Below are 119,632 nucleotides of genomic sequence, written 5' to 3' on the forward strand. Positions count from 1 at the left end.
CATTTGTTGGTGAAATGATGGGTTAGTGTGACGTTGTCCCAGGGAGGCGTGTTACGGGCGTGTTTTAGTGAAGCACTGTGGAGCTTCTGGCCCGACAGTGGAAACGCATGCCCGGTGCTATTGGCCCGAGGCCATTAGCCCGGCACGGCCCGTTTAAAGCCCTGGCCCGGCCCTGGCCCGACAGTGGAAACGCGGCTAATAAAACAAAGCAAGAATAATGAGCATCAACACAGAAATGACCCACATACATGGGGTTGTTCGAGTCGCATGGCACAATACCATTACAGCCCGTTCAACAGAGAGTGCGCAGCTCTTAAAGGGGCCATACTTATTTCCACTTGTTACAATATACTGTCCAGTATCACACAGGGACGCCGGAGTATGATGTATGATGATGTAACCAAGTGGCGTCTCACTTCATAAGGGTATGTTTTCAACCCTAGCGCTTACCACTCGGTTTCGAGGGACAAGGGCTAGAGGTAAGACGAAGGGGTAGGGGTAGGGGAAGGGGTAAGACAGAGAATTGGGATGCAGCCTTAGACTTGAATGGACAACAATTTCCTTCAACTAAATCAGAAAGAGACTAAAGTTATGCTGTTTGGCCTTTCACAGCTTTTAAATAATTTAAGTCATACCCTGGGCCCCCTTCAATATAACATTTGTGATAAAGTAAAAAATCTGAAAGTTACCCTTGATCCTGAGTTAAAATTTGACAAACAAATCAGCTCAGTCAAATCAGCCAGTGTTCTGCAGCTTAGGGGACTTTGTAAGCCCAAAAAAGTTTTTTTTCTGATTTGGAGACTGTTATCCATGCATTCATCTCAACAAGACTGGACTATTGTAATGCTCTATATGCTGGAATTAATCAGTCCTCTCTTTTGCACCTACAACTGATAGAGAATGCTGCGGCTTTCTTTTTTGACAGGGATAAAAAAGAGGGAACATTAAATTCAGCAAGCACTTCTTTGTCTAGGTAAATGGAAGTTGCTTCGCATAGACAAGAGGCACTGGCTTAGGCACAGAAGAAAAACAACAACAGTGTGTAGTGCAGCAGGCTCGCCTTACATACCTGTATGTCTGGGGGCATGGCTTGGCATGCAAATTCCACAAACCAATTCCAGTGGCAGCAATTTCCAATATATCAGAGGTGTTGGTATTTCGAAATAAAGTCGAAAATGACCGATAGAAAGGGAACCCCAAATACTTTATTTGTTATAGATTAGATTTATTTTAGATTTTACACTTTGCATTTGCCTAAATAGAAGCAACTCTTGGTTTTGGGAACTGTTTGTTTTTAAAAGTAGTTTGCTTTAGAATTGTGCTTTTAACATGTTTCATTAAATTTAGAAAAACAAATTTAGAAGCGAAGCGAAATTTTGAAATGTAATGTTGTACTTGTTCAAACACTTGTTTTGATTTCTTCAAAATAAGCCACATTTTTCTACAAATGATTATCTTAATAAACGAGAAATTTGTATCATAATACTTGCTATACTGGACGTACAGTAGAAACACTGTAGTAAAAATGTTGCAATGTTCAAAATGTTCAGAGCTTACTCTGAAAAACCTGACTAAAATGTGCTTAAGGAATTTTGAGAAAACGATTTATCACAATTGCGACTTGTGAAACTGAAACATAGGAATAGTGTTTATAGTTTGACTGTTTTATTTCACTAAATGACATTATGGTTTTTGATGTTTGGTTAAAATAAATGGATTCTAATGTGTAAGCAAATAAGAAAAACGTCTCGGTTACTGATGTAACCCTCGTTCCCTGAAGGAGGGAACGGGAGATGTAACGTCGACTTGACGACGTAATTGGGATCACTTCAGAGAGCCCTATCAACTTCGAGTATCTACAGAACAAGCCAATGAATGTTGGCGTGCGTGAACGCGTCACGCGCCCCCGCCCCGCCGCGCGGGTATAAACAGAAGGTGGGCGCACGCACACATTGTTTTTCGCTGAGGAGCCGAGATTTGTGACGGCCATGCAGCAATGGTCAGCAACGGTGGCGACGGGACGTTACGTCTCCCGTTCCCTCCTTCAGGGAACGAAGGTTACATCAGTAACCGAGACGTTGCCTTTCAGTTGCTCACGTTCGACGTAACGTTGACGTGACGACGTAATTGGGATCCCATGGAAAACGCCACGGTTGCTGCCACATCCAGCGCCCTACGCAAGACTCTCAGACCCCCAACTGCTGGGGCGGAAGACCTGCGTAGAGGGAGTTCAACTGCTGTTCCATTATACCCCACACAGTGGAACTCTTGGATAATACTGGGAAAGCGTACCTTTCCAGGGGAAAGAACGCTGCGGAGCCACATCCTGCCCGAAGGGAGGTGACATGTAAAGAATACACATATGGACTGGCCGACGGGGCAGTGCGACATATGGAATGTCACTGGGGTGGCTCCAACCGAAGGGGGAGACACACCGGACAGTGACGGCAGAGCAGACTCTGCCGAGGGAAGACACGGGCTCACCGCAGGGAGCTGGTCGTGGAAGAATACACATATGGGATCGCCGCAGGGATCGCACATATGGAACCCAGCCTAGCACAAGTTACACAAGCATACGAACGCTAGGCCTGGCGTCGGACGCTCCGCAACGTCCGACTGCCGAAGGGGTGCGGAGGAACTCACAAGGTTCGCCAATGGGGAACTCGACTGGAGTAAAAAGCGCACGTATCCTTTCCTAGGAAGGGAGTGGCGCAGCAAGCCGACACTAGAGCGGGAACTTCGGTGTTACCGGCTAGTAGAAGCGAGCACACAGGAAGAAACCGGCTCAACACGTAAGCTATAAAACCTAGCGAACGTGTTAGGTGTCGCCCAGCCCGCAGCTCTACAGATGTCTGTCAGCGAGGCGCTGTGTGCCAGCGCCCAGGAAGAAGCGACACTCCTAGTGGAGTGGGCTTTCAACCCAGGCGGGCAAGGCACGCCTTGGGCTTCGTAAGCCAAGGCGATGGCATCCACTATCCAGTGGGCCATCCTCTGCTTGGAGACAGCCTTCCCTTTCTGCTGGCCTCCGTAACAGACAAAGAGCTGATCTGAGGTCCTGAGGCTTTGCGTTCTGTCCACGTACAGACGCAGAGCGCGAACGGGACAGAGAAAAGCCAGGGCTGGGTCTGCCTCCTCCACAAGCTGAGAGTTTGGCGACAGTGCGGAGTCACTTGGACCCAGCACGAGCCGCTCTGCCACGCCCATCTCGGGACTCGATCATGAAGCAATCCGAGCGGCGTAACCGCGGCTGCAGATGCCATATGCCCCAGGAGCCTCTGAAACAGTTTCAGTGGTGCCGCTGTTCTGCGTTTGAGCGTGCTCATGCAGTTCAACACTGACTGGACACGGGCCTCGGTGAGGCGCGCTGTCATGCTGATCGAGTCCAACTCCATACCGAGAAAAGAGATCCTCTGCCCGGGGGTGAGTTTGCTCTTTTCACAGTTGACCCGAAACCCTAGGTGGCTGAGGTGACTGAGCACCATGTCCCTGTGTTCGCACAACTGCTCTCTCGACTGGGCCAGAATAAGCCAGTCGTCGAGGTAGTTGAGGATGCAAACACCACGCTCGCACATGGGAGCAATGGCCGCCTCCGCGACTTTCGTGAAGACGCGGGGCGACAGGGCCAGCCCGAAGGGTAAGACTTTGTACTGATATGCCCGTCCCTCGAACGCAAAGCGGAGAAACGGTCTGTGTCGAGGGAGAATCGAGACATGAGAGTACGCGTCCTTCAGGTCGATCGCTGCAAACCAATCTTGGGGACGGATGCATTTGAAAATGCGGTTCTGCGTAAGCATCTTGAACGGTAGCCTGTAAAGGGACCGGTTCAGGACGCGCAGCTTTCCCTTTTCTTCCCTTTCCCCACCACCTTTCTTGGGTTCAATGAAGTACGGGCTGTAGAAGCCGGTCTTCATATCGGCTGGAGGGACCGGCTCGATCGCGTCCTTCGCCAGTAGGACTGCGATCTCTGCCCTGAGCCAGGGGGCATTGTCCGCCAGAACACGGGTGAATAGGATGCCCTTGAAAGCAGGGGGGCGCCGGGCGAACTGAATCGCATAGCCGAGTCTGATGGTATGGATGAGCTAGCGAGACGGGCTGGGAAGCGTTAACCAGGCTCCCAGAGACCGAGCAAGCGGGACCAAGGGCACCACAGACGTACTCGGGGTGGGGCAGCGCGGCGGAATGCAGGGACATGACTCGGACGGCACAGCGGCCCGAAGTGGGGTCTGAGTGAGTGGTGCAACACATACCTGCTTCCGTCGAAGGGCAGAGTGAGTGTGCGGAGGCATCAGTGCGTCCAGGACACAGCCACTGCTGCGTACTGGCGATGAAAGAGGGGCTCGGGAGTGACAAGGCATGGCAGCGTCGTCGACTGCCAAGCGCGCCCTCTTGGGGCCCAAAGGTTTCAGAAATTGCTCTTTCTTTGAAAATGTGGGTACCGAACAAAAAGAAAAGGAAACAAAAGATTCTCCGCCCAGCCCTCCACCGGGGGAAGGAGTGGCACCTTCGCCATCTCCTGAAGAGAAACTTGATCCACCTCTGGGCCGCCCGTCTCAGAGTCGTTTGCACCGTCGCTTGCCTCCTGGTTTGGCAGCGGCCTGGACGGGCGGGGTCGGCTTCCTACGGCTTGCTCCGCGCTGAGGCCTGGATGGTTGCTGCTGCTGGGGCTTAGCGGGAGCGGAGGACGCCGCAGAAGGCCGACCTCGGCGACGAGTAGACGGAGGGTCTGCGGCCGGCGGACGGGTGGGAGCAGCAGCGGTCCGCCGGGGCAGGATGTGTCGGATGGCCTCCGTCTGCTTCTGTGCGGCCGAGAACTGCTGGGCAAAGCTCTCGACCGCGTCGCCGAACAACCCAACCTGGGAAAGAGGGGCATCCAGGAACCGATATTTATCGGTGTCCCTCATATCCGCCAGGTTGAGCCAAAGGTGGCGCTCCTGGACCACCAAGGTGGACATCGCCTGACCGACTGAACGTGCGGTTTCCTTCGTCGCCCGTAGGGCGAGGTTGGTTGCCACACGGAGCTCCCGAAGGAGCTCTGGGTCAGAACCACCCTCGTTCATGTCCATGAGCGCCTGGGCCTGGTGGACCTGCAAGAACGCCATGGCATGGAGGGCGGAAGCAGCCTGTCCACAGGCCTTGCAAGCCCTCGCCGTTAGACCGGACGAGAACTTACCGGCCCTGGACGGGAGGCGTGGATTACCCCGCCAAGAGGAAGCGAATGCCGGACACAGTTGTATCGCGACGGCCCGCTCCGCTGGGGGGATATCCACATACCCCTTAGCTGCCCCGCCGTCGAGGGTGGCGAGGGGGGAGGAGCCACTAGAACGGCTTCGGGCACTATACGGTGCCTTCCACGTCCTAGTAAGCTCCTCATGCACCTCCGGAAAGAAAGGTACCGGGGCGGCGCACTGAGAACCAGCACGGCCCGCCCCGAGAAACCAATCGTCCAACCGAGAAGGTTCGGGACGTGGTGGAGGGTTCCACGCAAGCCCAATCTTCTCGGCGGCCCGGGAAAGCATAGCGGTTGGTCGTTCCGGAGAAGGACTAAGACGTTCACTAAGGGGCCCCAATGGCAACAGCGCTTGTGAGGCGTGAGGGGCCCGCGGAGATTGACTCGACGGGGAAGCCCTCACGGTAATCCTCAGATCACCCTAGTCATGCGCCGAAGTAGGTCTATTCTGCGGGGCAGAATAAACACTAGATCGGGGCATAGGCGAGGGGACTGCACCTCCCTTGAGGTAAGCGAGTCTCGATCTTAGCGCTGAGATAGTCATATTCCCGCAATGGGAACACGAACTATCCACAAAAGCTGCCTCAGCGTGTTGAATGCCCAAACACGAGAGGCAACTACTGTGGCCATCTGCTGGCGCCAGGGAACGACGGCATCCAGAAACGCACAAGCGGAATGACATCTTGAAAAAGACGCAGGGTCACGCTTGTGTTGCTCTTTTAGTGAAAACAAAAAAAATAGAAAAATAACTCTCTCAGTGCTGAGGCACCCAGGGGTAGCCGCGGTGTGAATGAACACACGGGGAAATGCCCACCGAACCGACACACACACACACAAACACAGAACAATAGTGCTGTGAAAACAGCAGTTGTGAGCTGCAATGCTCGCGGCCACCGCTGATCGCACCGTCACACCAACACAAGGAGAGTCCTCTTCTCGTTTTCAAAGGCAGTCTTTTCCTGTAGAGTTCGGAAGTGAAAGCAAAAGCTCGGCTCCGAAGTGAAAGACAATGTGTGCGTGCGCCCGCTTCCTGTTTATACCCGCGCGGCGGGGCGGGGGCGCATGACGCATTGCCTGTTCTGTAGATACTCGAAGTTGATAGGGCTCTCTGAAGTGATCCCAATTACGTCGTCACGTCGACGTTACGTCGAACGAGAGCGACTGAAAGGGAACTGTAAGAGTACAAAACAATTGAACTGACATTGGGTTTTGCTAGATTGATTTCTTTTGTACAAAATTCAACATTCTCACAAAATCTAAGAATTGTTAGATTAGAATGATTGTATTGTTCAGTTCTTTAAAACCACTAATCAACATAGATGTTGTTTATTTATCTAACAGGGAAAAAACAAAGACATGGAAACAACAGTCAGACCAGATCAATGCCTCCAACAGGATGATACTAAACAAATGAATCTATTTCACAGACTGCATCTTGAAGGCAGACAACACAATAAACTGAGAACTGCAGATGTTCTTCAGTTAACAGCACATTCATTACAATCACATGAATCTTGTGCTGAAGAGGAGCTGATTCAGACTTTCCTTCAAAAACTCCTGATGATGGACTACAGAGCGAGATACATAAATATTAATAAGGGTAAAGAACAGGATCAAACACAACAAAGAGACAACAACTCTGAAAATGAGGGTGATATTTTTGATGATGTTTTTAAAGATGTAACTTCATCCAAGAAAGGAACAAGTGTATCTGAGCAAATTCACCCGATGGATGTTCAGATGGCTGTGTTTCATTGTGCTGATGGTTTCCTGAAGCAGCTGGTGGTCACTAAACTGTCCCAGTGTCAGTACGCTCTGCCTCTGCTTGTTCCTGATCCAGACACACAACAGATTGAGTTTCCTCTCTGGACATTCAAACAAATCAACAAGAGCTGGAAGATGAGAAACACAAACAATGAGATTATCAGTCAAACCCATCCGGTCTACAAGGCACAAACTCCAATGGTGTCTTTCTTCAGGTTTGGCTCTGTGTCTTCATCCAAGTCTCAGCTGATGAACAGTCTTATCAATGAGAAACACAACACGTTCTTCCACAGGAACTGCCCAGGTAGCAGCAAAACCAGAGTCCTGATGGATGGAGTGGTGGAGATCGCCTGGTTCTGCCCCTCTGGGAAAAACACGGATAAATTCACTGACTGTGTTGCGTTCTGTAATCTACACGGTGATGCAGGAGACCATGAGAAACAGATGCAGATCCTCACTAAAATGGCCTCAGCCAATGTTGTTATTCTACCACGACTCGACAGGCATGACAAAAGTACAGCAATAATCCAAAACCTGTACAAGGACCAAAAGCCACTAATTTTTCTTTTTACAGAAGATGAATCTGCAGTAAATGAGATGAAGAAAGGGAAATTCAAAATTGGTCTGAAAGACAGAAATCAGTCAGAAGTATCTGAAGAACTCAGAAGAGCTATCAATGATTGTCTCTCAGAATCATCTTCCTCTTTCAGACTTGAAGATTTGTCCAAACACTCAGACATCAGAGTAGATGAGGAAGATGATGATGACTGCAGGAGAGGAAGAGAAGCAGCACAGCAGATGATGAGTTTACTGGAGAAGAAAGATCTGACAGAAATAAAAGAATCATTTCTGCCTCATCAGGGGAAACTGTGGCATCAGTGGTGTCAGAAGAACAAAGAACTACATCGACCTCGAGCAAATGAGACAGAAATGGACATCAGTAGAAAACACACAGAAATGAAAGAAATACGTGAAAAGCAGCATGAATCTGACATCAGTGAGTTTATGAAATACTTTATAAATGAAACTGACTCAGATTCTGCAAATAAAAACATATTTTTTCTGAAATTGCTTGAAATACACCTGGATGAATATATCTCTGCTGACCTTTCTGCCATACATAAAAAATATGATGAAAAGTGGTCAACAGTTGTAAGACTGAAAGAGAATTATGATAAATCCAAGGAACTGACAACTGAACAAGCAGAACTTGAGAGAATATCTGAGGAACTTCAAGTCGCAGCCTTTGGTTTGCAGCACATCATGAGGGAGATCGGTCAGATCTATGAATCATGTTCATCTGTGAAGAACAAGAAAGACCTGCAGATTAAATTCTCTTCTCTCCCAAGTCTTGCAGCAATGATGATGATCTCTGGATTTCCAATGGAGCTGATGGATGGAGATGCTGCTCATGTTCCTGTGATCTGGATCTCTGCTGTTCTAGATGAACTCATTCAGAAACTGGGAGACCAGACCAGAGTCTTTGTGCTGTCAGTTTTAGGGCTTCAGAGCTCTGGGAAATCCACCATGCTGAATGCCATGTTTGGACTCCAGTTTGCCGTCAGTGCTGGCAGGTGCACCAGAGGAGCTTTCATGCAGCTGGTCAGATTGTCAGACGAGATGAAAACACAGATGAACTTTGACTATATTCTGGTTGTTGATACTGAGGGTCTAAATGCTCTAGAACTGGCTGGAAGATCAACAAGACATCATGACAATGAATTGGCAACATTTGTTGTTGGTCTTGCAAACCTGACCTTGATCAACATCTTTGGAGAAAACCCATCTGAGATGCAGGACATTCTTCAGATTGTTATTCAGGTCCTTATGAGGATGAAGAAGGTCAGACTGAATCCCAGCTGTGTGTTTGTGCATCAGAACGTCTCAGACGTCACAGCTGGAGAGAAAAATAAGGAGGGAAGGAGACGACTGCAGGAGACACTGGATGAGATGACAAAACTTGCTGCTGAAGAGGAAGTCTATGATGCAGAATATTTCAGTGATGTCATTAGATTTGATGCACGGAATGATGTAAAGTATTTTGCTCATCTTTGGGAGGGAAACCCACCGATGGCACCACCAAACCCAAACTACTGTGAGAATATTCAAGAACTAAAGGAAACTATTGTGTCTCATGCAGCAAAATCAGATCAAATAATGCTGACACATTTAAAAGATCGTATTAAAGATCTCTGGGAGGCTTTACTGAAGGAGCAATTCGTCTTCAGTTTCAGAAATTCTCTGGAGATTTCAGCCTACAGGAAACTGGAGACCGAATACAGCAAGTGGTCCTGGAGTCTTCGCAGTGCCATGATGGAAACTGAGAACAAAATACACAACAAAATAGAAAATGAAGCAATTCATGAGGTTGAGGAAACTATTCTTCAAAGAGAACTGAAGGAGACAAGTGAAGAAGTGGAGAAATCAATAACAGAATTCTTTGACACAGACAAAGATAAAGATATACTGATTCACTGGAAAACATCATTTGAAATAAAAATCAAAGATGTTCAGGAAACCATTGTGAGAGAAACAAAGAGGAAATTAAATGAGATTCTTCAACAGCGAGACCTAAAGAAAAAGATTGATGCTCTGAAGACACATCATGAAAACACTCTCTATGAAAAGAGCAAAACACTTGCCTTAAAACTCAAAGACAAAGCAAATGATGAAGAAACACTGAAGAAAGAATTTGATGTGTTTTGGAAACAGTATGTAAAGAAGATCATCACAGACACTCCTGCAATCAAAGACATTGACATTCTGAAAGATGTTAAAAGGCTCCTCAATGACATCCATCAGGGATGTCTCCCTGTAGACCACAGAAACGATGATAGTGAATACAATATTTTCAATGTGTTGAGCTTTTCAGAGTATGTTATTTTCAAAAGGTCTACAAAAAAAGAGATGCAAGATGCTGTAAAGGATGCTTGCCAAACAGTTACAGGAACATCTGGATCTACTCAAACTCTGTCTCCAGAGAATGAAGCTGAAATCAAGTCATTAGTCACAGATGTTGAACAGAAAACAAAAAGAATGATTCAGTCATTTAACATTTCAAAGATGGGCTACAACATCAGCTGCATTCAAAAGCTCACAGGTTACATCAAGAGGAGAGTAGCAGAACATCAGGAAGGACCAGTGAATTATAAGTTCAAGAATGATTTCTTCATGATTTTAGTTTTATCTATCTGTAAGAGAGCAAACAAGATGATCTCTGACCAACAAAGACTGTTCAAGGAAGCCAATGATCCTGTTCTCTATTTAGAGAGGAAGAGAGCAGAGTACTATAGTATTTTCCAGAAATACTGTCATGGAGCAACATCAGCTGCCATTTTTGGAGAGATCATCTGTCAGAAACTTAAAGTGCCCATTGAGCAGAGTGTCTACAAGAAGACTGCCAGAGATCTGGCTGGTGAAATGAGATCAAACTGTGAATCACTGAATGGAAACAGATCAAATCTGGAGAAACACATCCTGAAAACACTGGCAGAAGAGGAGGGTTTTAAAAAATACATGAACTACATTGATAATCCCAGTCATCACTTCAAGGATTTCATCAGAGATGAAGTCAGTTGGTACATCACTGATAAGTTTAGTGTCAGTGTTTTACGCAAGATGAAGGAGAACATTAAACTCCTGCAGCAGAAGATCATGGAAGCAGCATGTGAATCTACTGAACATGTTCAAGTGAACAGTGGAGATGTTGGTTTGTGGTTGAAGAGATTCACACAGCAGCTCTCAGATGTGCTGATCTTCTCTGAAAAAGACCTCAGCGGAGTCAAACATGATGATGTTGATGATTTCATCCTCCTAGAAGATGTGATAAGACAAGAACTTCTTTCTATAGTGTCAGACATCAGCAGTAGATTCAACAAAAATACTTTTCCAGAAAATCTGGACTATAGATTCAGACCAGATGAGATACTGTTTGATCACTTATGTCAGTGCTGTTGGGTTCAGTGTCTGTTCTGTAGAGCCATCTGCACCAATACCATAGAAAACCATGATGGAGATCACAGTGTTTCATTTCATCGTGTTATTGGACTAAGCGGAATATATTACTCTAATACAGAACACCTGTCTGCCCATATCTGCACATCAGCAGTAGCAAACAGCAATCTATATTTTTATCCCAATGAATCACAAAAAGTTCTCTGGAAAGATTACAGAACAGCAGGAGAAGATTATGCAAAGTGGAGCATCACTCCTGATCTCTCTGAACTGCCCTACTGGAAGTGGTTTGTGTGCAGATTCCAGAAAGATCTGGAAAAACACTACAGTAAAACATTTGATGGACAGGGTAAGATACCAGATGAATGGAAAAAATACTCAAAACAGGAAGCTCTAGAAAGTTTGGATAAATACATTTAGTTCCTCATTTGCAAGTCGCTGGATAAAAGAGTCTGCTAAATGAAAACTTTTAATTTAGTTAAACAAGTCTTAGGTCTTTGATTTATAGAACACAGTTTGAAACATTTGATCCTCAGTTCGCAGAATATTGTACATCAGAGAGAAGAGTTTACATATTTAAATAAAGTGCTGTTTCAAAAGACAGTATGTGTTCCACACAGTGAACTGATATCTTCTTTATGACAATAGTTGTTGGAACAAAAGGCTTTCATTTATGAGGAAAGTAGCAGTCTTCTGTAGCAGTTTGAAAACATTTTCAATTAGGAAAACTATTTTTTTTTATTTTTTTTGTAATAAACTGTGAGAAACTTATGCACTGATTTACATTTGAAGTATCAAATAACATTAGAAATTATGTTTCATGTTTTCAGTGCACACTGTTTTTTTTATAATTAATAGGATATTTTTTTGACATGTCACTAACAAAACTAATTGAGTTAAAGTTAAAACAAGTATCCAGATTTTGTTTTATCATTAATCCTATACTTAACAAGTAAATAAACTTAACATTACATGACAAGCAAAAATCCATTACATTTCATTACAATACCCTCATCTATTACCAATTAACCTGCTAATTTTAAAACAGTTTAATCTTTCCACGTTTGCCTCTGTCACAATTTTTTGGGAGTGTTGTCGCAGCATCAGAAGTTGTTTATATTTACAAGAAAAAAAAAGTTGGTTAGTGAAAACATTAGAAATCTTTTCTTTGTACTTTTTAGTGAAATATAGGTTCAAGGGAATAAAAAAAAAGAAAATCACAGATTCCTGAATTTATTGCATTTTATAAAAGTTGCAACCTTTGGAAATGGGGTTATACATTTCTACAGCTTTTCTTGTGTACATGTGTTTGATTATATAAAAGACACAATAAAGAAAACCTTTGGATAAAAAGAAAGGGGTGAGTCCATCCGAAGTGGCCTGATGAAGGTTGCTTGACCATATTAATTGGTTTTGAGTGATTACCTCTATGTATTTGTATTGCTAAACAATCTACATACACACACACAACACACACACACAAAAACATTTATGTCTAAATATAAGATTTAAGAATTTAAATTGCATATAACATTTCTATCCAGTTGGATGTTTTGGATGGGTGTTTTGTATGTTGGTTGTATGTTTTAACATAGACAAATGAATAAAACTGAATGCGATCCATATTTGTCAGTTATACATAAATGAAACATGTCAGAATGAGACTTATGAAATAGCATACAGCAAAATCCCCAGGGTTATAATAACACGGCTCATTGTTCATTGTGTGCAACACTATACTGTTAAAATAACACTGAAGCAGTCTTGACGTTAATGAGATAATTAAGTGATGATTGAGCATTAGTAATGAACACCTGCTGTTAACAAGCATAATCACTGAAGGAAAGAAAAACATAAGGAACAGAAAAAAAAAAGAAAAAGAAGCAGAAACACAAGAACCACAATGGACTTCCAGCCATAGCCTTAGATGAAATCAACTGAAGAAAAAAGAAGACATTAAATCTCTGAAGATCTCAGCAGAGGAAGATTAAACAACTCCACAAACAGCCTTACCAGCTTCACTTATTACTAAGCGGTTTGACTTTATATCTGTCATTTACAGTTTAATTGAAAATAATAGTTTCACCGTCATGGCGATCAGTTTGTTTTAGTTGGGTTCTTGACCCTTGACTTTAAACTTTAGTTTTTCTCTGGTTGTTTTTCTCTGATTCACTGATCTTATTTGGAGTCTAATTCTTTGATTATACAGGTATTGTGTTATTAATTTTGTATTATTCATAATAGTAGCCATGTGATTCTACAGTATGAGATCCACCAGTGTTGTGAAATCAAATAATATGAGGGATTTTAAAAACATTTAGTGCAAACAAAAAAATGTACAGTATTACTTAAGACACACACACACAGACATCAAGAATCAGTGTATGAATCTCAACAATCATGATAATCAAAAACATATTCAGATAAACAGATCAACTCTGAAATAAAACAAGCTGCTAAAGTCACAACAAAACAGCAAAAGCAAATAATAAGAAGCATGAAGCTTTTTACTGATTGTCACCATTGTTGAGATTCATACACTGATGTCTGTTTGTGTCAAAAAGCCCAATTCGCACGGGATTAGTATTACCTGGCGACCTCTAGTAATTTGTAATAATTGCGGAGGTTGTCTGTGATCTTAATCCCGTGCGAATCGGCCATGTCTGTAATTTGTAAAGTAAAAATTCCCCCGCAAATGACCTACCATATTTCAGCGAACACCGAGGTCCTGTGATAATATTAGTCCCGTGCGAATCGGCATCTCTGTGATTTAACAGGGTGTATATAATTTTTTCAAGGTTTTTGTTTCCTGTGCGCTTTTTTATCCATCTTTCGTGAAGAATGGAGGCTGTGTTGGAGTGTTATGATAGTATTTTGGGTGCTGGGTCATATCGCTATACACCATGATACGATACAACTATACAATTATCAGGAAAGAGAAAGCTGAAAACCATGATTAGATGGAGATGAATGACATACATAGGCGTAATTTGCGGGTGGGACATGTCCCCACCATTTTTTAAACATCTCACGGCACGAATGTACCAATACAAATAAATAAAACATCTCCAGTTAACTAGCAGAGCATTCATTTAGTTTGTTTGTAAGAGGCGATCTAGCGCTGAAATGTGTTGTTTTTGAAATCAAGTGATCAAAGTGCTCGTTGCCGCTGCGATCAGTGGCGCGGATACTGTATTCTCTTGTGGCTCGCGCACAGTCTTCACTCGGACGTGCGCTTCAATCCGTTGTGGAGACTCTCTTTTCGTTCTGGTGAAATTACAAAACAAAATGCATACAAACGTATGAAAACGAAAAAGAAAAAAAACCTATACGAGTGTGGATTAGAACCCAGAATCTCTGACACGCTTGGCAAAAGTTCTACCACTAGACCATTTTAATATACATTTTATCTAACGGATTTATGTATTTATTCACGTGAAAATTCTCATTAAACGACAAATTAAACCCAATGCACTATTTAAATCAATTGCTGGACATCGTAATGTTATTGTACATAGGCCTACATCGATTTATGATTTAGCATTCATAAATCCCCCCGTCCCCCGTCCCACCCACTTTTTAAAGTTACGCCACTGCATAGCAGCATGCGGTGAGGAACATTCTTCTGTTTATGATATATCATACAGCTAGACCTATAATAACGACAAGTCATTTCCAATAGCCTATTGACATCATATCCGGGAGATAAGGCAGTAAATTCGAGTAAAATCACAGGATTCGGTTATCCCGTGCGAATGCGCCACATGAAATTCAGACGTGGGGGGGTCATTTTTAAATCACACGAGGTCCCCAGATAATACTAATCCCGTGCGAATAGGGCTAAAGGCTCTGTTTACACCTGGAATTAAGGTGTGTTTTGGCCGATCAGATAACAAGTGGATGACTAAATACGGGTGTAAACGGGGTCTAAAATGTTTTGAGATTGTCCACTTTCAACCACTTCCAGAGGTAGTCGAAAACGCATTCAAACAGCCACAAAACACCACCTGCTCTCCGCCTACTGACCTAATGCGTAAACATTATGGGAAGCATACTAGCAAAATAGAATTTAAATTTTGTTGGCTGTTATTTATTAGTTATTTTAGTCGCTAAAGTTTTAAATATGGATATTTTTTCATACCGCTTCACTTCAGAAGACCTTTATTAACCCACGCAGAGCCATGTCGAGCATTTTAATCATGAATAGATGCGCTTCAATGGACTTCAAAACAGAAACAGGCATTCACTACCATTATCACGCTTGGAAGAGGAAGGGCATTTCTTAATATAACCCTGTGTGTATTCGTCTGAAAAAAAGAATGTCATATACACCTAGGATAGCTTCAGGGTGGGGAAATCATGAGCTAATTTTCATTTCTGGGTGAATTATCCCTTTAATACCAGGTTTAAACAAGCCCTAAGTAATGCTGCAGATGAAAACGTCTGCACTAAATGTTTCTTTATTTAGTTTTTCTAGTCATATAGCTTTTGCCTGTTTTTGTTTCTTGTTGTCTTGTCCTGTTGAGTCTTGTCGTGTATGTGTATGTCCCTTCAAGTCAAGTAACCTTATTTACATAGTGCTTTTAACAATACAGATCGTTTCAAAGCAGCTTCACAGTGATAACGTCAAAATAATGCAACAAAGTTTGTTTTGGCTGTACAGCAGCTCTAGAAGAAATTAGTGTCATTGTCCAGCTTAAGTTCAGTGTTGATTCATTTCTGTTGTAAGAAAGTTATTAATTTAGTTAATTTAGTTAATTTATCAGAACATTCAATATTATTAATCCAGTTCCATCTGGTTGAAGATCGGATTTATCATGTCGGTATGGAGACGGTTTTGTTGAGAATCTGTGCCATTGTCTGTTGTGTCGAAGAGGCCTTCAAAAGGGGAGAGTCTAGTTGACACAATCTCTGCTGACACTTCAGGGATGCGTTGTGGTCGTGTCCTCCATCTAATCTAGCAACAGCCTAAATCCAGCTGACAATGGTAACCAATCTCATGTTGGTTCCTGCCCTGTCCTACTTGTGTCCTCCCTGCTCGCTGACTCTCCTGAGATGGCAGCCAGTATGGTTTTTCTACAGTTACATCTCCCTGTGCCAAGCCTCTGGTTCCTTGAGCCACTGCCTTGACTCCATTGTTGCCTTGGCATCTGGAGCTAACTCATCTCCGACCAGCCTGTTCTCCTGTTGTGTGCCCTGCCCTTTTGTTTGGACTGTGTTCCCACCTCGCCAATCTTGTACTGTGTCTTCTGTTGGTAATAAATATTATTCTGAGTCTGGGTGCTCCCTCTCAGAATCTTGACAGTTGAAGGCGCGGTACACTTGCCTGTGTGTACATGATCAGGATTTTACCACCTCCACCTCATTTTGAGCCAGGAAAATCATGTGTACACAACACAGAGAAACTTCTGCCTTGTTCATAAAGAGATTAAACAGCACTTCAACACAGAGGTATCATCTTTCTTTTTATATATATATTTTTATTTTTATTATTATTCTTTTTATGGAAATATATAGCAGTGTAAGAATTATAAATGCACTTACTATCTTTAATAGTAGTTCCACCTTGGTTTCTTACTTATAAAAGAAATATGTCTGTCTGTTTAGTGTTGTGAACCATAAACATTTTGTAACATATATACTTAATATCAAAAATGTAAGAGATATTAATAAAATGTGTTGCAATTATCACATTTTACACCAAGAAAGTTGTTTCTGGGTGTAGCCACCTTACACCTAATGATAAACTTTATGTGCAGATTGATGCTGTTAAAGTATTTTGCATGGCGCTCTCTACTTGATTTGCTTGATTTGATTTTTAGATAATGTTGAGAATTCAATAGTGATAGTGAAACACCTGTTAATTTACTTAAAGTTAATCAGTAAAGTTGAAACTTTGTGTTTTTATTCATGTGTTCATCAATGTGCAAACTGCAACACAAAAGGAAATTATATTAAATTAAAAGTTGTATTATTATTTAGCTTGCATTATTATATTGTATATATACTTTCACTAAAATTAATTACTGAAGTTTGTATGAACAAAACTAAAACACCTGGGGTCTTTTCTCTGTACATCTCTTTACTCCGCTATCTAGTTTTTACCGTTGACGATTTGACATGATCCAGGATTGTTAGATTCTTCGAAGCTCATCCTGGAGTTGCTGTCTCAAACCTTCTCAGGCGCAGCTTATTTCATGTAAACAGGAGTAAATTGCTTTTTTTTTAAATGAGGTGATGCTTAAGGTCTGTCCCAGCCATAGCTAATTTCTTACAAGACCACCCTATTTAACCAGGGACAGTAATAATATAAGACAATAATTGTAAAAAATAATTAGAAAAATAATATAATATTGTACATTATATCTTAATATAGACAGTTTAACTCATTGAGAGATTTATTTGTGAGGGAATAATTAGCTAATATTTTATTTGTCTTTAGTTAGTCTAAGCATTGTATTCATTTGAACAGCTATTATGGGAGTGGCTTGATGCAGTGCAAGAGATGCAGATAGATAACTTGGTCAAATAAAATGCTGTCTGTGCTGATGTTCGGTTTCACTTTTTTTTGGATGGTCCCTTTAACACATTCTGTTGACTAAAAGGAACATGTCCACTAACTCTCATTAGAGTATTAATAGAGTATAGGTAGACTGGTAGGGTTAGGGTTAAAATGACATGTAGTTGCAAAGTTACTTAAAGCCAACTGAATGTTCAAAAGGGAACATCAAAATTAAATCTAACAAAATGTTATTGACCCTTAAGTAACTTTAATGCTGTCACGTAACAAATCTGCTTCAAAGGTAAAATAAACAAATTGCTAAATACAACATTGAAATAAAAATGTAGAGCCTGTACAAATGCTAGAAATCGTGAAACAATGGAAATAATTGGGAATCCTGTAACAGTGCATTTCATTGTTGTTTTGGTCGCTTGCCTGTTTCCTTATGTGGGTCTAGAAATTCAGTTTTTCGTCAGGTGTGTGATGTTCTTTTTTAATATGATGTCATTACGTTGCTGTCTTGCTGCCAGCCAATCACTGCATTGCTGATCATGGTTTCAAGTATCACTATATCTGCACTTTCCAAGGAACACAAGAATGCACAATAAAATCACAGACAACTACATCCGGATATTTTAATTAAATCAAAATTAGCCAGAGATCAGTTATCAGATCTGGCATACATCTCAGATATATTAAGCTAGTTATGAAGAAGGGACCCCTGGAGGCCACATAAAGACAATCTCAGACATTACCTTGCTTGCAAAATCCTATTGTAATTAATACAGTACTATTGTCAACTTTAACGGGCTTCTCTTTTTGTTCGTGATGTAAGATTTTTTATTTATTGTTTTTTAAAAGTCTCTTAAGCTCACCAAGGCTGCATTCATTTATTAAAATAACAGTAAATGATGTGGTATTGTGAAATGTTCCAATTTAGTATGACTTTTTTCTATCTGAATATATTTAACATAATATTTATTCATGTGAAAAAAAACTGAATTATCATCATCATGACTTACTCCACACTGAAAAAAATTAGCCAAAAAAGTTGCCAGTAATTCACTATTAATTTTAGTTTTTTACCGTACTTTACAGTAGGGATATGGTTAGCTAACTCTTATTGTAAAATTAAAATAAAAATTAACTAAAACAAACTTTGCAGAAAACATTATTACTGTGAACATTAAAAAAACTAACTAACCCACTAAAAAAAAATTCTAAAAATTACTGAATTTAACACACAAAAAAATATATATAATAAATTCTCATTTATTTACAAAATAATCATTTGTTTTTGCCAGCAGCCATATCACACTGTAGCCCATTGTTCCCCACTGAAGCTAAGCAGGGATGGGAGACTTGCTGCTGGAAGAGGTGTTAGTGAGGCCAGCAGGGGGTGCTCACCCTGTGGCCTGTGTGGGTCTCAACGCCCCAGTATAGTGACAGGGGCACTATACTGTCAAAGAGCACCGTCCTTCGGATGAGACGTTAAACAGAGGTCCTGACTCTCTGTGGTCATTAAAAATCCCAGGATGTCCTTCGAAAGACTAGGGGTGTAACCCCAGCATCCTGGCCAAATTTGCCCAGTGGCCTCTGTCCATCATGGCTTCCTAATCATCCCTAATATGGCTTCATCACACGGTCTCTCCTCCACCAATAAGCTGGTTTGTGGTGGCCGTTCTGGCACAATATGGCTGCCATTGCATCATCCAGGTTGGGTTTGAACAGATGGTTTGCTACTATGTAAAGCGCTTTGAGTGCCAAGAAGTGTAATGAATTATTACCATTATTATCATCATTATAACTAGAATCATAGTTTTAATTTCAATTTAATTTAAGCTGCATAATTTATTCATGCCACAATGCATGCTGGGAGTTCTGTACTATGATGACAACCTCAAAATTATTTATGCACTATGTTTTTCAAAATAGATATACTATAATCAACAAATCTAAAAGATCCATAAAATGAAAGATTACATACTTGATGAGATCAGTGAATCAGACAAGTCCATGATGATTATTGTATCATCACAATATAGCCAAATCCACCTGATTAACTTTATCTTAGCTATTTCTTGCCACCACAAATGTGCTTTATAAACAGTTCGAGCAGCCAGAGAACAACTATTGTTAAAAAGTCAAGTGTCAAGAGCCCAACTGAAAACAAACACTGATCACCTTGATGGTGACTTCAAATGAAACTATTGTTTTCAATAAAACATCAATATCTAAACTTCTGTTAATTTAGAATGTATAGAATTTAGAATTTTTAATGTATGAAATATATAATGTCAAACAGGTTTGTAAACTGGTTTCTAATCAGTGTGAAAGGGACTTAAGGCTGTGGCTGGATCTCAGATGTAGTTAGAACAAATGTCTGACATGTCTACAGTTGCTTCACATGCCCCACCTTTAAACCAGTTTTACATGTCACTTGTCTTCTTTACTTCTTTGCTGCATTTTCCAGCCAACAGCCCAAAATTCGCTTAGGGCAGAATGTAGGTGCTCAGAGCATAAAACAACAAAGTGACACTAATACACAAGTATTATGAAACAACTATTTCTTTGCTTCTCGTCTTCTCATTTCTCATGTTTTGTTTTTTTAGAACCAACTGATTTTTCAAAGCTGAAATGAATATAAATGTATTAAATTGTCCACAGGACAAACAGCCCCCATGAAAGCTTAGATGGCGGTGTGAACTACAGCACTAAATAAAGACATTGATGACATCAGTGGACTTCAGAATGGCCGACAGGGAAGGCAGATGTGAGTGCACAAAGTCTGCATGAAACATTCACCTTGGTCTTCTTAATGTGATCTTGGCTATATTCAGCAACAGAATATGATTGTCAGTCTGGGTTTTAAGTGCTAAATACAGCCACATTTATACAGTTTGGTTATTAAAGAGAATGACAACTGCATTTAATAACCAAACTGATTAGGGGCATTGGACTGGGGGAAATGGTATACAAGCGTTTCAGGGGTTATATAATATTTTTAGTGAAATTTTTATGTAAAAAAAAAAAAAAAAATCTTTCGTAGTTTGCCATTAAGATTGAGAAAATTGTCCCTTGCTGGTCATCATGTATTCTTTTTTCTTAAACTTATGAATAAATTATAGCTATTTGTGGTATATTTTAATCATAATTAATTTCCCTGCTAAATTGAAAATTATATAACCTTTGCTTCTTTGATAGCAGTATACACAATTCAAAAGGATACAACTCCATCAAAAGTGATGCAGAATATTAAGTTTATGAGATGTACTCTTTGTGGTTTGTTGTTGTTGTTTTAAAGGGCAACTATTATGCCCCTTTTCCGAAGATGTAAAATAAGTCTCTGATGTCTCCAGAATGCCCAACAGATAATTTTGTACAGTATGTTTAAATTGTCCCTTTTTGGGGCTGAGAAGAAGAAAAAAAAAACACTCTTTTAGTGTATCCCTTTAAATGCAAATGAGCTGCTGCTGCCGGCACAGAGGCGGAGCCACACAAGCTTGCGCTCAGTTTTAGGACAATCTAATCTCACGGAATGATAATATCAAAACATAAACTCTCAGTAGCAGTGTTTATTTCGACCCGGTTGACCCGGTTTTAACCAGTGGCGGTTGGTGGGTTTTGGTTTTGGAGGCACACAACATTTTAACGGTCAGATCCCCTCCCAAAGATTTTTTTTTTTTTTTGTCACTTTTAGACAGAAAATCTACAGAAAACGACACACATACAACAAGACAATATAAATATAATTTCACTCACCTAGCCGATCACTTGAAGCAAAAATTCACCTTTCTGTCCTTTAACCCTCTGGAGTCTGAGCGGTTTTCTGGGCCCTGGAGGTGTTCTGACATGCTCTGACATTTGTGCTTTTTTCAGTTATTTATAAACATGTTAATGGCAAAGGTGTAAATTCACTCTATATAGCACAAACAGGGCTACCAAAATATGTGATCACCATGCATGTATATTTTTGAATTTTTAAGAAAATACTGTTTATGCGTGGTTATTGAAAAAAATAAAAATGAAAGTTGCTGAAATAAGACCACAAAACTCATTATAAATATGTGTCAATAAGACTTTTGACTAATGGATGTTGTCGCTTCGAGTTCTGGGTTCAAAATTATGTGAAAATAGTCTTGCTTTATCGTTCACATAAAACAATACATTGATTTAAATTGATGTAAAACAGGTTTTGCTTGGAAAGCCAATATGCGAGGGGGGCGTGAACAAGGAGTGGTTTACACCTGAGAATACAATGTCCCACCCACTCTGCATAATTAGCCATTCATTCAGGTGTGACACTGACTGAGCCACAAGGCAAGGACAAAATATATATTTAGAAGAAGACTTATATTGACCATTTAAGATTCCGCTTACATCTATCTTGTAAATATGTTTTGCTATTTTATTAAAAAAAGGTTACAATTACAACAATAATTACAATTTCAACAATATTTCAAGTGTACTCTTTCTTTGTAAAAAAAAAAAAAGATTATAGGCCTACATTTTATCTATGTATTCATTAGTTTGAATATAGCCAACATTGGAACAGCTAACATCTTAGTTGATGACTTTATTTTTGACAAAAATAGTATTTTATATATATAGAAATTGCTAAACAAAAGCTTATTTGATGTGGTGGCAGTATATTCTACAGTAAAAACTGTACCCAAATCTAGTCAACAAAATGTTGTCTTTCATATTTCGCCTGACTGTAACGTTGTTTTTATGAAATATTAGGGCATATAAATGTTAATTTGCAGTTTAATACGTTGCTTATACAAATAGCCTAAATTTTATTTCAACATATTTCAGTCGATTTTTACTCATCTCAGTATAGCAATACAGTTTGCTAAAACATCATCATTCATTCACACACGCGATTTAAATTTAACCCTCTGAGGTCGACAAACGCGCCGGCGCGTTTTGCTGGATTTTCTCCACATTGTAGCACTATAAACTTAAATTTCTCCGTCATTTATGGTCATACAGAAAAAATAAATATAAAAAAAGAATCTGTGGTATTTCTACTTTTGTATGTGTCCACTTCCAATCAAATCAAAACATTGTGCTTTTGTAAAATAAAGAAAATAAACAGTGTGTGCGTTCTGCCTCTCCGTCGCGGTGAACTTTTTTTTCTTGAGCACGTCTATAAACTGAAACAAAACTCAGCGAATACTTGTCACACATTTATGAGCCATACACCTTTATAAACATTTAAGTGTGTACTTTTAAATGATCGGATTCAAAACGAAAACAAATATTCTCTGTTTAAGTAATTTGTATAAAACCAACAAGATTTCCAGCTTCTCAAACGCTTCCTAATTATTTTTAATTCGGCCACGCCCACTCGCGCAAAAGATATTCACATGCAAATCTCCACATGGAACGCGATCGCCCTCATTACCTCAACAACAAAACACTTCACTTTTCGTCGAGTTTGAAAGACGTGCCTGAGCTTACATTGGATTTACATCAGAAGAAGAAGAAGAACGATATTTGAAGACAAGAAAGATAAGGTAAGTAATTCTTACATATTAGTTTGCTATTGTTGCATAAATTTCACATTGCAGTTGAACTGTTGCTAGATATATGGTGAATATTATAATATTTAGACCCGTGTTTACTGTTACTGTGTTTGTGGATATCTGCTCAAACGTAGATAGGCTATGTATATGGTAGGCCTAACCATAATGTTTTATATTTGATCGCAATCGCGTTTTAATGTATCATATTTTTGATCGCGATCGCGTTTTAATGTATCATATTTTTGATCGCGATCGCGTTTGAATGTATCATATTTTGGAAAAGCAAAACGCTCCAAACGGCTTCATGTTTTTACTATTATCTCATTTCATATCATCATAACGAATGGAAACATTTGAAGTAACATGATAATCAATATATTTTTCTCTAGCTTAGTTGTTACTGAAATCTTTTTGAAAATATATATAGGCTGCTATATTGTTATTATTTTATGCAGCACTGCGCATAGCCTATACCTACAAGGCACAACAAACCTGGTGTTCATTATATATTGTTGGAAACATTTGTGTGAGTGTGTATTCTGTGAATTTTAAAAAGCAATTTTAACAAGAAAAATCTAAAATGTATTCCCAAAATCGTGCAGGCCTTTCTCTTGATATCAGTATGTTCACTTTTTTTTTTTTTTTCAGGGCCCAGATGCCACTGAGTCCTGCTGACTTCAACATTCACAGTACATGTCTCTGTACATGAACATGGTAAAGTGAAAATCAAACACCTTAGAAAATGAAAGGTATGTACAATGTTTTTAGGAATGGCACAAAGGTCTCTTTCTTCAATAAGTGCTTTTTTGTTGTGTATCTTTGGATTATGTTGTGTTGTAAATAAATCCAAACAATTTTAAAAGCCATTCTTTTTTAAATCTCCTCATTCTTTGTGCAAGGGTGGTCAGAATGATGGGCCCTGATAAGCTCCTAATAGGGCCATTAGGGAGGTTCTTTGTCTTTCTCAGGTGTGGAAAGCTTTCATATTAATGAGGTGATCCGCCTCTTCGCATATTGCTTTCTAACACAAAACACGTCGTAAAATTTTTAAATCAATATATTGTCTTCTCTGAATGAGCAGTCAGGGTGATTCTCACATAGTTTTAGAGCAAATATTCTAGGCTACGTGATAAAATTTTCAAAAGTCTTGTGAAGAAATAATCAGTATGGGTTTCATGACCTTATTTCAGTGAGAATTTATTTTTGTATTTTCACAAACCACGCATAAATGTCATTATCTCAAAACTACAAACTTTTACATACATTCTGCTGATATATTATTGTAGCAGAGTTTGTGCTGAATACAGTGTAATTAGACTTTAGCCATGAAAATGTCACAAGTAACAGAAATAACCACAAATGTCAGAGCATGTCAGAACACCTCCAGGGCCCAGAAAACAGCTCAGACCTCAGAGGGTTAAACTGTCTTTTTGCGAGCTGTGGTAAACAGCGCGCATCTCTGCCGTTCATTCATTCATAAACAGAAACCCGATTCACGTGAGAAGGAAAAAAACTTACAGTATTCCTCAGCTCGCTCCTCGATATACCCGCACTTCTGAGGTACATTTTCCATTATTATTATTTCTCACAACGCTGCGAGACGGTGTAAACAAGTAATGATCTGAATAAACTTTGTGTTTTCTCATTTTTATTGTGTTTTATTAGTGACAAATTTGGGGAGAGGATAAATATTCCAAAACTGAAAATACAGTATGAGAATTAACTGCACAATTACTAGACATATTTACCTTGGATATTATACAATTTGCAAGCACAATTTGTGAAAAAAAAAATAAAATAAAAAAAATTGCGATGCTTCCAACTGTGAACCAATTTGGTAGTGTGTGTATAATATATATATATATGTGTGTGTGTGTGTGTGTGTGTATGCATATATATATATATATATATATATATATACAGTATATATATACAGTATATATATATATATATATATATATATACAGTATATATATATATATATATATATATATATGCATACACACACACACACACACACATATATATATATATATATATTATACGGTAATTGCCGGACATTGACCGAAAAAAAAATGAAATGTCCGACAAAATTAAATCTCTCCGGTCAAATTGTCCGATTAAAATTGCCTAATAATCCCGCCCCCCTAACACAATCTGAATTTGAGAATAAGCCTAAAATGTATAAAGCAAAAATACACGACCTTTGGCTATGTTATAAAGGAACAGGCTCTACCGTTTGAAAGTTCTTAAACATTATAACATGGCTTGGTTGAATTCCAATGTGGAATGCGGTCTTTTATTTCTTGATATCAGACCGCTGCGAAGCACTAGCGGCGCCAGGATTTTGATTGTAGGTGGGCCTCCAGAAAACTGGATAAGCCAAAAAATAAAAAATAAATATAAACGGGTTCCCCTTAATCTCAGTTTCAGCGCTTTTCTGGACACCGAGGACAAAAATTATAGGCCTATTATTTTTAGTTTATTAACAGCAACAACAGCTGTAAAGATGAAGTTGACGATCGCCATCTCCGTAGTGAACGCGCCTATAGAGAGAAATGCACATCATGGATTAGGCTACATAATCAGAGAGTAGCCTATTTCTTTTCGTTTTAAATTGTTAAAAAGACATTTCAAGCTTTCTTAAGATATATTTCATGTCTGTGAGGCCTACGCGCTGAGTTTCGTTAAATTAGGATGAGATGCTCTCCCGTTCACGAGCAAGTGACCGCGCGGGCGCCGTCATGTAGGCCTATCGTCTGCTATATTAAAAATTATTATTATTATATTAAATGTAGGCAATTGGTTGATAAAAAAATATTAAAATTAAGATACAATTTATACAAAACGAAATTCACTTCAAAAAAGGCTTTCTACAAAACAAAAAACTTAATTAAGTGGTCAAGATCATGTCTGACCCGCTCCATTTCGCTCGATATTGCGCATACTATCTTACACGTGCGGTTCACTTTTCATAATCCACATAAATTAAAAAATAACATTATAATATTTTAACAAATATTAAACTAAATGAGCTTATTTAATGGCTGCAACACGTATAGTAGACATAGACTCTCTATTTGTACAAATTGCTGCACATTCATTTTATTCAGAATTTTGCACACATAGGCTAAGTTGAAAAGCATTTGTTTGTGCATGCATAGCAAAACATATCTGCAACATTTATCAAGTTCACTGATAATTATGCGTGCATTTATTAATTATTATCTTAATGAATAATGAAACAAGGACGAAGCATAGCCTATAAACTGCGTTGTTTGTTTATAATGGAATGGATCGCAAATAGATCCGAATGAAGAAACGTACATAACCATAGTAGAAAATGGGTCTGGAGTGTTCCTGCAGAGAGGGGGTTCTCGCTGCAGAATCGGATCAAGACGAAGCAGTGAAGTCGCCTTGCGGAGAACAAGGTTACGCGGCTTATGCGCATTGCAAGTTGTGGAGAGACACTGGGAAGTTCGCTTGAGTAAAAACAATAGGCTTCAGATAGTTTATGTGGGGAAGGGGGGATGGTTTGTTAAACTATGTGAAACCATAGTAAAAACAATTGGCGTTGATTGACGCCAATCGGACGTTCATGTTTTTTCCGTCTATTTGAAAGTTAGGCTAATAAACATGTTGCATTCTATTTGGCCTGATTATGTCATTTTTTTAAGTTACATAGCCTGCCTCCAGATTTCCTCAACTTGACTAATTAAGAGGCGATATTTGACCGGCATATTATCAAAATGTCCGGAAAACGGAACCTCTGACCGGCACCAATTTTTTCTAGCGGAAACTCTGATATATATATATATATATATATATATATATATATATATATGTGTGTGTGTGTGTGTGTGTGTGTGTGTGTGTGTATGTATGTATGTATGTATGTATGTATATATATATATATATATGTATATATATATATATATATATATGTGTGTGTGTGTGTGTGTGTGTGTATATATATATGAAGAGTTCAGATGCAAAAGCCTCTAAATGCCATCCAAAATTTTCTTCTAGAATGATCATTTTTATCAAGCTCGTATATTTAAGTTAGCTATAGGTGACACACCTGAATGAATGGCTCATTAAATATGCAGGGGCATTGTCTCATCAGGTGTGAACCACTAAATATGCACGATCTTTTACGCCCCATCTGCATATTTGGCTTTCCAAACTAAAAGTGTTTCACAAAACTAAAATCAATGTATCGTTTTATTTGAATGATTAGGTAGGATGATTTTCACATCATTTTGAAGAAAAAACTCTAGGCGATGAGTCAAAAGTCTTATTGACACATATTTAGTATGTGTTTTGTGGCCTTACATCAGAAACTTTCATTTTTAGTTTTTTCAATAACCATGCATAAACATTATTCTCTCAAAAATGAAAACATGTACATACATGTGGCTCACATATTATGGTAGTCCTGTTTGTGCTAAATAGAGTGTAATTTTTTTTTGCCATTGATATGTTTATAAGCAACTGAAAAAAGCACAAATGTCAGGGCATGTCAGAACATCTCAAGGACCCCAAAAACACCCTAGACCTCAGAGGGTTAAATGTCCAAGTTAAAAGAGCACGTTCGGCCGTTTATTAAAGCTGATTGCTGTAGTCTAGATCTTAGCTTAGCCTATAGGGGTGGGGACATGGTTAATTTTTAATTTGTAGCAGCTGTTTCGAATGGTAGTTTGATAAATTTGTTTGCAATCAAATATTCAGTATCTCTACTCTCCATATAGTGGGTACATCAGTGGTAGCAGTTCCAACTAATATCACGTAATTTTCGTCTCTTCGATAATTGGTTGATATACCAAGGGAGTCTAGCCTCCTCTGCCATTAGGGCTGGGCGATTTAAATCATGATATTGTTATGCGCATCTCGTCAGTAAAAGCCGGTTCCTTGATTAGTAATAAATCGCCATCACCTGCTTTCAGATGGAGCAGCATTTACTAAAAAGAGCCGTAGTTAACTGACAAGCTGAGCCATATCGCATTAAAATCGCGGACGTATCGCCAGCAATAATTAATGCGATATGGCTCAGCTTGTCAGTTAACTACGGCTCTTTGTAGTAAATGCCACTCCATCTGAAAGCAGGTGATGGCGATTTACTACTAATCAAGGAACCGGCTTTACTGACGAGATACGCATAACAATCTCACGATTTAAATCGCCCAGCCCTATCTGCCATGTTTTTTTTTTTTTCTGAACACTCCTAATCGCTGAAAGCGAAATATTCGATTGTGATTGGATATTTATTTTTTACCAACGGAGACACAAGTCTCCGGTTATGGATTTGCCTCCATCTCTATTCCTTCAGACGCGCGTTTCACAGATTCAGCACATTCGGGTAGAGCGCGGTGGTTACACTTATATAGCTGAAATTATAAACAATACATACACATTCTGAGACATAAGATAGCTGTGAATTGTATTAAGATTAAATGTCCTTTTACCATTTTTACAAAATTTTGGGTAAGCTGTGCCTGGCCTGACGTGCCACCACTGGTTTTAACAACCAATGAGACTAACTAGTGAACTAAGGCAAATGGAAACTGAACAGAAACTGAAATGGGGCCACAATCAGTAAACAAGATATTACATTTGTTGTAATGCTTTTGTCTCTGCAGCGGGTGTTCGGAAGACTGGGGAAAGATGCCTCAATAGGAGCAAGAGCAGGGATGGATACCCTAAAAGTATTTAAATGAAAAAATAACAGTTTGTAGATTTGTATTGCTTGCACTGCTTCTTTTTTTTTTTTCAATACGTGTTCATGTGTGTTTGTGGGTGTTTTGTGATTGTTTTATGTTTTGCAGTTGGCAGTAGTTCAGATTTGAATCTCCCTGACAGTAAGTCAGTTAAACAATTCAACAGCAACAGAAAAGTATGATATAGTTTTAAAGTTTTGAACTGTGACTGTTCACAAATAGGCACTATATATATATATATATATATATATATATATATATATATATATATATATATATATATATATATATATATATATATATATATATACTGCCCTACAAAGGCTAAGAGCAGTATCTTCAATTTTTCAAAAAAAAATTTTTTGCACAAATAAAAAGTGCAGGATCTGCTCTTCAATCTGTTAAAATTTCATATGGCTACCTAATAAATTTCTTATATAAATTGACATTTTTAGTTGCAGTATTGTATTGAAAAGTAGGGTGAAACCAAGGCAGAATGCAGTATCTGCCCGTACTGCCTTGGTTTCACTATGATACTGCAGTTTGCCTTTGTGTCAGCATGAACATTGTTGCAGCTTGCTAAGTGGCATGAGTCAGGTTTTATAGCATACAGTATGTTATAAAACCTCTCTCAGAGAAGAAAGGAACTGTCAAAATGGCTTCACTTTTACGTGGAAAAATGCTGGTGAAACTTGCCTTAAACAAGTCACCAAAAATTGTTAAGTTTTAAACCTCTTAACCTTTTTATTGTTGTCAATTTTGTCTGTTTAGCTCTTTCTAGCTAGCATTAGCTTTTTTTACAGCATTGGGATAGCAACCATACCTTGGGGAATACCTTAGAGAAATAACCTTAAAGGTCAAAATTAATCTGTAATACTGACAGCTAGTGTTTAAAATAGTTACTGCAGTACAAATTCAAAATACTGGAGAGAGTCGTCTCCCCTACCCCCTCCTCTCCAGACTCACGGTAATAAAAAATTATTTGATTTATGATTTATGATATAAGCAAGTGATTATGATGACTTGCTACACTTACTGCTATTTGTTATTGTATGGCCATGTAAATATACGCAGTAATGCAAAGGCAAAGCGCAGTATAGCCCATAAAACTACCAAATTTTTGCCTGACTGTCAAAAAACTAAATGTTTAATATTCACCTGCCTCTGATCTATCTAATTGTAGCATTTGTTGTTAAATTTAATTGGATGCTTATATTTGGTGTAAGAAAAACACAAAAAGCTGTTTTTCTCAGTTTGGTGTTTTTGCTGATACTGCTCTTAGCCTTTGTAGGGCAGTATATATATATATCGACTGAGGGTGCTCTTGCTTTCATTTAAGGGTGCTTATATTTAAATTGGACTTTGTGATGTGTTTTTTTACCCATATTTTAATTTGACAAAAAATTATGCAATCAAACTTTACTTGTCATGCAGCCTGTAGTACTGCTTGTACTAATCTATTAAATAGATTTAGCCTGTAGTAAGTATGTTTACAATTGACATTCAATACCCTATACTTGTCATTAGCCACATTTCTACTTTCGGGCCAGTGCAAGCCAGGGCTTTAGACGTGCCATTCTAGGCTAAAAGCCTACAGGACCTGTAGCCCTGAGCCCAAAATCCACGTTTCCAATGTCAGGCCAGAAGCTCTGCAGCGCTACACTAAAACACGCCTCTCTGGAACAACATCACACAAACCCATCATTTCACCAACAAACGGAAGTTTTATCAGAAAACTAATCAGAAAGAAATCACTGGAAACAGCGTGATCGCAAAACAAACATGATAAAAGGGACCGTTTGCTGACATTTTTGTTTTTTACTTGAATATTTAAAACCCAAGAATCTATGTTTTACCACAGGTTTACAAGAAAAAGAGATACATTGATCATAATGAATTAATTTGTGTCAAAATTGCAGATTAGTCACACAGAAATAACGTGGTGCCGTTAGGTCTAGGCTATTTCACAGGTCTAACTTTTCACAAAAGTAAGAGGACACACTTACTTGTTCGGTTGCGTCTGTTTCTGCTTATTTGGTAGTTACAGGACATATTTACATTACATTTAGAAAGAAAGATAATTTCTACAAATATGCCACCAAAAATACGACCTGAGGAGCTTTAGCACTCTCTCCCAGTAGGCTACAGTTTTTGCTTTTGGCCCGACAGTGGAAACGCGGATAATGAGGCCTAAGACAGTGATTTTCAACCTGGGGCAGCCGCCGACTAGGGAGCCTCGGAAAACTAATGAGTCTTAAAATTATTCAATAGTTCAGAAATCTCTGAATAATAATTAAATGTTAAATATTCTCATCCCAATCTCAAACAGTCCAGAAAAAAAAAAAAAAAAAAAAAAAAAGTCATTTCACTCGTGTATGCAAATTATTATTTTATTTTATTTTTAATTACCACCAATTGTGATTGCGATGGTTTTTCAGGCTCTTTTAAATTCAGAGGCATGATCATTAAATAAGTTACAGCTATGGGCTGAAAAGCAATGTAATCAATATAATCCATACCTGTAATTTGATAAACGCATTAATGAAATTGTACTTGATTGAAAATAATGAAAAGTACTTGATTTTGTAATTTGACTACATAATGCATTTTGCATTACTAAATTCTGCACTTTTATATACAGCACAGTATACCGAGATACAGTCTGTTGAAATCTTAATTGTAATGTTTTTGTTTTGTTTGTTGTTTGTTTTTGCTCTGTAGCTGTCGTTCAGACTTTTCACACAAGACCCCGGAGTCCCATGAGTAAGTATTTAAATAAAACTCTGAACTGAACTTTTCTGCTTTTTGTATCAAAACTCTGAACTGTTTGTAGATTTAATTTGCTTGTACTGGTTCTTCATAACACCGTGTGTGTTTCAGAGAGTGATCTGAGGATTGTTCTACTGGGGAAGAACTTGGCAGAAAATAGTCGCGTGGGAAAACTCATATTAGGGAATGAAAAGTTTGACAGTAAAGCTCCTTCAGATCAAGTGCAGACAGAAAGAAAAATGCACAAGACAGTCATCAACACTCCTCACCTTCTCCAGCCACATCTCTCAGACAATCAGATCATAGAGACGGTAAGAAAGTGCCTGTATCTGTCTGATCCAGGACCTCACGTGATCGTTCTGGTCCTTCAACATGATCAGTGTTCAACAGAAGATCTAGAGCATGTAGAGAAGGTGCTCAAGTCTTTCTCTAACAAGGTTTATGAATACACCATGGTGCTCACGACACAAGAGTCAGACAGTGTTGAGCCGGCCGAAGTCAATGGCGTTATAAAGGAAATTATTAAAAAATGTTTTAACAGACATTACAAACTTACAAAAAACAGCCCTTCTGCTGACCTCAAAGAGAATTTAGAGAAATTTGCACAAATGAACAGTGGACACTATCTGATTTGTGATGAATTTGAAGGTTCAGAGAATTCCACAGAGCAACAAGACAGAGAAAGAGGTGAGTCTGGAAATATTTTATATAATTGAGATCTACTGATTCCTAATAAATAGAAGTGAATGACTAAAGTAGATTAAAAAGCATTAAACACTTCACACAGCCTGTCCAATGATCTCCTGCAAACTGAAGGTTATAATAAATGTGCACAAATAAGTAAAATAAATTAATCAGATGGTCATCCTTTATCTCTGTGGTGCATTTTATTGTAGAGATTAAAGTGCTTTTTTTTTTTTACTTCAGGTCATAAGAAGTCACCTTTGACCGTTGCACTATTTGGAAACTCTGCATCAATCCAGTTTCGACATGACAACATCTTACTTGGAGAAGAAGAGTACGGTTTTAAAACTACAAACACATCCAGGATCATTCCTTTACCAAGGGAAATAGCAGAACACTACATCTCTGTGATAAACATGACTGCCAGACATGAGACTGAACTTAACATGGACTGTGTGGATCATCTCATTGATCAACTAGTGAATGAAAATGAAATCCATGCCTTCATCTTTGTTGTGCGACTGGGTCAGTTAACAGATGCTGATAAGAAGAGTCTCGAATGGCTTCAGAGAGTGTTTGGTGACAAAGTTCTTCAGTTTGTGATCATTCTCTTCACCTATGAGACGAAAGAAGAAAAGTCTAAAACTATAAAAGACCCTGTTCTGGAGCAACTGCTGGAGAAATGTGGAGGAAGATTTCACACCTGCAACCAGATTATGAACAACCAATCAGAGATGGGAGACCTGATGAACAAGATTGAGCATCTGTTTAATGAGAATAAACAGCAGCGCTACACTGAAATAAGGCGAAACTTCGAAAAGAGTGAAAAAGAAAATGGTAAGAAATCAGTTTGTTTTCTGTATATACGCACACATTATCACTTGAATATAATATGGTAGTACCAAAGTGAGTTGTGAGGAAGCAGAGGAATTACCACTTCAGAGAACCAAATATTTCAGTGTTCCCCTTTCGTTTGTTTAAATAGATAGAATCACAATCATGAAAGAGAACACACAGCGAATCACCACAAGCATGGAGAAAGATACACACAAGGTATGTGCTGGCTGAAATATAACTACAGGATATGTGCACAAAGTCAAAATGAAACATTTTTAACATTTATGTAGGATACAAGCTGTAGTAATGGTGAGATTAGAAAATGTTCTTTTGTCACATTTTATCTTCTGTTTTAGAACAAACATTTGGGATGCAAAACTGTAGAATTACTAATAATGTTCTGAAAGTAAGGTATGGAAAGTGACCCAATTAGGACCACAGATATCCAAGTTTTAATTGTTTTCATATACTGTAGATACTTCAAATACAGTAATAAATAGATTTAGATTTAGCTCTCAATTAAACACTTATGTTAATTTGTATCATAACTCGACAAAATTAAAGGTGACATTGTGTCATACATTTTATAAAATTAAGTTATTTAAACAATAAATCCACAAGTTGTGATGTTGCTGATTTAAAATGAGTCACTGTTGTAAAGTGGACATACAGGTGATGTACACATAAGTTTCCGGGAACACCTAATTCACATCCCACGCCGGCATTGTAAATTTAAGACTGAAAATAATAATCCAGAACAGGATTAAGCATTTAAAGTGAAGTGATGACCAAATTGAACTGCAGTGTTTACATGACCATAGGATGCATTAGCTGCAAATATTAAAGTGAAGCAAACTTGTTGAGCATGTGCTTATTATACAGGATTTTCAGTGTCTCAGAGCAGTTCAATTTGTAATAGGGCTTGGCAATATGGCCAAAGATCTTTTAGTAATACTGTTTGTATTTTATGTTTTTAAATTTCAATATTTATTAATATTCAATATTAATATTGATTAAATATAATTTCATACCATTTAATGGAGAAATAAAACATTCCACATGTTGTAGAGATGTGATGGTGGGCTAATTTTACTTTGAGCCATAGGATATATTTGTTTTCGATAGCCTTCAATTTTGACAAGATGTGGAATAACATAGCACAATATGTTTTTAAAATATATATAAAATGTGGCTTTTTATCTTAATTAAAACTGATTTATTGATTAATTGTCAAGATCATAACTTGCATTCTTGCATAAGTGAACAATGTCCTTCATTACTAAGTGCCAAATAAATGGCTGTTTCTTTCACAGGTAATAGCTTTAGAAGAAGAAACAAGATTGGAACAAGACAACGCAAAAGAAAATGATGGAAAAACAAAGCATCTCTTAGATAGACTTCATCTTAAAGGCAGGCATCATAAACTGAGAACTGCAGATTTTCTTCAATTAACAGCACATTCATTACAATCCACTGAATCTTGTGCTGAAGAGGAGATAATTCAGACTTTCATGCAAAAACTACTGATGATGAACTACAGAGCAAGATACATTCATGTTGAGAAAAACAATGAACAGCATCACACAAAACAAAGAGACAATGACTCATATGCAGATATGGGTGATATCTTTAAAGCAATGTCTTTTTCTAACAAAGGAATCAGTCAATCTGAGCGTATTCACCCCATGGATGTTCAGATGGCCGTGTTTCATTGTGCTGATGGTTTCCTGAAGCAGCTGATGGTCACTAAACTGTCTCAGTGTCAGTACGCTTTGCCTCTGCTTGTTCCTGATCCAGACACACAACAGATTGAGTTTCCTCTCTGGACATTCAGACAAATCAACAAGAGCTGGAAGATGAGAAACACCAACAATGAGATCATTAGTCAAACCCATCCGGTCTACAAGGCACAAACTCCAATGGTGTTTTTCTTCAGGTTTGGCTCTGTGTCTTCATCCAAGTCTCAGCTGATGAACAGTCTGATCAATGAGAAACACAACACATTCTTCCACAGGAACTGCCCAGGCAGCAGCAGAACCAGAGTCCTGATGGATGGAGTGGTGGAGATCGCCTGGTTCTGCCCCTCTGGGAAAAACACGGATAAATTCACTGACTCTGTTGCGTTCTGTAATCTACACGGTGATGCAGGAGACCATGAGAAACAGCTGCAGATCCTCACTGAAATGGCCTCAGTCAATGTTGTTCTTCTACCACGACTGCAAAACAATGACAAGAGTGCAACAATAATCCAAAACCTGTACAGGAACAGAAAGCCATTTATTTGTCTTTTTACTGAGGATGATTCTGCTGTAACCGAGCCAATAAAAGGAAAATACAAGATTGGTTTGAAAGACAGAAATCAGTCAGAAGTATCTGAAGAACTCAGAAGAACCATAAATGATTGTCTCTCAGAATCATCTTCCACTTTCAGACTTGAAGATTTGTCCAAACACTCAGACATCAGAGTAGATGAGGAAGATGATGAAGACTGCAGGAGAGGAAGAGAAACAGCACAGCAGATGATGAGTTTACTGGAGAATAAAGATCTGAAAGAAATCAAGGAATCATTTCTGCCTCATCAGGGGAAACTGTGGCATCAGTGGTGTCAGAAGAACAAAGAACTACATCGACCTCGAGCATATGAGACAGAAATGGACATCAGTAGAAAGAAAACCGAGATGAAGAATATTCGTCACCAGCAGCATGAATCTGACATGACAACTTTTGTACAGTTGTTTTTTAAACAAATCCAATGTCATGCTGAGAATAAGATGTATTTTCTGAAATGGCTTGAAATCTTCCTAACCTCAAAAAATATTTCTGTTCCTCACAAATATGATAAATCTGAACAACTCAAGTTTGAACAAACTGACCTTGAGAAAATATCTGAGGAACTTCAAGCTGCAACCTTTGGTTTGGAGCACATCATGAGGGAGATCGGTCAGATCTATGAATCATGTTCATCTGTGAAGAAGAACAAGAAAGATCTGCAGTTTGACTTCTCTTCTCTCCCGAGTCTTGCAGCAAAGATGATGATCTCTGGATTTCCACTGGAGCTGATGGATGGAGATGCTGCTCATGTTCCTGTGATCTGGATCTCTGCTGTTTTAGATAAACTCATCCAGAAACTGGGAGACCAGAGAGTCTTTGTGCTGTCAGTTTTAGGGATTCAGAGCTCTGGGAAATCCACCATGCTGAATGCCATGTTTGGACTCCAGTTTGCCGTCAGTGCTGGCAGGTGCACCAGAGGAGCTTTCATGCAGCTGGTCAAAGTCTCAGACGAGATGCAAACACAGATGAACTTTGACTATATTCTGGTTGTTGACACTGAGGGTCTTCGTGCTCTAGAACTGACTGGAAGTTCAACAAGACATCATGACAATGAATTGGCCACATTTGTTGTTGGTCTTGGAAATCTGACCTTGATCAACATCTTTGGAGAAAACCCATCTGAGATGCAGGACATTCTTCAGATTGTTGTTCAGGCCTTCCTGAGGATGAAGGTGGTCAAACTGAATCCCAGCTGTGTGTTTGTGCATCAGAATGTCTCAGACGTCACAGCTGGAGAGAAAAATGAGGAGGGAAGGAGACGACTGCTGCAGACACTGGATAAGATGACAAATCTTGCTGCAAAGGATGAAGTCTGTGATGCAGAATGTTTCAGTGATGTCATTAAATTTGATGTTCAGAATGATGTGAAGTATTTTGCTCATCTTTGGGAGGGAAACCCACCCATGGCACCACCAAACCCAAACTATTGTGAGAATATTCAAGAACTAAAGAAAACTATTGTGTCTCATGCCTCAAAGTCACATGGAACGATGCTGATAGACCTAAAAGATCGTGTTAAAGATCTCTGGGAGGCTTTACTGAATGAACGATTTGTCTTCAGCTTCAGAAATTCGCTGGAGATTTCAGCCTATAGGAAACTGGAGACAAGATACAGCAAGTGGTCCTGGAGTCTTCGCAGTGCTATGATGGAAATTGAGAACAAAATACACAACAAAATAGAAAATGAAGCAATTCATGAGGTTGAGGAAACTGATCTTCAAACAGAACTGAAGACGACAAGCGAAGAAGTGGAGAAATCAATGTCTGAATTCTTTGAGAAAGACACAGATGCAGATATACTGATTCAGTGGAAATCATCATTTGAAATCAAAATCAAAGAGATTCAGGAAAACATTGTGAGAGAAACAAAGAAGAAATTAAACGAGATTCTTCAGCAGCGAGACCTGAAGAAGAAGATTGATGCTCAGAAGACACATCATGAAAACACTCTCTTTGAAAAGAGCAAAGAACTTGCCTTAAAACTCAAAGACAAAACAAATGATGAAGAAACACTAAAGAAAGAATTTGATTCGTTCTGGAAACACAGTGTGAAGAAGATCATCAAAGACACTCATCCAATAAAAGATAATGACATAATGAGAGATGTAAAACACTTCCTCAGTGACATCTATGAAAGTGCACCTGTAGGCCACTGGATGGAGAGCAAGGATATTTTTTCTGTGCCAAGTTATACTGAATATGTTCTTTTCAAAAAGGAGTTCAAAGAGTCTGTAATCAACTCATCTAGATACACTCAAACATTGTCTCCAGAAGATGAAATAAGAAATTTCATCACAGATGTTGCTCAGCAGACAGACAAAATGATTCAGTCATTTAACATTTCAAAGATGGGCTACAACATCAGCTGCATTCAACAAATCACAGATTACATCAAGATGAGAGTAACAGAACATCAGAAAAGATCTGTGGAATATGAGTTCAAGAATGAATTCTTCATGGATTTAGTACATTCCATCTGTAACAGAGCAGAGCAGATGATCTCTGACCAACACAGAATGTTCAGAGATGCCAATGATCCAGAAATATATGTTGAGAAAAAGAGAGAAGAGTACTATAGTATTTTCCAGAAATACTGTCATGGAGCAACATCAGCTGCCATTTTTGGAGAGATCATCTGTCAGAAACTTAAAGAGCCCATTGAGCAGAGTGTCTACAAGAAGACTGCCAGAGATCTGACAGATGAAATAATGAAAAACTGTTCATCACTGAATGGAAACAGATCAAAACTGGAGAAACACATCCTGAAGACACTGGCAAAAGAGGAGGATTGTCACAAATACATGAATTATATTTATAATCCCAGAGATCACTTCAAGAGTTTCATCAGAGATGAAGTCAGTCAGTACATCACTGATAAGTTCAATGTCAGTGTTTCACACAAGATGAAGGAGAACATTAAACTCTTGCAGCAGAAGATAATAAAAGCAGCACATGAATCTACTGAACATGTTCAAGTGAACAGAGGAGATGTTGGTTTGTGGTTGAAGAGTTTCACACAGCAGCTCTCAGATGAGTTGATCTTCTCTGAAAAAGACCTCAGTGGAGTGAAACTTAGTGGTGCTGATAATTGCTACCTCCTAGAAGATGTGATAAGAGAAGAACTTCCAGCTATAATGTCTGATATCTACAGTAAATTCAACACTGAGGCATTTCTAGTAAAGCTGGACTATACGTTCAGGCCAGATGAGATTCTGATTGATCACTTCTGTCAGTGCTGTTGGGTTCAGTGTCCGTTCTGTAAAACAGTCTGCACCAACACCATAGAAAACCATCATGGAGATCACAGTGTTGCTTTCCATCGTAGTATTGGACTGAGTGGAATTCATTACGACAATACATGCAACTTGTCTACTCATATCTGCACATCAGCAGTAGGAAACAGCAATCTGTATTTTTATCCTATTGGATCAGAAGAAAAAATCCCCTGGAAAGATTACAGAACAGCAGGAGGAGTTTATGCAGACTGGAGCATCACATCTGATCTATCTGAACTGCCCTACTGGAAGTGGTTTGTCTGCAGATTCCAGAAAGATCTGGAAAAATACTACATGAAAACATTTGAGGGGAGTGGTGTGATACCAGATGAATGGAGAATATACTCAAAACAGGATGCTTTAGAGAGTTTGGATAAATACATTTAATTGAACAAGTATAAGTTTTTTTTTTTTTTGTTCTTTGATTTACAGAACAGTTGTATCACTTCAGTGAAGCTGGAATCATCTACACCTCTTTGATACCTTGGGACACTTTAGAGAGAAGAGTTTAATAGCATTATGTTTCAAAAGACTGTATGTATTGGTAAACTGATTAATTCATTAAGACCTATAGTTGTTGGAACAAAATGCTTAAATATGACAAAATAATCGTAAAAGTCTTCACTGGTCCTTTCAAATTTATTTTAAGCACTTCACTGCATCCAGCTGACACTTAAAAAAATAATCTTATTCTTTGCTTTCGCCATTTCTTAATTCCCTCCTTGCTCTAGCCTGTACTATCCTAGACAATGTTTGAAAATTTATATTATTAGCACTTCTCATGTTATTGCCTCCCTAAGATGAATCCTTGTTTTACTTATTTACAGTATGTCTTTTTGGATAAAAGCATCTGCTTAATGAATACATGTGAAAATGTACATGCAGTTTAGTTTTCATTGTTCAGTTTGATTTATGTATTATAGTTATAGTTTTGTTTTATTTATATTTGGTATGTTAGGGCTGGCAAAGTTAATAGTTTAATTAAGATCATTTACAGGTTTTTAACTATGTTCAAGTTCAATGAAGGCGAGTCGTGAATTTACAATGTACTGGGTTTATTTTCATTTCACATTACTAATTACTTTTTACATTACTTTCTAAAGCCTGACACAAACTTATAAAAATACAAATATGATACCCAATAGTACTTTCAATACAGTCCAATAAATTCCTGCAAATGTGCAGCTTTATATCTGTCCATCTAAGTTTCTACTGTGTTTAATTGTGTGTGAACTGTAGACAAGCATGTGTTTGTGATTATTACGTACAAGAAAAACATACATGACAAAAATAAACAATCTATGTATTACTGTTTACCTTCATGTATGTTGTTTTATGGTGCGTATTTCTAGACACCTATTACCTTATTTTGATTATTCTCAGGTTATGTAAAGTAAGTCAAATCTGTGTCCTAAATCATAAGCATCTGAATTTTCATACTTACAATCCATAGGTGAGAAGACTTCTCCGTAGTCTGATCAGCTTACTTTTTTGGAAATCAAAAGACTTTTGGCAGGCAAGCTTCTTAGTTTCAATTAAATATAGTTTCATTAGGTTACATATAAAAGTACTAATATATAAAAAAAAAAACAAGAAAAACAACATCAAAAGCAAATCGCTTACAAGCGTTGTCTGTCAGAGACATCAATGGCATGGCATCTAAGACCAGAGAAGCCATTCCAAAGAATCAGCATCTGCCTTCATCTTCTCCTTTCAGCCTTTTATAGACCATCTGAATTCTTGGTCATCATTGTGATTTTTGTTCTGGGAACTCCTTTTGGAGAAACTAATTTAGCTCCTACTTCAGAGTCGTTCTAAACCAGCACTATAGGCTTAGACCTTATGCGCCAGAGAAACATGCGCGCAGCCATCTTTAGAATATTGTCTTTGAACTTATGTTTTAGTGGTAGCTCTGTATATTTCTATGGCATCGCTGTGGAAGAGTAATTAGCTGGTGAAGTGGATTTACATATTGTAGAGTTAACAAAAGTTATCACGAGCATTGTAATGTTTAAAGCAGATGTCTTAACATATGTCAGTAGACAAGATCTAAAGAAGATTTTAAAACGGGCAGTTCATTCATAAATTCTTAAGATCGCTGTGGAAATACAAACCGGAAGACAAAAGACAATAAGCGCAGCGCTGAAAAGGGGCGGGGCTACATACGGTCTATAGGAACTACGAGTGACGTTAGTGTATGCGAATTGGACGAACACACGCGAAACACTAGCACCCGCCATTTTTAAAAAGGCTGAGTAAACACACAGATTATAGCCTATATATTTACTCCACAAACTAACTCTACGAACATGAAAAACAGTGATAGATGGACCTCTTAACCTTTACGCTGAGGAGAAAATCCAACACAACTTTGAAGAGACCAAGTAAAACAACAAGCGCGGCTTACGTCACTACAGACTTCCTGATGGCGGTGCAAATGCAACCAGGAAAACGTTCCTATGGGAACCCTTAGTTCTCGGGGAACCACCCAGGTGGCTAGTTCCTAGAACTACCCAGTGCGAAAGCCCCTTTTGTGCCATTCCTGAAACAGTTCCTGATCACCATACCTGTAATTTCCAAGGTGGTTACTTCATTTTACCATGTTCATGTACAGAGACTCCTGTGAATGTTTAAGTCAGAAGGACTCATCAGTGGCATCTGTTCCCTGTACAAAAACAACAACGAAACAACTGTGAACATGCTGATATCAGGAGAAACTATAGGGCTGCACAATTATATATATATAAAATGAACACCAGGTTTGTTTGTGCCTTGTAGGTAGGGCTGGGCGATATGGAACAAAAAATATATCTCGATATATTTTGCTATATCTCGATATACAATATATATCTCGATATCTTTACAGGAAAAATAACCCCCCAAAAACTACTGCAAAAACAAATATGCCAAATACCACAAAGTCTTTTTTTATTGACGAGCAAATAGGTAGGCAGTTCATGTAGGAACAAAGTGCTTCTGGGACATTTAAAAAAAAAAAAATCCCTGTATACAAAAATAATAATTTAACTGTAAAATAAAAGGAAGAAATAATACATATTGCACTATTTTTAATAAACCTGTATAGAAATATCATTACTAATTTTGGCAAATAAATAAAAAAAAATGCCATATATCCCCCCAAAACTGCACAACTGTAGAGTAAAACATTAATTTAAAAAAAAGTGATAAAAATGAATCTAAAAATTGACATGATTGTTACAAAATCACACTGTCTGGGGCCTCTGGAGAACTCAGAACAACTGCTAGCATAAAGTTTAAGGTAAAAAATAACTGCCATTAAATTACAGTATCTTACTACTATGCAATTAGATAAACTGTTCATTCATTACATCACTTTACCTCTGTCTTTATCCACCTTTATCCTCTTCTCTTCTTTTTGACAGAATAGGTAACTTAGGCTAATGCTAATTTCTAATGTGTCATGTAAATTCGTCCATCCGTCACAATCAGGAAACTTTCACCGTGTCTAGACCTTGCGCGAGCTGCCAGGCCCGTTTCTACAGGGGAGCATTTTAAGTGTGAGTGTGTTAAGCGCCCTCAAACAAAAGCAATGCGGCGAGAGGCGATGCTACACAAAAAATTAGCAACAACAACTGATCGCGCGTGCGCTGTTTCTGACGCACTTCAAGCACTCGCTGGGCGGGGAAAGATTGATGTGCCTGACCGGACTGGGGGGACTTGGTTGAATGAGACAACACGCGAGGGGAGGGGGAACAAAAGCAAAGAGGCGGAGGAGGGCGGGGGCGAGCGCGAGCACAGCACAGAGAAGGCAAACAAGCAAATTGGCGAAATCAGAATTAAATATAAACAATATATCGATATATACGATATGTCAAAATCCATATCGAGTTTAAAAAATATCTCGATATATCGTAAATATCGAGATATCGCCCACCCCTACTTGTAGGCATATACTTGTAGGGCTGTATTTTATATTATAGACCATAAAAACATCCTTGTGTCGTACGTGTATATTTATTTAGCATTGAAAGGTTGCCTACCTGTCTATAATTCATATTTCAACATTTTAGTCTTCACATTGTACAAGTTTAGCCAGTTTATGCAACAATAACACGCTAACCATTATGAGTGGGAATTAATTTCTTACCTTAAAAATCTGTCTTATCTTCAAATCGCATTCTTCTTCTGAGGTAAATCCAAGGTAAACTCACAGCGTCTTCCAAATTCGATGAAAAGCAGAGGAATGATGAAGTCTGATGCTTTGTTTTGAGGTAATGAGGGCGTTTACAGGCTCGCATTCCGTCACGTGGACTATTAGCATGTGAATCGCTCGTACGCACGTGGGTGTGGTCATATTAGAAATAATTAGCAGACGCTTGAGAAACTGTATAGTTGCTTTCATACGGATTAAACAGAGAATACTTGTGTGGGAAGTATTCGCTGAGTTATAGTTTCAGAATGATCTTCACACGGCATGAACGCACATCATGTTAATTTTCATTATTTTGCGAAAAGCACAACATTTTGTTTTTTGTTTATTTTCTTGTTCACAAGACTTTTAAAAACTGGATCTTGTAGCCTTGAGTTTTTTCTTCAAAACGGTGTGAAAATCATCTTGTCCACTCATTCACATAAAACAATGTATTGATTTAAATTTTGTCAGACAGTTTTTGTTTAGTAAGGCCATATGCGAATAGCGAATAGTGAATGATCATGAATAATGATGTGTATTATAGTATAGTTAACAATATAAAACAAATATAAATGAAGGTCAAAGGCACATTTTGATTTTCATACCTAGAAACAAATCATGTTCTAACATATAAGTGAACATCACATACCTGGCATTTCCAAGATGTTTGATGTTTCTGGACAAAAGAACTTCCCTGTTTTCAGTCAGAACACCTTCACCATGTTCATGTAGAAAATCAGTCCAATGTAGCTGTACAGCTCACTGATGATCACATTTGTCCATTTTAATCTGTGACCTTTGCATTTGCCCTGGCAGCCTGAGCAAAACTGAGACAACACTCTCAGGAAAAACAAAAAAACAAAAACAGTTTGAGTAGAGTCAGGGGAGAGTTTGTGGTCCAGGTTCATATGCGGGCCAGTATCTGGTCACTGTCACTTCTGCATCTAAAAAATAAATAACTTAAAGATTGGTGAGCATGCTGATAAAAGAATCAGATCAACTATAGTACTGACATTAATATAATGTCCAGTCATAAAAGTGTTTGTAGTGTTATACATATATGCATGTAGTAGTAGATACATAACATAACAGTTTCAATAAATAAGCTAAAGTAACCCTAAAGAAGTGTGGTATTTGGAAATGTGGTACCCAACAGTATGCAAATATATAAAACCATAATAAATAAAAACTTGATAATTTACAGCTGTGTACAACTATTTTCCTTGGAACAAATAAATTATTTATACAAACTTATAGCTGTTGGTGAGAAATAATAATTATTTTATTTATAATTGTTATGCTTAAATGAAAATATTCTGACAGTGAGACTTGTTAACCACAGGCTCCCACTGTATAAAAAATGCCTAAACACAAGTTAAAAACTATACGCACCTTTACAAAGAAACTGACATAATTTCATAACAAGCATTAAATATATATTCCTCAACCCACCTAATAAATCTAATGCAATATAAATCACTATATTTACTATTATACTATATAATATTATAGTATATATTTACTATATTTATTTATTACTACATAGTATTCAATATAAATATTGCACATTTCTGCCCAACCATGGTATATTACTACAGTAAATGTGGTAAATGTTTGTAAGGGTGATTAGGGGATTTAAAGTCTTCTAATTTCGTTCATGCCACAATGTTTCTCCTGCTTTCCTCATCAGTCTTGTTGGGAATGTTGAGGCTGTTTCATCCGATTTAATACTAATTAAATCATCGAGTGATTTGTGGTTTGTAATAGAGAGGTTTCTGTCGAACTGAAACGCTTCCACTGGTTGTCGCAACGCTGTTTAATATTAGTGTGTCCGGGACCGGGAGTAAACGCAACTCCGCGCTGGGCCGTGTTTAAACAACTAGTGAAACAACTGAAAACATCGCTATTTGTTGTAACTGTACTGAACGAGAAACCGCTTCAGATGATTCAGTGACGGAGCAGTCCGAATGAATCCGAATAGTTTTAGACCGTTATGCAAGCACGTTTAGAAAGAATCAAACCAAAAGAATGATTCATTCACGAATGATTGGTAGCCTATCGCTGGTTCAGTCGACATAAATTCGTGACACATATAATAACTGCTGAAATATTCACACGTAAAACGTTTCTCAGGTCGATCGGAGCGAAAAGAGGAGGAGGGAGGTTGGTGCCGTCGGGCCGCATGGAGATGATTGGCGGGCCGCATGTGGCCCGCGGGCCGCCAATTGAATAGCCCTGTTGTATAAGCATTCATATTACTTTTTACAAATCATATATTTTTTTATATAATAATGCATATAATTGTTCATCCTATAGTTTAATACATTGCTTATAACAAAAACACTTCATATTTTAACCTATTTCAGTCCATTTCAATCATCTCTGTCAGTATAACAAATTTGGGAAAAGCCAAACTAGTCAATATGTAGCCTACGTTTATGTAAAAAAATAGCATGTTTACTGATTTAAGTAAAAAACATACCTGTTAAATACGCTTAATCAAGTCGTTCCTCAAAATGAAACCAAAACCAGTCGTGCTCTTCTTCTGATGTAAATTCTTTCAGGATTATTCATCACCGCATCCCAAAACGTTGTGAAGTAAATTAATCTGATAAAACATGATGTGTTTTATCGACTTGATGTGGGCATTGACTAGGGTTAGGAATACTTGAGGTCAGAAATCGGATACTTTAAAATTTAAATTTCGATTCCTCTTATCGATTCCTTTGTGAGCATTTCAATATGACTTTAAACAAATCAAGCTTGAGTGGTTTATGTGAGTTTTGTGTCATATGTGAACATTCAAAACTATCTCAAACCCCTTAAAAGCTATTAAATTATTAAATAGTTCACATAAACAGTTAGTGAATGTAAACTTCAGTTTAAACAAGGACTTTTAATTGTATACTTCTTTTTGAGTTTTCCTTCATTTTCTTATAGTTTCCAATTTTAAGAGGAGGTAGGCCATAATTCTCTGTAAGTGAATTTTTGTGCATTGACAAATTGTGGGGGGGGGCTTTTTTTCAACCTGGAAATGCCACCACTGTGCCTGCAAGCCCAAAATGACAAAAAAAAGGGGGGGGGGGAGCTGCAGAGTCTGTCCTTACTGAGTGCTATACCTCCACTTCAACCCACACTCCTATCACCCTTTGATAACACATTAAAAACTCTGATTAAAAATGTTGTGAACAATGCCCACTTACCTCCTGATGGTAAACTTCAAATTAAGGGGAGTCCTGGAGACTCAACTCAAGTATGTACACTTTAAATGGGACATACTGATGTTCTGCAACATTGCATCTACTCAAGCCAGCATGTACCCATTAAACAGAGAACTTACCTCATGTCGCCTTGTCAAGCAAGCTCTGGTAAAAGAACAACTGGAAAAGATGCTTAAGACAGGAATTGTGGAACCATCATGCACAGGTTGGGCCTCTCCAGTCGTTCTAGTCCCCAGAACTGATGGCAGCATGAGATTATATGTAGATTACAGCAAGTTGAATGCCATAACAGAAAGTGATGCTTACCCCAGGGGCAGCGATTTTCTCCACAGAAGACCTCAACATCAGTTATTGTCAAGTGGCCATGGACCCTTCAAGTAAACAAAAAAACTGCCTTCATCTTCATCACTCCTTCAGGACTTTTTCAATTTATTGTTATGCCTTTTTGCCTTAATGCACCAGCAACCTTTCAAGGGTAAATGAAGACCATTTTAAGAGAATTGCGAGGAAAACTTTGTTTTGTCTACATTGATGATATAATCATCTATTCATCAGACCTAACTCAGCATTTATATGACCTCCAGACTGTCTTTCACAGGCTACAAGAAGCAAGATTGACCATCAACTTAAGGAGAAGTAAATTCTGCCTCCAAGAAATTTCATTCCTGGGCCATGTAGTGAACACTCAAGGTATTATGGCAAAGTTGAGGCCATTCAGTCTTATCCAGTACCCATCAACCTCAAAGAGGTACAGCGGATTCTTGAACTAGCAGGTACTACTAGATGGTACCATTGATTTGTACCAAACTTTTCACAAATTGCAGAACCCATTAATGCTCCAAATAAAGGTGGAAAACATTTCATTGGTGAGATCAATGTCAACGGGCATTTGAGCAGCTCAAGACAAGTCTGTCACCCCCATCCTTGGTCATCTAAATCTGCAACATCCCTTCACAGTATACACAGACTGTAGCAACACGGGGCTTAGGAGCTGTGTTAACCCAAAGAAAAGAACAAGGGATGGAAGAAGTCATAGCTTATGCATGGAGAAGCCTAAACCCAGCAGAAACAAACTACTCAGTCACAGAGAAAGAGTGTCTGGCAGTTGTCTGGGCACTTGAGAAATGGCAACATTGTATGGACAATAGAATGTTCATGGTAGTAACTGATCACTCTGCCCTTCAGTGGGCAATGTCCTCTACTAAAACTACAAGATGTCACATTTCGATGGGCCCTGCGATTACAAAAATTTGACTTTGTCATCGAAGTAAGAAAAAAGCAAACTACTGTAAATGCAGCACCAGATGCCCTTTCCAGAATGTCCAACTTACCTGCATGCTACTTGTTCACCAACCAAAAGAACAAGACTGACTTTCCCCATCACTGCTGTAGACCTATTGGAAGAACAACATAAAGACCCTGAAATTGAAAAGAACTTCAAAACAATAGCAGAAAACAGAACAATATTAGAGTGGGGACTGTACCTTAAGACTCAACTGTCAAAAGGACAAGTTCAATATAGAGTGTACTTACCCAAAAGCCTCATTCCTACAATTCTTCAATATTACCATTCAACTCCTTTGAGTGGACAATGGGGTATCTTGAAAAACCTATGATCTACAGAATGTCGTCTTCTGGCCTAGAATGTGGACGAATGTAAAAAACTATGTCAAATGTTGCATGAAGTGTCAAACACACGAGAACAACAATCAGTAACCTGCAGGCAAGTTACAACCTATCCCAACCACACGTCCTAATGAAATGTTAGGTATGGACATCATGGGATCATTGCAAAAAGCAGCCCACACCATCACGAATACCTTTGTCTGTGTAAACTATTTTTCTGATTGGGTTGAAATGTTCTCAATGGGTAAAGCAAGTGCACAAACCATTGCAATAATTCTCCGAAAATAAATTCCGAATGACGACTTTTGACGTCACTTTGTGACAATCTGTTCATGAGTGTTAATCAGTGTGATATCTTACCCCAGGTTAGATGGTTATATTTTGCAATATTTTGTTGAGAAACAGAGTTTTGAAATCATGAACTATTAATCAACACCAGTACACAACACAAACTACATCTAAGGCTTTGTTGATTTGTTTATCGTACCAAAACTTTATTGTGTGTGAAAACTGTAATTTGCTATTTGTTTTTTGTTTATGTTTAGTTAAAGGTGATCTAAGTAACTTTTTTACCTTAACTGAACAGCTTCGGAGTCAGTGGAATGGTTATATTCCTTATTTTGGGTTGAATGGTGGTGGTTTCGCACCCCCCTGGTGCCTGAGAGCAGGAAGTATCGTGTGATATCAGGTCTCGCGATGTAACGAATTGCTTGGCGGCAGTGCACACGTACACGCCCCCCATTCAAGCACCGGCTAGCTATAAGCAAAGGGCAACGATAGATTGAGTTCTTCACATTTTCGTCATGGCTGAGCCTGTAAAAAAGAAGCAGAAAGCTAGGAAATCTTTGTCGGAGGACCAAAGAAAGAGGAAACGGGAGACTGACCGAGCAAGAAGTCAGACTCGAGTAAATATCGGACCGGCTTTTTCAGAATGGAGAGAACTGAGAGAAACAGAAGCCTGCAAAACGGATGCTGACCTGGCCTTCTTGCTGTTGCACTTGTAAGTATCTTTGGAATAAACCGTGTTTAATATTTATATTCAAGTAATTGTGACCTCAGGATGTTTGCTATTGTCTGTAAAGGTTTTTATTATGATCGCTGTCTGTTACGGGCTTACTAGTAAGCTAGATACTATAACTAGCTTGCAAGTTCTGTGTATCCTACCTGCGTCTAAATGGCTAGCGGAGATTTTGGCTTGATCTAGCTAGATGGATGCTGCCCTTCTATGTGCCTAATATAGCTTGCACATTGCATCCAGGTGTTACTTTGCTTTTATTTGGCGCCGATGTAGCAAAGCACGTACGTCTCTGGGTTGACAGCTGATCAGCTGGGTTGCTCGTGGCGAGGGGGAGGAACAACAGTTCGTTTTTACGACAGCGTGTTTGAAAGCATTTACTACCAGACATTAGGGGGAGCTTCGTGGAGAAAAAACACTCAGGCTTGCCTGGTGTCCCTTTAAGAGAACAATATACATGGATATTTACACTGAATCTTTTTTTTGTGTGTGTGAAATGTTATTTTGTGAATGAGTTCCATGAATTTACATTTGTTTTTGTTTAACTGGTGGCTTATTAGTTATCCTGGTTTAAATTATTATGTTTTTGGTAGACCTCATTCTACCTGGTGTCATTCCTCTTGTTGGGGTGTGCCACTGTTACACTGTATATTGAATAAAAGCTTCAGCAATTATCACAACATGAAAATTTGATACCGTCACATGCCTAGTTTGCACACAGTAAACTTCTTGTCCTGTAAACGTCCTGTAATAATATAGGAACTACTTGTTATTCATAACTCACGTAACAGTTACTTGCATAAACTAAGTCGTATTTTACTTACATATCCGATATGTACATTAGCCGAACTATAAACTTTCCAGCTGTGTCTGTGAAAAAGGGATGTGCCCTCCACAAGCTCCCAGGTCTGTGCCGCTGCACACACAATCCACTCCGCATTTTAATTATCAGCTCATGCACAGCAGCTATATAGGCATAAATATTACATTTATTTAGTGTTCTATTAATTTGAGAAATTTACTTCATAGACATCCTTCTCTGATATACATTGTGCTCTTTGTTTGTTCTGTTGTCTGTGTTTCTTTGTCACAAGCACTGTACTGCATATGTTGCGTGGTACCGGAGTATTTTAATGAATACGAGAACTTACATGAGTGCAGTATCAGGCCCGATACCGATACTGGTATCGGTGCATCCCTAGTTATATTTTTCCTATTGTTTATTTTCTATGCTGATGTTATCATTGCCTTTTGCAATAAAACGCATGATTCAAGGAAAACATTTCAAAATAAATGTTATTTGCAAAGGTGGATGTGTGCAAGAATACGGATGTAGTACTGCAACAATTTATCTTTTTGTGCAAAAGATAAGCAACTTAGAGTTAAGCTCATTCAACAGCATTTGTAGTAATGTCATTTCTTGATTATTCTTGGTTAGTGAGGCACATGCAATGAATGGGATCAAACTTTGTAGGCCATAGGGTCAGACATCAAACACTAAACTGGACTCACCTAGATCCAAAAAGCAACAGTGGACCAAAAAAGTATCCGAGTCCTCTTTCAGCGACAGGGACAATGTAAGAGAACTGGATCCTTTTTCACTTTTTCACTCGCAGTGCGAGTCCGGTTCTTTTAAAAAGGACTAAAGTGTGAAAACACCCTAATATTATTGTTACCCAGCACAACCACGACACTGCCGTTAATATCACTTAACCAAACCTCTTTCCAGAGACCTTGGCATTTTCTAATTTACATTAGAGGTAATATATATGATAATGGTTAATAACAAATTATCTTTGATTTATTTGTTTGATGCATTATAAGGTCACCTTATTAGTTTCAGAGAAACAATAGTTTATCTTTCCATAGGATAACTTAATTCTTCCATAGTGTGGCAGAACGGAATCCGGTAGCCACTTTGTATTCCACTGTTGACCAATTAGAAGAGGCTGATCATTTGTGACAAACTATTTAACGAGGGGAATTGTTTCGTCGAGCATGGCGGAAGTGAACTGACGTGAGAAGTCTTGTTGCTACGGAGATGTGTGTTGCCTGTTAGAGAAAGGTGTGAGAAGTTGCGTGCTTCGGTGCGAGAAAAGAGTCTGCTTGGGAGAGAATAGTGAAGGAAGCGTGCAGTGTCCAGGAGGGTTTGGATGCCGTGTCAAGTGTGAACAAGAGTGCAGTTGTGAAGCGGAGGCTCTCTATTTCGGCTGCCGGTAGAGGTGTGTGCCGTGGATTATTCCACATCGACTGTTTTCCTGGACTGTGCTGCAAACGAAGCTCCTGTTACTTACCTGATACTCCAAACGAAGACCATCGGCACCAGGTACAAGCTTGACGCACCCCCCACACACACGCAATAAATCATACCCTTTCTTGGTTGGTTGAGAGCATATAAAAAAATATGTTGATGGGTTTGCTCTGACAGTTCTCTTTACCAATATTTTTTTTTTGAGGATTGTATAAGATTGGTTGTGACTGTCTGTGAGCAAGTTCAGAAATTGAGTAGATTGCCAGTGACAAAATGCCATTGCAGCCTCCTTATTTAAATCATGGTTTTGTAGCTTTGTTTTTTTTTCTCTTCCTTATTCGTTGTTGTAACAGAGACAGGGGTGCCACAAAGAGGCCCCAACAGCAGCAGCACCACTGCTCTGTATGTACCGGCAGATGGAGGCGAAAAAATGAAGTGACGTGATGATGAGGTCAAAAGTTCAGTGTTTAATCCAATATGTGCAACTGGTATTTACAGTGAAAATCCAAAGAAGAGAAAAAAAAAAAAAAAACTAATCAAACAAAAATAAATAAAATAAACTGTTTAAAGTTATCTGCACACAAAATTTGGCTATACCAGTAAATCGGCCCAAAAACAGAGCAATAACTCCCAAACACTCACTCTACGAGCCTCCTAATCACACTGAGGCGCCTTCTTAAAAAGGCTAAGCCCCTCCTACTTGGACCAAACCATTTGGTAATTAAAGATAATAAATGACATTTAAAGAAGACAAATCAAAATAGATTTAACAGTAATAAAGAGATAAACAGTTTGAATAATATAAAAATATATAAACATTGAAAACAAAACAACTCAATTAATTATTAATGTTGAACAACGTTTATCAAAGAATCAAACAGAACTCCAATCTCCCCCTCACACATGACAACAATTAACTGTGCCTATTGGCGGGAAAGAGACATTCAAAATGGTGGCAGTTCCTGTGACCGGGTTTTGTCTGTTTGGTAAAGTAAAATGTTCCTATACGTAAGTATGACAATTTATTATTATGTAAGAGGTTAATTGAAATCAATAAACATATAACATGGTTACCGGTCTTGTTTGAGTTCTTTACAATATATAAATCAACAACGAGAAATTAATAACTCAGTAAATGAAAAAAAAAGGCATGGTGAAGACAGGTACAACACGAAACGATACACAATCAGTGACACACATATATCTGCGTTAACTGGTGTAAAACTATGCGCAAAACAGATAGTGTGTTAAGATGTTAGTGTGAAAGTGTCTGTATGTATGCATTTTCTCAGTTCAGTGTCATACTAAGAGTCTTTTCCAAAATAAGAGTCTCTAATCACAGATCCTCACTGTGACAGTTGTTTGTGTTTTGTTTTTCCCTTTTTTTCTTGATTTCCATGGTGGTTTGTTACTGTCTTAACCCGTGATGATTGAATATGAGTGTCACGTTTTGCTGTGTTGGGTATGTCATTGTGAAAAATACTGTCTAAAATAAATTTGCATCTGATGTACTCATAACCACATCTTAAGTGATGTGTGATCCAAAAATCACAATGTCAGCAGTGACATGAAAACCAAGCACTACATAGAATGAGGTCATATTATAGCTTTGCGTGACAAGTAGACATACTTTAAATTCGTTACTCACGGATAACAGATCCTCCACGCTCTGCTACAGCGGTTTTCCTTACCTTTCCTTTCCTTTCCTTTCTGGCTGCAGTGTTGCCAGATCAGGTCGACGACGACGATTTCCAGCCCAAAAGCTCTCAAAAAGCCTGCCTAAATCATTCACTGCCAAAAGAATGCAATATAATTTTACTGCCATGGCAACCCAGGTGTAGAAGTACCATTTACCTCCTTAAAAACAAACTAATGATGACAAAAAAAATGTATAAGTATTACCCACAGACACACGCAGTAAAACCAGCATGAGGCAAAAGACACACAGTATTGATACAAATTACTTTAGTTAAAATAATGTTTTTAATAATGTCTAAGTTAATCACAAAACAATCACTTTAGCAAAGTTTGTATCACTATTTTCAGTTTATTTTGATAAAGAAAATTATTATTTTTATCGAATATCGTCCCTGATACTCACAGTTTGTCCTCCTCCAGCTCATAGTCCATGTCTGTGAACATTATCAGCTCTGATAGTTTGTGATCAGTGAAGATCTGATGATCAAACTCTCTTCATTCATTCAGACGCTGAACTCTCCAACTGAAATACAACAGTATTATTGAGTATATTTATAAGATTTTTAAACAAAATAAGCCATTTTATGATTTATTTCCACACAAAATCTGTTGCTCCGTCAATGTTCAATACAAAGTTTTTTCTCTGCAATAATACATAAAAGCATGTATAAAAAATACATGAATAGTGAAAAGCACATTTTTCCTTTAGCCCCGTTGTACCCTATACTACACATTGTAGAACATAAAACAGAAATTAGCTCAGTCAAAACATTATTAATCAATGATTCAAACCTTTTTCAGCAGCTAACGTTAGAGAGCAGTCTGGACGATGTAAAAGTCGTAGCTGCCATCAGGCCGATGGACAGGAGTCGAACATTTTCAATGTCAATTAAATCATTCAACTGTGACTGTGCTCTCCTTCGAGTCATCTCCCACTGGTGTAATCCACGTTTTGGGAGTAGGATCACTCTTCCACTTTTTACTGTAGATACAACTTACTGTATATGTACAACTTTGACATACTGATCGACCGCTTGTTTCCCGCTAAAATCCGTCAGTCAGATCACGTCTGCCTGCTGATCGCTGATAGGCTAACAGTGCTTGCTCGTCGACGACATCAACACACGTAATGGTGAATGATTTTATGAAGTACATGCAAATTATAAAATAAAGATGTTTTTAGTGGATTTGTCCACCCGTCCAAACCAATTTTTACCCGCACAATCAAATTCAAAACCAGCGACTGGCTGGCGAGAGACGCCTGACCGGTAGTTGTGACGTATCTCGTAACTATAGAAATAAGAGGAGCTCACCAATCACAACGTGCGCTTTTTTAATAAATTATGTAAATAGCTTTTATGTCATTCTATCTCAAATAAATGTTAAATATATAAAATAAAAAGTGGTGCAACAGTACCTAAATTATATTACTCTATGATTCAGATCCATAGACTGGTCATCCAGACACTGCAGAGATGTACTTTGCAAATAAAAGAGAAATTCGTGCTTTAAGATTATTTGGATTTGAAAATATTTCGCTCCATGTAAAAAAAAAAATTGTTATATTATATCAATATATATTATACTCACTCACTCCATAATATAAACATGAATTGTTGAATTAGAGACACTCCAGTCCAGTGGGAGGCGGAAATACACATTTCCATTGGTTTTTCCAGCCAACATTAAACACCAGCAGAAGAAGAAACATCCTGCAGACTGGTGTTCAGATGAAAAAGCTGGATGTTTATCGAGTTATCTTCATTAAATGACACTAAAACATTGTTACAATATTTTCACATGTTAACAGCATAATTGAACTTGAAATATTCATCGACGGAGCGGTAAGAGAGACACATGAATTACTGACTTGCGCAACCACCTGTCGCCAACTCATAATAACAACGGGAATAATAATAATAACGACAACAACAATAACGAGCAGCTTATTGAATATGTCTTAGATGTTACAGCAGTACAGATGATTTACACCGTGAGTTTTATAAATACTGTTGTATTTCAGTTGGAGAGTTCAGCGTCTGAATGAATGAAGAGAGTTTGATCATCAGATCTTCACTGAACACAAACTATCAGAGCTGATAATGTTCACAGACATGGACTATGAGCTGGAGGAGGACAAACTGTGAGTATCAGGGATGGCATTCATTAAATAACCTTGAGCTCATTAATATTAAGTTATATGATGTCACATCCTGTGAGGTTTTTACAAGAGAATAGAGATATTTCTGTAAGTCACACTCATAAATGTCATTGCATTGCATGTTATCAAATGCAATTGAAATAAAGAAGAGGAAGGACTCTTTACAAGCAGAAAAAATAAAAAGATGAATCAACAGATCTTGTGCATAAAATGAAGATAGGGAGTAGTTAACATGTGTGTGATTGTGTTTGTGTCCAGTGGGATTCCTACAGTTCCTGGAACAGTGACTCTGAAGAAAGACTCACAGAACCTGATTGGGATCAGTATTGGGGGCGGCGCTCAGTTCTGCCCGTGTCTCTACATCGTACAGGTCATATATTACATATACATTAATTACAGGTTACACATCCACTCTCACGTCCTCTGACTGTGGGCATGTTCTGTATATGATGAGTATATGCATGTATTTTTGGAGATACTCGATCAAATGCATGATGTCCACGTCTAAATAATGTCCTTTACATCTGTTTTCTTGTCAAAGTGCAACGGAAAGCTTTATTTTAGGGCTGGGTATCGACACAAATTTCATGATTCCATTATATTCAATATCGTTTCATTTAAATATATATATATATATATATCAGGTACAGTACATGTCAATTTTTCTCAAGGAAAATAATGTCTCACAACTGATGCTGTAAACTTCACAGGGAACTCTGTACATTACTATGATATTGAAAGATAACATATGTGCAATTTAAATGTATAAATCAGTTGTATAAGGCCATTTTTATAATAATAAAGTTATAGTAATATATAAATAGTAAAAATGCAAACGTTTAAATGGCAGCTTTCCTGAGGTAAATGCGTGACATTATTGTTCTCCGGCTGTTTTATTGAGGTTTATCGAGAAGTCGATATTTTCAACCCAGCTCGACTTCATTTATATATTAAAAGCACTATTTTTGGGGAGGATGGCCACCCTCTTTTTTGCCTTTAATGAATTTGCAGGTGTGGTGTATGAGTTAAGATGTCTTATGGTCGTGTGTGTGTGTTCAGGTGTTTGATAACACCCCGGCCGCTCTGGACGGGACTCTGGCCGCAGGAGACGAGATCACTGGAGTCAACGGCAGGCCGGTGAAAGGCAAGACTAAAGTGGAGGTGGCCAAGATGATCCAGACAGTGCAGGTGCGTTTAGAAACAACTCTATTATCAGCACACATGGTTTTAAAGAAGCTTTATGGATAATCATAATTTCAATGCTTATGTTTCAAAGTCATATTTAGCCGTTTAGAGCTGGACGATATAAACCATCAGTCAGATGAGATTTGCTCTTGTCTTTATCATCTAAAACACTCACACAAAATGTTATTTTTCTTATTTATCTTATTATATCTTATTTGAAGGTTTGAAATTATTGTTGACATTGTTACATCTCGAATTAATCATTCAGTATCAGTTCAATCATTCAGTCTTTGGATATCTCTTCTGGTTTTGCTGTAATACAGTTGAAAAAACATGTTAATGTCAGTATGATTCAATGAAACGTAATATCCAAAGTGAAAGATTAATAAAATATAATGTTTAACACATGTTCAGTATTAGATTTCCAGCTCATTTGTTGCTTTTCAAGAAACTGCATGTTAATTATGTGAATTTATACTTTATATGTGAAAATCTGTCATGTTTTACAAGTCAAGTCAAGTCAACTTTATTTATATAGCGTTTTTCACAATACAGATTGTATCAAAGCAGCTTCACAGTATTAAATAAAATAGTACATCAGTGTTTGTTTCTAGTGTAAAACATCCACGTTTGGTAATGCTGATCAATAGTATTGTTGATTGATTAATTAAATTAAGTATCCCCAACTGAGCAAGCCAAAGGCAACAGTGGCAAGGAACCGAAAAACTCCATCAGGTGACCTAATGGAGAAAAAAAAAACCTTGGGAGAACCCGGGCTCAGTCGGGGGCCAGTTCTCCTCTGGCGTTTATGAACTAGAGACCGGATTTAACTGTAAGATTAAAATATTATATGAATGCCTGGCTGAAGAGATGCGTCTTTAATCTAGTTTTAAACTGGGAGAACGAGTCTGTGTTAATAGTGGATTTTTTTATATGAATTATGTTTATTTTTGAAATCATGTCATATGACTTGAAATTAAACTGCGTTACAAGAACCACAAGAGTGTCCATGATTATCCATAGACTGACATAATATTGACCCGAATATCATCAAATGAAATCCTCAGGTGTGTTTCTAACTGCTGCTGCGCACCTGTAATGGTCTATGTCTGTCAGTAAATCACATGTTGTTTTGTCTTGATGAATTTGTTAAATCTGCAGGGTGAAGTCGTGATCCAGTACAATAAACTGCAGGCCGACCCCAAGCAGGGCAAATCTCTGGATATCGGTAAAAATACTTGCAGTAATAAATATACATTGTGTTTGAATGGAGGGAGAAATGCATTTGTTTCTCTTTTAGAGCCTATGAAATCCTTTTTAATTTTTTCCAAAATTCCATTTATTTTTTTCCCAGAATTCTGTGTTCCATTTAGATTTTTCTAATTGCATTTTAATATAGGTCTGTTTTAGTCATCAATTTGTGTTCAATCAATTGAATTCGTAAGACATTAATAATGTAATCAATCTTTTAAATTCGTTAAATTATTATATTATATAGTCATCAATTTCTGTCATAATTTCTTCATGGTTAAAACCAACTTTAAGGCAGTTTGTAGTAGGGATGGGCGATATATCGCATGCGATTGTTATGCGCATCTCATCAGTAAAGCCGGTTCCTTGATTAGTAGTAAATCGCCTTCACCTGCTTTCAGATGGAGCGGCATTTACTACAAAGAGCCGTAGTTAACTGACAAGCTGAGCCAAATCACATCAATATCGCGGACGTATCGGCAGCAATAATTAATGCGATATGGCTCAGCTTGTCAGTTAACTACGGCTCTTTGTACACAGCAAAAACTCCTGTGTTAAATTAACACTCCTGGGAGTGTATGAGTCCACACTCAAGAGTGTTAAAGTTAATGAGATAATTAAGTGATTAATTTAGTGATGATTGAACATTATTGAAGACACCTGATGTTAACAAGCAGAATCACTAAAGGAGAAAATCACTAATTGTAAGTTACCATTGTGGTGATTGGTGTTTGCTTTAGTCGGGCTCTTGACCATTATATGTTTACTTTAGATTTTGCTTGGCTGTTGTATCTGAATTGTAACTGCCAGTTGAACAAAGAAAAAAGTGATCTGTTGCTGTTGGTTACATTATAACATTCATCATTTGAACTTGATCACTGAACTCATTAAGATCCTTCATTCTGACTTCGATTTATGTTGTTGGTTAGAGAATCTGCATAAATGGCCAGAATTTTTGATATAATATAAAGGATTTCTTAAAAGTTGTTTTTAAAAAAAAATCTTTCTTTTAGGCACACACAGATGTCAAGATTCAGTCTATGCATCTCAACAATGGTGACGAGCAGAATATTCAATTAGGAAAAGTAAATTACATAGACAATTCAGATCATAATTTATTCATACCGCAATGCATGATGGGAGCCATTAATGAGTTGTGATTGGTGGCAGCCACTGCAACATGCTTTATTATTGTCACCATTGTTGAGATTCACAGGCTGATTATTGATGTCTGTGTTTTAAATGAATTTATCTAAATGTCTTTTGATCAGAACAATGTTTATTAAATATTTTGAATTATAAGTAAAGTACTGATAATCATAGGCTGAAGAATCACTAATTTGCTGCTAACAAGTTAAACCAAACTATCTCAATAAGTTCCTTTTTCAGATCACAGCATGATTATGTCAACACATAACCAACACTATAATATAACATTTTACTTTGTTCATTTAACTGTTATAAATCAATAACAGCAGACAAACAACAGTAAATATTAAAGTAAACATATAATGGTCTAGAGCCCAACTAAAGCAAACACCCATCACCTTAATGGTAACTTACAATTTGTGATTTTCTCCTTCAGTGATTCTGCTTGTTAACAGGTGTCTTCAATAATGCTCAATAATCACTTAATTAATCACTTAATTATCTCATTAACTTTAACACTCTTGAGTGTGGACTCATATACACTCCCAGCCCCAGGAGTGTTAATTTAACACCGCTCCATCTGAAAGCAGGTGAAGGTGATTTACTACTAATCAAGGAACCGGCTTTACTGATGAGATGCGCATAACAATCGCATGCGATATATCGCCCATCCCTAGTTTGTAGTGAAGATATTTGAGTTTCTGTGTGTATTCTGACTGTGTGTGTCTGTGGGTGTCAGTGTTGAAGAAGGTGAAGCATCGTCTGGTGGAGAACATGAGTTCAGGAACCGCAGACGCTCTGGGACTGAGCAGAGCCATTCTGTGCAACGGTCAGTCTCTCTCTCTCTCTCTCTCTCTCTCTCTTTCTCTCTCTCATGTGTTATACATAACTAGTGTACACTGTAGTGCTGTACAATAACGACTGCAAAAATAAAAAATACTAATAAATGTTGTAAATCAAAACAAGCCCTTTATTTACTTCCCCTCCTGCATTAGACTCAAAAGCCACAATATGAAAATGATCTTTAATGGTTGATTTAGGAGCATCAAGGGTGGGAGATTCTCTAATACTTGTTAATTTTTCTTTAGTGTGTAATATTGATATTAATATTGTTTGAGCTTGAAAAAGCTCTGAGTTCTTCTCTATATCAGTGTCAGTGTTTCTAAACTCCTTGAAACGCCTCCACTGTAGTCTAGAGTTTCTTCCGGGAACGAACACGTCACAATATTCCTCATTTAAATAATCAATACGCAGAATAAAGGGGCGGGGCCTGGTTGAGTTAGTTAGTAGTGTGTTAAACTGACGGTTATGGTAATTAGGGGCAGGACATTTCCCAAACACACACGAAGCACTCGACCAATCACAACACTGATCCAGCCGACCAATCAGAGCACAGTGTACTTTTCAGAAGGAGGGGCTTCATAGAGACAGGAGCTACACAAAGCGGTACTGACAGACTGGGAAAAGAGGAGCTGCAACAATGGAGAATATGAGGAAAATAATCAACATTCAAGCAGGAAAACCTGTTCTAGAAGAGCTAAAAACAGCATCAAGACTATGTAAAAGAGCAGAAACATTAATTTTATGACTCAATTTCATACAATTGAGAAAATAATCCACAGAAAACTGACCTCAAAAAATAAGTTATTTTAAAAGAGACCTAGTTTTCTGTGGATTATTTTCTCAATTAAATGTGTAGGTCATAAAAGTAACGTGTTTCATAAACAAAATGAAGATTGTTTTTCAGAACATTAATATTTTGGACTGGGATGTTATTTTTATGACAAACACATTTAAACCCCACAATTCTCCTTAATGTAGGGATTAAATGATTTTCAGTACTGTAATAGACTCAGATGTTTGCTTGTGCGTTTTCATTTAATTCCCATGTGTGGAAATAATGTGTGAAATCTGTGTTTGTGTGCTTCAGATGGTCTGGTGAAGAGGCTGGAGGAGCTGGAGAAAACGGCTGAACTTTATAAAGGTCATTTATTCACACTAATCCTGCATTAAACCAGTGACTGAGAGTTTCATACAGGAATAATAATAATGTTTTGTGTGTGTTTAGGGCTGATGGAGCACACGAAGAGACTCCTGAGGGCTTTCTATGAGCTCTCACACACTCACAGAGGTCAGATATCACACACACACACACACACACACACACACACACACATACACCCACAGCAGCTTACAGTGACAGAGAGACCAGTTTCAATCAAAATCTGTGTTTTATGTGACTTTAGAGACAGTCAAAGAGATCGTTTTGCTTAAATTAAGAGTTTGCATGATGGAAAATGTTAATAACACAAATAGTAATAACTGTAGGAAATGATGCACGTAAACCATGGTCATTAATCTTGTTCATAATGTGATGTATATGCACAGTTGCTGTTTATATACACTTTCTCCTGAACGATCTTCATTTTATAGATAAGAAATGTGGTTTGCTGTCAAATAATGCATCTAATTTGTAACCAGATGTTCAAAAGAGGGTCAAAAGTTGCATTTTATATACACTTTAACAGTTTCTGCTCCAGAACATTCATTTTAAATACAAGAAAAGTGGTTTGCTGTAAAAATAGACTGGTAATGCGTTCAATTTGTGATCAGATATTCAAAAGATGGTCTCTAGAAACACAGCGCACCAGTAACTTTAGGTCTGTCTGGTAGTAATAACCAAATATGAACAAAAAACACTCCACGATCTCCATCCTCATCTCTATTCGTTTATAATTATAGTGTTTGATTTCTCTCTCTCTCTCTCTCTCTCTCTCTCTCTCTCTCTCTCTCTCTCTCAGCGTTCGGCGACGTGTTTTCCGTCATCGGCGTCCGTGAGCCTCAGGCCGCCGCCAGCGAAGCCTTCGTAAAGTTCGCTGAAGCTCATCGAAACATGGAGAAGTTCGGCATCCAGCTGCTGAAGACCATCAAACCCGTGAGAGATCAGATATGAAACGACTTCATATTTAGGGTTAGGAATCGAATACTTGAGGTCAGGAATCAGATACTTGTTATAAAATTACAATCTCGATTGCTCTCGATTGACTTTAAACCATTCAAGCGCGAGACGACTCACTGTTTTCTGCTCAGAACACACATGTGTAACAGTATGTCGTGCAGCTCTAATATTCCTGCTGCCGTCTCTTTAATAACACTAATCAAACAAAAGACAAAGAGAAAAATAACTCTTGCAGGGTTTCCGCGGGGTCTTAAAAAGTCTTAAAAAGTCTAAAATTCTGAACTTTGAATTTAAGGCCTTAAAAAGTCTTAAAAACGGCCAGATTTTCATCCTAGGTCTTAAATTGAATTTAGTCAGGTCTTAAAAAGTGTTTACCCTCGTTCATTTCCAGAAACGCTGGCCGCAAAAAGTTATTACAAAGTAGCAAAAATGTATAGAGTTGTAGCCTACAAAGCGGAGCTCTAGCAGGGGTCTCCAACACGTCACTCGCGTGCTACCAGTAGCTCGTGGCTTGATATGAGCTAGCTCGCCAGAGGCTGTTCACATATCGCGTCTTTTGCGCGCTCAAGTTTGTTCAAATGTAGGCGCGTGGCAAGCACGCTCATAATTGAAGCGACGCGCTAATTTTTTTTACCAGACGCAACGAGATAAAAAAAATCTTAACTTTTCACAATGCCGCAAACGCACCGCAGGTCATGTGACAGGAACCAACCAATCACCCCTTTTATTTCCATAACAACATTGGCAGCTCAGTCAACATGAAGGATGGGGGTGCACCCAAACACTACTAATAAATATAAGCTAATGTGTAAATGTCAGTAATTTATCTTTTTTGACTGATTGTTTTTATAAAAAAATATTTAAAGGATGAAATATGAGGTTTAGCTTTGTATAAACCCTTTTTTGTCAACTTTTAAAATCTGGACATCATTTTTAATGGTATTTTAATGTTTACGTAAACAAAGTGCATATTGATGCTAATCAATTTGTTATTTGCTGTTTTTTTACATAAAACTTGTTGAATTGACTTCATTCTGTAGTATTAGTACTTTTTGAACCGGATTCTGTGATAACCGTGATAATTTTGGTCACTTTAATCATCATCATTTCCTCTCTAGTTATGATCAACAATAATTGTGTTTTTACAGTATAATATGCAAAAGTACAATTTTCTATAAAAGAAATCTACCTCTCCCTCTCTTTCACACACACACATCAGGTAATCCTAGATAGATAGATAGATAGATAGATAGATAGATAGATAGATAGATAGATAGATAGATAGATAGATAGATAGATAGATAGATAGATAGATAGATAGATAGATAGATAGATACATAGATAGATAGATAGATAGATAGATAGATACATAGATACATAGATAGATAGATAGATAGATAGATAGATAGATAGATAGATAGATACATAGATACATAGATAGATAGATAGATAGATACATAGATAGATAGATACTCTAATGATCCCGAGGTAACTATCTATCTAACTTGGATAATGCGTCGTGTAGGTCTTAAATTTCAATCTTTATGGTCTTAAAATGTCTTAAAAAGGTCTTAAATTTGACTTACTGAAACCTGCAGAAACCCTGTCTTGATTGAATAACTTTTGTAACTGTATTTAAAATGTATATTTTATTCATAAAGTGCAGAGTTATTGTACATTTGATTAGAGTTTCTGTACCTGGAAATCTTAAAACACTGTTTATTACAATCGGATCTTTGTTCAGTTGTATCTATTTGCTGCGATTGATAATTTCTTATTTGTTCTTGTTTACGTATTTACTTATCTTTAATAATGCTTGAAAATTATATTAGTTAAGCTAGTTGTTTTTGCAATGCAAACCACAGGCAAAAAAAAGTTCCTTGTGTAAGTGTTGTTTAGCCTGTTGATTTTTGTTCATGATATTCAGTTACAGTGAAATGTTTTGCAATAAGACTTAAAATAAATGTGAAATATATATACGTTGTTTTTTTTTTACCTAATTGGAATCGAAATTAGGAATCGATAAGTAGAATTGGAATCGTTAAAATTCAAATGATAACCTGTAATACAGATGAACTGTAACTGTAACTTGCATAAATAAAATATATGGTATAGAACAACTAAAAATATAATGAAAGAAGTCATGTTTAATAGAAATCATTAAATAAGATAAATGTTATTGATAATATTACCTTTAATAATGCTGTATGTCTGTCTGTCAGATGCTGCATGATCTGAACACGTATCTCCACAAAGCCATTCCAGACACCAAACTCACCATCCGCAAATACCTGGACGTCAAGTTTGAGTATCTGGTATGAAACCAGCCGGAGGATTTATTAATAGAGAGATGAGTTTTTTTAAGTGTTTTATGGTGATTATTGATGTGTGTTTGTGTTTCAGTCGTACTGTCTGAAGGTGAAGGAGATGGATGATGAAGAGTACAGCTGTATCGTAAGTTCACTCTCTTTACTTACCAAAACGCTCTACTTCACAAGAGCGAAATCATCTTGAGATTATTTAACACTTAGTATATTTTTACTGGTAAAACTTCCTTAACTTGTTTAGTGAATATAACCTGATTTGGAGTTCAATTTAATGTTGAACTTTGACCCTGACACATTTACACTGAACAGAAATATATATTTTTAAATTTCAAAAATATATATATTTTTCTGTGTTATCCTTAACTGATGCCAAAGTGCATTATTTAAAGAAGACACACACATTTTATTTTATTACTGATACATTTTTTTTTAATTATAAATTATATAAAAACATTACCATACATATATGCATACACACTTATTTTAAATATTGAAATAATTCCATAAGATTTTTACATTTATGTAATATGGAATTTTATCTGTATTATTGTTGTTAAATAAAGCTGGATTTTGTCAGTGTGCCCGGTTATTTTAAATAAGAATGATAATTGATAATTTATAAATAATTTTAGTACTGTTTATTATATATATATATATATATATATATAATATCTTATTGCTATTAATTATATAAAAATGTTACAAAATTAAAACCAATAACGAGATTGTGGCAATAAATATTAGCTTATTTAACCCTCTGTGTGTGTGTGTGTTTCAGGCGTTGGGAGACCCGTTGTACCGCGTCAGCACCGGAAACTACGAGTACCGTTTGATCCTGCGCTGTCGACAGGAAGCTCGCGCGCGCTTTGCTAAGATGCGCAAGGATGTCTTGGAGAAAATCGAACTCCTGGACCAGAAACATGGTGTGTTGAGTGGCTCGATACTAGGGCTGCACGATTAATCGCAATTTACATGTAATCGCACTTAAACTGATTCGGCTTATCACGATTTTGAAATCACAAAGGCTGTGATTATTTGTTATGTGCAGCTTGTCAGTGATGTACGGCTCTGTAAACGCTCTGCTCCATCTGGAAGCACTGAGTTTGAGTCTCTTATAATGTACATTTGAAAAAGTAACACGCGTCAAACATGAGAAGCATTTGTGTGTGTGTGTGTGTGTGTGTGTGTGTGTGTGTGTGTGTGTGTGTGTGTGTGTCAGCCGATCAGCCGTTCTGCACTGACAAACTGCACATTCAAATAATCGCAGGCTTTGCCAAACCGCATGCGGTTTCAATGCGATTAATCGTGCAGCCCTACTCAAAAACATCAGAATACGGCGCAGGATTTTTGTTTAATCCGCATTTTTTGTTTAGTTTTGATTAAACCGCAGTTTTCTGTTTGACTGCGGTTTAACCCTTTACGTTCCCCCTTCAGTCCAGGACATCGTGTTCCAGCTGCAGCGCTTCGTCTCGGGCATGTCCCGCTACTACGACGACTGCTACGGCGTGCTGAAAGAGGCCGACGTGTTCCCCATCGAGGTGGATCTGTCCCGGACCACCATCAACTACGGCGGACAGAGCCTCTCCTACGAGGATGAGGAGGAGGAAGAGGAGGAGACCAGCAGAGGAGGAGAGGAAGACGGTCGGCAGACTGAGAACGGGGCCGAGAAACTCGTCGACGACGAGTGAGAGAGTGAGTGAGTGAGTGAGTGAGTGAAGGATATAATAAAACATATTATATATTACATATTTATATATGATACTTAATATTACATTTCTATAATGATGAACTACTTTCATTCAAAACACTGATCAGACAGAAACGGAATCACTAAAGCGCCTGGTTGCCATGTTACTTACTTATAGAACAGAATGTTACGTTTGGTTACTACGGTGGCGGAATTTCAACTTTCAAACAAACATTCTTTTTTTTTTTTTTTAGCTTTGTTTCGAAACATTTCAAATGAAAGGGACCTAAAGTTCAGTTGTTAAATGTGTTTTTGCACAACTTGTGTGAGTTTCTCTTGCTTTTTTTGCCTCTGAAACACTGGATGAATGTCTTAAAGCTTTAATGATCTGAACATTTCACTGTTTTTTGTTGGTCTTTTTTGTTTGCTTTGGGTGTTTGGGGTTTTAGTTGAATTTAACTGTGTAACTGTGGTTTATGTATGTCCTACAAAGATTCAAATGTCTTGAAGGTAAGAAAAGCAATTATTTAAACTAGTCTGATGAATAAAATGCTTGTGAAATATGTTATCTGTGAGTAAAAACATACATCAGACTTGTTTTATGGGCTTTGTCATTTAACGCCTGAGTTTCAGGAATATTTGTGGTGCTTTCCATCTCCTTTCCTCTGAATGATTCACATTGGCGTGACGGACAGAAGCTCAAAACCAACGGCTGGTGTTTCAACTGGACTTAAAATCTCTTTAAATTGTGTCTGAATCAAAGGTTTTACATTTAAAATGTACAACTTTGGGTTTGAAAAAGCACTTATAAATAACTTCAAATATTAGTTATTAAACAGGCCTTCCTAAAACTGTAAAATTAGCCAGGCAAACGTGTGCAGTTCATTGATTTCACTAGATTTAAAGTTAAACAGATTAAACGTATAAAATCCTGCTAACAAAATATCAATACATTTGTAACAAATATCGAATTAGAACACAATTATTGTGTAATGTCTTTTTAATCTCATTGGCTAGTATGTTGTTAAGCTAAAATGCGTGTAAAACATTTCATGTGTCAAATGAGCTGTATTTGATTTTATAAGGCTTTGATTTGAGATTTAAATGGATATTAATACAGTTTGGGTTTTCAATTAAAAAAAAAATGTGTCCGGGTAATAATAAAAACAACATCTTAGACCTTTGAATCACTTTAATTCCAATGTATTAGCAGGTTTTATTTTCTTTATGCTGTCAAAGGGTTTTAACTAGTGAAGATTGGGCACCTGTTCAGCTGATTTGGACATCTTTCAACAGGTAGAAGAAATATATGTTAAGTTGAACAACCATTTTAGCGCTGCTTGTAAACAAGCATAACTGAAAGTTTAATAATTATAAAAACAACATTTTTACAGACGGTTAGCATCATCTTCCCAAAAGTGTTCATCAAACTGTTTATTTATTTATTTACACTTATCTTCATTTTAACATCTCATTGGTAGTTCAACAACATGTCGTTTATTATAACGAGGAATTAAGGAGTCTTAACTCCTCATTTAAGCTTTATTAATTCTTAACGATTTTCCTAGCGACTTCGCTTCCGCATCGACCGTCAGCAGTGGTCACGTGATGCCTCGCTGGCGTCCGATTGGACGCCTTTATAAGCGTCTCCGCCTCCCAATGTGTATCATCCGCCCCAGTGGCCTAATGGATAAGGCACTGGCCTCCTAAGCCAGGGATTGTGGGTTCGAGTCCCATCTGGGGTGAAGACTTGTTTTTATTTTTCTCAGCGTTCATTGTGTCGTTCATAGTGTCAGTCGCTTCTTAGTTAAACGAAGTTTTATATTATCTCGTCTGACGATCGCGCTCAGATTTATTAATGTTGTTTTGCCACAAGGAAGCTGTTTACTGAGGGATTTCCCACTTTATTTTCAGTTTCTGGGCTGCGACTGACTGAACATGGACACAAACAAGACACACCGCATTTGCGTTTTAATTCTCGCTTGTTTTGCAGCAACAGCGAGAAGCGACAGTAAGTAACTCTCGTATTTAACTCGTATTTAACCTTGACTTTCATAAAGCTCGTGTTCCACGACAGTGTGGTTTATATGTTATATATGACCATGTGTTTTAAATATTTATACGTCCATGTTCCGTGTAAATCTCTTTAAAACACACGTGCTTTTGTTTCGCTCATAAGAGTTCAAGTCAAGCTTGTTTTAAGTGAGTTAAAGAGGAATTGGCTGAAGCTGCAGGTTTGTCTATTACACTGATCATGAACACACTGGAGAATCACATGATCCTATAAAAGTCAATCTGAAAACTGAGATCCGTGTCTCCTGTTTCTTTATGATTACTTAACAAAGAGAGTTTGGAAACGTGTTCTTGTAGTAAGTTAAGAAGGTTTGTTTAAAGTGTTATGTATTTATATTTATTTAAAGTAATATTTTAACCTGGATTTGAGAGAATATGAGAAACAAATGCTTACCTTAGTGGTTAAGTTTGCAAATGTTTGCATGTATCGAATTTATCTAACCATATAAAAAGCTTTACAAATTATCTAACAAAATAAAAACAAATGTAGTCTGTCTTTGAATTTATAACTTAAATATAGTTTTCTGTGGAAGAAAGTAGAAAGATTGATACTCCCACATCTATCAGCAGATTAAACATGTTTAAGGCAAATTATCCCGAATTATTGGAATTTATTGATGTCTGACTGAAGCATTTTTGAGTGTTTTATTATTTTAAATTCACTCATTGAATATAGATTTATATTCTTAGTTAATAGGGTGTCTCATCTCATTTTTCATCTCATATCCTGAAATAAAGTTCCTCTTATGGTTAAAAACAGCATATAATATTTTTTAAGGAAGTAGCAGACGCCCACAATGGCTAAGAGTCATGAAGAATCAGAACCTTAGTTTCTTGCTTTGTTTTCGTGTGTCTGTTTGTGTATTTGTGTATTAGTGCTGGGCAATGATTAATCGAATCCAAAATAAAAGTTTGTGTTTACATAATGTGTGTGTATAAATGTATAATTATTTTGTATATATATTTACACACAGTACACATACATAAAGTTTGTTTACATGATATAGGCTATGTATGTGTACTGTGTGTAAATATATATACAAAATAATTATACACAATTATACACACATATTATGTAAACACAAACTTTTATTTTGGATTCGATTAGGCTAATCATTGCCCAGCACTAATACACATATATAAAATGTATACACACACACACTGCTTGGCCAAAGAAAAGGGGAAAAAAAAGTCGCTGTTTGGATTTAAATGGGCAAATAGGCCTAGTCTATGATTGGATCATTAGTGATAGTGATTATGTTTCTATCATGTTATATGTTTGCCACCAGTTCTTCTAACCCTAACTGATGGAGTGTGTAGCTTTTCATTTCTTAAACACCCATGTAGGAACATCATGGCCATCTTCCAGGATGACCATGTCAAGATTCATCAGGCTCAAATGGTTGTGAGGAGAAGGAATAGTAATTTTCACACATGAAGTCCAGAGCTTAAACTCAATGAGAGTCTTTGGGATGTGCTGGAGGAGACTTTACAGAGTGCTGGACTCGACTGTTATTTCGCTCATATTAACGTCATACTGTTGTTGTTGTTGTTGTGTGTGTGTGATCCAGCGCTGCTGAAGGCCACGGCGTACTGGGATTCGACCCAAAAGGCTGTTGTGCTGAAGCAAGGCGTTCTGGACCCGCAGGGCAGCGCTTACGGCCACTATAACGACACGCTGTCGTCGTCGGGATGGGGTGTGCTGGAGATCCGGGCGGGATACGGGGCGACGCCGCAGACCGACACCATCACCATGTTCACGGCCGGATACCTGGAGGGTTTCCTCACCGCGCCGTACGTGTCTGAAACACTTCAAGCCTTATAATAATAATAATAACAATAATAAGGCACCTTTAAAATCACTCAAGGTCACCATACAGTACATCATGTAGCAGCAACAATAACAATATTAAAATAAGAAATAACAGTAACAATGGCAATAAAATAAATGATAAATGAGCGTAGAGCAACAATTACAAACATAACAACTAAAAAATAAAGTACTAGACTAGACTGCCTTAAACTGCATGTTTCAGTTAGAGGTTGAGTCAAAGCAAATCGCTTCCTAATTTAAAAAAAAGTTTACATGCATTAGTTGTGGCTGTTTCTCTGAAGTGCTCTTATAATGTAAGTCGAAGTTTCTTGCACTAAAAACAGTCATAATTTAAGTTTTCCATAATACATTTTCACCCTCAGAAACAGTTTCTGCTCCAATAAAATTAAGCCAGTATATGTAAATATGCGACTTTATATGTAAATGAGCCCTCGGATGATTGGCAAATTTGTTTGGTTGTGAAATGAGTAGAAATTATTCTATTCAGGATTAAGATTTGGGTTAATCTTTAGTCAGCGCTGACCTGTCGTTCATTAACAGGTTTATCAACCATTATCATTAACTAAAAATGTTTGTGTTAATTAAAATACAGCTAAAATAACATCTAAATATGAAATAGAAAATTAAAAGTGTTGCCATGGCAACTAACTGAACCAAAACTGAAATAAAAATCTGAATAGTTATATTTAAAAAAATATGAATATAACAAAAATATAATATATTAATATAATAAAACAAAATTATTAATATAAAAATGACTAAAATGCATAACAAAACTACTATACATTTAACTAAAATGAAAATTCTAAATATAATAATTAAAGCTAATTCAAAATAATAATAATAATAAACACAATTCAATTACATTTGCAGAAAAGTTTAATCAAGTGCTTTTTTTCAGTGTGACATTCTGACTGTTGAAGTAATAACATTTCTAAATAAATAAAAAGTTAAACTTAAATATAAAGAAATTAAAGCTTTATAATAATTAAAACACAAAACAACAAAATAAAAATAAAACTGACAAAAGTAATAAAAAATAAAATAAAAAATTAATAAAATGAATACAAAACTCTATTGATATTTTAGAAAAATATTTAAAAATGACACCACACTAGATTACTAAAATTACTAGAAATTTAACTCTGAAATAAATAAATTAGTATATTATAATATTAAAATAACACTGTTCCCAGCAAGACTTCTTTCACAGTATATCAAAGTATTAATTGAAAATATGAATATTTAAAAATAATAATTCGATGTATGATTTATTTGAGCTAAAATAGTTTGATATGAGTAAAAAAGTGGTATTAATTGGAATGACACTTTGTTGTGTTTTAGGCAGATTTTGGATCATTACACCAACATGTACCCGCAGCTGATCCAGAATCCCAAAACCCTGGTGGCCGTGAAGCGCTTCATGGCGTGAGTGCAGCTCTCCCCTGTGTGTGTCTGTCCTGTGTTTGCTCCGTACGGTGTGTGTTGATTCTGTCTGTGGTGTTGTAGTAAGCAGGACGAGTGGACTCGGCGTCAGGTGACGCGTAACACCACTGATCCTCTGTGGATTCACACGGGCCTGATTCTGGCACAGCTGGACGGGCTGCAGGCCGGAGTGACCGACTGGGCCAAACAACAGGGCAGGAAGGTGAGACGAGGAACTTATCCTCTCATACTCAACTCAGAAGATTAACAGCTTTTATTTGAGCTCCATTTTCTGCATTTTTTCCATCTCTTTAAAAAAAAACTCTATAAAACAAAAACAAAACTTTTAGATGTTCAAGTATTTTTTTAAAGTAAGAGATGTAAAATAATAATAGTAAGTAAGAATAGTAAGAAATAAAAAAATAAAAAAAATACAGGAAAATAAAGTTAGAAAAGGAAAAAAAAAACAGGGAATAGTTTTTAAAAAACTTAGTTTGTCATTTTCTAATTTTCTAGTCTCTCATTTTCTGTCTTTTGAAAAATACAGGAACTAGAGCTTAAAATACAAAAATAGTAACTTTTTAGATGTTTATGTCATTTGAGTTAGAAATAGGGGAAAAATGTAAGCTATTTCCTGTATTTTTCCCATTTCTCACTTAAATGACAAACATTTAAAATGTTTTAATTTTTTTTTTTGTTTAAAGCTCTAGTTCCTGTATTTTTTCAACTTCTTACTGGGGAAAATGACAAACATCCAAAGTTTTTTTTTTTTTTTTTAAATCTCTTTTTTTTCTGTATTTTTCCTATTTCTTACTTTAGAAAACGGCAAACATCTAAAAAATACATTTTATTTTTGTTGTATTAAAGCTCTGTTTACTGTATTTTTCCCCTTTTCTAACTTTAATTATTTTTTAAGCTTTTTCCTGTGTTTGTCTTATTTCCTACTTTAGAAAATGGCAAACATCTAAAAAAAATACTTTTTATTTTTGTTTTATTAGCTATATTTCCTGTATTTGTCTTATTTCTTACTTTAGAAAATGGCCAACATCTAAAAAAAACTTTTTATTTTTGTTTTATTAAAGCTCTTTTTCCTGTATTTTTCCCCTTTTCTATCTTTAATTATTTTTGTTTTAAGCTCTATTTCCTGTATTTTTTCCTATTTCTTACCTTAGAAAATGGCCAACATCTAAAAAAAACTTTTTATTTTTGTTTTATTAAAGCTCTTTTTCCTGTATTTTTCCCCTTTTCTATCTTTAATTATTTTTGTTTTAAGCTCTATTTCCTGTATTTTTTCCTATTTCTTACTTTAGAAAATGGCCAACATCTAAAAAAAAACTTTTTATTTTTGTTTTATTAAAGCTCTTTTTCCTGTATTTTTCTCCTTTTCTATCTTTAATTATTTTTGTTTTAAGCTCTATTTCCTGTATTTTTTCCTATTTCTTACTTTAGAAAATGGCAAACATCTAAAAAATACTTTTTAAAATTTGGTTTATTAGGTACATTTCCTGTATTTGTCTTATTTCTTACTTTAGAAAATGGCTAACATCTAAAAAATACTTTTTATTTTTGTTTTATTAAAGCTCTGTTTTCTGTATTTTTTTTCTATTGCTTAAAAATGACAAACATTTAAATTGAAATAAGTATAACGGTTTTATTTAACTGAAGGTTTATTAGTACTAGTCAGTGCTTGTTTGTATTTGCATCTTGTTTCTGAATGGCATGTTTGCATCTGTTGAAGCTAAAGTATGTTTTGCTCGTTCTCTCTTATCAGATGTTTACATGTGTGTCTCTCTCTGTAGCCTCTGTCCCAGTTCTCCATTCAGTTCCTGAATGCGGTGGGGGATCTGCTGGATCTGATCCCGGCGCTGGTGCCTGGTGAGGTGCCCCTCATGAGGCAGTATAAGGCTCCTCCGATGGGCCACTGCTCCGCGCTCATTAAGGTAACATAAGTGAAGATCATGAAGGACATCAGAAGCCAGCTGATGTGATGTTTTCTCACACTCGCCGTGTGTTTCAGATGCTGCCCGGCTATGAGAACCTGTTGTTCGCTCACTCCAGCTGGTACACATTCGCCGCCACCATGCGCATCTACAAACACTGGGACTTCAAGCTGAGCGAACCACACACAGCCACAGGGAAACTGTCCTTCAGCAGCTACCCTGGTATGGACTATTGATTCATTTGATTCATTTGTTCATTGATTTGTTTGTTCATTGACTCATCTGTTCATTGATTAATTTGTTCATTCGGTTCATTGATTCGTTTGTTCATTGATTCGTTTGTTCATTGATTCGTTTGTTCATTGATTCGTTTGTTCATTGATTCGTTTGTTCATTGATTCGTTTGTTCATTGATTCATTTGTTCATTGGTTCATTTGTTCATTTGGTTCATTTGTTCATTTGGTTCATTTGTTCATTTGGTTCATTGACTCATTGGTTCATTGACTCATTGGTTCATTGATTCATTGGTTTATTTGCTTTGTCCCCCACACTTTGGGGTCTTGGCCACTTGAGAGCATGTGCAAGCAACAGGAAGTAAGTGTGCAAGACTGTCCCATGTCTTAAAAATGCCAACGTGCAGAGCCCTTAAAAGGGACATATCATGCCAAATGCACTTTTTTAGCCCTTAAATGCATTTTGTTGTATATTTGGAGTGTTTAGAAGTACAGAAAATATGAAATTATTCTCTTCAGGTGCTTCGTTGATATCTTTATATTCTGTTTTGGCCATATTTTTCAACCGGTTCAGATTTTTATGTTATCTATGGCGTTTTTTGAACTATTACGTCACAGTATTTGCAGCGGAACTGCCAAATAAGCACATTGACTTCCGGCCCAACACTTCGAGCAATCCGCCATTTTTATTTCTCGCTGCAATTTTGTAGTCCAAGCTAAAGGATGCAGAAGTTACGAGAGGGTAAGTTAAAATGTTTGGTTGTTGGATGTAGTAACCCACACGCCTCATTACACCGTCTAATGTTGATGAACTGCCGCGCTTGTGACAGGGCGCATGTTTAACTGAAAGAACGAGCAGAGAGAGAGAGACCCGGTCGCGCGCGCGCTCACTCTCTCTCTTCAGAGCCATGCGAAAGTGTAAACAAGACACCATCTCCAAACTAGACGCTGTCTCGCTCTATCTCCCTCGCACATATTAATCAAAATAAATCGACACGGTGGTAAAAGGTCGGAAGACCAAAGTTTCATGTGTAAATACAGTAACACACCATTGCGATACATCCATATGAAGACGTTGTTCTGCAGGTTCGTCGTCTTCATTTTCATCTCGCTCCGGCTCCGACTCTGGCTCGAACATGTAAGGCTGGCTGGACAAGTCTTCCGTTGTTGACATTTTGTTAATAACGTGTGAATAAAAAGTTTCTGTGCCGCTACATAATCGTATCTCTGCTATCAAACTACAAAAATGGCCGAACGGGGTGGAGTTGAACCGAGTGTGACCTCTGCATCCTGGAGAGGGGGCGGGGTATGAAGTGTCTCAATTGTATTTAAAGAGACCGCACCAAAACGAGTTGCTCTCAGACGCACATCAGAAAAGGGGTATAAAAGGGGCCTGTGGAGCTATAATAATGAGGAATTCAGACCCAAGCATTGCAGTTCCACTTTATATAGACTACAAATCAGCGGCGGTTTCTTCATTAGGGCGATCGGGCGACGCACCACTAAAGTGTGAAAGGGACTTTTTCAATCACTATCTCATTCAACCACAGAGTTACGCTAGCAGTCACTCACTGTTGTTCTGCCTCTGGATATAGTCCAATCAGCGCCGAGTCACGTTCTGTGGAGTACCGCCTCTTTTTGGGCGATTTCACTCTGGCTGAGAATCGCCCAGAGTCTTCCCATAGACTTACATTCAAAGATTTTTTTTTCGAACTGCAGGCACTGCAATGCATTCTCTATGGGTTCCGGGAGGGCTCGCACTAACGTGCTTTCGTCATCATATGTAACCTTAACTTGTGCAGCGATTGGTGGAAACAAATGTACCTCTAATAGAATTTAGCCATAAGCTGAAGTGACATCCAATAATTTCCTCAGTGCATAACTTACATTTCACGGACATATTCTCCATCTGTAAATGTTAGAAAGTCCAGTTTGCTGTCATGAGTGGGCGAGCTTTCTGCAAGCTATACTTCCGTGAACGAGCGCCCCCGCGTGCATGCGCGCCGAACAGACGGAGCGCAATGAATAGGAGCGCAATTATTCTGACTAAAATATACATTAGCACTAAATTATAAATATGTTTAGCTAAAACATTTGTTGTTGAATATTTGTTGTTGTTGGTGAACATAAATGTGCTAGAGAATTTCAAACCTACATGTGTATTTTTATGATATTAGCTTTTTTTTTTTTTTTTTGGTTTAGTAAAGCATTCTTTTGTTTTTAGATTGTAATGTTGCAATGTTAGAATGTAATGTGATTTGACCCCTTTTTGGATAGACTGCAGATGGACAGCAACACTATGTTTGTTTTTATAACCTTTTATATGAACATTGTTTGTAGGACAATATCGATCAGGATATTAATATTTTTTTTTAAATTAAATACAGGTTTTTTTATTCAAATAGAAAAATAATAATTAAATCCTCAGATTATACCATACATCGCCATTTAGCCCAAAAATTCAGATTTATTTGGCAATTGGCTACCCTACCGGCTGAAGTTTTAGCTAAACTTTAGGCTAATGATACCTACATTATTATCACTGTTAAATTGTTATTTAACAATAAGCCTACATTCAGTCCTGAATTAAAAATTCAGTTTGTTGTGCCCCCCCAAAATTTTTTTAGCACCAGCCGCCACTGCTACAAATGTATGATTTATATGTAAAAAGGAACAATTTAAAAGCATGATATGTCTCCTTTAATGCACACTAAACCCACACTATCTCCAATACTGCTTCGGAGCTAAGCGTATCCCATCATGCATTATGTTCGGGAACTCATGCCCCGAAATCACAAGATGTTGAGGAAAACATTCCACTGTAATTTAAAATAATTAGATGCATATAATTTGGTAGTAAAAGCATAAAAGTGTAGCACATTTTATTGGTGCACAGCAAATGAGTATGATATGTGTAGGCCTATTTTGTACAACATTTGCAACTGGTTTTTATCACTTAATTAGAAGCGCCACAATTTTCAAATTTAAAGTCTTCTGTTAGTTACATAGCGACTACTGAACAGACATGTAGAAGTTTATTTTAAAATGCAATGTATTGGAAATATAATAAATAAAAGCTCTGTAAACACTTGCATTTTTTGCAATACTAAAAGTGTCCCATCGAGTAATCAAAAGTTCTACACACTTGCAGTCTTTCCGCCTACTTTAACACTTGAGCCAAATATAGGAAATGCAAGTAGACAATGGTGAAGTGCAAAGACCGCAAGTGTGGGTATTTGGACAAGACAATAGATTTGTTGGTTCATTGGTTCATTGGTTTATTGGTTCATTAATTTATTGATTTGTTTGAGTAGGGAAAAATAGTAGAGTGGGCAATATATATACTGTCCAGTTTTAATATTTTATTTCTTATTTATGCTGGTGTCTGTGACTGTGTTCAGGGTTCCTGGTGTCTCTGGATGATTTCTATCTGCTGGGCAGCGGTTTGATGATGACGCAGACCACGAATAACGTCTTCAACACCTCGCTGTACTCCTACATCACTCCTGGCAGTCTGTTCTCCTGGCACAGGGTTCGACTGGCACACGTACTGGCACAGACCGGAGAGCAGTGGGCGCAGACCTTCTCCAGATACAACTCCGGTCAGAAACACACACACATATATATATATATATATATATATATATATATATATAATATAATATATATATATATATATATATATATATATATATATATATATATATATATATATATATATATATATATATATAATTTGATTTATGTAGTACATCATTTAAGAGTAAAAAGTAAATAATGATAATTATATAGTATAGTTTAAGAAAGATAAAATAAATGTAAAAATTATGTTTTTTTATTTAAAGGGGTCATATGTTTTTTTTCTCTTTTTCAACTTTAGTCAGTGTGTAATGTTGCTGTTTGAGTATAAAAAAATATCTGCAAGGTTACAAAGCTCAAAGGGAGATATTTTATTTAACAGAATTCACTTTTCAAGAACTGCAACGAACAGTTTGGACTACAACACGATTTATCTGGATCTTGTGAAGTCATAATGCTCCTCATTTAAATAATCTCCGCCCACAGAATCACATTAGAGAAGACAGTATTGCCGCAGTGTCAAATAGATGCTTTTTTTCCACTTTTCCAAAACTCATTTGTTTGACCTTCCTAAGCCTGACGAACTTAAGAGTGGTTAACTTATTTTAAACACTGTTCCTGAACATTATAACCCCAGTGTTTATCTGTGCACTTCACGTTTTATGTAGAACAGATTGTTTACTGTAGCTTTTGTAAGACAGTTCACTTCTCCTTAGGAAAATTAACCATCATTTTGTGATCGATTACTGTTTGTATTACCTTAGTTTTCCAACAAATATCACGAGTAAATAGTGGATAGCATTGAATCTATAATGTACAAGAGAAGTACAAAAAACATACCACTCTGAAACGTCCTGTGAAATCCGTGCTTGCCGTCCTGTGAAAAGGCTGTGCGTGAAATCTGTTCTGCATGATCCTCTTGTTTGTCAACATTGTCAGGGTCTGAATCGGGTTCGAATTGGTTTGAAGTTAATCCTTAATCCTTAATGTTTAAACTAGAGAAGAACTTGCAGTTAAATAAGGGCCAGGACATTTCCTGAAAGCGCTGCCAATCACAACACACAGGGCCAGCTAACAAATCACAGCACATTTCGTATTTCAGAAGGAGTGGCTTCATCGAAAATGACTCTTTAAAAAAACCCCGTTTTATTTTTAAATAAATAAAAAAAATACTATTTATGGAGTAGCATATAATTTAAGATTAAATATAAAATTTGTAATATATATACTGGTTTATATAACCAGCTGTACTGGTTTAATGTGAATCAGCGCTCTGATCCAGTGCTGAATCTCTCCATCAGGCACATATAATAACCAGTACATGGTTGTGGACTCCAGTAAAGTGAGTCTGGGCAGCCATCTGGATGACGGGGCGCTGATCGTGGTCGAGCAGATCCCGGGACTGGTGGAGTATTCGGACCAGACGCAGACGCTGCGCAGAGGTCAGACTCACACGGGCCTCAGTTTCATTGCTCTTTATTGTTATTCTGGCATGAAATGAAACATTAAATGTGTGCGTCCTGCAGGTTACTGGCCATCCTACAACGTGCCGTTCCACCGTAAGGTCTACGATCTGAGCGGGTACGAGCAGATGTGGAAGAAGTACGGGGAGGACTTTTCTTATGACCTTTGCCCTCGCGCCAAGATCTTCCGCCGTGACCAGTCTTCAGTGAGCGACCTGACCACCCTCAAACACATCATGAGATACAACGGTAACCATAGCAACCCCCGCACAACCAATCGGTTACACCGCACTAGTTACACTGCACTAGTCTAGCAGGTGTTGACTGAGTCCTGGTGATGTCACTTATGGAATAGGACTTAAAAAAATAGATATTTATCTAAAAATATGTATGTATCCTGTGTATGTAGTTTTTTTTTTTTTTTTTTTTCATTTTTGATTGTAGTTAAAGTATTAGTAATTTTGTGGTGCAGTCATTTTTATTAATATTTTTAAAAATGTTCTATATACTTATTACTATTTCCATTTTAGTTTTTTTAGCACTTCAAGTTAAACTAAATTAAAATTAGAAATATTTTGAGAGAGAGAGAATTAGTTTTTTTTGTATTTTCCATTTTCATTGTAGTTTTTGTTAATTTTACTAAGTGTGTGTTGTCATTTTAAAAATGTTTATATAGTTTACAATTTATTTTATTTTTAGTTATTTTGCTACAAGTTAAAAACTAAATGAAAATTAGAAATTGCCTTGGTAAGTGAAATACAATGCATTCAAGTTATATATATTACACGTGTGTGTGTGTGTGTGTGTGTGTGTGTGTGTGTGATAAAATATATATATATATATATATAAAATATTTATTTATTTATTTATTTATTTTACTTTAAATAGCAAACTTTTAAATGTTTTTGTGTTTGTTTAACGATAATAACCCTGGTCGTATCTACAAAAAGAAATAAGCTAATGTTTTAATCCTGGTATTTTATTGTTAACAAGAAAATACAATTAATGTATCATTGTTTATTTCAGTTTGATTTAAGTTTTAATAGAAATAAGTCAAAATAGAATAACTTTCATTTGTTTTATTATTTAAAAGAAAAAAATTATTGAGCCTTTAAATATCACACAGTGAAAGTCATATATTATAATGAGTACCTGTCAATCACTGTCTCCTCCTGTCAGTCACTGTCTGACGATGTCCTGAATGTGTCCTCAGATTATAAGAACGACCCGTACTCGAAGGGCGACCCGTGTAAGTCCATCTGCTGTCGCAACGACCTGCGTGAGCATAACGCCAGTCCTGAAGGATGTTACGACACCAAGGTCAGCTGACCCACTCTATCAGCCAATCAGATTGAGTTCTCTGCTTCTCTGGTCAGCTGACCCACTCCATCAGCCAATCAGCTCATGCGTTCTCTGCTCCTGACTCTCTGTTGTCCTCTGGTCAGGTGACGGATCTGCTCATGGCTCGGGGGTTCGTGGCGGAGGCGCTGAACGGTCCCACTACTGAAGGAGGACTCCCCGTGTTCTCCTGGGACGCCTTCAACAGCACGACACACCAGGGGCTTCCTCTCAGATACAACTTCAGCTTCGTCAGCATGCAGCCGCAGCTCTTCCGCCCCTGAGGATCATGGAAGTCCACTGTCGCTAAAACCAATCTGAGCCCTTCAATCTGTCCAATCAGCTTTTATTCTGAACGCTAAACTCCTCAGCCGTCATTTGACAATCAGTCCAGGACTGTCTACGCCTCTTTTGATTGATGGATTGAGGGAAGTTAATCGTAATGATTTAGTGCACTCTTGTGTGTTTATGGCTATGGGAGCCCTTTTCTGCAGCATAAGGGGAAAATCATGCTTTGGTTAATCATAGTTATCACAAAAAAAGTCATATTCATAAGATGAAAAGTCAGAATTATGATATACTAATTCATATTTATAGTCAAAACGATGGCATAAATATTCATAATTATGACAGATTAAAGAGCTTGTGAGTCAACAATGACTTGTCATAATTTCGACTACTTATGTCATAATTATGATTTACCGAAGCATAGTTATCACAAGAAAAGTCAAAATTCATGAGATGAAAAGTTGACGTTATGACGAAGTTATCATTGTGAGATATAAAGTTGAAATCATATTTTTCAGATGAAAAATCTAAATTATGATAGTCATGATTAGAGCATAAGTTGAAATTATGACACTAAATCATATTTATGACATAAAAAATATAAATTATGACATTTATGAGATGAAAAGTCAAAATTATGACATACTAATAAGTCATATTTAGTCAAAAGGATGGCGTAAATAGTCATAATTATAATATAAATTATTAGGCTTGTAAGTTAACAATGACTTAGTATGTCATAATTTCGACTTTTCATCATAGATGTACCAAAGCATGGTTGTTTTTCTTTTGACTGTCATAAATGTTCCTTTTTTTCTGTTTATGTCATAAAAATTACTTATGTCAAATTTGGACTTTCTTTGTCAATTTTGACATGTCTGTCATTATTGACATTTTGAGTATATGAATTTCAACATTGTCTTAATTTTGACATTTTGTCATAAATGTCAGTCATATTTCTGACAATGTTGCAATTCATATATTGTACTTTAGTATGTAATGTCATAATTTAGATTTTTTTGTCATAAATATGACTTTAGAGAAGCATGATTGTTTTCTTATGTGCCATAAATGTGTGTTTAATGGCATGTTTAAAGTGAGGAAGGTTTGTTTGGGATGGAGTCCTGACGAACAACGCGAGCAGAAAAACAAAGTGTCTGAGTGACTCTAATGTCTAGTTGACGTCTCTTCCAGTGAAGATGTTTTCTCTCAGGGAACGCCAGTCTAAAGTGCCTCTGGTAGTATTACAGTGTGAATGATTCCTCATGTCTGGATGTTTGTACTCTGATCTGTGCTTTTCTCTTTGATTCAACCAATGAACGAATGCACTTCATTTCTCAGTGTTGAGTGTTTTTGTTGGGTTTCACTTGTTTCTTCTCATGTTCGATTGAAGCTTTGGACCATCAAAGAGTTTGAAAGCAACAAACCACTGAGAGAGCAATGAAGGTTTGGTAGATTGTCACAAACACATTTACACAGTGAAGTAAAAGACACATGTTGGAGCTCTAGTCTTTGCTGCTTGTAGAGGTTACATTTCTGTTTTATTATTACAGTAATTCTACACATTTCTGACTGTTTGAAGATGATATTCGAAGGCTGAAGGAAGATATTTTTGGTGCTTCCCATGTAATAATAAAGCTGCTCATTTTACAACATTTAATTTACAGAAACTAATAGTGGCAATATAGTAAAATGATTACATTTCTGTAATTTCAGAAGTTTCGAGAACTGCATGTTTTTCAGGATTCACACTCGTTGCGACAAGTAACTTTTACAGTCATTCATGATTTATTTATTTATTTTTATTAAAAAATGATCAAATATATAAAATACCAATAAATTCTTCAGAGCTCGACATGACAATAAAAAAATCATTCTAGAAACTTCCATGACTTTAAAATTTTAGTTTTTTCTACGATTTTTAAAGATTTTGATTTCCATATTTCATTGATTCTTAAAGATTTCAGTTGTTGATTTTCTTCCTATTTTTAAAAGATATTATTTAATTCCAAGACTTTTTATAGAATTTATTTGCATGGTTTAAAAAAATAAAAAATATTTCATTCATTTCTTTGATTCTTAATGATTTTATTAATTTCCTAGATTTTTTTATTGAAATATTATATTTATTTTCCATGACTTTTCCAGGTCTAAAAATCATCACACTTTTGATATTCCCTCATATATCCAGGTTCTCCAAGACCATGTGAATCCTGGTTCTGAAATAAAATTGATAGTTCTCGAGGGAATGAATTAAATCGTATATTTAATTAAATTAGATTTAATAGTAGTTTTAGCTTATTTGAAAGTCTTGTTCTGTCTTATTTCAAATGTGTTTAAGTCGCAACCCGCTGGATGTATTAGAACAAATTCATCTGTTTCTCTGTCTCTTGTTGGGGTTTTCTCTCTCTCTCTCTCTCTCTCTCTCTCTCTCTCTCTCTCTCTCTCTCTCTCTCTCTCTCTCTCTCTCTCTCTCTCTCTCTCTCTCTCTCTCTCTCTCTCTCTCTCTCTCTCTCTCTCTCTCTCTCTCTCTCTCTCTCTCTCTCTCTCTCTCTCTCTCTCTCTCTCTCTCTCTCTCTCTCTCTCTCTCTCTCGTTTTTTTAAACATTAAAGGCAAAAGGCAAATGTGTGTTTTTGTGGTGAGGAAATCGAAAACGCAAGTTAAACTTTGATGTCCATGTGCGTTTTAGAGGTTGAACAGTTTTACACACGCAAGGGTGGAACACAATGGATATTTTGAAAAAGGCCTCTTTTTACCCACACAATGAGAGTCAATGGGGTCCAAAGTTGTTACCCCAACATAAATTGTTATGCAGAAGAAAATCAGGAAAATGAGAAAATGTACATTTTTAAGTGAATTATTAGCAACTAGACCACATAGTGAACACACAGTATTTGAATACGTAAAAAGTCTTATGAATGTCATTATATGAGATACAAAATATTACATCAAGTATCATGTATAGCAAAGATGCACAAACAATTTACAATCAAAACAGACAGACAGACATTTGTTTGATAAAACAGATTTAGTTCTTAAGATGAAGATCATTTTGTCTTTTTGTCATAATTTCGCTTTTTTTATAGTTTTGACTTGTTCATAATTGACATTGTCAATTTTGTCATCATTTCTACTATTTTGTAACCTTTTCTAAAGTTTTTACCTTTTATTTCACAGCTGTGATATTTTTGTCAATCTTGACTTTTTTCTCATATTTTGACTATTTCTCATGATCTCAACTTTTTATACCATAATTAAGACATTTTGTCAATTTTGACTTTTATATTTTGACTTGTCAAATGACATCCTTGTCATTTTACATAAATTTTGACTTATTGCATATTTGGCATTTTGTCCTTTTTTACCTTTTTATCTCATAATTTTGACTTTTTCGTGTCTCACTTTCGCACTTTTCTCATAATCTCAACTTTTTATAACATAAGACATTGTCAGTTATCTCTTTTATCTCATATTTTGACTATTTCATTGTCATTTTATCTCATAATAATGACTTCTTAATCTCCTACAGTAATTTTGAGGCTCCTGAAAATAAAAAGACACTTGGTCTGACGAATCAAATTCAGACATTTAAAAGTGAACAGATACTTTTTGGAGCCACACTTTATATAAAATGTTTGGTTTATGTTCGGTTATGAAGAACTGCAGAAAACAACATGTGGTTAAAAATAAAGTTGGGTTTCCTCTCGTTTCTCTCCGTCTCTCTCTTCTGCTAGTCTTTTTGTCTCTAGAGACTCGATCAGTGATTCATTCTCTCCGACATCTCAAATGAAGAAGTGAAACGTCGCTGCGCTGCTCTCCTTCACCTCTCATGATCTCTCTGTTCTCCTCAGTTTTATATCAGCAGTGATGGAGAAGAGATCGTGTCCTTCTGGGTTTCGCTGGGATTCTCTGCTCAGACACTGCATCCCTCTTGAATCCCTGGGACTGACGTCAGGTGAGTGAAACTGCTGCTGTATAATCTACTTCCTGGCTGCTCGTGGATGTTGAGATGTGTGTGTGTGTGTGTGTAGCGGTTCCTCCACCCGTGTTGAGCACCAAAGGTCCGGGTCCGGGTCAGCATCAGTCCTGGCTCGCCATCAACCCTGGCGTGTGGATCTGTGTTGGGCTGCTCGCCAGCGGCTCGGTTCTGGTGCTGCTCCTCTGGTTCATCATCTACAAACGTCACACCAGGATCTCACAGAACACAGGTACTAAAGTCCCATTCACAACAACAACTATAACTGACTTCTGCAGCTGATGAACGATTAAAACACTGACAGCCAATCAGAATCCATCTGACTTCAAAGAGAAATAACAGCTGAACTGAACAAGAAATACAACTGACTTCCAGACACAGTCTTAGATGAAATCAACTGAAGATAAAAGAAGACTTTAAATCTCTGAAGATATCAGCAGAGGAGGATTAAACAACTCCACAACATCTACAAAAGTTTTTATTGAGAATTCACAAAGGTGAATTCACCACTGTTTCATCTGAAGTCACCATAACGCTGATCAGTGTTGTCATTAGTTGGGCTCTTAAAAACAAACAGTAATTATAATCCATTTATTCACTTTTAAAGCACAGATCTGAAATTAAATTTCCAGCTTAAACTCATAAATCTTGAATGCTTTGGAGCGCAGGCTGAATTTTAAAGTAAAAAAGGTATTTAAAAAAGTGAACTAGAAAAAAGTATAAAATTTTACATTTATATTATGAAAAATTCCCAAAGACACAATTTTATGAATGCCATATCTAAACAGGCTTTGTTCAAAATTTGAGGTTTATAACTCAAAAATGTGCTTTCAGTGTTATTTTGTTTGTGCGCAATCCCAATTCGAGAAGAGGTATCATAAAATGCATGTTTTTTTTTGTTTTTTTTTTTATGTACTAGGCTACATAAAAAAAAAACAAAAAAACATGCATTTTATGATTCCTCTTCTTTTTAAAATGATTAACATTTTGTAGATTCTGCAAGGTTTATGTATGACCTCAACTTAACATAAAGGCTATTTTTAAAACACCAAAGAGTGCAATATGCTGATAAAATGTTTTAGAGATGAACATAACTGGGCTTTCGAATTAAGTAAAATACTTATGAACCAACCTTCAAGTTCGATTTTTCCATTCCACTGCGATACTTTTTTTGTTATTGATGTTTTTATATGTAAAAGCGCTAGACGGATGTCTTTAACCCTCTGCTGCTCTTTGGTTATTTTTATATTTTATTTTTTACTTTATCTGAATGGTACGAAACTTGGTAAAGGTTTTGGCACTTGCTGTGTGAACACAAAAGAAAAAGAATTAGTGGAAGCGTTTGGTACTGCGCGCAAACAAAATCTCACTGAAAGCTCATTTTTTGAGCTATCAACCTACAATTTTTAGCACAACTTGTTTAGATATGGCATTCCTGAAATTGTATCTTTGTGCATTTTTCATTGCAATAAAAGTAAAAAAAAATTAAAAAAATAATAATAATAATAATTAAAGTTCACTTTTTAAATCTCTTTTTTCACTTTTTCAGCAATAATCTGCGAGTTGTCGTCTTTAAAAAGAGACAAAACTTCAGTCTGCCTCCAAAGCATTCAAGATTTACAAGTTTAAGCTGGAAATGTAATTTTCAGGTCTATGCTCAAAACGGGAATGAAGGGATTATAACTACTGCATAAATATGATTTAGTACCATCACATCCCCTAAAAATACAAAATATTAAATATAAAACATTATCAAACTAAAATATAGTAGGGCCTACAATAATTTCATTAAAATAAAAAATGTAAAACATCCAGTAATTTTTTACCAACATGCGAACAGCACCAGTTAATGGTTTACAAGGCGCTCTAAAAACGCAGCTCTCAAGTTAAAAGAGGTTAAAATAAAAAAAGATGTATAAAAACAATGGAAAAGCAGCACGATGGAATGCAAAATTGTGTTCTGTGTGAACGGCCCAAGAGGTCCAATAAAGGAGTTTCTACCCAACGAAACCTCACGCGCACACTTCAGTGAGTTTCTGTTCCTCTCGTGGGGTCAGGAGGGTGATAAGGAGTCTTCAGGGACTGTCCCATGGCTCACGTCTTCATCACACACACACACACACACACACACACACACACACACACACACACACACGCATGCATCCGTTACCTCAGGACGCAGAACGCAACTCCTAAACCAGCGGAAGAACCCAACGACACCCGTGAGCTAAATTTAAGCCCAGCATTTTCAGACTCGTGCGAGAGGGTCAGAGAGTTCAGTGTTTATATGTGCTTAGAATGATTCAGTGCTGAGGGCGAATATGAGTGAAACACAACTGTAGAATGCCTTTCGTCTTAGTCTCGACCTCTCATCTGATGCAGTTCCTGTCAGATCACTTATATTATCTGTTTTGTGTCGCTCCATCGTGTCAAGGCCAACCTTACGTTCTGCTTAAAACACGAAAATGTGTTTTGTGTGATCTCAGAGCACACCGTCATCAGTGAGATCAGGTGTGAAATCTGTTGTGTTTTCTGAATCATAATGCACCATGATTCATAAGAACACAGCAGTTTAACCCTGTGAAACAGAACCTGTCTGAGTGTTATGCAAACCTTTATCCCTCTGAGAAATAACACTGAAAGATGACAAATATCCACTTTTAGTACTGTTTTCTCAGTCACAACACTATTACTAGTGCTGATAGTGATGAAACCTGTAACACTAGAACACCTTAACACGTGCATAGCAACACACATTAAAAACACTCTGAACACTTTAGAACTGAATGGCAACACGCAAAAAAAAAAAAAAACTCTGAACACTTTAGAACTGCATTTCAACACATTAAAAAACACTCGGAACACATTGGAACTACATGACAACACACCGAAAATCACTCGGAACACTTTAGACCTGCTTAGCAACACTAAATACCACTCGGAACACTTTAGAACTGCATGGAAACACTAAAAAAAACACCCAGAACACTTTAGAACTGCATGACAACACACCAAAAATCACTCGGAACACTTTAGACCTGCTTAGCAACACTAAAAACCACTCAGAACACTTTAGAACTGCATGGAAACACTAAAAAAAAACACCCAGAACACTTTAGAACTGCATGACAACACACCAAAAATCACTCGGAACACTTTAGACCTGCTTAGCAACACTAAAAACCACTCAGAACACTTTAGAACTGCATGGAAACACTAAAAAAAAACACCCAGAACACTTTAGAACTACATGACAACACACCGAAAACCACTCGGAACACTTTAGACCTGCTTAGCAACACTAAAAACCACTCGGAACACTTTAGAACTGCATGGCAACCGAAATGACAACACACCGAAAACCACTCGGAACACTTTAGACCTGCATAGCAACACTAAAAACCACTCAGAACACTTTAGAACTGCATAGCAACACTAAAAACCACTCGGAACACTTTAGAACTGCATAGCAACACTAAAAACCACTCGGAACACTTTAGAACTGCATAGCAACACTAAAAACCACTCAGAACACTTTAGAACTGCATAGCAACACTAAAAACCACTCGGAACACTTTAGAACTGCATAGCAACACTAAAAACCACTCAGAACACTTTAGAACTGCATAGCAACACTTAAAAAAAAACACCCAGAACACTTTAGAACTACATGACAACACACCGAAAACCACTCGGAACACTTTAGACCTGCTTAGCAACACTAAAAACCACTCGGAACACTTTAGACCTGCTTAGCAACACTAAAAACCACTCGGAACACTTTAGACCTGCTTAGCAACACTAAAAACCACTCAGAACACTTTAGAACTGCATGGCAACACAAAAAAAAACACCCAGAACACTTTAGAACTGCATGACAACACACCGAAAACCACTCGGAACACTTTAGACCTGCTTAGCAACACTAAAAAAAACACTCGTAACACTTTAGAACTGCATGGCAACACTAAAAAAAAACACCCAGAACACTTTAGAACTACATGACAACACACCGAAAACCACTCGGAACACTTTAGACCTGCTTAGCAACACTAAAAACCACTCGGAACACTTTAGAACTGCATGGCAACACTAAAAAAAACACCCAGAACACTTTAGAACTACATGACAACACACCGAAAACCACTCGGAACACTTTAGACCTGCTTAGCAACACTAAAAACCACTCGGAACACTTTAGAACTGCATGGCAACCGAAATGACAACACACCGAAAACCACTCGGAACACTTTAGACCTGCATAGCAACACTAAAAACCACTCAGAACACTTTAGAACTGCATAGCAACACTAAAAACCACTCAGAACACTTTAGAACTGCATAGCAACACTTAAAAAAAAACACCCAGAACACTTTAGAACTACATGACAACACACCGAAAACCACTCGGAACACTTTAGACCTGCTTAGCAACACTAAAAACCACTCGGAACACTTTAGACCTGCTTAGCAACACTAAAAACCACTCGGAACACTTTAGAACTGCATGGCAACACAAAAAAAAAACACCCAGAACACTTTAGAACTGCATGAACAACACACCGAAAACCACTCGGAACACTTTAGACCTGCTTAGCAACACTAAAAACCACTCGGAACACTTTAGACCTGCTTAGCAACACTAAAAACCACTCGGAACACTTTAGACCTGCTTAGCAACACTAAAAACCACTCGGAACACTTTAGACCTGCTTAGCAACACTAAAAACCACTCGGAACACTTTAGAACTGCATGGCAACACAAAAAAAACCACCCAGAACACTTTAGAACTGCATGAACAACACACCGAAAACCACTCGGAACACTTTAGACCTGCTTAGCAACACTAAAAACCACTCGGAACACTTTAGACCTGCATGGCAACACAAAAAAAAAACACCCAGAACACTTTAGAACTGCATGTCAACACACTAAAAAAAAACACCCAGAACACTTTAGAACTACATGACAACACACCGAAAACCACCCGGAACACTTTAGACCTGCTTAGCAACACTAAAAACCACTCGGAACACTTTAGAACTGCATGGCAACACTAAAAACCACTCGGAACACTTTAGAACTGCATGGCAACACTAAAAACCACTCAGAACACTTTAGAACTGCATAGCAACATAAAAAAAAAAAACACCCAGAACACATTGGAACTACATGACAACACACCGAAAACCACTCGGAACACTTTAGAACTGCATAGTAACACCCCAGCAACCACAACACTCAAGTATGGTAATAGTGACGACTTTTCTTGGGGAAATCTAGTTAGCATTAGTGGCCACAGTATAAATCAGCCGTTTGTTCTAACAAACTCACTAGTCAGTGTTGTTTTCCTGTCCAGCAGGTGAAAAGGACACTACACCTCACACAATGACAGCGGTTGAACAGGAAGAGGAAGCCCCCTGGCTGCATCTCAACGGCCAGACACAGGAAGTGCCAGTCAGCGCGGGGGCCTGTGGGCGGGGCCTGTGCAACGGGTGGGCGGAGCACGGACTTCCACTTCCTGCCACAGAACTGGGAGACTCCGCCCTCGTCACCGCCAAAACTGGACAACCTGTCGAAGTCTGACGAGGAACAGCAGAACTCATTCTGATAGTAAATAATGTGAAAATCATCTTGATATAATCCAGTTTGTATTCATATTCACATCAAACTGCAGAACACATGAAATCAAACCTGGATCTCAGCTCACGTGTGCAGCTGTAAGGTCTCGTCAGGCTTCAGAGAACCGATTCATCGTCACTTTTTTTAAAGATGAATATTTTCATCTGTGTATGTTTTGGGAGATTTCCAGCACAATGATGATAGTCATATTTGTTCATAAACATTTATTTGGCTCTGTGACTCATTGCTTATGTTCCTCTATTGTAAGTTGTAGTGTCTGCTAAATGCATAAAAAAAAGACGTATGTTTTTTTCCCCTCTGTTTGTTTATTAATAAGCAAATTTGGTTAATAAAACCGTCTAAATAAAACACAGTTTGTTATTGTCTAGTCAGTTGTTTACAGTAAAATCTCATTGTCAAATTTACTAAACAAAAAAGTACAATTCTGTGATTTGCTTTGTGTGATTTTATGTGTTTTTGCACATAATGCTATAGTGGAGATATGTTAGTGTTTTAATGATCTGTTGGGATTTAAAGGGTTTCTGTTGAGTTTTGTGTGTCACCATTGTGCTGAAGAGTAGAGCCTGAGCTTCAGTCCAGGATGAGCAAAGAAACACTGATGTTATGCTGCATGTTGCTTTATTTAAAGGCAGTGACTGTGCAGTTGCTGATGCATTGATGACGTTTTTAAGTTCTTCAAAGATGATCACTAGTAGGATTTAGTTAAATTGATGTTTCTAGTTAACTCATAAAGTCTTTTTCTTAGTGGATTCAAATTAAATAATCTCACAGTATAAATATTTAATGGCAATTGACCAATCAATTTCCTCAAATGAAGTGAGTTATCTCAGGTTTTTATTCAGTACATTATTAATAACAGTAACCTACTGTAAAGATTACATTAAAGAACTGTAAATTCACAGCTGCTCTTGTTTACAGGTGTGCTGTATAATTTTACAGTATAATTGTAGTTTATGTTTTACAGTACTCTTGTAAAATGTACAGGCTTACTGGCAACCAGAATTGCCAGTAAGTTGCTGTAAATTTTACAGTTTTTTTTTACAGTGATATGAGTAAGGAACAATTATGAAGTCATATTGTACATTACAAACATCATTCATTTTAAAATCAACCGTTTCAGAATGATTAAATGATTGAATAAATCAAAGGTTTTTTTTTTATGAACACTGAAACACAATGAGCAACACTTCATATAGTTAAATACATTCAGGTGTGTGTGTTCTCTACAGGTGTGTTTTGGGGTCGGTCAGGTGCAGGTATTCAGGCTGGCAGTCGCTGCTGTGTGTGTGTGTGTGTGTGTGTGTTCTCTACAGGTGTGTTGGGTCGGTCAGGTGCAGGTATTCGGGCTGGCCGTCGCTGCTGTGAGTGTGTGTGTGTGTTCGCCGCTGGCGTGTAGAGAGTGTTTTCCGCCGCTCGTTCCCGCGCGTTCCCAGTGTGGAGACGATCCTCTCGGCCAGATCCTGTTGCAGACGCTGGAAGTTCTCACTGCGGATCAAAAGACACACACAGAAAGATTCAACGTGTGTGTGTGAGCATCAGTGATGTTGTTTCAAAAACAAAACAGGAATTTGAGAGAAAAGAAAATTACTTTATAGAATGAAGTTCAATCTTTTTAAACGCTACAATATATTTTGTGAAAGGCACTTTAAAAATAAATGTGACTTGAAAGTTTTTCTTCAGGTTTATACATATAACATGAGTCTAATAGAGGGTAGAATATACAGTTTAACTACAAAAAGACTATTATTTTGTAGTTTACATTTAAGTAAGAGGGTTCCTTGCAAGGGGATCAAAATATCTGGGGGTCTTTGGCATTAACAAGTTTGAAAACCCTGTTATACAGCAGGAATCTGTCCTGGAATCTGATTGGTGGATCACTCTGTCAGCCAGTGGTGAAATGTAAGTAACTCAATGTCTTGTTTACTGAACTGTTGTATAAAAGCAACATCACACTCCCAACTGAAGTTGCTGTGAATTGTGGCCATATGTCGTTCTGATCATACATTCTGCATGTGTAAATGTTTTTCTGGTGTATTCTGGGAGTATTTTATGATTACAGGACAAAAGTGTTGGTGGTCTTACGCTGTTGGTGGTGTCGGCAGCTTGTATTTCTGCCCGGTAACTCCAGTCAACCAGTAAGTCATCTCCTTCCCTTTACCCTGAAACACAAACACACACACACACACACACACACACACACACACACACACACACACACACACACACACACACACACACACACACACACACACACACACACACACACACACACACACACATGTTGTGAGTCTCTGCTGTGACTGTGAACAGTCTACAATTGGCTGGAACTTGATATAAGAGCCTGCGATTGGACGGAACCTGAAATAAGAGCCTGTGATTGGACAGGAGATGAAATAAGAGCCTGCGATTTGACGGAAGCTGAAATAAGAGCCTGCGATTGGACAGAAGCTGAAATAAGAGCCTGTGATTGGACAGGAGATGAAATAAGAGCCTGTGATTGGACAGGAGATGAAATAAGAGCCTGTGATTGGTCTGAAGATGAAATAAGAGCCTGTGATTGGACAGAATCTGAAATAAAAGCCAGCGATTAAACAGAAGCTGAAATAAGAGCCTGCGATTGGACGGAAGCTGAAATAAGAGCCTGTGATTGGACGGAAGCTGAAATAAGAGTCTGTGATTGGACAGGAGTGGAAATAAGAGCCTGTGATTGGACAGAATCTGAAATAAAAGCCAGCGATTAAACAGAAGCTGAAATAAGAGCCTGCGATTGGACGAAAGCTGAAATAAGAGCCTGTGATTGGACAGGAGTGGAAATAAGAGCCTGTGATTGGTCTGAGGATGAAATAAGAGCCTGAGATTGGACAGAATTTGAAATAAAGGCCAGCGATTAGACAGAAGCTGAAATGAGAGCCTTCCATTGGCTAAAAGATTAAATAAGAGCCTGTGATTGCCTGACATCTCTCCTCACCTTCAGGTGTGTTTCGCCTCGGCGCTCGCACTCAAACTGACAGTCGGTTCGGTGCAGGATCTGGATGGTCGACTCGCTCACATGAATCCTCAGAGCTGGAAAACACATCAGCTGCTTCACTAAAGAGTGTGTTGTTGTATATGAGTATATGTGAATGTGTGTGTTTGTGTCTTACGCAGGCCCGTAGACTCCATACGTGACGCCGTGTTGACCGTATCTCCAAACAGACAGTAACGTGGCATCTTATTACCCACCACACCTGCCGCACATGGACCTACACACACACACACACACTAGTAAGAGTAAGTTAGTTATTAAACTAACCGTGCATTAGAATCATGTGCCTATTTAACAAAACGTATAAGATAAGATTTGCAAATTGGTTTAAAATAGCAGAAAGATGAATGACTGAGCTCATCCAAATGGACAGAACTTGATATTTTAATGATTTTTGGCTGATTTTTGCATTTTGACCAGTAGGTGTCACTGCCACAAGACATTGCAGGAATGATTTCCAGTAAGTTTCCCGAATAACATCATCTCAGTTTTCTTCTTCCGGTGTGTCTGTACCTGAATGGATCCCGATACGGATCCACAGTGGGATTCCCGGCAGGTGTCTGAGCTGGAACGTCCCCATGAACTCCAGGATGTCCAGAGCCATGAGACAGATGTCCACCGCGTGTCTGTTCCCGTTGCGTTTCGGCAGACCGGACGCCACCATGTACGCGTCACCGATGGTCTCCACCTGAACACGAATATTTCATCACATTCTGCCTTTCATATTTTTATTATTTTATTAAAACATTCAAATATACAGTCAAACCAAAAATGAGATATAATTTTTTATATTTTTTTACTAGTGGGTGCAGGACACTATTGTTCATTAATGTAAGTGAGGATAGCAAAATAAAGTAAACTGTGACATATTATAGCCATAAATTCTTCATAAAGTGACTACCAGTAAAATTTCTAAAAAAAAATTGGGACCAAAAATGATGCAGACTATTGCTGATGCGACCTTTTTACACCACAGACTGAACAAAATTAAGCATTTGTTTGGTAATTTGTTGAGCTAAATTGGTATTTTCTAATTGTGTAGTTAAATTTAACAGCTGATTCAACCTAATTCATGTGTGAGACAGTCTAATCAATTGATTTGATATGAGTTCTTGTCATATTTTATTACCATTTTCTAAACTATAGCGAAATTAACTGTGATAATGTGAGAAATGTTGAAGGTGTCTGGATAAAGTTGGGTTTGACTGTATATTTTTTTTTATAATAAATCATTAAAAGTGGTTGACTGTCTGCCAGACGTTCCCTCAGACCACCTTGTAGACGTCGTGGTGGTCGAGGATGCTGTCGAAGTTCTTGTAGATGTCGTTGAGCATGTCCACCACCTCCATGGGCGTGCTGTGGTGGCAGAGGGTGGTGAAGCCCACGATGTCGCTGAAGTAGATGGTGACCTCGTCGTACAGCTCGGGCTCCACGCGACCCGTCTCCTTCAGAGAGCGCACCACCGGCCTGTGTGAGAGACAGTCTGACGCTCAGAACACACACACTCGGGTTTCAGGCGCTTTATCACGTCAGGGTCACTTCTGCTGCTCGCCCAGCTGCTATGTGTTAGCTAGAGAGTCCTAAGTAGCTGCTAGGGCATAGCTATGTGGTTGCTAGGCAGTTACTAGGGCATTGCTATGACTTTGCTAGGGCATTGCTATGTGGTTGCTAGGGTATTTCTATATAGTTTCTTGGTCGTTTTTAGGGCATTGCTATGACTTTGCTAGGGCATTGCTATGTGGTTGCTAGGGTATTTCTATATAGTTTCTTGGTCGTTTTTAGGGCATTGCTATGACTTTGCTAGGGCATTGCTATGTGGTTGCTAGGGTATTTCTATGTAATTTCTTGGTCGTTTCTAGGACATTGCTATGAGGTTGCTGGGCAGTTGTTAGGACATTGCTTTTTTTTGCTAGGCAGTTGCTAGTGTGTACATGGGTGGTTGCTAGGGTGTTACAAGGCAATTGCTAGGACAATGCTATGTGATTGCTACATAGTTGCTAGGATGTCCTGTGGTGAAGCTAGCATGTTGCTAGGCAGTTCCTATATGGCATTAGAATGTGGTTGCTGGGCAGTTGCTAGGGTGTTCTGGGTGGTTACTGGGGTGTTGCTAAGCAGTTACTAGGGCATCGCTTTGACTTTGATATAGCATTGCTTTGTGATTGCTAGGCAGTTGCTAGAATATCCTGGATGATTGCTAATGTGTTGCTAGGCAGTTGCAAGGATTTTCTGGGTGGTTGCAAGGGTGTTGCTAAGCAGTGGGAGTTAGCTGTACATGAAGTGTGTGTGTGTATGTCTGACCCCGGCAGCAGCATGAAGTTGAGCTGATCGGCTCGGTCTCTCTCGGCCTTGTACAGAGCCGTTCTCTCCTCCACCAGGTGCTCCAGGTTCCTGGAGTACATCTGCAGCCGGCGGATCAGGTTGTCCATGTAGCTGGCGTTGGCCTGGTTATGAAAGTTACTGTGGAAACACACACCAGCACGTCAGTATGTGCTCACGACTCGGGTGAAACGCGAGCGGCATCACTCACACACCTGAAGATCTTCCCTAGAGCGCCCTCGATCCGCTTGAAGTCCGGACGCTTCTCGGGATCCTCCTCCCAGCAGCTCTTGATCAGCACGAACAGCTACAAAAATAAGTGCTGTTTACATTTAAATACACCTATATTTCACATTTCAACAACATAGTTCAAATCAGCAATAAAATCTGACTTGAACTATTTCATAAATGTTGTTTCTTGCACACAAATAGCGTTATTTTTTTTTATTTTTTAGCTCCATCCAGCCAATATGTGCATGCAGTCCTACAAGCTCAGATATACTTCAAGCTGGTGTGACGTCATTTCAAACAAAATCAGGCCAAAACAATGTTCTTAGGCAGTTAGTTTGAGGAGTTTGAAACAAATCGCCAAATTGAACTTTCTGAAAAAGTTTGCTCCGGCTGGTAAACGCCTTTAAACTCCCATTGGTCTGTGGTGATGATGTAATAGGTGGGTGTGGCTCTGAGGCTCCGCCTTCTTTGAGGTGAAAATCTTTTCTGTTCAGTCCGTCGAGGTCAGACGTGAGTAAAAACATGAACATACTGGAGAGCTGCTATATAGTAGAAAATGAGCTTGTATCTCTAATCGAATTCGACACTGAATCTTTTTTCAGTTTTTCTGCTGCTTTAAAGCAATCTATTGTTTGAAGTGCTGTATATAAATAAATGTGACTGAATTGCAGAGCTGGTACAAACATATCTACATCGCAATGATCATATGCTTTATAGTAGAAAATGAGCTTGTAATTCAAATCAAAAGAGACACTGACAGTTTTTTTCATATTTAATACTGTAAAGCTGCTGCTTTAAAGCAATCTATTGTATAAAGTGCTGTACATAAATAAATGTGAATTGCAGAGCTGGTACAAACATATCCACATCGCAATGATCAGATGCTTTCTTAACTGCTGTTTTCTCACCGCTGTAATTTTGTGTTTATTTAGTTGTGTTTAAATTAATACACTTTTAGCTAACTGTGATTTTGTATATGTACATTTCTGAAATACATAACTTAGACAGTCACCTCTGATAACACATCACTCTTAATTGAAATATGGATCATGCATTTTCTGTAAAGCTGCTTTGAAACAATGTGTATTGTGAAAAGCGCTATACAAATAAATGTGAATTTAATTTAATTTAATTTAATTTAATTTAATTTGTTATTGAGATTTTTTGTTAATATATATTCATCTAGACGTCGCTGTAAGCAGTGTGTATGGCGTTGGGGTATTTTTCAAACTTTTTACCCTAAGTGAAGAACAAAAACGTACTGTTGCCATAGTAACCAGTGCTTCGAACAACAGCCGCAGTGACACGATTGGCTGTTTTATTTAGAAGGCGGGGCTTCCTTTGCTAGAGCTGCAATATTTGGGTGTTTCAGATTCTCCCATTCTTAGTAACACAAGTGAACCATTTTTTTTTTTTTGTAGTATATACTGTACAGTCTCTGGTAAGGGTACCTCTGCTTCAGTTTCTCCAACGGACTCAAAACTCAGATCCGGTCGGAAGACGTTCGGGCCCCGCGGACACTGAACGCGATAGATTTTCTCTAGAAGAAATAAGACGAACAGCACACAGAGAAAGAAAGAGTGAGAAACAGATGTGTTTTTTAGATCAGACGAGCTCATCAAATATTCCTTTAGATCAGGGATTCCCAAATGTTTTTATTAGCCGAACCCCTTTGACCTAAAATATTTTCTTGAAGTCACCCTGAGATTTTAAGTTTAACAATTTATTAGTTTAAACGTTTATTAATTTTATTAGTTTATTATATATATAAACTAATTGAAATGTTTTAATAAAAATAAGTATACTTAAATCTCTGTACTTAAAAAAGTACTCTCTCTCTCTCTCTATATATATATATATATATATATATATATATATATATATATATATATATATATATAAAATAAAATACTTATTATTACTTATTATTATAAGCTTTTTTAACTAGAACAACACGGCAATCATGGGTTCGATTCCCAGGGAACGCACAAACTACAAATTAAGTCGCTTTGCACACGAGCATCTGCTAAATGCAGAATATTTATTCTCCACATGTATGAGATAATCTAACTCTCTCTGATGTGTGTTTGTACCTGCCGTATCGGAGCAGCAGCTGGTGTGAAACGGGCTCTTCCTCAGGATGATCTCCTGCGAGATGATTGCAAAACTGTAGACGTCGCCCTTCTGAGAGATTCCCTGAACACGCATGTGCTCCGGTGCTGTCCACAGGTCTGACACAGAGAAACACTCTAGTTATTTTCTTGACATGTTTTCAATGAGACTCTGAATGTTAAACTGACACTCCACAAACTGTCTGAACAGCAGCTTTATGTTAAGAGCCCATATTCTGCCCTTTTACATGGTCTTGGTGTTGTTTTCAGGCTCTACTAGAACAGGTTTTCCTGCTTGAATGTTGACTATTTTCCTCATATTCTCAATTGTTGCGGCTCCTCTCTTCCCAGTCTGTCAGTAATGCTCTGTTTAGTTCCTGTCTCTATGAAGCCCCTCCTTCTAAAAAACACACTGTGCTCTGATTGGTCGGCTGGATCAGTGTGTTGTGATTGGTCGAGCGCTTTGAGTGTGTTTGGGAAATGTGCCACTCCTAATTACCATAACCGTCAGTTTAACACACTACTAACTAACTCAACCAGGCCCCGCCCCTTTATTCTGCATATTAATTATTTAAATGAGGAATATTGTGACGTGTTCGTTCCCGGAAGAAACTACAGTGGAGGCGTTTCAGGGAGTTCAGAAACACTGACACTGATATAGAGAAGAACTGGAGCTTTTTCATGCTCAAACAGCAACATTACACACTAAAGACAGATGTACATGTGAAAAAAGCAGAATAGGTGCTCTTTAATGTGACTCTATATTGTTATATGCATGTGTATTATGTCAGTAGAGGAACAGGAAGTGATGTGGCGGACCTTTCCCGGGTGTGAGGATGGTGTTGCAGCCGAAGTCTGTGATCTTCACCACCATGCGATTGTCCACCACACAGTTGGTGGATTTCAGCCGGCCGTGAACGCCGACGTTACTGGAGTGCAGGTACGACATGCCCTGATGCCACACACACATGATGATGTCAGCAGAGGGCAAAGGTCAAAACAGAAGCACAAAAATAACGACTGCTTCCAAACTTTGATTATACGTCCTATAATCATTATTATATTTCTGAAAACTTAGAATACCGATTCCTTATACAGAACTTTGAGACGCTCACACTGATTTGTACTCTAAATAGTATATATATATATATATATATATATATATATATATATATATATATATATATATATATATATATATATATATATATATATATATATATATATATACTGTATATATACAGGGTCTAAAATTAACACTTGCCAAGTGCTAGTTGGCCGGTAACATTTTTATTAATTCTAACGAATAGAATAGAAAAAAGAAATTAATGAAAAATAAAAATGTATATACTTTTTTTTATATAAAATTAATATGTATATATATATATATATATATATAAAGAGAGAAATGTTCTCGTTAGTTTACGATAATTACCATGAACATGTGAATGTGTTCTTAAACTATTGAAATAAATAAAATAAGTTAAATTTTTTAAATATGTTCTTAAAACATATTTTAGTTCATGTTTATTGTATTTCAGGTAATGAAAATGTCTTTTAGTTTTCTGTATATATTCATGTATACCGGTATGTCTGGAAACAGAAATGACATGCGTGACCTTTCTAGGCCATTCAGCTCAGATCTGCACTCTTGTTTACACACACACTCTCTCTCTCTCTCTCTCTCACACACACACACACAGATCTGCACTTGTGTTTACAGCAGATGTCATTCATGACGTGAGGAGGTTTATGTTTCCATCTGTGATCCATCATAAAACCATCAACGAGTGTACAAGTACATTTTAATAGACCGAGCAGTAAAAACTGGCGTCTACTGTGTGTGTACATAATGAAAAACACTCTCTCTCTCTCACACACACACACACACACTCACCTTTGCGATGTCGTACATGACGGAGATCTTGAACTCCAGATCCATAAAGCTCTTGTCGGGATACGAGATATTATCGTTCAGCACACACTGACGGAACAAACACACACACAAGAGTCATGTGATGATGATGATGATGATGATGATGATGATGATGATGGGATTGTTTGTCCTGTGATTTATGAGTGTAAGGCGCTTTTACCCGCAGCGATCCCCTCTCGCAGAACTCAAACACCCCGAACACGCCACAGTCGAACTTCACCGTCCCGTAGAACTTGGTCAGGTTATAGTAATCGATACGCAGCAGCTGACAGAAAGAGAGAGAGAACACACAATAACCAGGTCAGTCTCACAGAAACATGTTCATGACACATTTCACCTTCACAGAGAAAGAAAAAATAAATTTTACAGATATATAAAAAAATGGTTACACTTTATTTGAAGGTGTCATTGTTACAGTGTAATTATATATTTAAGTACTGAGTAATATTAAGCAAATACATAGGGTTAGGATTAGGTTGAGGGTTGGTTGCATGTAATTATGCATAATTTACTGTTGTTACTATAAGTACAATGATAATAATAATAATAATAATAATTAAACAATAATTAATGAAGTAAACATAACTCAGAAATTGGGCTCTATATGAGTTCAGTGAATCAGGTCAAATGATTGTGAAATAATGATTATGTTAAAACACAATCAACACCATCAGATCACCTTTTCTCTTTGTTCATCTAACTCATGTACAGCAGCCAAATAAAATCTAAAGTTAATGATTTAAGGGTCAAGAGCCCAACTAAAGCAAACACTGATCACCATAACGGTGACTTAAAATGACGGTTTTCTCCTTCAGTGATTCTGCTTGTTAACACCAGGTGTCTTCAATGTTGGCAAAAAAAAAAATTGTTTAAAAAAATTGTTGTAAATTTTACTCATTTTAAATGGTTAACTTTTAAGGAATTAATTTGATTAATTATTACTCAATTCTAATTTGTTACATTTAATTAATAATATTGCTTGTAATCTGTTGCCACAATTTTATTGATTAGATATAGCGTATTCATTTTTACAGTGCAATTCTAATTAGATTCTTGTTACTGTAATGCAGTGATTTGTTTTTATTCAAATCAGTATTAAATCACTGCAAACAATGTGTATCATGCAATACATACTAAATATATATATATTTATATATATATAATTTTTTTTTTTTTTTGCATTCCATTATTGAGAATTTGGGGTAAAGTGTATGTAATTGTTATATATATATAAAAAAAAAAACATAAAAGCTAAAATGAAGAATTTGACAGGTTTCGTGAGATGAATAAGTTTTTACAGCGTTGAGCTCGATTCGCTGATCCTCAGAGAAGCTTCCGTCAGTGTTTCTCAGCTCCTTCAGAAAGACAGGCTGCAGAAACACAAACACACACACACACATATGTAAACATTCATAACACACACAATACACACACACACACACACACACACACACACACACACACACAGACGTGTGACGGGACACACAGACCTTTTTGTCGTATCGACCTTTGTGTTGTATCTCGACGCTGTTGTCACCCTTCTTATCCTCATCGATCTACAACACACACACACACACACACACACACACACACACACACACACACACACACACACACACACAGAGAGACAGCGTCACACACTCAGAGGAAGACTGATCATCTACACGTGTAACGACAGACAGAAGGATGGTTTTACTCTCAGACTGAAGTGGTTTCTCTCTTTGTCTTCCAGCGGCGTGATGGCTGACGGGTTGATGTGAGACCATTTCTTCTGATTGATACGCACTCGCCTGTTCTGCCTGAAAACACAAACATAGGAGACATTTCTCCATAAATAAACACATAAACAAAAAACTCAACTCACAGTTGTCTTCTTCCTGAGAGATAGAGTATCTCGTTGATTTTATCAATAAATCACGCAGGAGAAACTCCAGCCAGAGTTTAAGATTTGTTTAAGATGCATTGGGTCATTTTTTGCATTATTTTCATTATAATAATATGCAATTAAATTATTTTGTTACTGTGATGTGATAAAAAATAATGATTCTGTATTTTTTAATTCATTTGATATATTTGTGGTTTATATTTTAAATTTAGATTTTTATTTAGAAACAAGTATATTGCACACACATTCTGTACATATTATTCATGTTTATGATTAGGACATTTATACAGGTCAACACATTAAATATAAAATTGTTTTTAGTAGGTGTATTTTATTGGATTTATTTAAAAATTAAATTAAATAATTAAATTTAGATTTTATTTATTGAAATCATTAGTTTACTTTGTAGGTTCATGAGATGCTAAAAAGTGAATTAACTGCATTGAATGCATTTTCTCTATTTAAATCAGCATAATTGTTGTAAAAATAATTGCTCTCTCTCTCTCTCTCTCTCTCTCTCTCTCTCTCTCTCTCTCTCTCTCTCTCTATATATATATATATATATATATATATATATATATATATATATATATATATATATATACATATGAAGAGTTCAGATGCAAAAGCCTCTAAGTGCCATCTGAAATTTTCTTATAGAATGACCATTTTTATCAAGCTTGTATATTTAAGTTCAGTAATTTCACTTAAATGGGGTGGTGTGGCGCAATGGATAAGACACATGCCTTTGGTGTGAGAGACCCGGGTTCGAATCCACTGTGAGACACCAATGTGTCCCTGAGCAAGACACTTAACCCCTAGTTGCTCCAGAGGCGTGCGACCTCTGACATATATAGCAATTGTAAGTCGCTTTGGATAAAAGCGTCAGCTAAATGAATAAATGTAAATGTAAATGACAATTATTAAGGTAATTTTCATTGCCATTTAACTGAAATTACTGAACTTAAATATACAAGTTTGATAAAAATGGTCATTCTATAAGAAAATTTCAGATGGCACTTAGAGGCTTTTGCATCTGAACTCTTCATATACTGTAAAAATGTAAATTAGCCCATGATTTCCTCACCCTGCAGTCATCCTAGGTGTATATGACATTCTTCTTTCAGATGAATGCAATCGGAAGTATTATAAAATGTCCTGGCTCTTCCGAGCTTTATAATGGCAGTGGATGGGGTCCATACAAAGTCCATACAAGTGCATCATATCCATCATAAAAGTGTCCCAAACGGCTCAGATCAACTAAAATAAATAGCTTCTGGCTCCCATGAGCCATGTGGAGCACTTTTATCACGGATGGATAGGCTGACAGACTTCCAAAAACATACCCATTGACTCCCATTATAAAGGTTGGAAGAGCCAGGACTTTTTATTATATAACTCTGATTGTATTCGTCTGAAAGAAGAATCTCATATACATGTAGGATGGGTTCAGGGTGAGTAAATCATGGGCTAATTTTCATTTTTGGTTGAACTATCCCTTTAATGTTTGCCACTAAAAAATCTCATCTTAAATAAATATCTAAATAGTCCTAAAATAGGCTTTGATTTATTTTAAGATGGCGACAATTGTAACTCTTTTTGTGACGTATTTCCTTTTTAAACTGGAAGTCTGGATGGGACACGGTCAAATAAATAGGCAATAATCTTTGCTATAGGCTACAGCCGCGAACATGATTTGTTTAATTTTCTAGTTACATTCTCATTCTTATGGAAGTTAGTTTCCGCCATGGAATGTAACTAGAAAATTATGTTTACGACTGTTAAACAAAAACTATTGGCTAAACACAGAATTGTGAGTGAAAAAAAAAAAACAGATTTATAAGATAAAATAAATCGCAATTACCTTTTTCTAATTGTGAGTTTATGTATATATAAAAATTTTAAAAATCAGAATTGCGAGTTATACAAGATAAAAAGTCGCAAAATTCTCATTGTACCTGTACAAGATGAAAGCGATGGCCGTGGCGATCACCACACTGAGCCCGAGGACGATCATGACGATATTCTGAATCTGCATACCTGAGAAACACATGCTAGCGTGATGTCATCTGTCACATGACGCTTTATAAACTAATACGAGCCGGTTACCGTGAGCGGGTTTGTCACTGGGCAGCCGTGATCCGTCCCAGTACAGTTCAGGTTTCGTGTGATTCAACTCCGTGGCGTTCAGAGACGTGTTGAAGACAAACAGCGTCCTATACTGAAGACAAACACCAGATATTTATTAGTAGGAGGTTTAAAAAAAAAAAAGATTGATTTTTTATTTTTTTATTTATTTAAATAATTTGTAGTTTTACACATTTTTATGATTTGATTAATTATAAACTTTACATCAACTCAAACTCATATGGAAAAATTATATATATAGAATTTTATTTATGATAAATTATATAATTAAATCAATAATCATTCAATCATAAAATTTATTATTTTTAAATATATATGCAAATTTTACATTTCTTTATTAAATGAGAAAGCATACACTTTTCAAAGCTAGAAAGATAGAGGTGAACAACACAAAACCCATTTTACTTCTGTAATGTGATGTAATGTGAAACGGATTTTCCAGGCTTTACGTGTTTTCACTGTTGTACGGTAGCGGGCACTATTACGCATAGTAATGACATAGTAATGAATCTCCTGATCAAAACACAAATGAAGAACAAAAAGAAACTACAACGTGCATAAGCAATGCTTTTATCGCTTATGAACGTTGTAGTAGAAATTAAAAATTTCTCAGCTTTTTGTTAAAAATGTTGATTTGGGGGCCATGAAAGTTTTGTGAAAAGGATCAAAAACGCTGATGGTGGCTGGCAACTTTTTAATTTTAAACGTTGACCGGGTGTCACGTGTGGCTGCTATAAACAAGTGCATGAAGATGAAGATGCAGACAAAATAGTCTTTAATCCAACAGTCCAACGAATACAGGAGAATAACGAGGAGAAACAACCACAAACCTTGACGTCACCGAACAATGGGACAACACAGAATCATTAATCAGATCCACTGGGAAACTGGGTCAAATGTCAGGCACAGGGAAAACAGATTCAAACACAAACTCAAAACACATAGAACAGAACAGAACCCTGACAGTGCGCCCCCCCCCCCCCCCCCGGAAAGGTGGGCCGTACAATGTCCAACTGAGGAGGTAGAGCGGGGGCTATGGAGGAGGACATGGAAGAGGGACAAAAACAGTCAGGGCAGGTAAACAGTCCATGGGGGAGTGGCGGGAAGGTGGGAGGAGACACAAGAGATAGCAAGGTGACAATGCAGGTCTGGAGGGGCCAAGGTGGAACTGACAGCTCTTGGTACTCAGGCAGAGGCGGGGACCCGGAAGATCGTGATGGAGCCGGAGGACCGAGGACAATGGCGTAGCAGGAGGGAAGGCAGAGCCCAGTGGAGTCACAGGGATGGAGGGCAGAGGTGCAGCCAGAAGCCAGGAGGCCTCTGGTGGAACCAGGGGGGCGCCTGACCAAGGTGGAGATGAGGGGACGGGGAGCCTGGTAGAACTGGTGTGATGATGGGCCTAGGTGGAGCTGAGGGAGCATTGAGGCAAGTGGAGCCAATAGGTCGGAGGACCAGGGTGGAGCCCGGGGCTCTGTGGCTGGAGGTGGAGCTGGGACTGGAAGACCCGAGGTAAATACACTGTACTGCAGGAGACTGACAGAGATCAGCTGAGAAAAGGCTGATGGACAAGATGGCTTTGGTAGAGGAGGAGGGAGAAGGAGGCTGGGCGGGAACTCTGGAAACACAGGAAGTTCTAAGTTGGGCCGAACCAGCGGGGACACAGGAGATTCAAGGCTGGGCCAAACCAGCGGGGACACAGGAGATTCAAGGCTGGGCCGAACCAGTGGGGACACAGGAGTTTCAAGGCTGGGCAAAATCAGCAGGGAAACAGTAAACACAGGGCTGCGCAGAACCATTGGGGAAGGGAGATTCAGGGCAATTATTTCCTCAGAGGAATCCCAAAAAAATAGTCCAGGTTTAATTCATTCAGAGCAGCGGTGTCCATGGGCTCATGCTCCAGGGCAGGGTGCGGCTCGGCTTGATGCACTGGCTCGTTGTCCGCGGTGGAGTTCTGCTGTAGCTCCGTCGGGCATTGTGACGGCTGACTGGGCTCTTGGTTGGAGTCTGGAGTGGGGCTGGTGTCGTCCTCCACGGGGCAGATGGTGAAAGGCAAGTCGTTGTTGACCAGCACTAACTCCACGAATGCGGCGAAGTTGTAACGAGGAACTTTCTTGACAGGCCTGCCTTTGACTGCTTGCTGAGGTTTGAGATGTAAAACACGCAAAGCGAGCTGTCTGGATAGTGAGTTTGGCACGCCAACTCCAAAAAATGACTGGTGTGAGAATGGGTTTTAATGAAGTTGTGTTATTCTTTGTAGGAATTGACTCTGGTTGTTTTTAATGTTTAATTGTCTATTTGTGTTTTTTTGTAATGTGCAATGGTGGCAAATCAGTTAAATTTTCTAATCTAATCTAATCTAATCTAATCTAATCTAATCTAATCTAATCTAATCTAATCTAATCTAATCTAATCTAATCTCTGCTCCAGGCATAACCGGCCAACAGCAGGAATGTCCATGGTGATAGGGAGGAGTTAAAAAAAAGAGAGGGAAAAACGCCACAAAAAATACTGCTTTGGTTCGGTGTTCCGTCACGGGTGGCTGCTATAAACAAGTGCAAAAGTGCATAAAGACTTGAAAGTGTCTCCAACTGAATAATAATAATAATAGGTAATGCATTGATTCATTCTTAGTGACACGAGTCTTTTGAATCAGTCACCATTTCTTCATATTTATGCCAGTGTATCGCGACACAAATGAGCATCTTTTGTTTGTCATGAGTGAATCATTGAAAACTAATAAGAAAAATAAGAGGTAGTGCATTGATTCATCCTTAGTCTTTTGAATTTATTGACGCAAAAGAATCGCTCACATTCACATTCAGTGGCCATTTCTTCATGTTTACGCCAGAATGTGGCGACACAAATGAGCCTCTTTTGTGTGTTAGTATGAGCCATTGAATTGAAAGGAAAACAGCCTTATAATACATTATTCTATCTTCATGACTCCAGAAAACTCACCTTGTTTGAGGTGGATGTGTAAACCACAGACAGATTGAAGTCTCTGTCTCCACTGCCGTCTAATTCATAGTGTCCACCCACACCTGAACACACACACACACACACACACACACACACACACACACACACACACACACACACACACATCAATATTACATCAATATCTATCATCATATTAACTTAATAAACAATTAGTGCTGATCCAGACTGGTGTTGTTTTTTCAGCTCTTACCATCAAATGTCATGTTCCTGAAGGGATGTTCAATGATACCGCCGCTCTCACCCTGTTTCTTTATCTCCAGCAGACTGTCTCTCATCATTTTACCGAAGAGAACCACGGCATCATGGTAACCCACCACATAATCATTCAGTGCCTGCAGGATGGGAGGAAAGACACATCATGAGAGACACGTCACCAGTAAGAAACCACTGATTCATTCATGGTAACATTGGCATTGAAAGCACGCATGGAGAAGGAGTGTCACCATCCTGACAACTTTGACAAACTATTTTTAACGTTGTGTTCAGATACTAGTTTTCTGCACAGTATCGGCCGGCTTGTTCTTGTTTTCTTGTGTATTTTTTACTCCTTAATAGTAGTCCATATCGACTACTATTAAGGAGTAAAAAATGTTCTGTGCAACAGTATACAATATTCCAGAGACTCCCATACTTTTTTTTTTGACATCTAAATCCATTTGAGCTAAAATATTTACTTGAAATTTATTGTACTTCTGAAATTTTGAGTTAATGTTTGAACAATAAAAAATAAAAATATATATTTGCTAGTGGTGGGCCGTTATCGGCATTAACGTGCTGCGTTAACGTGAGACTCTTATCGGGAGCTAAAAAAAATATCGCCGTTAATCTATTCTCAATGTTGGGTTGGGAGCTGGGTCTATACTACGCGAGCTATGATGACTTTCACCTTGATATTTTAGCGCGGATGTATACCTAACTGAAGTCGGTTCGGTGTTCGGTACGCATTTTCAAACGGTTCGTTGGACCATTTTTCCTGCCGACCAAAATTTCGTTATTTCAAATGTAGGCGCGTTGCGCGTGGCAAGCGCGCTCATAATGTAAAAGAGACGCTGGCGCAACCACAACATTGTCCGAAATCAAATGGCAAACGTAATGTAAGCGGAACGAAACTGAGCTACTCGTTACTGTGTGGTTGATGGACCGTTGTTTATCAGTTTGGACCAAAGCAGCGCGAGCCGATCGTGATCATGCGACACTGCTACTACACAGCGCTAAAGATCCAGTAAAGAAAGCATTTTAATTCGCCACAGAAGTAATAACATTGCTGCGAGATCTAGTGAGAAACATTCGCATTTCTCTGCTATTAACGGATCAAACAGTGCGTAAGCCAGGAATTAACATTGTGCCATGAATGAACTATCCGGTGTCCACAGATCTGCAACATTTACCATGCACTACTGTAAAACTAACTGCAACCATGGAAGTTTGGCAGGAATAGTAGGCTATAATGCTTTCAAGTAACATTACGTTGGTTTTATTTTGACATTATGAATAAAATTGCTGCCCTCAAATGTTAATCTGAGCTAAAAATAGACCTTTGTTTATAACTATTACAATATTAGGCTACTGGTACATTTCATTTTTTCCTAGGAGCTGTTTTGTTTTATATGCTTATAAGAAGAGTCTATTATAGCTCCAGAATTGCTCAAAGTAAAAAAAAAAAAAAAATCATACTTTATTATGTTAGTTTTAATAATAATAATAAAAAAATCTCTGGCATTTCTTCACAAGTTCTTTTAAATGACACTTTGTATTTAAGAAACACGTGCCCTTTAGTCATTATTTGGGTAGCACACATATTCTGAATGCCTTCGGCAGAATTCAAATTAGCCATTTTAATCTAGATTAATGTAGATTAATTTCAAGATTACAGTGAGATTAATCTAGATTAAAAAAATTAATCTATGCCCACCACTAATATTTGCATATTCACATGTTGGTTATGGTCGAATGGCATGCAGTTAAGCAAATAAAATATAGAATACATTTACAGTTTTTCTCCATTGGTTTGGCTCATTTCTTGAAACAGAAATTACATTCTCAAAACTAAGATCATTTGGCAAAACAGTCTTAAAGTTCAGCACAACACTATAGCTCACTTGCAAAAGCTCATATCTCTCCCAAAACTGTTCATTCATGTTTCAAATCTAAATTCCTTTCCCATATAAAGAGTCAGTGCCACGAAAATGGCAAAGATCCTTCTCAATTGCTTTGGCTCATTTCTTGAAACAGACCGGACGTTCTCAACACTCTTGGTGCTTTTGCCAAAATAATGTGGATGGTTCGGCACAACACCATGGTTCACCTGCAAAAGTTCATACCTCTCCCAAAACAGTTCACTCATGTGTCAAAACTAAATTTCCTTCTCATTTAAACAGTCAGTGCCCTCAAAATGCTTCGTCCCTTTGCCATTGTGTAAGCACAGCAAGTCAAAATGTTTAGATACTGTCACTATGGCAGAGGACCATTGAAATATCCCTCATGTCCACCTTTCAATCTTAGCCCAGTCCTTCATTGACAATGGTTACTGTACTGTTTTTTGTCTAGCTAACAGAATACAGTTGTGTATAAAACTGAAATAAAGAAATAGGATTTTAGGGTAAGAGTAGCCTTCAAGGTTTGACATCACACATTGCACTCATACTTCCAAGGAAATTATAACCATTATCATTCACAAACATAAAGTAACTTCCATACATCAGAGTAAAAAGAAAATGTATACAGCATAATATACTGTAATATATACACACAAACAAAAAACAATGAAAATGATATGCAGCCTACAGTGCTGTAAATAAAGCTGGAGTTTCACAACTAACAGTTCTTCACTGGTCGCTGTCCTCACCCTCCCTCTCCTGGCCACCGTCCTCACCCTCCTCATCCACAAGCTGCTGTCTGTCTGGCCACAGATTCTCGTCCACATCACAGCGTATATTCTCCCTTGCGATGCAACAAGGGAAGAAACGGCGTGCATGTCGCAACCATCCCCTACACTGATCTCCTGTAATATTCTCACACGCAGCGTCCATTGCATGGAGCAGGGACCTCTGATCTTGAGCCCGATGCTCATACACTCTCCACCTCCAAGCAGAGAAATACTTCTCAATAGGATTGAGGAAAGGAGAGTAAGGTGGTAGTAACACCATGACCATTCTTGGATGAGTAGTGAACCAGGCCCTGATGAGCAGGCCACGGTGAAAATTCACATTGTCCCATATTGTGGTAGGTGAGGCCCTATGAGGCCTCTCTCATTTTCAGGGATCAAATCAAAATGAAGGCGGTCCAAGAAGATGAGGAGTTTCTGTGTGTTGTATTGGCCAATGGGGATGTGAGTGGCCACACCATTCTCAGATATGGCAACACACATAGTTATAATAATGTTCTTGACTAATTTTGACAATTGAACAGACTATTGTGCATGTGATGACTTATACAATGAAATGATGCTGACACGTTTTGGAGCGAACAACCATTAGACTGAGAATCAACAATCAGTTTAGATCAACAAGATCTAATCATTTGGAAGTTGTGCTAAATGTAGGCTACCTGTACTTAATCATTTGCAAAGATGTACTGAGACATTGAGACATGTACTTAGACATTTGCAATTTTAAGAAATGAATGAGAAATTCAATTCTGTTGTGAACAATTGCCAAGTGGTTTGGAGGTTTGTCCATGTTGTATTGAGAATGTCATTTCTGTTTCAAGAAATGAGCCAAACCAATGGAGAAAAACTGTAATATTTAGATTGTTTATATTTAAAAATATATATATATATCCTCTTTAAATTATTTTTATTTTTACAGAATTGTTAGCTCTTGATCAAATTGTAAACCCTATATATATACATATATATGTTGTAGGCTACTTCTGAAATGTTATATATTTGTATTAATGTAGTTTTATATATAGTAGACATTTTGTTTTAATATATATAACATAAAATATTTATCAATTGTAAATTTACATTCTTATCATTTCAAAATCAATGAATTAATTAATACTTATTATTATTAATAATTATTAGTTCCCTATGGAAGCTTGTTTCCGCCATATAATAAAATTTTTTAAAGATAATTGCGACTTTATATCACGCATTTCTGACTTTAAAACTCTGAGCTGACTTCATAAGCTGTTTATTTTTATTTTTTTATTGCAAAGTTTATTTATTTTTTTATATTGAATTTTTTCTCTGAATTTTTGAAAAAAAAAAAAAAAAGTCAAAACAGTGTGATAATTTTTTTTAATAAATTACATGGTAGAAACAAGCTTCCATAGTTCCCTCACCAACCTCCAGGGGTTTTATTTAAAAAAAAAAAAAAAAAAGTACATTTAATCAACTCAAGCAACCAAGTAAACTAATGACACATTAAAGTGCGTTGAGCGCGTTGCATTGTGGGATACAGTTACTCACACAGTCTGTTCTGTTCTTTACTATTTGGTCATTTTCACACACAGTTAATCATTTGCTTTCTCTGTTTCCTGAAGCCTTTACATAAAACTCGACGGAAAGAGAACGAACGAGAGAAATACGGACTGCTCTACCGTTCCGTTGGACTTCCAGGCCGTGTGGTTGGAGTAGCTCCTGAAGCTGTGCATGGTGACCACCAGCACGTCCTTCATGTGATCGAAGCTGGATTCGTTGGTGTGATAACCCTCACTGAAAGACACGTCACAGTCAGCGCGAGTGACAGTCATGTGATCTGAAACGGGATAGTGGGAATCGAAGACTCACTTGTACAGGTCGATCAGGACGAAGACTGTGCTTGGAGAACTTTTGGTGGTGGTGTTCTTAATGTGGAGAATGTCGTCTGGAGTCCCACACAGGACAAAAACTGCAAAACAAAATATATGTTTATACTGCTGTTAACAACAGAGACTAAATTAATGTTTATAAATATGTACTTGGATGGATGGATGGATGGATGGATGGATGGATGGATGGATGGATGGATGGATGGATGGATGGATGGATGGATGGATGGATGGATGGATGGATGGATGGGTAACGAGATAGATGGGTAGGTAGATGAGATGGGTAAACAGATAGATGGGTAGGTAGATGGGTAACCAGATAGATGGGTAGGTAGATGAGATGGGTAAACAGATAAATGGGTAGGTAGATGGGTAAATAGTAGAGTTGGGGTACTCAAACTTGAACTCGAGTCCAATTTTGAATGATCTCGGACTTGTCACGCACTCGGGTGAATTTGTTCTCGGACTTGACACGGACATTTTAGACTTGGAAAATGTTCCGAGGACAGTCGAGTCTGGGCACTGGAGGGCACAATATTATTAAAAAACTAAACAAAACTATTTTTGTTGTTTCAGCGTTGAGCATTGTAGCCAATCACCGACACGTTAAGCACATGAACGCAGTAGCCAATCAGATGCGTTTTAGAGTCACCATGCAGAGAATTCGCTCAAAATGTTCAGAATCAACGCAAGCTTTATCCTTTCGCGAATCCCCTCATAAAACAGTAAAGTCTAGACGCGATGTAAATAAGAGATTCGGATAACAGTGCGGATAACTTCAGTGTTTATGACGAGTTTTAGTGAGAGTGCAGAACGCGGTAAGTAGCCTAAGTGATGGCTTAAAGGCACAATATGTAACTTTTTTGCTTTAAAATTAGCAAAAATCACTATATCTATGTTATATATTTTTTTTAGTTGTGTACTTACATTATCCTGACTGTTTCCAACAACTTTCAAACCAGGAGAAATTTTAATTAAATTTTTAGACACGGGACGTTTTTTTTATTTCCGTTTTGTCGCAGTCATTGGCGTCATATCCGTGTTGTCCCTGGTTTCCGCCTATGATTTCCGCTCGTACTGCCATGGTAACCAGAGCTATGAGCAGAGCCCTCTGATTAACCAAAGCGACAGACGCAGACAACTGTGGAGTTCGCAATGTCTATTTGCCGCTGTTGTTGTTTCGTTCAAACATTATGGACCATGGCAAGCAGACTTTGGATAAAAAAGAGAATCAATATCAGCGCGGTGTTTTCGAGATGCCTAGAGCTCCCATAGACAGTATATAAACAAGAGCTCCACGTCCGAGACTTCGACCGCTCCTACATGTAACTTACTTATTAAACAGGTGAGCACATTTACATAAAACTAATCAATGTTATATAGTTCAACATTGATAAAATGTTAGAATATGATCTGTATGTTATTCTAATGTTGATCTAGCTTACTGCTAGTCTCATACAGACAAACTAACACATACTTTTCAACACATTCAAATGCAGTTTAGTGTGCTAGTGTAATTTTAGTGTGAAACAGCACTGTGTTACCTCACAAGTTTAATTTGTCTAATAAACTGACCTGTGAGTTGTAATTCTGCACTTGCGTGTAATTCAGTAGAATGAAATGTCCATATTCCTTTTATATCCGCGGGAGCTCGCGTCGCGTTTGGAGCTGATAGCTGTCTCTTAGCAATCCCGAACTGCTTCATATAGTCATGATAAAAGCATCGATGTATTCAGTCATCCATAAACATTATTAGATCGGTCGGCTTGAGGTTGACGACAAGATCCATAATTCTTAGCATGTGTTGCGTCATCAAACTACGCCTTTGTTATTGTACAGAGGATAGCGACCCCTAGTGGAGAAAAATTCAATACTGTGGCTAGGGAGCGCTATTGACGATCTAAATAATAGTTTTGTTTTTCATGCTTCTAGAGGACCAGTGGTTACTTTCACACTGTAAATTATAAAGAGTGATAACTGCATTTAAATGTGGGAGTGAATCCGCTAAATTTGAGTCCTGTGAGTCATGAAATTGCCATGATTGACATAGTAACCATAGCAACATGAGAACGTGATAACCATAGCAACATTTTGGTGTCTGATAATGTTAAGATTTTTGTTACATTTACACTTTAGTTATACGTTTATATACACCTTGCAGAATCTCAAATTTTTTATTTTTATTTCGTTTTTAATAAGAAGGATCATAAAAACATTGTTTCTATTTAGCTGAAAAAGCTTTTTCACATAACAGATGTTTAATAATCTAGTCCACAAGACAAAATACAAGACTATTTACACAGGCTTGTATTACTGTTTTACTTGTATTACTTATTTATTTATTTTTTGTAATGGTTGTTCATGAGTCCCTTGCCCAATGGTCTTCAGAAAAATCCTCCAGCTCCTGCACATTCTTTGATTTTCCAGCATCTTCTGCATATTTGACTCCTTACTATCAGTGACTATGATTGTGAGATCCATCTTTTCACACTGGAGACAACTGAGGGACTCATACACAACTACTGCAAACGCTGCAAACATTCAGTGTTGCTCAAGGAAGCATTCGCTAAGAGCCAGGGGGTGTAAACTTTTGAACTGGATCATTGGTGTAAATTGTTCTTATTTTGTTTAAAAAATGCATTAATTAATTTAGCCCTTCAGATGCTAAATAAGATATTAGCATGCAAAACAAAATAAGAACAATTTAAACATCACCATCATGTTGCTCAAAAGTTCCCCCCTGGCTCTTAAATGCACCGTGTTGCATTCTTGAGCATTACCTTGCAGATTCTGAAAGATGTACAGTAGGTAAACGTATGACTGTAACTATACATTGCAATCATTTTGTAAGGGTTAAAATATTAATTTAAGAGCTCAGTGTTGAGACCTTTCACCGGAATTTGATTGACAGACGATCTGACCAATCATAATGCTTTGTGGACTCAGCCGGACTCGACTCGGACCCGGATGTTAAGGACTCAGACTCAAGTCCGACTCGGCCCTCTTTGGACTTGGACTCAACTCGGACTCAACAAAGGTGGACTCGGACCCAACACTAGTAAATAGATAGATGGGTAAGCAGATAGATAGGTGGGTAGATGAATGGATGGATGGATGGATGGGTTAGTGGGTGATAGACAGACAGACAGACAGACAGACAGGTCATGTGATGTTAACTCACTGTTGCTGTGTCGGTCTTTAGCTTTCAGTTTGCCGTCCAGTTCCTCTGGAGTCCACAGCATTTCTCTGGATACGTTGGAGGCGAAGAAAGCGGATCCAGCCTCCAGAGCATTGATGTACCTGACGGACGGACAGACAGATGGACATCTCAGTGTGTGTGTGTGTGTGTGTGTGTGTCATCATTTATGTGTGTTATTGAGCATACCAGAAGCATTCCTCTGTGTTGTTGGGTTTTTTATAGATGTACGCTGTTTTCCACTTTGGTTTCACGTTGGGGACATACTTGTCCCAGAAGTGGACAAAGAATTGAGAGATTTTGCGTGCCGGAGGAAGCAGCCGGGTGAGTTTCTCCTTGTAGTCGCAGGAAAGACCGAAACTCCCAGCGGAGATGATGGGGATAGTCAGCGTCAGACCCACATTCTGACTGACAGACAGACGGTTCATTCATTTGGTGCCAAGACTTAATACTTATAAACTTATTCAGAAAATCTGATGGATTTCACTCTGTTAAGTGTTTAATATACAGTTCAATATATAGAAAAGTTACATTTAAAGTAGTTTTGGGTTAAGACACATTCACACCAAGAACTATAATGATGATTAGTGTCTTCACTGACAGATGTAATAATGTTCTGTTTAACCCATCAGATATTAAAGCATGCGCTGAATGCAATGCGTGCTTTAATGACGGATGGATTGTGATGGGCCGTCAGTGTTTTTATTGTATATCAGCTGTACAAAATCGCTCTGAAATTGATTCCATCAATGTGTTTCCTCTGTGTCTTAATCGTTATGGTGGTGTGGACTCGCTATTCTCTTGAAGTTAACCACTAAACTCTTAAAACATGGTTATATTTCTTGGTAGCAACCAGCCTTTATTAAGTAAAAATACTGCTAGCCTACTTCTCAAGACTGTAATCACTTACTCTAGGCTATATAATATTGGGGATAACAGTTACAAATCAGTCATTGATAAATCCAGTTTGAGTTAAACTTACTCAACCAGCTGAAAAGTGGCGTAAGTGCAAGACGGACCCAACATCACACATCCAAGTTCACTGGTGTTCTAACGGACAAAACAAACGGGAAACAGCGTTACATTTAACCGCTTCTCAGCGCTGCAGGGTTTCATCCACACTGGTTTAAATCTCCACCATAATGTTTCAGCGTGCCCGAGGACAGACGGGGTTAACAACCCTGAACGCCCTTCAAACGTCCTCCGAGCAGACAGCAGCGAAGCAGAACTCACATGCAGGGATTTGAGGATCTCCACGGCTTCACACGTACTGCTGCCACAACCCCTGCGCCGGTAATGTGTCGTGTTGAATCCGCTGAACTGAACCTTGATCTGGAAGTCCAGGCCTACCAGAACAAAATCACAACCATTGTTAACTTTACTCGTCGTTAACTTATTCAACATCAGCTCAACCCGACTCTGGTGTTTGTTTTCGTCTCATTCTGAATGACTTCATGCCTCTGTTAACGGGGCCTTTAAAAAGACTGTATTTTTTTTTACTGGGCACTCAACTATTGCACTCTTAAAAATAAATGTTCTTTATTGGCATTGATGGGTTCCATTAAGAACATCCATGGAACTTTTCCACTGCACAAAAGGATTATTAAAATGTTCTTTACACTAAGAAAAAACTAAAAGGTTCACTAAAAGGTTGTGGTTTTGTTTTTTGTGTAGATTTGGAGAAGCTGTCAAATTATTCTTAACTAAATATACCCCATAAGTTATTATATCGACAAATATTAGCAATTTTAATCATCGGCATTAGTTTTATGAGGTCGGTTTTGGAAGCAGGTCATATCAAGGTTTGATATTGTCAATTTAAAGTTCTGAAACTATAATCACTCTTAAAAATAAAGGTTCTTTATTGGCATTGATGGTTCCATTAAGAACATCCATGGAACTTTTCCATTCCAAACAGGAGAGAAAATTTGTTCTTTTTAAGAACTGGTTCACTAAAATGGTTCTAAATGGTCTAAATGGTTCTTTTTTGGTATTGCTGTGGAAAAACTCATTTTGAAACCTTTATTTTTAAAGGTGTAGGTTGGGAGAAACTGAATATACCCTTTATATAAGTTATCATATTGACAAAAATATGAAATAATATTAATATTAGCAAATATTAACATTATTTTAATCATCAGCATCAGTTTCATGAAGTCGGTATCAGAAGTATTGGTCATATCAAAGCTGATATTGTCCAATTCAATCATTTAAAGTTTTGAAAATATTATAGTTTAGAATAAAGGCAATGTTTTAGGTTACACTTTATTTTACAGTACGTGTACTTACAGTGAACTTACCCAAGAAATTACTGGTAATATAAGGTAACTACATGGGTTTAGGTTAGGTTTAGGGGTAGGTTCAAGGTTAGTACCTAGTTATTACCCAGTTATTGTAATTAATATAATAAGTACATGCGGAACAGGACTGTAAAATAAAGCGCTTCCATGTTTTGATGCTAGACTTAGGTAAAGCATGTTCATTATTCAGAGCAGATGCATTATGTTGCCTATTGTTTCAGTTTGTTCTACTTATCCAGTTTACTTTAACCAGTATTGGTTCAACTTACCCAGTAACGTAGATTAACCGAGCCAAAACCTGATCTACTGTAACACTTGATGTTTTCAAGACCTCATATATCAATGATCTTGTGTAATAAATGTTTTCTACCACTAGTTTCACTTACTATCCTGAAGTATAGTTTGATGTGTTATTGCCTCTGTCCTCTATTCTATTCTTTATCAAATGGAAAATGTAATAAATTGATTAATCACTTGTCATTTACTTGTAATTTTTCTGAACTTAACATTCTTTGAATGTACGGCTGCCTCACCTGTGTCCTGGTTTTGTTTGTTCTCCGCTTCGACAGCCATTTCCACCACGTCCTTCACGAACTTCAGGCTCCAGGGCGAATCTTCATCCTCCAGCAGAACCACGTTTAACGTGACGGAGGAGTTTCTGCAGCTCAACACGTCAAACCCAGAGACGCAGAGCACAGAGCCGAACCAGAACCAGAACAAACCCAACATCCCGTCCGCAGTGAGTGCCAGTGTCCTTCAAAAGATGCCTGTCATTCCTCAAGCCCGTAATTCCTGATTAATCCCATCAGAAAGGTCCGTTCAGCAACAACAACAACATGGTCCACATGATGTCTCTGAAAAGACATCATACACTGACTACAGAGAGACTTTTCTGCATTTGTGATTTTACAGGAACCTAAAGAGGAAATGCGCGCTCAGGTGTGTCTCTGCGCGTTAATGAACAACCTGGTCTGAGGGAAAAACCTTCATCGATCTAGTTTCTGCTTTATGTGTGATGAGAGATGACGTCTACTGACCAATGAACTTCAAGAAGGTCCATCAGCTGCTGCCTACTTTGAATTCAATACTAACATCTCAGAAAAAATCCCAAATATACTTCAACCCTCCTGATTTCAAACAGCCGACAAGTTGTTTCTGCACTCTCAAAAATGCAGGGTTGTTCTAACCCAAATTTGGGTCAAATATGGACAAACCCAGCCGTTTTGGTTACATTTTTTAATTCCATTTTTAACCCAACAGTGGGGTTTGCCGATATTTGACCCAAATTTGGGTTAAACCACCCAGCATTTTTTAGATTTTATATATATATATATATATATATATATATATATAGAGAGAGAGAGAGAGAGAGAGAGAGAGAGAGAGAGAGAGAGAGAGAGAGAGAGAGAGAGAGAGAGAGAGAGAGAGAGAGAGAGAGATTTCTGCAGCTCACAGAATGTGCTGGAAGGTCTGAGCGGTTCGTAACTGTTCTGGAGGACCTTGGGCCAAAGGTCCTTCGGGGCTGTAAAGCATGAAACCAAATGTGTGGCAGAAATAGATTGTGTGTTGTAAACGCTGACAGATTGCGGCCTGTAAATCTGCTCATAAAAAATCTCTTTTCAGAATCAGGAATGAGTGTTTACAGACGGATGAGAGATCTGGGTGTGATGTCCATGAGAAAACGGGTCCCAGATCAAGTTAAGTTTTAGTTTTAAGTCAAGATTTAGTTCCCCTAAAGAGTTGGAGAACCTCTGAAGTTCAGTTTAACTGTTCATTATTTTTTAAGTTAGATTGTTAAATTGTATTATTTTTCATTCAAATAAAAGTTCCCCTAACTGAAGAATTACCGCTAAACTGCTTCAAACCTGACGACTGATTACAACAAATAAAGTGATAAGTGTTCTTAAGCCACTGGTGCTGTGCATTCAATATACATTTGCTAACTTTACATCAAATAAGTGACTTTTGCATTATGTCTAATATTTATTACACAGCAAACGAACCAATCAGAAGATGGACCATTTTCTTTGTTCAGTCTCACCAGATTGAGTTTATTCAGGTATAAGCATTGGAGTAAAACTCACTAAATCATTCATTCATATCAAATCAAGCATTCTAAACAACTTTAGTTTTTATTTTTGCATTATTTTGATGTTATTTGGCCGAAGAGTCTGACCTGACTAGGAAGGTGCCTATATTTCAGCATATGATTTTTGATCTAAAATGTTACTAGTAACCAAACAAATAAGCACTAGTTCTATTTTTTTCTTAACAAGTTAATTAAATAGTAAAAAATTAAATAGTCACTCACTATTGGAATAAGTACTAGTATCTAATAAATAAGACTAGTATCTAATGAATAAGTACTAGTATCTTTAAAAAGGTACTAGTACCTAGAAAATAAGCACTAGTAGCTAATAAATAAGTACTAATAGCATGAAAATAGATACTAGTAGGTTTTAAGGATTAAAAGGCTTGCAATTCACACAGTAATAAAGATGTCCAGTCAGATATACAGAAGTAAGCTGGCCGTGTTTCAGATTTGAGTTCCTGTTTAACTTCTCCTCTCCACTCCTCTTCTGTGTTTGTCTAACGGTGTTCACAGCTGATATTTACAGTCAGCATGAGGAGGTTTAGTCGAGTTAGTCGTTTCCACTAATTCAGCTCCAGGAACAGATTCATGTTCACGCACAGGGAATGATTGTTCAGCTTGTCATGTATAGTCAAACCAAAATGTATTCAGGCACCTTCAACATTTCTCACATTATCACTTTCGTTTTGCTATAGTTTAGAAAATGGAAATAAAATATGACAAGAACTCAGAGTTGTCAAATTAGTTGATATTTCACTGGTTTTGTCCATCCGTCTGACTGTCTCGCACATGAATCATGTTGAATATCTGTCAGCTGTTAAATTTAACTACACAATTAGATAATAAGAATTAAGGTCAATAAATGACCAAGCAATGCTTCATTCTGTTCAGTCTGTGGAGTAAAAAGGTGGCATTAGCAATTAAAGAATAAACACTTCAGCAAAACATGGACAGGTCAAAGTGTCTCAATTTTTGGTCCCAATTTTTTATCAATTTTACTGGTAAATACTTTACAATATGTTACAGTTTACTTTATTTTGCTATCCTCACTTACAGTCCTGCACCCACTAAAAAAAAAATATAAAAAAAATATGTATGGCGTCTGAAAATGTTTTGGTTTGACTGGATGTGGATGGAAGTTGAATCGGCCATTACTCGATAGAGGCCTACTTTATTTCCTATTGTTATCCATTTTATCTTTGCATTCATCTTAAATCAGGAGCACGTGGAAACATTTAAGAGCCTAAGAAAAACATATTTATAATGGTTGATAGTCAAAATGTTCTTCTAAGACAGAAGATGGAGTTGAATAAGAGAGCGCAGTTGTGGATCTGGTTAACCAGAAGACAGGACCGTGTGTCTGTCACAAGATGGCGCTGTAACACTGACAGCGGAACAGTTGACCGAGATCTGGCGGTTTCTCTCCGAGTTTCATTAGAACAGGACAGCCACGCAACCTCTATAAACTGAACATTCTTATAGTGTGTGTGTGTGTGTGTGTGTGTGTGTGTGTGTGTGTGTGTGTGTGTGTGCGTGCGTGCGTGTAA

General features: G+C 37.7%; 6 protein-coding genes across 8 annotated transcripts in view; 5 read left to right on the forward strand and 1 right to left on the reverse strand.

The window, feature by feature from the left end:
* The window catches only part of LOC308697200 (interferon-induced very large GTPase 1-like), a 19,638-nt gene extending 8,152 nt beyond the window's left edge, over positions 1 to 11,486 (forward strand). Inside the window, exon 4 of the mRNA XM_081376343.1 lies at positions 6,569 to 11,486. Within this exon, the coding sequence (XP_081232469.1) occupies positions 6,569 to 11,365 (4,797 nt within the window). The 3' untranslated portion in view covers positions 11,366 to 11,486. The remainder of the gene's footprint in view (positions 1 to 6,568) is intronic.
* A 4,787-nt stretch (positions 11,487 to 16,273) lies between these two features.
* Positions 16,274 to 39,090, forward strand: LOC308697185 (interferon-induced very large GTPase 1-like). 2 transcript variants are annotated; one of them, XM_081376332.1, is made up of 9 exons: positions 16,274 to 16,396; positions 20,115 to 20,220; positions 28,618 to 28,683; positions 28,804 to 28,836; positions 31,417 to 31,458; positions 31,576 to 32,151; positions 32,392 to 32,985; positions 33,134 to 33,201; positions 34,299 to 39,090. In XM_081376332.1, exons 2-9 carry the CDS (start codon positions 20,178 to 20,180, stop codon positions 38,976 to 38,978), a joined length of 6,102 nt encoding a protein of 2,033 aa, XP_081232458.1. In that variant the 5' UTR covers positions 16,274 to 16,396; positions 20,115 to 20,177; the 3' UTR covers positions 38,979 to 39,090. The 2 variants fall into 2 exon arrangements, with proteins under 2 accessions (XP_081232458.1, XP_081232459.1); XM_081376333.1 differs by lacking the exon at positions 28,804 to 28,836.
* A 15,166-nt stretch (positions 39,091 to 54,256) lies between these two features.
* Positions 54,257 to 65,892, forward strand: pick1 (protein interacting with prkca 1). Its single transcript, XM_081376700.1, has 13 exons — positions 54,257 to 54,420; positions 54,600 to 54,719; positions 54,996 to 55,107; positions 55,797 to 55,925; positions 57,084 to 57,150; positions 59,062 to 59,151; positions 60,253 to 60,306; positions 60,391 to 60,453; positions 61,124 to 61,257; positions 63,504 to 63,596; positions 63,685 to 63,735; positions 64,387 to 64,531; positions 65,043 to 65,892. The coding sequence occupies exons 2-13, from the start codon at positions 54,679 to 54,681 to the stop codon at positions 65,294 to 65,296; spliced, it is 1,233 nt and encodes a 410-aa protein (XP_081232826.1). The 5' UTR covers positions 54,257 to 54,420; positions 54,600 to 54,678; the 3' UTR covers positions 65,297 to 65,892.
* A 1,080-nt stretch (positions 65,893 to 66,972) lies between these two features.
* Positions 66,973 to 80,802, forward strand: plbd1a (phospholipase B domain containing 1a). 2 transcript variants are annotated; one of them, XM_081376645.1, is made up of 12 exons: positions 66,973 to 67,037; positions 67,210 to 67,306; positions 68,940 to 69,162; positions 70,547 to 70,630; positions 70,712 to 70,850; positions 72,427 to 72,567; positions 72,645 to 72,789; positions 76,203 to 76,403; positions 77,682 to 77,822; positions 77,907 to 78,092; positions 79,057 to 79,163; positions 79,289 to 80,802. In XM_081376645.1, exons 2-12 carry the CDS (start codon positions 67,234 to 67,236, stop codon positions 79,463 to 79,465), a joined length of 1,617 nt encoding a protein of 538 aa, XP_081232771.1. In that variant the 5' UTR covers positions 66,973 to 67,037; positions 67,210 to 67,233; the 3' UTR covers positions 79,466 to 80,802. The 2 variants fall into 2 exon arrangements, 1 of the variants encoding a protein (XP_081232771.1); XR_014030937.1 differs by having other exon boundaries at positions 66,990 to 67,306; positions 79,289 to 79,844; positions 80,203 to 80,802.
* Positions 80,803 to 82,569: 1,767 nt separating this feature from the next.
* Positions 82,570 to 89,495, forward strand: LOC308697585 (uncharacterized protein). The gene is made up of 3 exons (XM_081376927.1): positions 82,570 to 83,425; positions 83,502 to 83,678; positions 88,807 to 89,495. The coding sequence occupies exons 1-3, from the start codon at positions 83,338 to 83,340 to the stop codon at positions 89,031 to 89,033; spliced, it is 492 nt and encodes a 163-aa protein (XP_081233053.1). The 5' UTR covers positions 82,570 to 83,337; the 3' UTR covers positions 89,034 to 89,495.
* A 902-nt stretch (positions 89,496 to 90,397) lies between these two features.
* gucy2ca (guanylate cyclase 2Ca) lies at positions 90,398 to 116,722 on the reverse strand (the record flags this gene model as incomplete). Its single annotated transcript, XM_081376552.1, has 27 exons — positions 90,398 to 90,575; positions 91,173 to 91,249; positions 92,059 to 92,153; positions 92,234 to 92,332; positions 92,629 to 92,803; positions 93,390 to 93,582; positions 94,414 to 94,572; positions 94,647 to 94,738; positions 96,114 to 96,202; positions 96,756 to 96,893; positions 97,593 to 97,725; positions 98,671 to 98,757; positions 98,870 to 98,974; positions 100,008 to 100,079; positions 100,200 to 100,265; positions 100,406 to 100,508; positions 102,553 to 102,634; positions 102,704 to 102,815; positions 105,701 to 105,783; positions 105,933 to 106,074; positions 110,288 to 110,402; positions 110,478 to 110,577; positions 113,679 to 113,797; positions 113,883 to 114,101; positions 114,676 to 114,743; positions 114,927 to 115,039; positions 116,527 to 116,722. The coding sequence occupies 27 exons, from the start codon at positions 116,720 to 116,722 to the stop codon at positions 90,398 to 90,400; spliced, it is 3,210 nt and encodes a 1,069-aa protein (XP_081232678.1).
* Positions 116,723 to 119,632: the final 2,910 nt, after the last annotated feature.

Source organism: Scardinius erythrophthalmus, assembly GCF_964197995.2.
Source record: "Scardinius erythrophthalmus genome assembly, chromosome: 1".
Lineage (NCBI taxonomy): Eukaryota > Metazoa > Chordata > Actinopteri > Cypriniformes > Leuciscidae > Scardinius > Scardinius erythrophthalmus.

Excerpts from the sequence above, each read along its gene's own strand:
- plbd1a (XM_081376645.1), top strand. The coding sequence starts at position 67,234 with ATGGACACAAACAAGACACACCGCATTTGCGTTTTAATTCTCGCTTGT. Across the intron at positions 67,307-68,939 it reads AGCAACAGCGAGAAGCGACA|CGCTGCTGAAGGCCACGGCG; the intron begins GTAAGTAACTCT and ends TGTGTGATCCAG. Across the intron at positions 70,851-72,426 it reads CCAAACAACAGGGCAGGAAG|CCTCTGTCCCAGTTCTCCAT; the intron begins GTGAGACGAGGA and ends CTCTCTCTGTAG.
- LOC308697185 (XM_081376332.1), top strand. The coding sequence starts at position 20,178 with ATGACATCAGTGGACTTCAGAATGGCCGACAGGGAAGGCAGAT. Across the intron at positions 28,684-28,803 it reads CAGGGATGGATACCCTAAAA|TTGGCAGTAGTTCAGATTTG; the intron begins GTATTTAAATGA and ends TATGTTTTGCAG. Across the intron at positions 33,202-34,298 it reads TGGAGAAAGATACACACAAG|GTAATAGCTTTAGAAGAAGA; the intron begins GTATGTGCTGGC and ends TTTCTTTCACAG.
- LOC308697585 (XM_081376927.1), top strand. The coding sequence starts at position 83,338 with ATGGAGAAGAGATCGTGTCCTTCTGGGTTTCGCTGGGATTCTCTGCTC. Across the intron at positions 83,426-83,501 it reads ATCCCTGGGACTGACGTCAG|CGGTTCCTCCACCCGTGTTG; the intron begins GTGAGTGAAACT and ends GTGTGTGTGTAG. Across the intron at positions 83,679-88,806 it reads CAGGATCTCACAGAACACAG|CAGGTGAAAAGGACACTACA; the intron begins GTACTAAAGTCC and ends TTTCCTGTCCAG.
- pick1 (XM_081376700.1), top strand. The coding sequence starts at position 54,679 with ATGTTCACAGACATGGACTATGAGCTGGAGGAGGACAAACT. Across the intron at positions 57,151-59,061 it reads GGGCAAATCTCTGGATATCG|TGTTGAAGAAGGTGAAGCAT; the intron begins GTAAAAATACTT and ends TGTGGGTGTCAG. Across the intron at positions 64,532-65,042 it reads ACTCCTGGACCAGAAACATG|TCCAGGACATCGTGTTCCAG; the intron begins GTGTGTTGAGTG and ends TTCCCCCTTCAG.